A 144,179-nucleotide genomic window follows, 5' to 3' on the forward strand; every position below is an offset into this window, starting at 1 on the left:
ATTTACATTCATTTGAAGTGTAGACGAGGAATACATAACACTTCGCAAATCATATTATATCTTACCATGAAACATAGAAATGAGATGCGATATCGCGTTTTGAGAAGCATTAGAACTCTATTGCTACGATACCTAGACATCTTCAGACGCTATTTCCTAGCAAGGAAGTGTCGCATTTACATTCATTTGAAGTGTAGACGAGGAATACATGACACTTCGCATATCATATTTTATCTTACCATGAAACATAGAAATGAGATGCAATATCGCGTTTTAAGAATCATAAGAACTCTATTGCTACGATACCTAGACATCTTCAGACGCTATTTCCTAGCAAGGAAGTGTCGCATTTACATTCATTTGAAGTGTAGACGAGGAATACATAACACTTCGCAAATCGTGTTATATCTTACCATGAAACACAGAAATGAGATGCGATATCGCGTTTTAGGAAGCATTAGAAAACTATTGCTACGATACGTAGACATCTGCAAACGCCATTTCCTAGCGAGGAAGTGTCGCATTCACATTCATTTGAAGTGTAGACGAGGAATACATAACACATCGCAAATCATGTTATATCTTACCATGAAACATAGAAATGAGATGCGATATCGCGTTTTAAGAATCATATGAACTCTATTGCTAGGATACGTAGACATCTGCAAACTCTATTTCCTTGCAAGGAAGTGTCGCATTTACTTTCATTTGAATCGTAGACGAGGAATGCATAACACTTCGCAATGAATATTATATCTTATCATGAAACATAGATATGAGATGCAATATCTCGTTTTAAGAAGCATTTGAACTCTATTGCTTCGATACGTAGACATCTGCAAACGCTATTTCCTTGCAAGGAAGTGTCGCATTTACGTTGATTTGAAGCGTAGACGAGGAATGCATAACACTTCGCAAATCATGTTATATCTTACCATGAAACATAGAAATGAGATGCGATATCGCGTTTTAAGAATCATAAGAACTCTATTGCTACGATACGTAGACATCTGCAAACGCTATTTCCATGCAAGGAAGTGTCGCTTTCACATTCATTTGAAGTGTAGACGAGGAATACATAACACTTCGCAAATCATATTATATCTTACCATGAAACATAGAAATGAGATGCGATATCGCGTTTTAAGAATCATAAGAACTCTATTGCTACGATACGTAGACATCTGCAAACGCTATTTCCATGCAAGGAAGTGTCGCTTTCACATTCATTTGAAGTGTAGACGAGGAATACATAACACTTCGCAAATCATATTATATCTTACCATGAAACATAGAAATGAGATGCGATATCGCGTTTTAAGAATCATAAGAACTCTATTGCTACGATACGTAGACATCTGCAAACGCTATTTCCTTGCAAGGAAGTGTCGCATTTACATTCATTTGAATCGTAGACGAGGAATGCATAACACTTCGCAATGAATATTATATCTTACCATGAAACATGGAAATGAGATGCGATATCGCGTTTTAAGAAGCATTAGAAATCTATTGCTACGATACGTAGACATCTGCAAACGCTATTTGCTAGCAAGGAAGTGTCGCATTTACATTCATCTGAAGTGTAGACGAGGAATACATAACACTTCGCAAATCGTGTTATATCTTACCATGAAACACAGAAATGAGATGCGATATCGCGTTTTAGGAAGCATTAGAAAACTATTGCTTCGATACGTAGATATGTGCAAACGCTATTTCCTTGCAAGGAAGTGTCGCATTTACATTCATTTGAAGTGTAGACGAGGAATACATAACACTTCGCAAATCATATTATATCTTACCATGAAACATAGAAATGAGATGCGATATCGCGTTTTAAGAAGCATTAGAACTCTATTGCTACGATACCTAGACATCTTCAGACGCTATTTCCTAGCAAGGAAGTGTCGCATTTACATTCATTTGAAGTGTAGACGAGGAATACATGACACTTCGCATATCATATTATATCTTACCATGAAACATAGAAATGAGATGCGATATCGCGCTTTAAGAATCATAAGAACTCTATTGCTACGATACGTAGACATCTGCAAACGCCATTTCCTAGCGAGGAAGTGTCGCATTCACATTCATTTGAAGTGTAGACGAGGAATACATAACACTTCGCAAATCCTGTTATATCTTACCATGAAACATAGAATTGAGATGCGATATCGCGTTTTAAGAATCATATGAACTCTATTGCTTCGATACGTAGACATCTGCAAACGCTATCTCCTTGCAAGGAAGTGTCGCATTTACATTCATTTGAATCGTAGACCAGGAATGCATAACACTTCGTAATGAATATTATATCTTATCATGAAACATAGATATGAGATGCGATATCGCGTTTTAAGAATCATATGAACTCTATTGCTTCGATACGTAGACATCTGCAAACGCTATCTCCTTGCAAGGAAGTGTCGCATTTACTTTCATTTGAATCGTAGACGAGGAATGCATAACACTTCGCAATGAATATTATATCTTATCATGAAACATAGATATGAGATGCAATATCTCGTTTTAAGAAGCGTTTGAACTCTATTGCTTCGATACGTAGACATCTGCAAACGCTATTTCCTTGCAAGGAAGTGTCGGATTTACATTCATTTGAATCGTAGACCAGGAATGCATAACACTTCGTAATGAATATTATATCTTATCATGAAACATAGATATGAGATGCAATATCTCGTTTTAAGAAGCATTTGAACTCTATTGCTTCGATACGTAGATATGTGCAAACGCTATTTCCTTGCAAGGAAGTGTCGCATTTACATTCATTTGAAGTGTAGACGAGGAATACATAACACTTCGCAAATCATATTATATCTTACCATGAAACATAGAAATGAGATGCGATATCGCGTTTTAAGAAGCATTAGAACTCTATTGCTACGATACCTAGACATCTTCAGACGCTATTTCCTAGCAAGGAAGTGTCGCATTTACATTCATTTGAAGTGTAGACGAGGAATACATGACACTTCGCATATCATATTATATCTTACCATGAAACATAGAAATGAGATGCGATATCGCGTTTTAAGAATCATAAGAACTCTATTGCTACGATACGGAGACATCTGCAAACGCTATTTCCTTGCAAGCAAGTGTCGCATTTACATTCATTTGAAGTGCAGACGAGGAATACATGACACTTCGCAAAACATATCATACCTTACCATGAAACATAGAAATGAGATGCAATATCGCGTTTTAAGAATCATAAGAACTCTATTGCTACGATACGTAGACATCTGCAAACGCTATTTCCATGCAAGGAAGTGTCGCATTCACATTCATTTGAAGTGTAGACGAGGAATACATAACACTTCGCAAATTATATTATATCTTACCATGAAACATAGAAATGAGATGCGATATCGCGTTTTAAGAATCATAAGAACTCTATTGCTACGATACGTAGACATCTGCAAGCGCTATTTCCATGCAAGGAAGTGTCGCATTCACATTCATTTGAAGTGTAGACGAGGAATACATAACACTGCGCAATGAATATTATATCTTATCATGAAACATAGATATGAGATGCAATATCTCGTTTTAAGAAGCATTTGAACTCTATTGCGTCGATACGTAGACATCTGCAAACGCTATTTCCTTGCAAGGAAGTGTCGCATTTACATTCATTTGAATCGTAGACCAGGAATGCATAACACGTCGTGTTGAATATTATATCTTATCATGAAACATAGATATGAGATGCAATATCTCGTTTTAAGAAGCATTTGAACTCTATTGCTTCGATACGTAGATATCTGCAAACGCTATTTCCTTGCAAGGAAGTGTCGCATTTACATCCATTTGAAGTGTAGACGAGGAATACATAACACTTCGCAAATCATATTATATCTTACCATGAAATATAGAAATGAGATGCGATATCGCGTTTTAAGAATCATAAGAACTCTATTGCTACGATACGTAGTCATCTGCAAACGCTATTTCCTTGCAAGGAAGTGTCGCATTTACATTCATTTGAATCGTAGACGAGGAATGCATAACACTTCGCAATGAATATTAAATCTTATTATGAAACATAGATATGAGATGCAATATCTCGTTTTAAGAAGCATTTGAACTCCATTGCTTCGATACGTAGGCATCTGCAAACGCTATTTCCTTGCAAGGAAGTGTCGCATTTACGTTCATTTGAAGCGTAGACGTGGAATGCATAACACTTCGCAATGAATATTATATCTTATTATGAAACATAGATATGAGATGCAATATCTCGTTTTAAGAAGCATTTGAACTCTATTGCTTCGATACGTAGGCATCTGCAAACGCTATTTCCTTGCAAGGAATTGTCGCATTTACGTTCATTTGAAGCGTAGACGAGGAATTCATAACACTTCGCAATGAATATTATATCTTACCATGAAACATAGAAATGAGATGCGGTATCGCGTTTTAAGTAGCATTATAACTCTATCGCTACGATACCTAGACATCTGCAGGCGCTATTTCCTAGCAAGGAAGTGTCGCATTTACATTCATTTGAAGTGTAGACGAGGAATACATAACACTTCGCAAATCGTGTTATATCTTACCATGAAACACAGAAATGAGATGCGATATCGCGTTTTAGGAAGCATTAGCAAACTATTGCTACGATACGTAGACATCTGCAAACGCCATTTCCTAGCGACGAAGTGTCGCATTCACATTCATTTGAAGTGTAGACGAGGAATACATAACACTTCGCAAATCATGTTATATCTTACCATGAAACATAGAAATGAGATGCAATATCGCGTTTTAAGAATCATAAGAACTCTATTGCTACGATACGTAGACATCTTCAGACGCTATTTCCTAGCAAGGAAGTGCCGCATTTACATTCATTTGAATCGTAGACCAGGAATGCATAACACTTCGTAATGAATATTATATCTTATCATGAAACATAGATATGAGATGCATTATCTCGTTTTAAGAAGCATTTGAACTCTATTGCTTCGATACGTAGATATGTGCAAACGCTATTTCCTTGCAAGGAAGTGTCGCATTTACATTCATTTGAAGTGTAGACGAGGAATACATGACACTTCGCATATCATATTATATCTTACCATGAAACATAGAAATGAGATTCGATATCGCGTTTCAAGAATCATAAGAGCTCTATTGCTACGATACGGAGACATCTGCAAACGCTATTTCCTTGCAAGCAAGTGTCGCAATTACATTCATTTGAAGTGCAGACGAGGAATACATGACACTTCGCAAATCATATTATACCTTACCATGAAACATAGAAATGAGATGCAATATCGCTTTTTAAGAATCATAAGAACTCTATTGCTACGATACGTAGACATCTGCAAACGCTATTTCCATGCAAGGAAGTGTCGCATTTACTTTCATTTGAATCGTAGACGAGGAATGCATAACACTTCGCAATGAATATTATATCTTATTATGAAACATAGATATGAAATGCAATATCTCGTTTTAAGAAGCATTTGAACTCTATTGCTTCGATACGTAGGCATCTGCAAACGCTATTTCCTTGGAAGGAAGTGTCGCATTTACGTTCATTTGAAGCGTAGACGAGGAATGCATAACACTTCGCAATGAATATTATATCTTACCATGAAACATAGAAATGAGATGCGATATCGCGTTTTAAGAAGCATTAGAAATCTATTGCAACCATACGTAGACATCTGCAAACGCTATTTCCTAGCAAGGAAGTGTCGCATTCACATTCATTTGAAGTGTAGACGGGGAATACATAACACTTCGCAAATCATGTTATATCTTACCATGAAACATAGAAATGAGATGCGATATCGCGTTTTGAGAAGCATTAGAACTCTATTGCTACGATACCTAGACATCTTCAGACGCTATTTCCTAGCAAGGAAGTGTCGCATTTACATTCATTTGAAGTGTAGACGAGGAATACATGACACTTCGCATATCATATTATATCTTACCATGAAACATTGAAATGAGATGCAATATCGCGTTTTAAGAATCATAAGAACTCTATTGCTACGATACCTAGACATCTTCAGACGCTATTTCCTAGCGAGGAAGTGTCGCATTCACATTCATTTGATGTGTAGACGGGGAATATATAACACTTCGCAAATCATGTTATATCTTACCATGAAACATAGAAATGAGATGCAATATCGCGTTTTAAGAATCATAAGAACTCTATTGCTACGATACGTAGACATCTGCAAACGCTATTTCCATGCAAGGAAGTGTCGCATTCACATTCATTTGAAGTGTAGACGAGGAATGCATAACACTTCGCAAATCATATTATATCTTACCATGAAACATAGAAATGAGATGCGATATCGCGTTTTAAGAATCATAAGAACTCTATTGCTACGATACGTAGACATCTGCAAACGCTATTTCCTTGCATGGAAGTGTCGCATTTACATTCATTTGAATCGTAGACGAGGAATGCATAACACTTCGCAATGAATATTATATCTTATTATGAAACATAGATATGAGATGCAATATCTCGTTTTAAGAAGCATTTGAACTCTATTGCTTCGATACGTAGGCATCTGCAAACGCTATTTCCTTGCAAGGAAGTGTCGCATTTACGTTGATTTGAAGCGTAGACGAGGAATGCATAACACTTCGCAAATGAATATTATATCTTACCATGAAACATAGAAATGAGATGCGATATCTCGTTTTAAGAAGCATTTGAACACTATTGCTTCGATACGTAGATATGTGCAAACGCTATTTCCTTGCAAGGAAGTGTCGCATTTACATTCATTTGAATCGTAGACCAGGAATGCATAACACTTCGTAATGAATATTATATCTTATCATGAAACATAGATATGAGATGCAATATCTCGTTTTAAGAAGCATTTGAACTCTATTGCTTCGATACGTAGATATGTGCAAGCGCTATTTCCTTGCAAGGAAGTGTCGCATTTACATTCATTTGAAGTGTAGACGAGGAATACATGACACTTCGCATATCATATTTTATCTTACCATGAAACATAGAAATGAGATGCAATATCGCGTTTTAAGAATCATAAGAACTCTATTGCTACGATACCTAGACATCTTCAGACGCTATTTCCTAGCAAGGAAGTGTCGCATTTACATTCATTTGAAGTGTAGACGAGGAATACATAACACTTCGCAAATCGTGTTATATCTTACCATGAAACACAGAAATGAGATGCGATATCGCGTTTTAGGAAGCATTAGAAAACTATTGCTACGATACGTAGACATCTGCAAACGCCATTTCCTAGCGAGGAAGTGTCGCATTCACATTCATTTGAAGTGTAGACGAGGAATACATAACACATCGCAAATCATGTTATATCTTACCATGAAACATAGAAATGAGATGCGATATCGCGTTTTAAGAATCATATGAACTCTATTGCTAGGATACGTAGACATCTGCAAACTCTATTTCCTTGCAAGGAAGTGTCGCATTTACTTTCATTTGAATCGTAGACGAGGAATGCATAACACTTCGCAATGAATATTATATCTTATCATGAAACATAGATATGAGATGCAATATCTCGTTTTAAGAAGCATTTGAACTCTATTGCTTCGATACGTAGACATCTGCAAACGCTATTTCCTTGCAAGGAAGTGTCGCATTTACGTTCATTTGAATCGTAGACCAGGAATACATTACACTTCGCAAATCATATTATATCTTACCATGAAACATAGAAATGAGATGCGGTATCGCGTTTTAAGAAGCATTAGAAATCTATTGCAACCATACGTAGACATCTGCAAACGCTATTTCCTAGCAAGGAAGTGTCGCATTCACATTCATTTGAAGTGTAGACGGGGAATACATAACACTTCGCAAATCATGTTATATCTTACCATGAAACATAGAAATGAGATGCGATATCGCGTTTTGAGAAGCATTAGAACTCTATTGCTACGATACCTAGACATCTTCAGACGCTATTTCCTAGCAAGGAAGTGTCGCATTTACATTCATTTGAAGTGTAGACGAGGAATACATGACACTTCGCATATCATATTATATCTTACCATGAAACATTGAAATGAGATGCAATATCGCGTTTTAAGAATCATAAGAACTCTATTGCTACGATACCTAGACATCTTCAGACGCTATTTCCTAGCGAGGAAGTGTCGCATTCACATTCATTTGATGTGTAGACGGGGAATATATAACACTTCGCAAATCATGTTATATCTTACCATGAAACATAGAAATGGGATGCGATATCGCGTTTTAAGAAGCATTAGAAAACTATTGCTACGATACCTAGACATCTTCAGACGCTATTTCCTAGCAAGGAAGTGTCGCATTTACATTCATTTGAAGTGTAGACGAGGAATACATGACACTTCGCATATCATATTATATCTTACCATGAAACATAGAAATGAGATGCGATATCGCGTTTTAAGAATCATAAGAACTCTATTGCTACGATACGGAGACATCTGCAAACGCTATTTCATTGCAAGCAAGTGTTGCATTTACATTCATTTGAAGTGCAGACGAGGAATACATGACACTTCGCAAATCATATTATACCTTACCATGAAACATAGAAATGAGATGCAATATCGCGTTTTAAGAATCATAAGAACTCTATTGCTACGATACGTAGACATCTGCAAACGCTATTTCCATGCAAGGAAGTGTCGCATTCACATTCACTTGAAGTGTAGACGGGGAATACATAACACTTCGCAAATCATGTTATATCTTACCATGAAACATAGAAATGAGATGCGGTATCGCGTTTTAAGAAGCATTAGAAAACTATTGCTACGATACCTAGACATCTGCAAACGCTATTTCCATGCAAGGAAGTGTCGCATTCACATTCATTTGAAGTGTAGACGAGGAATACATAACACTTCGCAAATCATATTATATCTTACCATGAAACATAGAAATGAGATGCGATATCGCGTTTTAAGAATCATAAGAACTCTATTGGTACGATACGTAGACATCTGCAAACGCTATTTCCTTGCATGGAAGTGTTGCATTTACATTCATTTGAATCGTAGACGAGGAATGCATAACACTTCGCAATGAATATTATATCTTATTATGAAACATAGATATGAGATGCAATATCTCGTTTTAAGAAGCATTTGTACTCTATTGCTTCGATACGTAGGCATCTGCAAACGCTATTTCCTTGCAAGGAAGTGTCGCATTTACGTTGATTTGAAGCGTAGACGAGGAATGCATAACACTTCGCAAATCATGTTATATCTTACCATGAAACATAGAAATGAGATGCGATATCGCGTTTTAAGAATCATAAGAACTCTATTGCTACGATACGTAGACATCTGCAAACGCTATTTCCATGCAAGGAAGTGTCGCTTTCACATTCATTTGAAGTGTAGACGAGGAATACATAACACTTCGCAAATCATATTATATCTTACCATGAAACATAGAAATGAGATGCGATATCGCGTTTTAAGAATCATAAGAACTCTATTGCTACGATACGTAGACATCTGCAAACGCTATTTCCATGCAAGGAAGTGTCGCTTTCACATTCATTTGAAGTGTAGACGAGGAATACATAACACTTCGCAAATCATATTATATCTTACCATGAAACATAGAAATGAGATGCGATATCGCGTTTTAAGAATCATAAGAACTCTATTGCTACGATACGTAGACATCTGCAAACGCTATTTCCTTGCAAGGAAGTGTCGCATTTACATTCATTTGAATCGTAGACGAGGAATGCATAACACTTCGCAATGAATATTATATCTTACCATGAAACATGGAAATGAGATGCGATATCGCGTTTTAAGAAGCATTAAAAATCTATTGCTACGATACGTAGACATCTGCAAACGCTATTTGCTAGCAAGGAAGTGTCGCATTTACATTCATCTGAAGTGTAGACGAGGAATACATAACACTTCGCAAATCGTGTTATATCTTACCATGAAACACAGAAATGAGATGCGATATCGCGTTTTAGGAAGCATTAGAAAACTATTGCTTCGATACGTAGATATGTGCAAACGCTATTTCCTTGCAAGGAAGTGTCGCATTTACATTCATTTGAAGTGTAGACGAGGAATACATAACACTTCGCAAATCATATTATATCTTACCATGAAACATAGAAATGAGATGCGATATCGCGTTTTAAGAAGCATTAGAACTCTATTGCTACGATACCTAGACATCTTCAGACGCTATTTCCTAGCAAGGAAGTGTCGCATTTACATTCATTTGAAGTGTAGACGAGGAATACATGACACTTCGCATATCATATTATATCTTACCATGAAACATAGAAATGAGATGCGATATCGCGCTTTAAGAATCATAAGAACTCTATTGCTACGATACGTAGACATCTGCAAACGCTATTTCCATGCAAGGAAGTGTCGCATTTACATTCATTTGAAGTGCAGACGAGGAATACATGACACTTCGCAAATCATATTATACCTTACCATGAAACATAGATATGAAATGCAATATCTCGTTTTAAGAAGCATTTGAACTCTATTGCTTCGATACGTAGGCATCTGCAAACGCTATTTCCTTGCAAGGAAGTGTCGCATGTACGTTCATTTGAATCGTAGACGAGGAATGCATAACACTTCGCAATGAATATTATATCTTATTATGAAACATAGATATGAGATGCAATATCTCGTTTTAAGAAGCATTTGAACTCTATTGCTTCGATACGTAGGCATCTGCAAACACTATTTCCTTGCAAGGAAGTTTCGCATTTACGTTGATTTGAAGCGTAGACGAGGAATGCATAACACTTCGCAATGAATATTATATCTTACCATGAAACATAGAAATGAGGTGCGATATCGCGTTTTAAGAAGCATTAGAAATCTATTGCTACGATACGTAGACATCTGCAAACGCTATTTCCTAGCAAGGAAGTGTCGCATTTACATTCATTTGAAGTGTAGACGAGGAATACATAACACTTCGCAAATCATATTATATCTTACCATGAAACATAGAAATGAGATGCGATATTGCGTTTTAGGAAGCATTAGAAAACTATTGCTACGATACGTAGACATCTGCAAACGCCATTTCCTAGCGAGGAAGTGTCGCATTTACATTCATTTGAAGTGTAGACGAGGAATACATGACACTTCGCATATCATATTATATCTTACCATGAAACATAGAAATGAGATGCGATATCGCGTTTTAAGAATCATAAGAACTCTATTGCTACGATACGTAGACATCTGCAAACGCTATTTCCTTGCAAGGAAGTGTCGCATTTACATTCATTTGAATCGTAGACGAGGAATGCATAACACTTCGCAATGAATATTATATCTTATTATGAAACATAGATATGAGATGCAATATCTCGTTTTAAGAAGCATTTGAACTCTATTGCTTCGATACGTAGGCATCTGCAAACACTATTTCCTTGCAAGGAAGTGTCGCATTTACGTTGATTTGAAGCGTAGACGAGGAATGCATAACACTTCGCAATGAATATTATATCTTACCATGAAACATAGAAATGAGGTGCGATATCGCGTTTTAAGAAGCATTAGAAATCTATTGCTACGATACGTAGACATCTGCAAACGCTATATCCTAGCAAGGAAGTGTCGCATTTACATTCATTTGAAGTGTAGACGAGGAATACATAAAACTTCGCAAATCATATTATATCTTACCATGAAACATAGAAATGAGATGCGATATCGCATTTTAAGAAGCATTAGAACTCTATTGCTACGATACCTAGACATCTTCAGACGCTATTTCCTAGCAAGGAAGTGTCGCATTTACATTCATTTGAAGTGTAGACGAGGAATACATGACACTTCGCATATCATATTATATCTTACCATGAAACATAGAACTGAGATTCGATATCGCGTTTCAAGAATCATAAGAGCTCTATTGCTACGATACGGAGACATCTGCAAACGCTATTTCCTTGCAAGCAAGTGTCGCAATTACATTCATTTGAAGTGCAGACGAGGAATACATGTCACTTCGCAAATCATATTATACCTTACCATGAAACATAGAAATGAGATGCAATATCGCTTTTTAAGAATCATAAGAACTCTATTGCTACGATACGTAGACATCTGCAAACGCTATTTCCATGCAAGGAAGTGTCGCATTTACTTTCATTTGAATCGTAGACGAGGAATGCATAACACTTCGCAATGAATATTATATCTTATTATGAAACATAGATATGAAATGCAATATCTCGTTTTAAGAAGCATTTGAACTCTATTGCTTCGATACGTAGGCATCTGCAAACGCTATTTCCTTGGAAGGAAGTGTCGCATTTACGTTCATTTGAAGCGTAGACGAGGAATGCATAACACTTCGCAATGAATATTATATCTTACCATGAAACATAGAAATGAGATGCGATATCGCGTTTTAAGAAGCATTAGAAATCTATTGCAACCATACGTAGACATCTGCAAACGCTATTTCCTAGCAAGGAAGTGTCGCATTCACATTCATTTGAAGTGTAGACGGGGAATACATAACACTTCGCAAATCATGTTATATCTTACCATGAAACATAGAAATGAGATGCGATATCGCGTTTTGAGAAGCATTAGAACTCTATTGCTACGATACCTAGACATCTTCAGACGCTATTTCCTAGCAAGGAAGTGTCGCATTTACATTCATTTGAAGTGTAGACGAGGAATACATGACACTTCGCATATCATATTATATCTTACCATGAAACATTGAAATGAGATGCAATATCGCGTTTTAAGAATCATAAGAACTCTATTGCTACGATACCTAGACATCTTCAGACGCTATTTCCTAGCGAGGAAGTGTCGCATTCACATTCATTTGATGTGTAGACGGGGAATATATAACACTTCGCAAATCATGTTATATCTTACCATGAAACATAGAAATGAGATGCAATATCGCGTTTTAAGAATCATAAGAACTCTATTGCTACGATACGTAGACATCTGCAAACGCTATTTCCATGCAAGGAAGTGTCGCATTCACATTCATTTGAAGTGTAGACGAGGAATGCATAACACTTCGCAAATCATATTATATCTTACCATGAAACATAGAAATGAGATGCGATATCGCGTTTTAAGAATCATAAGAACTCTATTGCTACGATACGTAGACATCTGCAAACGCTATTTCCTTGCATGGAAGTGTCGCATTTACATTCATTTGAATCGTAGACGAGGAATGCATAACACTTCGCAATGAATATTATATCTTATTATGAAACATAGATATGAGATGCAATATCTCGTTTTAAGAAGCATTTGAACTCTATTGCTTCGATACGTAGGCATCTGCAAACGCTATTTCCTTGCAAGGAAGTGTCGCATTTACGTTGATTTGAAGCGTAGACGAGGAATGCATAACACTTCGCAAATGAATATTATATCTTACCATGAAACATAGAAATGAGATGCGATATCTCGTTTTAAGAAGCATTTGAACACTATTGCTTCGATACGTAGATATGTGCAAACGCTATTTCCTTGCAAGGAAGTGTCGCATTTACATTCATTTGAATCGTAGACCAGGAATGCATAACACTTCGTAATGAATATTATATCTTATCATGAAACATAGATATGAGATGCAATATCTCGTTTTAAGAAGCATTTGAACTCTATTGCTTCGATACGTAGATATGTGCAAGCGCTATTTCCTTGCAAGGAAGTGTCGCATTTACATTCATTTGAAGTGTAGACGAGGAATACATAACACTTCGCAAATCATATTATATCTTACCATGAAACATAGAAATGAGATGCGATATCGCGTTTTGAGAAGCATTAGAACTCTATTGCTACGATACCTAGACATCTTCAGACGCTATTTCCTAGCAAGGAAGTGTCGCATTTACATTCATTTGAAGTGTAGACGAGGAATACATGACACTTCGCATATCATATTTTATCTTACCATGAAACATAGAAATGAGATGCAATATCGCGTTTTAAGAATCATAAGAACTCTATTGCTACGATACCTAGACATCTTCAGACGCTATTTCCTAGCGAGGAAGTGTCGCATTCACATTCATTTGATGTGTAGACGGGGAATATATAACACTTCGCAAATCATGTTATATCTTACCATGAAACATAGAAATGAGATGCGATATCGCGTTTTAAGAAGCATTAGAAAACTATTGCTACGATACCTAGACATCTTCAGACGCTATTTCCTAGCAAGGAAGTGTCGCATTTACATTCATTTGAAGTGTAGACGAGGAATACATGACACTTCGCAATGAATATTATATCTTACCATGAAACATAGAAATGAGATGCGATATCGCGTTTTATGAAGCATTAGAAATCTATTGCTACGATACGTAGACATCTGCAAACGCTATTTCCTAGCAAGGAAGTGTCGCATTCACATTCATTTGAAGTGTAGACGAGGAATACATAACACTTCGCAAATCATGTTATATCTTACCATGAAACATAGAAATGAGATGCGATATCGCGTTTTAAGAATCATAAGGAACTCTATTGCTACGATACGTAGACATCTGCAAACGCCATTTCCTAGCGAGGAAGTGTCGCATTCACATTCATTTGAAGTGTAGGCGAGGAATACATAACACTTCGCAAATCATATTATATCTTACCATGAAACATAGAAATGAGATGCAATATCGCGTTTTTAGAAGCATTAGAAATCTATTGCTACGTTACGTAGTCATCTGCAAACGCTATTTCCTAGCGAGGAAGTGTCGCATTCACATTCATTTGATGTGTAGACGGGGAATATATAACACTTCGCAAATCATGTTATATCTTACCATGAAACATAGAAATGAGATGCGATATCGCGTTTTAAGAATCATAAGAACTCTATTGCTACGATACGGAGACATCTGCAAACGCTATTTCCTTGCAAGCAAGTGTCGCATTTACATTCATTTGAAGTGCAGACGAGGAATACATGACACTTCGCAAATCATATTATACCTTACCATGAAACATAGAAATGAGATGCAATATCGCGTTTTAAGAATCATAAGAACTCTATTGCTACGATACGTAGACATCTGCAAACGCTATTTCCATGCAAGGAAGTGTCGCATTCACATTCATTTGAAGTGTAGACGGGGAATACATAACACTTCGCAAATCATATTATATCTTACCATGAAACATAGAAATGAGATGCGATATCGCGTTTTAAGAATCATATGAACTCTATTGCTACGATACGTAGACATCTGCAAACTCTATTTCCTTGCAAGGAAGTGTCGCAATTACATTCATTTGAATCGTAGACGAGGAATGCATAACACTTCGCAATGAATATTATATCTTATTATGAAACATAGATATGAGATGCAATATCTCGTTTTAAGAAGCATTTGAACTCTATTGCTTCGATACGTAGGCATCTGCAAACGCTATTTCCTTGCAAGGAAGTGTCGCATTTACATTCATTTGAAGTGTAGACGAGGAATACATAACACTTCGCAAATCATATTATATCTTACCATGAAACATAGAAATGAGATGCGATATCGCGTTTTAAGAAGCATTAGAACTCTATTGCTTCGATACGTAGGCATCTGCAAACGCTATTTCCTTGCAAGGAAGTGTCGCATTTACGTTCATTTGAAGCGTAGACGAGGAATGCATAACACTTCGCAATGAATATTATATCTTACCATGAAACATGGAAATGAGATGCGATATCGCGTTTTAAGAAGCATTAGAAATCTATTGCTACGAATCGTAGACATCTGCAAACGCTATTTCCTAGCAAGGAAGTGTCGCATTTACATTCATTTGAAGTGTAGACGAGGAATACATAACACTTCGCAAATCGTGTTATATCTTACCATGAAACACAGAAATGAGATGCGATATCGCGTTTTAGGAAGCATTAGAAAACTATTGCTTCGATACGTAGATATGTGCAAACGCTATTTCCTTGCAAGGAAGTGTCGCATTTACATTCATTTGAAGTGTAGACGAGGAATACATAACACTTCGCAAATCATATTATATCTTACCATGAAACATAGAAATGAGATGCGATATCGCGTTTTAAGAAGCATTAGAACTCTATTGCTACGATACCTAGACATCTTCAGACGCTATTTCCTAGCAAGGAAGTGTCGCATTTACATTCATTTGAAGTGTAGACGAGGAATACATGACACTTCGCATATCATATTATATCTTACCATGAAACATAGAAATGAGATGCGATATCGCGCTTTAAGAATCATAAGAACTCTATTGCTACGATACGTAGACATCTGCAAACGCTATTTCCATGCAAGGAAGTGTCGCATTTACATTCATTTGAAGTGCAGACGAGGAATACATGAAACTTCGCAAATCATATTATACCTTACCATGAAACATAGATATGAAATGCAATATCTCGTTTTAAGAAGCATTTGAACTCTATTGCTTCGATACGTAGGCATCTGCAAACGCTATTTCCTTGCAAGGAAGTGTCGCATTTACGTTCATTTGAAGCGTAGACGAGGAATGCATAACACTTCGCAATGAATATTATATCTTACCATGAAACATGGAAATGAGATGCGATATCGCGTTTTAAGAAGCATTAGTAATCTATTGCTACGATACGTAGACATCTGCAAACGCTATTTCCTAGCAAGGAAGTGTCGCATTTACATTGATTTGAAGTGTAGACGAGGAATACATAACACTTCGCAAATCATAGTATATCTTACCATGAAACATAGAAATGAGATGCGATATCGCGTTTTAGGAAGCATTAGAAAACTATTGCTACGATACGTAGACATCTGCAAACGCCATTTCCTAGCGAGGAAGTGTCGCATTCACATTCATTTGAAGTGTAGACGAGGAATACATAACACTTCGCAAATCATGTTATATCTTACCATGAAACATAGAAATGAGATGCAATATCTCGTTTTAAGAAGCATTTGAACTCTATTGCTTCGATACGTAGCCATCTGCAAACGCTATTTCCTTGCAAGGAAGTGTCGCATTTACATTCATTTGAAGTGTAGACGAGGAATACATAACACTTCGCAAATCATATTATATCTTACCATGAAACATAGAAATGAGATGCGATATCGCGTTTTAAGAAGCATTAGAACTCTATTGCTTCGATACGTAGGCATCTGCAAACGCTATTTCCTTGCAAGGAAGTGTCGCATTTACATTCATTTGAAGTGTAGACGAGGAATACATAACACTTCGCAAATCGTGTTATATCTTACCATGAAACACAGAAATGAGATGCGATATCGCGTTTTAGGAAGCATTAGAAAACTATTGCTTCGATACGTAGATATGTGCAAACCCTATTTCCTTGCAAGGAAGTGTCGCATTTACATTCATTTGAAGTGTAGACGAGGAATACATAACACTTCGCAAATCATATTATATCTTACCATGAAACATAGAAATGAGATGCGATATCGCGTTTTAAGAAGCATTAGAACTCTATTGCTACGATACCTAGACATCTTCAGACGCTATTTCCTAGCAAGGAAGTGTCGCATTTACATTCATTTGAAGTGTAGACGAGGAATACATGACACTTCGCATATCATATTATATCTTACCATGAAACATAGAAATGAGATGCGATATCGCGCTTTAAGAATCATAAGAACTCTATTGCTACGATACGTAGACATCTGCAAACGCTATTTCCATGCAAGGAAGTGTCGCATTTACATTCATTTGAAGTGCAGACGAGGAATACATGACACTTCGCAAATCATATTATACCTTACCATGAAACATAGATATGAAATGCAATATCTCGTTTTAAGAAGCATTTGAACTCTATTGCTTCGATACGTAGGCATCTGCAAACGCTATTTCCTTGCAAGGAAGTGTCGCATTTACGTTCATTTGAAGCGTAGACGAGGAATGCATAACACTTCGCAATGAATATTATATCTTACCATGAAACATAGAAATGAGGTGCGATATCGCGTTTTAAGAAGCATTAGAAATCTATTGCTACGATACGTAGACATCTGCAAACGCTATTTCCTAGCAAGGAAGTGTCGCATTTACATTCATTTGAAGTGTAGACGAGGAATACATAACACTTCGCAAATCATATTATATCTTACCATGAAACATAGAAATGAGATGCGATATCGCGTTTTAGGGAGCATTAGAAAACTATTGCTACGATACGTAGACATCTGCAAACGCCATTTCCTAGCGAGGAAGTGTCGCATTCACATTCATTTGAAGTGTAGACGAGGAATACATAACACTTCGCAAATCATGTTATATCTTACCATGAAACATAGAAATGAGATGCGATATCGCGTTTTAAGAATCATATGAACTCTATTGCTACGATACGTAGACATCTGCAAACTCTATTTCCTTGCAAGGAAGTGTCGCATTTACTTTCATTTGAATCGTAGACGTGGAATGCATAACACTTCGCAATGAATATTATATCTTATCATGAAACATAGATATAAGATGCAATATCTCGTTTTAAGAAGCATTTGAACTCTATTGCTTCGATACGTAGCCATCTGCAAACGCTATTTCCTTGCAAGGAAGTGTCGCATTTACATTCATTTGAATCGTAGACCAGGAATGCATAACACTTCGTAATGAATATTATATCTTATCATGAAACATAGATATGAGATGCAATATCTCGTTTTAAGAAGCATTTGAACTCTATTGCTTCGATACGTAGATATGTGCAAACGCTATTTCCTTGCAAGGAAGTGTCGCATTTACATTCATTTGAAGTGTAGACGAGGAATACATAACACTTCGCAAATCATATTATATCTTACCATGAAACATAGAAATGAGATGCGATATCGCGTTTTAGGAAGCATTAGAAAACTATTGCTACGATACGTAGACATCTGCAAACGCCATTTCCTAGCGAGGAAGTGTCGCATTCACATTCATTTGAAGTGTAGACGAGGAATACATGACACTTCGCATATCATATTATATCTTACCATGAAACATAGAAATGAGATTCGATATCGCGTTTCAAGAATCATAAGAGCTCTATTGCTACGATACGGAGACATCTGCAAAAGCTATTTCCTTGCAAGCAAGTGTCGCATTTACTTTCATTTGAAGTGCAGACGAGGAATACATGACACTTCGCAAATCATATTATACCTTACCATGAAACATAGAAATGAGATGCAATATCGCTTTTTAAGAATCATAAGAACTCTATTGCTACGATACGTAGACATCTGCAAACGCCATTTCCTTGCAAGGAAGTGTCGCATTTACATTCATTTGAATCGTAGACGAGGAATGCATAACACTTCGCAATGAATATTATATCTTATTATGAAACATAGATATGAGATGCAATATCTCGTTTTAAGAAGCATTTGAACTCTATTGTTTCGATACGTAGGCATCTGCAAACACTATTTCCTTGCAAGGAAGTGTCGCATTTACGTTGATTTGAAGCGTAGACGAGGAATGCATAACACTTCGCAATGAATATTATATCTTACCATGATACATAGAAATGAGGTGCGATATCGCGTTTTAAGAAGCATTAGAAATCTATTGCTACGATACGTAGACATCTGCAAACGCTATTTCCTAGCAAGGAAGTGTCGCATTTACATTCATTTGAAGTGTAGACGAGGAATACATAACACTTCGCAAATCATATTATATCTTACCATGAAACATAGAAATGAGATGCGATATCGCGTTTTAGGAAGCATTAGAAAACTATTGCTACGATACGTAGACATCTGCAAACGCCATTTCCTAGCGAGGAAGTGTCGCATTCACATTCATTTGAAGTGTAGACGAGGAATACATAACACTTCGCAAATCATGTTATATCTTACCATGAAACATAGAAATGAGATGCGATATCGCGTTTTAAGAATCATATGAACTCTATTGCTACGATACGTAGACATCTGCAAACTCTATTTCCTTGCAAGGAAGTGTCGCATTTACTTTCATTTGAATCGTAGACGTGGAATGCATAACACTTCGCAATGAATATTATATCTTATCATGAAACATAGATATAAGATGCAATATCTCGTTTTAAGAAGCATTTGAACTCTATTGCTTCGATACGTAGCCATCTGCAAACGCTATTTCCTTGCAAGGAAGTGTCGCATTTACATTCATTTGAATCGTAGACCAGGAATGCATAACACTTCGTAATGAATATTATATCTTATCATGAAACATAGATATGAGATGCAATATCTCGTTTTAAGAAGCATTTGAACTCTATTGCTTCGATACGTAGATATGTGCAAACGCTATTTCCTTGCAAGGAAGTGTCGCATTTACATTCATTTGAAGTGTAGACGAGGAATACATAACACTTCGCAAATCATATTATATCTTACCATGAAATATAGAAATGAGATGCGATATCGCATTTTAAGAAGCATTAGAACTCTATTGCTACGATACCTAGACATCTTCAGACGCTATTTCCTAGCAAGGAAGTGTCGCATTTACATTCATTTGAAGTGTAGACGAGGAATACATGACACTTCGCATATCATATTATATCTTACCATGAAACATAGAAATGATATGCGATATCGCGTTTTAAGAATCATAAGAACTCTATTGCTACGATACGGAGACATCTGCAAACGCTATTTCCTTGCAAGCAAGTGTCGCATTTACATTCATTTGAAGTGCAGACGAGGAATACATGACACTTCGCAAATCTTATTATACCTTACCATGAAACATAGAAATGAGATGCAATATCGCGTTTTAAGAATCATAAGAACTCTATTGCTACGATACGTAGACATCTGCAAACGCTATTTCCTTGCAAGGAAGTGTCGCATTTACATTCATTTGAATCGTAGACGAGGAATGCATAACACTTCGCAATGAATATTATATCTTATTATGAAACATAGATATGAGATGCAATATCGCGTTTTAAGAAGCATTAGAAATCTATTGCTACGATACGTAGACATCTGCAAACGCTATTTCCTAGCAAGGAAGTGTCGCATTCACATTCATTTGAAGTGTAGACGAGGAATACATAACACTTCGCGAATCATGTTATATCTTACCATGAAACATAGAAATGAGATGCGATATCGCGTTTTAAGAATCATAAGAACTCTATTGCTACGATACGTAGACATCTGCAAACGCTATTTCCTTGCAAGGAAGTGTCGCATTTACATTCATTTGAATCGTAGACGAGGAATGCTGTGACGTCAGGCGTAGCGCCTGCCACCCATTACATACGTCAGCATCCTCGTAACCTCCAGCATCGACCCCTGGACACAGGCAACCTGCAATACTCGCCTGAAGTATCGGCAACCAGCAGAGTTCGCGCGCGCACGACCGCACGCACTCAGTCGTACCTGCAAGGACCGCTGTCTCGCTCGCACCTACGAGCAACCCTATCGCCCTCTCATCAGGAATTCCGCCCAACAGAGAGAAGAAGCCGCAGTCCGTCGCCGCAATGGGGACTTTTCCAGTTCAGGGAATCTACGTTGCCTGAACCTACGTACTATTTTTAGAATAAGCCTATAATACTCATAGATATAAGTACTCGACACGAATTGTAACACACCACAACACACATGTAATTCTAAGTCCTTATTCTTAAGATTAGACGCTAGATGCGCCCAGGCTATCGGCACGAGCCGCTAGCCCCACCACGAGCCGCGAGTCCCCACTCGCTGGACCGCGCGCTCCCTACCACGAGCGCCTGCGACCGTAGCGCCTCGCGAACCGAGGAGGTCCCAGACGCGCCTCGAGAGACACATTCGGGTCCTCGGGCTTCTAGAGTTAACATCGATCTTCCATCTCAAGCCGCCTCAATGTGGGGTCTAGGCTACGCGTTGCTATTTCCATTTTACTAGTTCTAACTTAGAATAATTTCACTTTTGTACACTTTAACTTAGAATATATTTTACTTTAGTTACTAAATCCAATCTACAAGTTCTTTTACCAGTTCTACTAGTTCCTATTCCAATAATTACTAAATCTAAACATAATATACTAGTTCTTACGTTAAAACATTATTCTTAAACTACGAATTCTACGACGTGTTCCTTCCAACAACTGGGTTGCGTTTGTTCACCTTGAAGGAGTATAGAACTCAGCTTTGCGACGTTGCGATAGAGCGGACCGCCGCTTATCCTTCTGAACATTGCCTGAAAGTACAGAAAAACTGGGTGAATGAAACGTGGATCCGGTTCGCGAAGAACACGACGCGCGGGTCGTAAGAATTTTATACGTTCACTTGTTCGTGAATACCTGGGAGATACACCCCGAGTCCTCGTACCGCAGCAACCTGTCGTCATCGTTCCGGTTCAGTCACAGTTTTCCGAAACGCCGATCAACGCCGATTCGCCTGCCTCTGCAGCCAACGTCTCTGCAATATCCACAGTCTCCGCTGAATCTACTCTGCATCCAGACCGCTGTTTCCCGTTTTGCTGGAAGTTAATCGAAGTCACCGTCAACATCAACCGACCGATCGCTGCATCGATACCTACCAACGACCCCCGACGCACATTCTACCTGCGTATCGAGACTGAAGCCAGCGAAAGGTAAGGCTTTTCCATCATATCGCGAGTGTTTTTCCCGCGTCGCGTAAGCCAAAAATATCGGACCCGGTCGTAACGCGTTCCCGCGGACCGAAAACCGTATAAATAGGCTCGTGTCGTGAAGCCTCCGGATAAACGAAAAATTCTTTCGCCGGACGTGACATAAATTTGGTGACAGCGGTGGGATTGTCGCGCTTACCTTGCTTTAATTCGACTGTTAGGGTACGCGAACAGCCATGGCTACGCGCACGCCAGTTAAACGCACGCGTCTCCAATCGCAAAAGGACACCGCCAACGAAACCGAACACCGCCAAGTCCTAGAATTCCATGACGCGCCCGCTACAGACGCCGCCGCCGTTCCTACAAATCCGATAGCTTCGACTTCTGCGAATAAAGACAAAGAACAGACGATTATAAGTTTGACGCATCAGATGGAAATATTACGGCAAGAACTAGATTCACTGCGCGCTAACCAGTCGACCAACGCTGAGGCGATTTCTTTTGGCACACCACGTACTCAGACATTTGTACCCTCCGTATCCGATACTCTAACACCGCATTCAGATAAACTGTCTTTCCGCGAAGCCCTCGAAAGCGTCCCAATATTCGACGGGAAAAATATTCCTGTGCTGCAGTTTATCCGGGCATGTAAACGAGCCAAAGAATTAGTGTCGCCCGACGCAGAACCTTCGCTTACGCGGTTAATAATCAACCGTCTTCGGGGTCGAGCTTACCTGGCGGTCGAGGACGAACCGTGCACCTCGATCAGGCAATTAGCCGACGTTTTACGGTCAGCCTTCGGTTCATTAAAATCTACAGACCATTACCGCGGAGAATTGACGAACACCTTCATGCGTCCCGGTGAACACATTTTGGATTTTATAGGCCGTGTTAAAGATTTACGAAATGCGGCAATTGATTGTGAACGGTACGACCCCGCAGAACTAATTAACTCGCGTTCCGGTATTGATGCTCTCACTTTGAGGTGCTTCTGTGACGGACTTATTCCTGAGATTCGTTTAGCGATGAACAGTCGGTTATATGACAACTTTAACGATGCATTCGCTCACGCGAAAGAATTATATCGTCGGTATGAATTAGATAGAGAACGACTCGTCACATCGCGCCAGCGTAGCGAACCTTCATTTAACGAACGCCGTATCGAAAATATCTGCAGTAAATGCAATAGCCGAAATCATAGTACGCGCGATTGTAGAGTTAATAATAATCCCCGGCCGTATGTTACTTACCCTCGCGACGAACCGCCGAGGGATCCGCGCCGTTTCCAAGACAATAGACCCCAAATAACGGGACCTCCGCGCGGTCAGTACGCGCCGCGCGACCGATTCGAAACTACCTGTCGATATTGCAAATATCCAGGGCACACTATCGATGAGTGCCGAAAACGCATATATAATAATTCAATTACAAATAGAAACGTCGAAAATAATATCCGCCAGCGTCAGGGAAACGAGAACGGCCTCCAGATCCGCCGCGAGACGGCACGCGGGGCCGCATCGAATCACAACGTTCTCGCAATAACGGAAGAGAGAGAGAAGATATAAATTATAGAGCCGCGGTTAATGTAACCGGAAAAACGAGCGTTCCTACCGTAATAATAGATTCTAAATCGTTAATTCAACCGGTCATAATGATGATTGATACCGGGGCGGAAATCAATGTAATAAAGGAGAACTTTCTTAGGAAAGACATCCCAGTAAACCGCGCCGAGCAGTTAACTATCACCGGGGTTACTCAGGGCACCGTAGGCACGTTAGGAACCGTCACATTATTTATGTTCTCGCGAGAAGTGCCTTTCAACGTAGTCAGCTCAGAATTTCCTATCAAGACAGCCGGAATCCTAGGATCAGGCTTCTGTGCGGACGCCGACATCTCCTTCAGAGATAAATTCATTCTTTGGCACGGTAATCGCATACCGTTCGCGTGTCGAAAGGACACAGTCGAGAAAATAACACTTCCTCCACGAACCAACTCAGGAATTCGCGTTAGGGTAATTAACTCCAACGTTGATGAGGGAATAATCCCCAAAGTTGAGCTCGCCGAGGGAGTATATTTCGGTAACGCGATAGTACGCATCGAAAAGGGACATGCGGTGACGCGCATAATAAATGCGACCGACCGCGAAATGACGATCCCTATTCCGAAAGTCTATGTGGATCCTCTTCCCGCTTCCAACACAATACTAAATCCTTCACTGTATCCATTATTTTCTAATTCTAATGTCCAACAAACATCTCCGAATCAAAAATTACCAAGCACTGCATCCAATAATACCAAGTCCGTCAACGCTGGATCCTCAAAAATCACGAAATTTTTTTCAAACCATGATTCAAAGCATCGCGTAAATATTCAACATCAGCAAATATCGAATAAATCCCTTTCTAAGAACCCTAGAGCTGGGAATGTAAACGAAGCTTCATACGCCGATATCGTTAAGAGACACCCGACACCAAAGATAACGCGCAGCGTCTCAAGTGCGACGCAATCCGAGAATAGACTTAAGAAAATAATCTCAGCCTTACGCCTCGATCACCTCAACAGTGAGGAAAGAAAAGATATACATGATTTAATTTCCAATGCACAAGACCTTTTTCATTTACCCGGCGACAAATTAGGATGTACAAATGTAACTTCACACCGAATTCCAACAGTTAACGACCAACCCGTAAATGTTAAACAATACAGATTTCCTCCGATACACAAACAGGAAATTCAAAAACAAATGGAACAATTGTTAAACGACGACATAATCAGACCTTCGAAATCTCCGTACAATTCCCCGCTCTGGGTAGTTCCAAAAAAGCCAGACTCTGCAGGGAACAAGAGGTGGCGCGTCGTGATCGACTACCGCGCGCTGAACGAACGATCCATAGCCGACGCATACCCTCTCCCCTGCATCACGGAAATACTGGACCAACTGGGCAGTGCAAAGTACTTCAGTACATTTGACCTGGCCAGTGGTTTCCACCAAATACCAATGTCTCCCTCCGACGCTGCGAAAACCGCGTTTTCGACTCCACACGGACATTTCGAATTCCAGCGAATGCCCTTTGGTTTACGTAATGCTCCAGCCACGTTCCAGAGACTCATGGATAGCGTGTTAACGGGTCTCCAAGGGAACGAAATGTTCGTGTACTTAGACGATATTGTTATATACGCTAGTTCGCTACAGGAACACAGAAATAAATTTAATAAACTTGCCGAGCGATTACGGGCTGCAAATTTAGTATTGCAGCCTGATAAATGTGAGTTCTTGCGACGGGAGGTAAATTATCTAGGACACATAATTAGTGAGAGAGGGGTAAAACCCGATCCAAATAAAGTTCGCGCCGTGAAAGATTTTCCGAGACCGCAAAATCCAAAACAGATCAAGCAATTTCTCGGCCTCGCAGGCTACTACCGTCGATTTATTGCCAATTTTTCCGCACTTGCAAAACCATTAACCAATTTGCTAAAAAAGGACGCTAAATTCATTTGGCGTAACGATCATGAAAACGCGTTCGTAACCCTTCGCGACATGCTTTGTGAAGCACCAATTCTGCAATATCCCGATTTCACAAAACCATTTATTATTACATCTGATGCATCCGCAGACGCAATTGGCGCCGTATTAAGTCAGGGTCCTATTGGAAAGGATCTACCAATCGCCTACGCATCTAGATTATTAAATAATGCCGAAAAAAATTATTCGACTATTGAAAAGGAATGCTTGGCGATCATATATGCAGTACATTTCTTCAGACCGTATATTTATGGAAAAACATTCAAACTAGTTACCGATCACAGGCCACTAGTTTGGATGAATTCAGTAAAAGACCCTTCGAGTAGGTTAATCCGCTGGCGACTCAAATTGGCAGAATACGAGTATGAAATAATCTACAAGCCAGGTAAAATCAACATGAATGCTGACGCGTTGTCTCGTAATCCAGTAGCTGTACAACCTATTACTAATCCCACTGATTCCGAGGACGATCTTTTCGACATCCGTCGTCCCTCTACAATTTCAATTCCGATCGCTCCACCGCCAACGCCAGCATCCTCTTCCGAAAGCCTTAATACTCCTTATCCACCGACAGAACAAGAGAACCCTTCATTACCGACACCATCCACCGAATGGCCGACCGCCGATACCGACTTGACCAGACGACAACGACCTCTGTTCGTAACAACTAGAGATTCAATAGCTGCACGTCGCGATAACCAAGTAATTTTTATAACAAAAGGTGGCCGCCCACTCGATAGAGGCGCCCTCGAATTGCAAAAAGCAGGAAAATTTTTCCAACATAAAGAACATATTACATTAGGAAGGGCCAAAGTAAACTCTGACAGTGGTTATTTCCAAATCGCGCTTCCAGTCACCGAACACGAGAGAAAAGCTATCGATAATGAAATCCTTATAGAATCACTAAGATCATTGTATGACGTAGTAACCGAACTACAACTTCAAACATTTAGCATTAGACAAACATACATAGACACCGTAACTTTCGCCCAAATTAAAAGAATTCTGTTAGATCTTTTCTTCGAAACAAACGTACAAATAACCATTTGCCAAGGGCTAATCCAAATTCCACCACCAGAACGTAGAACCGATATAATACGCGAAAACCATGACACACCACTCGGAGGTCACAAAGGCATCAATAAAACGTATTCAAGAATCCGCGAGAGACACTTTTGGCCAAATATGAAATCAGAAATACAAACATATATCGATAACTGTGACCAATGCCAGAAACAAAAGCTAACACGGGTTAAGACGCGTCAACCACTTACACTCACAGACACTCCGGGCACCGCCTTTGAAAAAATTTCTATGGACGTCATGGGTCCTTTACCACCAACACCAGACGGATTCACTAACATCCTAACCATTCAATGCCTATTAACCAAGTATTCCTTAGCCGTTCCCTTAAAACGCACTACAGCAGTAGACATCGCCGACGCCTTCATTACGCATTTCATCTGCCAATTTGGATGTCCCAAAGGTATTCTTACAGATCAAGGATCTAATTTTATCAATTCACTTATGAAAACAATAGCAAAACGTTTCAAAATTCAACAATTCAAAACCACAGCTTTTCATCCACAAACTAATGGTTCCGTAGAAAGGTCGCACCATGTACTCGCGGAATATTTAAAACATTTTATTGGCAATCGTAACAACTGGGAGAAGTGGCTCCCTTTCGCAATGTTCTCATATAATACGAGCACGCACGAGGGTACGCGTTATACACCGTACGAGCTCGTATACGGTAAAGTCGCCAGGCCCCCTTCATCAATTCCATTTCATGACACTTCCGAAAATGAATCTTACGCTAAATATCTGGATGAACTTAGCGACAGAATCCGAACTTCGCAAGAACTCGCGAAACAGAATTTAGATGGAGCGAAAGTCCGTTCTAAACATTATTATGATAGGAAACTCAATGTCCAGAAATTCCAAGTAGGTCAATGGGTGTACCTACTCCGCGAACCATTGCAACACAAATTTCAATCACAATACACCGGACCATATAAAATATTGGAAATTCTGGATAATCATAATGCGAAAATTAATGTTAAGGGTAGGCATAAGGTTGTACATACAAACAAATTAAAATTATGTAAACGATTGCAAGCATCTAATGTAAGAGCGAATGTATGCAAGAATGATAAATCTAGTGCCAGTGTTCAGTGCACCCCCAATTCAAAAACTGAAAACCACGATGAACAAAGTGTAATAGAAAACCCCAAAAACATAGTGGAAAGTGTGACAAGGACCACTAGTGTAGCAACACAAGACATGGCCAGCACAACATCACCGCAGAATCCACAGCATCCGCAGCGTCCGCTGAACACGCAGAGTCAGCAGCATCTACAGCATCCGCAACACAGGCAGAGCCCGCAGAACGCACAGCATCCGCAGCAAACACAACGCCACCAGAATCCATCGCATCCGCAGCATCCGCAGCATCCGCAGCATATGTTGCACCCACTACATCTACAAAGCCGAGAAAAGGATAAGAGCCAGGGAAAAGAAATAATCCACCCGCAATTGACAACCCGCACATCCTCAGTCCAGAGATTTCGGCATCGCCGAAATTCTTTTTCAATGGGGGGAGGTGTGACGTCAGGCGTAGCGCCTGCCACCCATTACATACGTCAGCATCCTCGTAACCTCCAGCATCGACCCCTGGACACAGGCAACCTGCAATACTCGCCTGAAGTATCGGCAACCAGCAGAGTTCGCGCGCGCACGACCGCACGCACTCAGTCGTACCTGCAAGGACCGCTGTCTCGCTCGCACCTACGAGCAACCCTATCGCCCTCTCATCAGGAATTCCGCCCAACAGAGAGAAGAAGCCGCAGTCCGTCGCCGCAATGGGGACTTTTCCAGTTCAGGGAATCTACGTTGCCTGAACCTACGTACTATTTTTAGAATAAGCCTATAATACTCATAGATATAAGTACTCGACACGAATTGTAACACACCACAACACACATGTAATTCTAAGTCCTTATTCTTAAGATTAGACGCTAGATGCGCCCAGGCTATCGGCACGAGCCGCTAGCCCCACCACGAGCCGCGAGTCCCCACTCGCTGGACCGCGCGCTCCCTACCACGAGCGCCTGCGACCGTAGCGCCTCGCGAACCGAGGAGGTCCCAGACGCGCCTCGAGAGACACATTCGGGTCCTCGGGCTTCTAGAGTTAACATCGATCTTCCATCTCAAGCCGCCTCAATGTGGGGTCTAGGCTACGCGTTGCTATTTCCATTTTACTAGTTCTAACTTAGAATAATTTCACTTTTGTACACTTTAACTTAGAATATATTTTACTTTAGTTACTAAATCCAATCTACAAGTTCTTTTACCAGTTCTACTAGTTCCTATTCCAATAATTACTAAATCTAAACATAATATACTAGTTCTTACGTTAAAACATTATTCTTAAACTACGAATTCTACGACGTGTTCCTTCCAACAACTGGGTTGCGTTTGTTCACCTTGAAGGAGTATAGAACTCAGCTTTGCGACGTTGCGATAGAGCGGACCGCCGCTTATCCTTCTGAACATTGCCTGAAAGTACAGAAAAACTGGGTGAATGAAACGTGGATCCGGTTCGCGAAGAACACGACGCGCGGGTCGTAAGAATTTTATACGTTCACTTGTTCGTGAATACCTGGGAGATACACCCCGAGTCCTCGTACCGCAGCAACCTGTCGTCATCGTTCCGGTTCAGTCACAGTTTTCCGAAACGCCGATCAACGCCGATTCGCCTGCCTCTGCAGCCAACGTCTCTGCAATATCCACAGTCTCCGCTGAATCTACTCTGCATCCAGACCGCTGTTTCCCGTTTTGCTGGAAGTTAATCGAAGTCACCGTCAACATCAACCGACCGATCGCTGCATCGATACCTACCAACGACCCCCGACGCACATTCTACCTGCGTATCGAGACTGAAGCCAGCGAAAGGTAAGGCTTTTCCATCATATCGCGAGTGTTTTTCCCGCGTCGCGTAAGCCAAAAATATCGGACCCGGTCGTAACGCGTTCCCGCGGACCGAAAACCGTATAAATAGGCTCGTGTCGTGAAGCCTCCGGATAAACGAAAAATTCTTTCGCCGGACGTGACAATGCATAACACTTCGCAATGAATATTATATCTTATTATGAGACATAGATATGAGATGCAATATCTCGTTTTAAGAAGCATTTGAACTCTATTGCTTCGATACGTAGACATCTGCAAACGCTATTTCCTTGCAAGGAAGTGTCGCATTTACATTCATTTGAATCGTAGACCAGGAATGCATAACACTTCGTAATGAATATTATATCTTATCATGAAACATAGATATGAGATGCAATATCTCGTTTTAAGAAGCATTTGAACTCTACTGCTTCGATACGTAGATATGTGCAAACGCTATTTCCTAGCAAGGAAGTGTCGCATTTACATTCATTTGAAGTGTAGACGAGGAATACATGACACTTCGCATATCATATTATATCTTACCATGAAATATAGAAATGAGATGCGATATCGCGTTTTAAGAATCATAAGAACTCTATTGCTACGATACGTAGACATCTGCAAACGCCATTTCCTAGCGAGGAAGTGTCGCATTCACATTCATTTAAAGTGTAGACGAGGAATACATAACACTTCGCAAATCATGTTATATCTTACCATGAAACATAGAATTGAGATGCGATATCGCGTTTTAAGAATCATATGAACTCTATTGCTTCGATACGTAGACATCTGCAAACGCTATTTCCTTGCAAGGAAGTGTCGCATTTACATTCATTTGAATCGTAGACCAGGAATGCATAACACTTCGTAATGAATATTATATCTTATCATGAAACATAGATATGAGATGCAATATCTCGTTTTAAGAAGCATTTGAACTCTATTGCTTCGATACGTAGATATGTGCAAACGCTATTTCCGTGCAAGGAAGTGTCGCATTTACATTCATTTGAAGTGTAGACGAGGAATACATAACACTTAGCAAATCATATTATATCTTACCATGAAACATAGAAATGAGATGCGATATCGCGTTTTAAGAAGCATTAGAACTCTATTGCTACGATACCTAGACATCTTCAGACGCTATTTCCTAGCAAGGAAGTGTCGCATTTACATTCATTTGAAGTGTAGACGAGGAATACATGACACTTCGCATATCATATTATATCTTACCATGAAACATAGAAATGATATGCGATATCGCGTTTTAAGAATCATAAGAACTCTATTGCTACGATACGGAGACATCTGCAAACGCTATTTCCTTGCAAGCAAGTGTCGCATTTACATTCATTTGAAGTGCAGACGAGGAATACATGACACTTCGCAAATCATATTATACCTTACCATGAAACATAGAAATGAGATGCAATATCGAGTTTTAAGAATCATAAGAACTCTATTGCTACGATACGTAGACATCTGCAAGCGCTATTTCCATGCAAGGAAGTGTCGCATTCACATTCATTTGAAGTGTAGACGAGGAATACATAACACTTCGCAAATCATATTATATCTTACCATGAAACATAGAAATGAGATGCGATATCTCGTTTTAAGAAGCATTTGAACTCTACTGCTTCGATACGTAGATATGTGCAAACGCTATTTCCTAGCAAGGAAGTGTCGCATTTACATTCATTTGAATCGTAGACGAGGAATGCATAACACTTCGCAATGAATATTATATCTTATTATGAAACATAGATATGAGATGCAATATCTCGTTTTAAGAAGCATTTGAACTCTATTGCTTCGATACGTAGACATCTGCAAACGCTATTTCCTTGCAAGGAAGTGTCGCATTTACATTCATTTGAATCGTAGACCAGGAATGCATAACACTTCGTAATGAATATTATATCTTATCATGAAACATAGATATGAGATGCAATATCTCGTTTTAAGAAGCATTTGAACTCTACTGCTTCGATACGTAGATATGTGCAAACGCTATTTCCTAGCAAGGAAGTGTCGCATTTACATTCATTTGAAGTGTAGACGAGGAATACATGACACTTCGCATATCATATTATATCTTACCATGAAACATAGAAATGAGATGCGATATCGCGTTTTAAGAATCATAAGAACTCTATTGCTACGATACGGAGACATCTGCAAACGCTATTTCCTTGCAAGCAAGTGTCGCATTTACATTCATTTGAAGTGCAGACGAGGAATACATGACACTTCGCAAATCATATTATACCTTACCATGAAACATAGGAATGCGATGCAATATCGCGTTTAAAGAATCATAAGAACTCTATTGCTACGATACGTAGACATCTGCAAACGCTATTTCCTTGCAAGGAAGTGTCGCATTTACATTCATTTGAATCGTAGACGAGGAATACATAACACTTCGCAATGAATATTATATCTTATTATGAGACATAGATATGAGATGCAACATCTCGTTTTAAGAAGCATTTGAACTCTATTGCTTCGATACGTAGACATCTGCAAACGCTATTTCCTTGCAAGGAAGTGTCGCATTTACATTCATTTGAATCGTAGACCAGGAATGCATAACACTTCGTAATGAATATTATATCTTATCATGAAACATAGATATGAGATGCAATATCTCGTTTTAAGAAGCATTTGAACTCTACTGCTTCGATACGTAGATATGTGCAAACGCTATTTCCTAGCAAGGAAGTGTCGCATTTACATTCATTTGAAGTGTAGACGAGGAATACATGACACTTCGCATATCATATTATATCTTACCATGAAATATAGAAATGAGATGCGATATCGCGTTTTAAGAATCATAAGAACTCTATTGCTACGATACGTAGACATCTGCAAACGCCATTTCCTAGCGAGGAAGTGTCGCATTCACATTCATTTAAAGTGTAGACGAGGAATACATAACACTTCGCAAATCATGTTATATCTTACCATGAAACATAGAATTGAGATGCGATATCGCGTTTTAAGAATCATATGAACTCTATTGCTTCGATACGTAGACATCTGCAAACGCTATTTCCTTGCAAGGAAGTGTCGCATTTACATTCATTTGAATCGTAGACCAGGAATGCATAACACTTCGTAATGAATATTATATCTTATCATGAAACATAGATATGAGATGCAATATCTCGTTTTAAGAAGCATTTGAACTCTATTGCTTCGATACGTAGATATGTGCAAACGCTATTTCCGTGCAAGGAAGTGTCGCATTTACATTCATTTGAAGTGTAGACGAGGAATACATAACACTTAGCAAATCATATTATATCTTACCATGAAACATAGAAATGAGATGCGATATCGCGTTTTAAGAAGCATTAGAACTCTATTGCTACGATACCTAGACATCTTCAGACGCTATTTCCTAGCAAGGAAGTGTCGCATTTACATTCATTTGAAGTGTAGACGAGGAATACATGACACTTCGCATATCATATTATATCTTACCATGAAACATAGAAATGATATGCGATATCGCGTTTTAAGAATCATAAGAACTCTATTGCTACGATACGGAGACATCTGCAAACGCTATTTCCTTGCAAGCAAGTGTCGCATTTACATTCATTTGAAGTGCAGACGAGGAATACATGACACTTCGCAAATCATATTATACCTTACCATGAAACATAGAAATGAGATGCAATATCGAGTTTTAAGAATCATAAGAACTCTATTGCTACGATACGTAGACATCTGCAAGCGCTATTTCCATGCAAGGAAGTGTCGCATTCACATTCATTTGAAGTGTAGACGAGGAATACATAACACTTCGCAAATCATATTATATCTTACCATGAAACATAGAAATGAGATGCGATATCTCGTTTTAAGAAGCATTTGAACTCTACTGCTTCGATACGTAGATATGTGCAAACGCTATTTCCTAGCAAGGAAGTGTCGCATTTACATTCATTTGAATCGTAGACGAGGAATGCATAACACTTCGCAATGAATATTATATCTTATTATGAAACATAGATATGAGATGCAATATCTCGTTTTAAGAAGCATTTGAACTCTATTGCTTCGATACGTAGACATCTGCAAACGCTATTTCCTTGCAAGGAAGTGTCGCATTTACATTCATTTGAATCGTAGACCAGGAATGCATAACACTTCGTAATGAATATTATATCTTATCATGAAACATAGATATGAGATGCAATATCTCGTTTTAAGAAGCATTTGAACTCTACTGCTTCGATACGTAGATATGTGCAAACGCTATTTCCTAGCAAGGAAGTGTCGCATTTACATTCATTTGAAGTGTAGACGAGGAATACATGACACTTCGCATATCATATTATATCTTACCATGAAACATAGAAATGAGATGCGATATCGCGTTTTAAGAATCATAAGAACTCTATTGCTACGATACGGAGACATCTGCAAACGCTATTTCCTTGCAAGCAAGTGTCGCATTTACATTCATTTGAAGTGCAGACGAGGAATACATGACACTTCGCAAATCATATTATACCTTACCATGAAACATAGGAATGCGATGCAATATCGCGTTTAAAGAATCATAAGAACTCTATTGCTACGATACGTAGACATCTGCAAACGCTATTTCCTTGCAAGGAAGTGTCGCATTTACATTCATTTGAATCGTAGACGAGGAATACATAACACTTCGCAATGAATATTATATCTTATTATGAGACATAGATATGAGATGCAATATCTCGTTTTAAGAAGCATTTGAACTCTATTGCTTCGATACGTAGACATCTGCAAACGCTATTTCCTTGCAAGGAAGTGTCGCATTTACATTCATTTGAATCGTAGACCAGGAATGCATAACACTTCGTAATGAATATTATATCTTATCATGAAACATAGATATGAGATGCAATATCTCGTTTTAAGAAGCATTTGAACTCTACTGCTTCGATACGTAGATATGTGCAAACGCTATTTCCTAGCAAGGAAGTGTCGCATTTACATTCATTTGAAGTGTAGACGAGGAATACATGACACTTCGCATATCATATTATATCTTACCATGAAACATAGAAATGAGATGCGATATCGCGTTTTAAGAATCATAAGAACTCTATTGCTACGATACGTAGACATCTGCAAACGCCATTTCCTAGCGAGGAAGTGTCGCATTCACATTCATTTAAAGTGTAGACGAGGAATACATAACACTTCGCAAATCATGTTATATCTTACCATGAAACATAGAATTGAGATGCGATATCGCGTTTTAAGAATCATATGAACTCTATTGCTTCGATACGTAGACATCTGCAAACGCTATTTCCTTGCAAGGAAGTGTCGCATTTACATTCATTTGAATCGTAGACCAGGAATGCATAACACTTCGTAATGAATATTATATCTTATCATGAAACATAGATATGAGATGCAATATCTCGTTTTAAGAAGCATTTGAACTCTATTGCTTCGATACGTAGATATGTGCAAACGCTATTTCCGTGCAAGGAAGTGTCGCATTTACATTCATTTGAAGTGTAGACGAGGAATACATAACACTTAGCAAATCATATTATATCTTACCATGAAACATAGAAATGAGATGCGATATCGCGTTTTAAGAAGCATTAGAACTCTATTGCTACGATACCTAGACATCTTCAGACGCTATTTCCTAGCAAGGAAGTGTCGCATTTACATTCATTTGAATCGTAGACCAGGAATGCATAACACTTCGTAATGAATATTATATCTTATCATGAAACATAGATATGAGATGCAATATCTCGTTTTCAGAAGCATTTGAACTCTATTGCTTCGATACGTAGGCATCTGCAAACACTATTTCCTTGCAAGGAAGTGTCGCATTTACGTTGATTTGAAGCGTAGACGAGGAATGCATAACACTTCGCAATGAATATTATATCTTACCATGAAACATAGAAATGAGGTGCGATATCGCGTTTTAAGAAGCATTAGAAATCTATTGCTACGATACGTAGACATCTGCAAACGCTATATCCTAGCAAGGAAGTGTCGCATTTACATTCATTTGAAGTGTAGACGAGGAATACATAACACTTCGCAAATCATATTATATCTTACCATGAAACATAGAAATGAGATGCGATATCGCGTTTTAGGAAGCATTAGAAAACTATTGCTACGATACGTAGACATCTGCAAACGCCATTTCCTAGCGAGGAAGTGTCGCATTCACATTCATTTGAAGTGTAGACGAGGAATACATAACACTTCGCAAATCATGTTATATCTTACCATGAAACATAGAAATGAGATGCGATATCGCGTTTTAAGAATCATATGAACTCTATTGCTACGATACGTAGACATCTGCAAACTCTATTTCCTTGCAAGGAAGTGTCGCATTTACTTTCATTTGAATCGTAGACGTGGAATGCATAACACTTCGCAATGAATATTATATCTTATCATGAAACATAGATATAAGATGCAATATCTCGTTTTAAGAAGCATTTGAACTCTATTGCTTCGATACGTAGCCATCTGCAAACGCTATTTCCTTGCAAGGAAGTGTCGCATTTACATTCATTTGAATCGTAGACCAGGAATGCATAACACTTCGTAATGAATATTATATCTTATCATGAAACATAGATATGAGATGCAATATCTCGTTTTAAGAAGCATTTGAACTCTATTGCTTCGATACGTAGATATGTGCAAACGCTATTTCCGTGCAAGGAAGTGTCGCATTTACATTCATTTGAAGTGTAGACGAGGAATACATGACACTTCGCATATCATATTATATCTTACCATGAAACATAGAAATGATATGCGATATCGCGTTTTAAGAATCATAAGAACTCTATTGCTACGATACGGAGACATCTGCAAACGCTATTTCCTTGCAAGCAAGTGTCGCATTTACATTCATTTGAATCGTAGACCAGGAATGCATAACACTTCGTAATGAATATTATATCTTATCATGAAACATAGATATGAGATGCAATATCTCGTTTTAAGAAGCATTTGAACTCTACTGCTTCGATACGTAGATATGTGCAAACGCTATTTCCTAGCAAGGAAGTGTCGCATTTACATTCATTTGAATCGTAGACCAGGAATGCATAACACTTCGTAATGAATATTATATCTTATCATGAAACATAGATATGAGATGCAATATCTCGTTTTAAGAAGCATTTGAACTCTATTGCTTCGATACGTAGATATGTGCAAACGCTATTTCCTTGCAAGGAAGTGTCGCATTTACATTCATTTGAAGCGTAGACGAGGAATACATAACACTTAGCAAATCATATTATATCTTACCATGAAACATAGAAATGAGATGCGATATCGCGTTTTAAGAAGCATTAGAACTCTATTGCTACGATACCTAGACATCTTCAGACGCTATTTCCTAGCAAGGAAGTGTCGCATTTACATTCATTTGAAGTGTAGACGAGGAATACATGACACTTCGCATATCATATTATATCTTACCATGAAACATAGAAATGATATGCGATATCGCGTTTTAAGAATCATAAGAACTCTATTGCTACGATACGGAGACATCTGCAAACGCTATTTCCTTGCAAGCAAGTGTCGCATTTACATTCATTTGAAGTGCAGACGAGGAATACATGACACTTCGCAAATCTTATTATACCTTACCATGAAACATAGAAATGAGATGCAATATCGCGTTTTAAGAATCATAAGAACTCTATTGCTACGATACGTAGACATCTGCAAACGCTATTTCCTTGCAAGGAAGTGTCGCATTTACATTCATTTGAATCGTAGACGAGGAATGCATAACACTTCGCAATGAATATTATATCTTATTATGAAACATAGATATGAGATGCAATATCTCGTTTTAAGAAGCATTTGAACTCTATTGCTTCGATACGTAGGCATCTGCAAACGCTATTTCCTTGCAAGGAAGTGTCGCATTTACATTCATTTGAAGCGTAGACGAGGAATGCATAACACTTCGCAATGAATATTATATCTTACCATGAAACATAGAAATGAGATGCGATATCGCGTTTTAAGAATCATAAGAACTCTATTGCTACGATACGGAGACATCTGCAAACGCTATTTCCTTGCAAGCAAGTGTCGCATTTACATTCATTTGAAGTGCAGACGAGGAATACATGACACTTCGCAAATCATATTATACCTTACCATGAAACATAGAAATGAGATGCAATATCGCGTTTAAAGAATCATAAGAACTCTATTGCTACGATACGTAGACATCTGCAAACGCTATTTCCTTGCAAGGAAGTGTCGCATTTACATTCATTTGAATCGTAGACCAGGAATGCATAACACTTCGTAATGAATATTATATCTTATCATGAAACATAGATATGAGATGCAATATCTCGTTTTAAGAAGCATTTGAACTCTATTGCTTCGATACGTAGATATGTGCAAACGCTATTTCCTTGCAAGGAAGTGTCGCATTTACATTCATTTGAAGCGTAGACGAGGAATACATAACACTTAGCAAATCATATTATATCTTACCATGAAACATAGAAATGAGATGCGATATCGCGTTTTAAGAAGCATTAGAAATCTATTGCTACGATACGTAGACATCTGCAAACGCTATTTCCTAGCAAGGAAGTGTCGCATTCACATTCATTTGAAGTGTAGACGAGGAATACATAACACTTCGCAAATCATGTTATTTCTTACCATGAAACATAGAAATGAGATGCGATATCGCGTTTTAAGAATCATAAGAACTCTATTGCTACGATACGTAGACATCTGCAAACGCTATTTCCTTGCAAGGAAGTGTCGCATTTACATTCATTTGAATCGTAGACAAGGAATGCATAACACTTCGCAATGAATATTATATCTTATTATGAAACATAGATATGAGATGCAATATCTCGTTTTAAGAAGCATTTGAACTCTATTGCTTCGATACGTAGACATCTGCAAACGCTATTTCCTTGCAAGGAAGTGTCGCATTTACATTCATTTGAATCGTAGACCAGGAATGCATAACACTTCGTAATGAATATTATATCTTATCATGAAACATAGATATGAGATGCAATATCTCGTTTTAAGAAGCATTTGAACTCTATTGCTACGATACGTAGACATCTGCAAACGCTATTTCCTTGCAAGGAAGTGTCGCATTTACATTCATTTGAATCGTAGACAAGGAATGCATAACACTTCGCAATGAATATTATATCTTATTATGAAACATAGATATGAGATGCAATATCTCGTTTTAAGAAGCATTTGAACTCTATTGCTTCGATACGTAGACATCTGCAAACGCTATTTCCTTGCAAGGAAGTGTCGCATTTACATTCATTTGAATCGTAGACCAGGAATGCATAACACTTCGTAATGAATATTATATCTTATCATGAAACATAGATATGAGATGCAATATCTCGTTTTAAGAAGCATTTGAACTCTATTGCTTCGATACGTAGGCATCTGCAAACGCTATTTCCTTGCAAGGAAGTGTCGCATTTACGTTGATTTGAAGCGTAGACGAGGAATGCATAACACTTCGCAATGAATATTATATCTTACCATGAAACATAGAAATGAGATGCGATATCGCGTTTTAAGAAGCATTAGAAATCTATTGCTACGATACGTAGACATCTGCAAACGCTATTTCCTAGCAAGGAAGTGTCGCATTTACATTCATTTGAAGTGTAGACGAGGAATACATAACACTTCGCAAATCATATTATATCTTACCATGAAACATAGAAATGAGATGCGATATCGCGTTTTAAGAAGCATTAGAACTCTATTGCTACGATACCTAGACATCTTCAGACGCTATTTCCTAGCAAGGAAGTGTCGCATTTACATTCATTTGAAGTGTAGACGAGGAATACATGACACTTCGCATATCATATTATATCTTACCATGAAACATAGAAATGAGATGCGATATCGCGTTTTAAGAATCATAAGAACTCTATTGCTACGATACGGAGACATCTGCAAACGCTATTTCCTTGCAAGCAAGTGTCGCACTTACATTCATTTGAAGTGCAGACGAGGAATACATGACACTTCGCAAATCATATCATACCTTACCATGAAACATAGATATGAGATGCAATATCTCGTTTTAAGAAGCATTTGAACTCTATTGCTTCGATACGTAGGCATCTGCAAACGCTATTTCCTTGCAAGGAAGTGTCGCATTTACATTCATTTGAATCGTAGACCAGGAATGCATAACACTTCGTAATGAATATTATATCTTATCATGAAACATAGATATGAGATGCAATATCTCGTTTTCAGAAGCATTTGAACTCTATTGCTTCGATACGTAGGCATCTGCAAACACTATTTCCTTGCAAGGAAGTGTCGCATTTACGTTGATTTGAAGCGTAGACGAGGAATGCATAACACTTCGCAATGAATATTATATCTTACCATGAAACATAGAAATGAGGTGCGATATCGCGTTTTAAGAAGCATTAGAAATCTATTGCTACGATACGTAGACATCTGCAAACGCTATATCCTAGCAAGGAAGTGTCGCATTTACATTCATTTGAAGTGTAGACGAGGAATACATAACACTTCGCAAATCATATTATATCTTACCATGAAACATAGAAATGAGATGCGATATCGCGTTTTAGGAAGCATTAGAAAACTATTGCTACGATACGTAGACATCTGCAAACGCCATTTCCTAGCGAGGAAGTGTCGCATTCACATTCATTTGAAGTGTAGACGAGGAATACATAACACTTCGCAAATCATGTTATATCTTACCATGAAACATAGAAATGAGATGCGATATCGCGTTTTAAGAATCATATGAACTCTATTGCTACGATACGTAGACATCTGCAAACTCTATTTCCTTGCAAGGAAGTGTCGCATTTACTTTCATTTGAATCGTAGACGTGGAATGCATAACACTTCGCAATGAATATTATATCTTATCATGAAACATAGATATAAGATGCAATATCTCGTTTTAAGAAGCATTTGAACTCTATTGCTTCGATACGTAGCCATCTGCAAACGCTATTTCCTTGCAAGGAAGTGTCGCATTTACATTCATTTGAATCGTAGACCAGGAATGCATAACACTTCGTAATGAATATTATATCTTATCATGAAACATAGATATGAGATGCAATATCTCGTTTTAAGAAGCATTTGAACTCTATTGCTTCGATACGTAGATATGTGCAAACGCTATTTCCGTGCAAGGAAGTGTCGCATTTACATTCATTTGAAGTGTAGACGAGGAATACATGACACTTCGCATATCATATTATATCTTACCATGAAACATAGAAATGATATGCGATATCGCGTTTTAAGAATCATAAGAACTCTATTGCTACGATACGGAGACATCTGCAAACGCTATTTCCTTGCAAGCAAGTGTCGCATTTACATTCATTTGAATCGTAGACCAGGAATGCATAACACTTCGTAATGAATATTATATCTTATCATGAAACATAGATATGAGATGCAATATCTCGTTTTAAGAAGCATTTGAACTCTATTGCTTCGATACGTAGGCATCTGCAAACGCTATTTCCTTGCAAGGAAGTGTCGCATTTACGTTGATTTGAAGCGTAGACGAGGAATGCATAACACTTCGCAATGAATATTATATCTTACCATGAAACATAGAAATGAGATGCGATATCGCGTTTTAAGAAGCATTAGAAATCTATTGCTACGATACGTAGACATCTGCAAACGCTATTTCCTAGCAAGGAAGTGTCGCATTTACATTCATTTGAAGTGTAGACGAGGAATACATAACACTTCGCAAATCATATTATATCTTACCATGAAACATAGAAATGAGATGCGATATCGCGTTTTAAGAAGCATTAGAACTCTATTGCTACGATACCTAGACATCTTCAGACGCTATTTCCTAGCAAGGAAGTGTCGCATTTACATTCATTTGAAGTGTAGACGAGGAATACATGACACTTCGCATATCATATTATATCTTACCATGAAACATAGAAATGAGATGCGATATCGCGTTTTAAGAATCATAAGAACTCTATTGCTACGATACGGAGACATCTGCAAACGCTATTTCCTTGCAAGCAAGTGTCGCACTTACATTCATTTGAAGTGCAGACGAGGAATACATGACACTTCGCAAATCATATCATACCTTACCATGAAACATAGATATGAGATGCAATATCTCGTTTTAAGAAGCATTTGAACTCTATTGCTTCGATACGTAGGCATCTGCAAACGCTATTTCCTTGCAAGGAAGTGTCGCATTTACATTCATTTGAATCGTAGACCAGGAATGCATAACACTTCGTAATGAATATTATATCTTATCATGAAACATAGATATGAGATGCAATATCTCGTTTTCAGAAGCATTTGAACTCTATTGCTTCGATACGTAGGCATCTGCAAACACTATTTCCTTGCAAGGAAGTGTCGCATTTACGTTGATTTGAAGCGTAGACGAGGAATGCATAACACTTCGCAATGAATATTATATCTTACCATGAAACATAGAAATGAGGTGCGATATCGCGTTTTAAGAAGCATTAGAAATCTATTGCTACGATACGTAGACATCTGCAAACGCTATATCCTAGCAAGGAAGTGTCGCATTTACATTCATTTGAAGTGTAGACGAGGAATACATAACACTTCGCAAATCATATTATATCTTACCATGAAACATAGAAATGAGATGCGATATCGCGTTTTAGGAAGCATTAGAAAACTATTGCTACGATACGTAGACATCTGCAAACGCCATTTCCTAGCGAGGAAGTGTCGCATTCACATTCATTTGAAGTGTAGACGAGGAATACATAACACTTCGCAAATCATGTTATATCTTACCATGAAACATAGAAATGAGATGCGATATCGCGTTTTAAGAATCATATGAACTCTATTGCTACGATACGTAGACATCTGCAAACTCTATTTCCTTGCAAGGAAGTGTCGCATTTACTTTCATTTGAATCGTAGACGTGGAATGCATAACACTTCGCAATGAATATTATATCTTATCATGAAACATAGATATAAGATGCAATATCTCGTTTTAAGAAGCATTTGAACTCTATTGCTTCGATACGTAGCCATCTGCAAACGCTATTTCCTTGCAAGGAAGTGTCGCATTTACATTCATTTGAATCGTAGACCAGGAATGCATAACACTTCGTAATGAATATTATATCTTATCATGAAACATAGATATGAGATGCAATATCTCGTTTTAAGAAGCATTTGAACTCTATTGCTTCGATACGTAGATATGTGCAAACGCTATTTCCGTGCAAGGAAGTGTCGCATTTACATTCATTTGAAGTGTAGACGAGGAATACATGACACTTCGCATATCATATTATATCTTACCATGAAACATAGAAATGATATGCGATATCGCGTTTTAAGAATCATAAGAACTCTATTGCTACGATACGGAGACATCTGCAAACGCTATTTCCTTGCAAGCAAGTGTCGCATTTACATTCATTTGAATCGTAGACCAGGAATGCATAACACTTCGTAATGAATATTATATCTTATCATGAAACATAGATATGAGATGCAATATCTCGTTTTAAGAAGCATTTGAACTCTACTGCTTCGATACGTAGATATGTGCAAACGCTATTTCCTAGCAAGGAAGTGTCGCATTTACATTCATTTGAATCGTAGACCAGGAATGCATAACACTTCGTAATGAATATTATATCTTATCATGAAACATAGATATGAGATGCAATATCTCGTTTTAATAAGCATTTGAACTCTATTGCTTCGATACGTAGATATGTGCAAACGCTATTTCCTTGCAAGGAAGTGTCGCATTTACATTCATTTGAAGCGTAGACGAGGAATACATAACACTTAGCAAATCATATTATATCTTACCATGAAACATAGAAATGAGATGCGATATCGCGTTTTAAGAAGCATTAGAACTCTATTGCTACGATACCTAGACATCTTCAGACGCTATTTCCTAGCAAGGAAGTGTCGCATTTACATTCATTTGAAGTGTAGACGAGGAATACATGACACTTCGCATATCATATTATATCTTACCATGAAACATAGAAATGATATGCGATATCGCGTTTTAAGAATCATAAGAACTCTATTGCTACGATACGGAGACATCTGCAAACGCTATTTCCTTGCAAGCAAGTGTCGCATTTACATTCATTTGAAGTGCAGACGAGGAATACATGACACTTCGCAAATCTTATTATACCTTACCATGAAACATAGAAATGAGATGCAATATCGCGTTTTAAGAATCATAAGAACTCTATTGCTACGATACGTAGACATCTGCAAACGCTATTTCCTTGCAAGGAAGTGTCGCATTTACATTCATTTGAATCGTAGACGAGGAATGCATAACACTTCGCAATGAATATTATATCTTATTATGAAACATAGATATGAGATGCAATATCTCGTTTTAAGAAGCATTTGAACTCTATTGCTTCGATACGTAGGCATCTGCAAACGCTATTTCCTTGCAAGGAAGTGTCGCATTTACATTCATTTGAAGCGTAGACGAGGAATGCATAACACTTCGCAATGAATATTATATCTTACCATGAAACATAGAAATGAGATGCGATATCGCGTTTTAAGAATCATAAGAACTCTATTGCTACGATACGGAGACATCTGCAAACGCTATTTCCTTGCAAGCAAGTGTCGCATTTACATTCATTTGAAGTGCAGACGAGGAATACATGACACTTCGCAAATCATATTATACCTTACCATGAAACATAGAAATGAGATGCAATATCGCGTTTAAAGAATCATAAGAACTCTATTGCTACGATACGTAGACATCTGCAAACGCTATTTCCTTGCAAGGAAGTGTCGCATTTACATTCATTTGAATCGTAGACCAGGAATGCATAACACTTCGTAATGAATATTATATCTTATCATGAAACATAGATATGAGATGCAATATCTCGTTTTAAGAAGCATTTGAACTCTATTGCTTCGATACGTAGATATGTGCAAACGCTATTTCCTTGCAAGGAAGTGTCGCATTTACATTCATTTGAAGCGTAGACGAGGAATACATAACACTTAGCAAATCATATTATATCTTACCATGAAACATAGAAATGAGATGCGATATCGCGTTTTAAGAAGCATTAGAAATCTATTGCTACGATACGTAGACATCTGCAAACGCTATTTCCTAGCAAGGAAGTGTCGCATTCACATTCATTTGAAGTGTAGACGAGGAATACATAACACTTCGCAAATCATGTTATTTCTTACCATGAAACATAGAAATGAGATGCGATATCGCGTTTTAAGAATCATAAGAACTCTATTGCTACGATACGTAGACATCTGCAAACGCTATTTCCTTGCAAGGAAGTGTCGCATTTACATTCATTTGAATCGTAGACAAGGAATGCATAACACTTCGCAATGAATATTATATCTTATTATGAAACATAGATATGAGATGCAATATCTCGTTTTAAGAAGCATTTGAACTCTATTGCTTCGATACGTAGACATCTGCAAACGCTATTTCCTTGCAAGGAAGTGTCGCATTTACATTCATTTGAATCGTAGACCAGGAATGCATAACACTTCGTAATGAATATTATATCTTATCATGAAACATAGATATGAGATGCAATATCTCGTTTTAAGAAGCATTTGAACTCTATTGCTTCGATACGTAGATATGTGCAAACGCTATTTCCTTGCAAGGAAGTGTCGCATTTACATTCATTTGAAGCGTAGACGAGGAATACATAACACTTAGCAAATCATATTATATCTTACCATGAAACATAGAAATGAGATGCGATATCGCGTTTTAAGAAGCATTAGAAATCTATTGCTACGATACGTAGACATCTGCAAACGCTATTTCCTAGCAAGGAAGTGTCGCATTCACATTCATTTGAAGTGTAGACGAGGAATACATAACACTTCGCAAATCATGTTATATCTTACCATGAAACATAGAAATGAGATGCGATATCGCGTTTTAAGAATCATAAGAACTCTATTGCTACGATACGTAGACATCTGCAAACGCTATTTCCTTGCAAGGAAGTGTCGCATTTACATTCATTTGAATCGTAGACAAGGAATGCATAACACTTCGCAATGAATATTATATCTTATTATGAAACATAGATATGAGATGCAATATCTCGTTTTAAGAAGCATTTGAACTCTATTGCTTCGATACGTAGACATCTGCAAACGCTATTTCCTTGCAAGGAAGTGTCGCATTTACATTCATTTGAATCGTAGACCAGGAATGCATAACACTTCGTAATGAATATTATATCTTATCATGAAACATAGATATGAGATGCAATATCTCGTTTTAAGAAGCATTTGAACTCTATTGCTTCGATACGTAGGCATCTGCAAACGCTATTTCCTTGCAAGGAAGTGTCGCATTTACGTTGATTTGAAGCGTAGACGAGGAATGCATAACACTTCGCAATGAATATTATATCTTACCATGAAACATAGAAATGAGATGCGATATCGCGTTTTAAGAAGCATTAGAAATCTATTGCTACGATACGTAGACATCTGCAAACGCTATTTCCTAGCAAGGAAGTGTCGCATTTACATTCATTTGAAGTGTAGACGAGGAATACATAACACTTCGCAAATCATATTATATCTTACCATGAAACATAGAAATGAGATGCGATATCGCGTTTTAAGAAGCATTAGAACTCTATTGCTACGATACCTAGACATCTTCAGACGCTATTTCCTAGCAAGGAAGTGTCGCATTTACATTCATTTGAAGTGTAGACGAGGAATACATGACACTTCGCATATCATATTATATCTTACCATGAAACATAGAAATGAGATGCGATATCGCGTTTTAAGAATCATAAGAACTCTATTGCTACGATACGGAGACATCTGCAAACGCTATTTCCTTGCAAGCAAGTGTCGCACTTACATTCATTTGAAGTGCAGACGAGGAATACATGACACTTCGCAAATCATATCATACCTTACCATGAAACATAGATATGAGATGCAATATCTCGTTTTAAGAAGCATTTGAACTCTATTGCTTCGATACGTAGGCATCTGCAAACGCTATTTCCTTGCAAGGAAGTGTCGCATTTACATTCATTTGAAGCGTAGACGAGGAATGCATAACACTTCGCAATGAATATTATATCTTACCATGAAACATAGAAATGAGATGCGATATCGCGTTTTAAGAAGCATTAGAAATCTATTGCTACGATACGTAGACATCTGCAAACGCTATTTCCTAGCAAGGAAGTGTCGCATTCACATTCATTTGAAGTGCAGACGAGGAATACATGACACTTCGCAAATCATATTATACCTTACCATGAAACATAGAAATGAGATGCGATATCGCATTTTAAGAAGCATTAGAAATCTATTGCTACGATACGTAGACATCTGCAAACGCTATTTCCTAGCAAGGAAGTGTCGCATTCACATTCATTTGAAGTGTAGACGAGGAATACATGACACTTCGCATATCATATTATATCTTACCATGAAACATAGAAATGATATGCGATATCGCGTTTTAAGAATCATAAGAACTCTATTGCTACGATACGGAGACATCTGCAAACGCTATTTCCTTGCAAGCAAGTGTCGCATTTACATTCATTTGAATCGTAGACCAGGAATGCATAACACTTCGTAATGAATATTATATCTTATCATGAAACATAGATATGAGATGCAATATCTCGTTTTAAGAAGCATTTGAACTCTACTGCTTCGATACGTAGATATGTGCAAACGCTATTTCCTAGCAAGGAAGTGTCGCATTTACATTCATTTGAATCGTAGACCAGGAATGCATAACACTTCGTAATGAATATTATATCTTATCATGAAACATAGATATGAGATGCAATATCTCGTTTTAAGAAGCATTTGAACTCTATTGCTTCGATACGTAGATATGTGCAAACGCTATTTCCTTGCAAGGAAGTGTCGCATTTACATTCATTTGAAGCGTAGACGAGGAATACATAACACTTAGCAAATCATATTATATCTTACCATGAAACATAGAAATGAGATGCGATATCGCGTTTTAAGAAGCATTAGAACTCTATTGCTACGATACCTAGACATCTTCAGACGCTATTTCCTAGCAAGGAAGTGTCGCATTTACATTCATTTGAAGTGTAGACGAGGAATACATGACACTTCGCATATCATATTATATCTTACCATGAAACATAGAAATGATATGCGATATCGCGTTTTAAGAATCATAAGAACTCTATTGCTACGATACGGAGACATCTGCAAACGCTATTTCCTTGCAAGCAAGTGTCGCATTTACATTCATTTGAAGTGCAGACGAGGAATACATGACACTTCGCAAATCTTATTATACCTTACCATGAAACATAGAAATGAGATGCAATATCGCGTTTTAAGAATCATAAGAACTCTATTGCTACGATACGTAGACATCTGCAAACGCTATTTCCTTGCAAGGAAGTGTCGCATTTACATTCATTTGAATCGTAGACGAGGAATGCATAACACTTCGCAATGAATATTATATCTTATTATGAAACATAGATATGAGATGCAATATCTCGTTTTAAGAAGCATTTGAACTCTATTGCTTCGATACGTAGGCATCTGCAAACGCTATTTCCTTGCAAGGAAGTGTCGCATTTACATTCATTTGAAGCGTAGACGAGGAATGCATAACACTTCGCAATGAATATTATATCTTACCATGAAACATAGAAATGAGATGCGATATCGCGTTTTAAGAATCATAAGAACTCTATTGCTACGATACGGAGACATCTGCAAACGCTATTTCCTTGCAAGCAAGTGTCGCATTTACATTCATTTGAAGTGCAGACGAGGAATACATGACACTTCGCAAATCATATTATACCTTACCATGAAACATAGAAATGAGATGCAATATCGCGTTTAAAGAATCATAAGAACTCTATTGCTACGATACGTAGACATCTGCAAACGCTATTTCCTTGCAAGGAAGTGTCGCATTTACATTCATTTGAATCGTAGACCAGGAATGCATAACACTTCGTAATGAATATTATATCTTATCATGAAACATAGATATGAGATGCAATATCTCGTTTTAAGAAGCATTTGAACTCTATTGCTTCGATACGTAGATATGTGCAAACGCTATTTCCTTGCAAGGAAGTGTCGCATTTACATTCATTTGAAGCGTAGACGAGGAATACATAACACTTAGCAAATCATATTATATCTTACCATGAAACATAGAAATGAGATGCGATATCGCGTTTTAAGAAGCATTAGAAATCTATTGCTACGATACGTAGACATCTGCAAACGCTATTTCCTAGCAAGGAAGTGTCGCATTCACATTCATTTGAAGTGTAGACGAGGAATACATAACACTTCGCAAATCATGTTATTTCTTACCATGAAACATAGAAATGAGATGCGATATCGCGTTTTAAGAATCATAAGAACTCTATTGCTACGATACGTAGACATCTGCAAACGCTATTTCCTTGCAAGGAAGTGTCGCATTTACATTCATTTGAATCGTAGACAAGGAATGCATAACACTTCGCAATGAATATTATATCTTATTATGAAACATAGATATGAGATGCAATATCTCGTTTTAAGAAGCATTTGAACTCTATTGCTTCGATACGTAGACATCTGCAAACGCTATTTCCTTGCAAGGAAGTGTCGCATTTACATTCATTTGAATCGTAGACCAGGAATGCATAACACTTCGTAATGAATATTATATCTTATCATGAAACATAGATATGAGATGCAATATCTCGTTTTAAGAAGCATTTGAACTCTATTGCTACGATACGTAGACATCTGCAAACGCTATTTCCTTGCAAGGAAGTGTCGCATTTACATTCATTTGAATCGTAGACAAGGAATGCATAACACTTCGCAATGAATATTATATCTTATTATGAAACATAGATATGAGATGCAATATCTCGTTTTAAGAAGCATTTGAACTCTATTGCTTCGATACGTAGACATCTGCAAACGCTATTTCCTTGCAAGGAAGTGTCGCATTTACATTCATTTGAATCGTAGACCAGGAATGCATAACACTTCGTAATGAATATTATATCTTATCATGAAACATAGATATGAGATGCAATATCTCGTTTTAAGAAGCATTTGAACTCTATTGCTTCGATACGTAGATATGTGCAAACGCTATTTCCTTGCAAGGAAGTGTCGCATTTACATTCATTTGAAGCGTAGACGAGGAATACATAACACTTAGCAAATCATATTATATCTTACCATGAAACATAGAAATGAGATGCGATATCGCGTTTTAAGAAGCATTAGAACTCTATTGCTACGATACCTAGACATCTTCAGACGCTATTTCCTAGCAAGGAAGTGTCGCATTTACATTCATTTGAAGTGTAGACGAGGAATACATGACACTTCGCATATCATATTATATCTTACCATGAAACATAGAAATGATATGCGATATCGCGTTTTAAGAATCATAAGAACTCTATTGCTACGATACGGAGACATCTGCAAACGCTATTTCCTAGCAAGGAAGTGTCGCATTTACATTCATTTGAATCGTAGACGAGGAATGCATAACACTTCGCAATGAATATTATATCTTATTATGAAACATAGATATGAGATGCAATATCTCGTTTTAAGAAGCATTTGAACTCTATTGCTTCGATACGTAGGCATCTGCAAACGCTATTTCCTTGCAAGGAAGTGTCGCATTTACATTCATTTGAAGCGTAGACGAGGAATGCATAACACTTCGCAATGAATATTATATCTTACCATGAAACATAGAAATGAGATGCGATATCGCGTTTTAAGAATCATAAGAACTCTATTGCTACGATACGGAGACATCTGCAAACGCTATTTCCTTGCAAGCAAGTGTCGCATTTACATTCATTTGAAGTGCAGACGAGGAATACATGACACTTCGCAAATCATATTATACCTTACCATGAAACATAGAAATGAGATGCAATATCGCGTTTAAAGAATCATAAGAACTCTATTGCTACGATACGTAGACATCTGCAAACGCTATTTCCTTGCAAGGAAGTGTCGCATTTACATTCATTTGAATCGTAGACCAGGAATGCATAACACTTCGTAATGAATATTATATCTTATCATGAAACATAGATATGAGATGCAATATCTCGTTTTAAGAAGCATTTGAACTCTATTGCTTCGATACGTAGATATGTGCAAACGCTATTTCCTTGCAAGGAAGTGTCGCATTTACATTCATTTGAAGCGTAGACGAGGAATACATAACACTTAGCAAATCATATTATATCTTACCATGAAACATAGAAATGAGATGCGATATCGCGTTTTAAGAAGCATTAGAAATCTATTGCTACGATACGTAGACATCTGCAAACGCTATTTCCTAGCAAGGAAGTGTCGCATTCACATTCATTTGAAGTGTAGACGAGGAATACATAACACTTCGCAAATCATGTTATTTCTTACCATGAAACATAGAAATGAGATGCGATATCGCGTTTTAAGAATCATAAGAACTCTATTGCTACGATACGTAGACATCTGCAAACGCTATTTCCTTGCAAGGAAGTGTCGCATTTACATTCATTTGAATCGTAGACAAGGAATGCATAACACTTCGCAATGAATATTATATCTTATTATGAAACATAGATATGAGATGCAATATCTCGTTTTAGGAAGCATTTGAACTCTATTGCTTCGATACGTAGACATCTGCAAACGCTATTTCCTTGCAAGGAAGTGTCGCATTTACATTCATTTGAATCGTAGACCAGGAATGCATAACACTTCGTAATGAATATTATATCTTATCATGAAACATAGATATGAGATGCAATATCTCGTTTTAAGAAGCATTTGAACTCTATTGCTTCGATACGTAGATATGTGCAAACGCTATTTCCTTGCAAGGAAGTGTCGCATTTACATTCATTTGAAGCGTAGACGAGGAATACATAACACTTAGCAAATCATATTATATCTTACCATGAAACATAGAAATGAGATGCGATATCGCGTTTTAAGAAGCATTAGAAATCTATTGCTACGATACCTAGACATCTTCAGACGCTATTTCCTAGCAAGGAAGTGTCGCATTTACATTCATTTGAAGTGTAGACGAGGAATACATGACACTTCGCATATCATATTATATCTTACCATGAAACATAGAAATGAGATGCGATATCGCGTTTTAAGAATCATAAGAACTCTATTGCTACGATACGGAGACATCTGCAAACGCTATTTCCTTGCAAGCAAGTGTCGCACTTACATTCATTTGAAGTGCAGACGAGGAATACATGACACTTCGCAAATCATATCATACCTTACCATGAAACATAGATATGAGATGCAATATCTCGTTTTAAGAAGCATTTGAACTCTATTGCTTCGATACGTAGGCATCTGCAAACGCTATTTCCTTGCAAGGAAGTGTCGCATTTACATTCATTTGAAGCGTAGACGAGGAATGCATAACACTTCGCAATGAATATTATATCTTACCATGAAACATAGAAATGAGATGCGATATCGCGTTTTAAGAAGCATTAGAAATCTATTGCTACGATACGTAGACATCTGCAAACGCTATTTCCTAGCAAGGAAGTGTCGCATTCACATTCATTTGAAGTGCAGACGAGGAATACATGACACTTCGCAAATCATATTATACCTTACCATGAAACATAGAAATGAGATGCGATATCGCATTTTAAGAAGCATTAGAAATCTATTGCTACGATACGTAGACATCTGCAAACGCTATTTCCTAGCAAGGAAGTGTCGCATTCACATTCATTTGAAGTGTAGACGAGGAATACATAACACTTCGCAAATCATGTTATATCTTACCATGAAACATAGAAATGAGATGCGATATCGCGTTTTAAGAATCATAAGAACTCTATTGCTACGATACGTAGACATCTGCAAACGCTATTTCCTTGCAAGGAAGTGTCGCATTTACATTCATTTGAATCGTAGACGAGGTATGCATAACACTTCGCAATGAATATTATATCTTATTATGAAACATAGATATGAGATGCAATATCTCGTTTTAAGAAGCATTTGAACTCTATTGCTTCGATGCGTAGACATCTGCAAACGCTATTTCCTTGCAAGGAAGTGTCGCATTTACATTCATTTGAATCGTAGACCAGGAATGCATAACACTTCGTAATGAATATTATATCTTATCATGAAACATAGATATGAGATGCAATATCTCGTTTTAAGAAGCATTTGAACTCTACTGCTTCGATACGTAGATATGTGCAAACGCTATTTCCTAGCAAGGAAGTGTCGCATTTACATTCATTTGAAGTGTAGACGAGGAATACATGACACTTCGCATATCATATTATGTCTTACCATGAAACATAGAAATGAGATGCGATATCGCGTTTTAAGAATCATAAGAACTCTATTGCTACGATACGGAGACATCTGCAAACGCTATTTCCTTGCAAGCAAGTGTCGCATTTACATTCATTTGAAGTGCAGACGAGGAATACATGACACTTAGCAAATCATATTATATCTTACCATGAAACATAGAAATGAGATGCGATATCGCGTTTTAAGAAGCATTAGAAATCTATTGCTACGATACGTAGACATCTGCAAACGCTATTTCCTAGCAAGGAAGTGTCGCATTCACATTCATTTGAAGTGTAGACGAGGAATACATAACACTTCGCAAATCATGTTATTTCTTACCATGAAACATAGAAATGAGATGCGATATCGCGTTTTAAGAATCATAAGAACTCTATTGCTACGATACGTAGACATCTGCAAACGCTATTTCCTTGCAAGGAAGTGTCGCATTTACATTCATTTGAATCGTAGACAAGGAATGCATAACACTTCGCAATGAATATTATATCTTATTATGAAACATAGATATGAGATGCAATATCTCGTTTTAAGAAGCATTTGAACTCTATTGCTTCGATACGTAGACATCTGCAAACGCTATTTCCTTGCAAGGAAGTGTCGCATTTACATTCATTTGAATCGTAGACCAGGAATGCATAACACTTCGTAATGAATATTATATCTTATCATGAAACATAGATATGAGATGCAATATCTCGTTTTAAGAAGCATTTGAACTCTATTGCTTCGATACGTAGATATGTGCAAACGCTATTTCCTTGCAAGGAAGTGTCGCATTTACATTCATTTGAAGCGTAGACGAGGAATACATAACACTTAGCAAATCATATTATATCTTACCATGAAACATAGAAATGAGATGCGATATCGCGTTTTAAGAAGCATTAGAAATCTATTGCTACGATACGTAGACATCTGCAAACGCTATTTCCTAGCAAGGAAGTGTCGCATTCACATTCATTTGAAGTGTAGACGAGGAATACATAACACTTCGCAAATCATGTTATATCTTACCATGAAACATAGAAATGAGATGCGATATCGCGTTTTAAGAATCATAAGAACTCTATTGCTACGATACGTAGACATCTGCAAACGCTATTTCCTTGCAAGGAAGTGTCGCATTTACATTCATTTGAATCGTAGACAAGGAATGCATAACACTTCGCAATGAATATTATATCTTATTATGAAACATAGATATGAGATGCAATATCTCGTTTTAAGAAGCATTTGTACTCTATTGCTTCGATACGTAGACATCTGCAAACGCTATTTCCTTGCAAGGAAGTGTCGCATTTACATTCATTTGAATCGTAGACCAGGAATGCATAACACTTCGTAATGAATATTATATCTTATCATGAAACATAGATATGAGATGCAATATCTCGTTTTAAGAAGCATTTGAACTCTATTGCTTCGATACGTAGGCATCTGCAAACGCTATTTCCTTGCAAGGAAGTGTCGCATTTACGTTGATTTGAAGCGTAGACGAGGAATGCATAACACTTCGCAATGAATATTATATCTTACCATGAAACATAGAAATGAGATGCGATATCGCGTTTTAAGAAGCATTAGAACTCTATTGCTACGATACCTAGACATCTTCAGACGCTATTTCCTAGCAAGGAAGTGTCGCATTTACATTCATTTGAAGTGTAGACGAGGAATACATGACACTTCGCATATCATATTATATCTTACCATGAAACATAGAAATGAGATGCGATATCGCGTTTTAAGAATCATAAGAACTCTATTGCTACGATACGGAGACATCTGCAAACGCTATTTCCTTGCAAGCAAGTGTCGCACTTACATTCATTTGAAGTGCAGACGAGGAATACATGACACTTCGCAAATCATATCATACCTTACCATGAAACATAGATATGAGATGCAATATCTCGTTTTAAGAAGCATTTGAACTCTATTGCTTCGATACGTAGGCATCTGCAAACGCTATTTCCTTGCAAGGAAGTGTCGCATTTACATTCATTTGAAGCGTAGACGAGGAATGCATAACACTTCGCAATGAATATTATATCTTACCATGAAACATAGAAATGAGATGCGATATCGCGTTTTAAGAAGCATTAGAAATCTATTGCTACGATACGTAGACATCTGCAAACGCTATTTCCTAGCAAGGAAGTGTCGCATTCACATTCATTTGAAGTGCAGACGAGGAATACATGACACTTCGCAAATCATATTATACCTTACCATGAAACATAGAAATGAGATGCGATATCGCATTTTAAGAAGCATTAGAAATCTATTGCTACGATACGTAGACATCTGCAAACGCTATTTCCTAGCAAGGAAGTGTCGCATTCACATTCATTTGAAGTGTAGACGAGGAATACATAACACTTCGCAAATCATGTTATATCTTACCATGAAACATAGAAATGAGATGCGATATCGCGTTTTAAGAATCATAAGAACTCTATTGCTACGATACGTAGACATCTGCAAACGCTATTTCCTTGCAAGGAAGTGTCGCATTTACATTCATTTGAATCGTAGACGAGGAATGCATAACACTTCGCAATGAATATTATATCTTATTATGAAACATAGATATGAGATGCAATATCTCGTTTTAAGAAGCATTTGAACTCTATTGCTTCGATGCGTAGACATCTGCAAACGCTATTTCCTTGCAAGGAAGTGTCGCATTTACATTCATTTGAATCGTAGACCAGGAATGCATAACACTTCGTAATGAATATTATATCTTATCATGAAACATAGATATGAGATGCAATATCTCGTTTTAAGAAGCATTTGAACTCTACTGCTTCGATACGTAGATATGTGCAAACGCTATTTCCTAGCAAGGAAGTGTCGCATTTACATTCATTTGAAGTGTAGACGAGGAATACATGACACTTCGCATATCATATTATGTCTTACCATGAAACATAGAAATGAGATGCGATATCGCGTTTTAAGAATCATAAGAACTCTATTGCTACGATACGGAGACATCTGCAAACGCTATTTCCTTGCAAGCAAGTGTCGCATTTACATTCATTTGAAGTGCAGACGAGGAATACATGACACTTCGCAAATCATATTATACCTTACCATGAAACATAGAAATGAGATGCAATATCGCGTTTAAAGAATCATAAGAACTCTATTGCTACGATACGTAGACATCTGCAAACGCTATTTCCTTGCAAGGAAGTGTCGCATTTACATTCATTTGAATCGTAGACCAGGAATGCATAACACTTCGTAATGAATATTACATCTTATCATGAAACATACATATGAGATGCAATATCTCGTTTTAAGAAGCATTTGAACTCTATTGCTTCGATACGTAGATATGTGCAAACGCTATTTCCTTGCAAGGAAGTGTCGCATTTACATTCATTTGAAGCGTAGACGAGGAATACATAACACTTAGCAAATCATATTATATCTTACCATGAAACATAGAAATGAGATGCGATATCGCGTTTTAAGAAGCATTAGAACTCTATTGCTACGATACCTAGACATCTTCAGTCGCTATTTCCTAGCAAGGAAGTGTCGCATTTACATTCATTTGAAGTGTAGACGAGGAATACATGACACTTCGCGTATCATATTATATCTTACCATGAAACATAGAAATGATATGCGATATCGCGTTTTAAGAATCATAAGAACTCTATTGCTACGATACGGAGACATCTGCAAACGCTATTTCCTTGCAAGCAAGTGTCGCATTTACATTCATTTGAAGTGCAGACGAGGAATACATGACACTTCGCAAATCTTATTATACCTTACCATGAAACATAGAAATGAGATGCAATATCGCGTTTTAAGAATCATAAGAACTCTATTGCTACGATACGTAGACATCTGCAAACGCTATTTCCTTGCAAGGAAGTGTCGCATTTACATTCATTTGAATCGTAGACGAGGAATGCATGACACTTCGCAATGAATATTATATCTTATTATGAAACATAGATATGAGATGCAATATCGCGTTTTAAGAAGCATTAGAAATCTATTGCTACGATACGTAGACATCTGCAAACGCTATTTCCTAGCAAGGAAGTGTCGCATTCACATTCATTTGAAGTGTAGACGAGGAATACATAACACTTCGCAAATCAAGTTATATCTTACCATGAAACATAGAAATGAGATGCGATATCGCGTTTTAAGAATCATAAGAACTCTATTGCTACGATACGTAGACATCTGCAAACGCTATTTCCTTGCAAGGAAGTGTCGCATTTACATTCATTTGAATCGTAGACGAGGAATGCATTACACTTCGCAATGAATATTATATCTTATTATGAGACATAGATATGAGATGCAATATCTCGTTTTAAGAAGCATTTGAACTCTATTGCTTCGATACGTAGACATCTGCAAACGCTATTTCCTTGCAAGGAAGTGTCGCATTTACATTCATTTGAATCGTAGACCAGGAATGCATAACACTTCGTAATGAATATTATATCTTATCATGAAACATAGATATGAGATGCAATATCTCGTTTTAAGAAGCATTTGAACTCTACTGCTTCGATACGTAGATATGTGCAAACGCTATTTCCTAGCAAGGAAGTGTCGCATTTACATTCATTTGAAGTGTAGACGAGGAATACATGACACTTCGCATATCATATTATATCTTACCATGAAACATAGAAATGAGATGCGATATCGCGTTTTAAGAATCATAAGAACTCTATTGCTACGATACGTAGACATCTGCAAACGCCATTTCCTAGCGAGGAAGTGTCGCATTCACATTCATTTAAAGTGTAGACGAGGAATACATGACACTTCGCAAATCTTATTATACCTTACCATGAAACATAGAAATGAGATGCGATATCGCGTTTTAAGAAGCATTAGAACTCTATTGCTACGATACCTAGACATCTTCAGACGCTATTTCCTAGCAAGGAAGTGTCGCATTTACATTCATTTGAAGTGTAGACGAGGAATACATGACACTTCGCATATCATATTATATCTTACCATGAAACATAGAAATGAGATGCGATATCGCGTTTTAAGAATCATAAGAACTCTATTGCTACGATACGGAGACATCTGCAAACGCTATTTCCTTGCAAGCAAGTGTCGCACTTACATTCATTTGAAGTGCAGACGAGGAATACATGACACTTCGCAAATCATATCATACCTTACCATGAAACATAGAAATGAGATGCAATATCGCGTTTTAAGAATCATAAGAACTCTATTGCTACGATACGGAGACACCTGCAAACGCTATTTCCTTGCAAGCAAGTGTCGCATTTACATTCATTTGAAGTGCAGACGAGGAATACATGACACTTCGCAAATCATATTATACCTTACCATGAAACATAGAAATGAGATGCGATATCGCGTTTTAAGAATCATAAGAACTCTATTGCTACGATACGGAGACACCTGCAAACGCTATTTCCTTGCAAGCAAGTGTCGCATTCACATTCATTTAAAGTGTAGACGAGGAATACATAACACTTCGCAAATCATGTTATATCTTACCATGAAACATAGAATTGAGATGCGATATCGCGTTTTAAGAATCATATGAACTCTATTGCTTCGATACGTAGACATCTGCAAACGCTATTTCCTTGCAAGGAAGTGTCGCATTTACATTCATTTGAATCGTAGACCAGGAATGCATAACACTTCGTAATGAATATTATATCTTATCATGAAACATAGATATGAGATGCAATATCTCGTTTTAAGAAGCATTTGAACTCTATTGCTTCGATACGTAGATATGTGCAAACGCTATTTCCGTGCAAGGAAGTGTCGCATTTACATTCATTTGAAGTGTAGACGAGGAATACATGACACTTCGCATATCATATTATATCTTACCATGAAACATAGAAATGATATGCGATATCGCGTTTTAAGAATCATAAGAACTCTATTGCTACGATACGGAGACATCTGCAAACGCTATTTCCTTGCAAGCAAGTGTCGCATTTACATTCATTTGAAGTGCAGACGAGGAATACATGACACTTCGCAAATCATATTATACCTTACCATGAAACATAGAAATGAGATGCGATATCGCGTTTTAAGAAGCATTAGAAATCTATTGCTACGATACGTAGACATCTGCAAACGCTATTTCCTTGCAAGGAAGTGTCGCATTTACATTCATTTGAATCGTAGACGAGGAATACATGACACTTCGCATATCATATTATATCTTACCATGAAACATAGAAATGATATGCGATATCGCGTTTTAAGAATCATAAGAACTCTATTGCTACGATACGGAGACATCTGCAAACGCTATTTCCTTGCAAGGAAGTGTCGCATTTACATTCATTTGAATCGTAGACGAGGAATGCATAACACTTCGCAATGAATATTATATCTTATTATGAAACATAGATATGAGATGCAATATCGCGTTTTAAGAAGCATTAGAAATCTATTGCTACGATACGTAGACATCTGCAAACGCTATTTCCTAGCAAGGAAGTGTCGCATTCACATTCATTTGAAGTGTAGACGAGGAATACATAACACTTCGCAAATCAAGTTATATCTTACCATGAAACATAGAAATGAGATGCGATATAGCGTTTTAAGAATCATAAGAACTCTATTGCTACGATACGTAGACATCTGCAAACGCTATTTCCTTGCAAGGAAGTGTCGCATTTACATTCATTTGAATCGTAGACGAGGAATGCATAACACTTCGCAATGAATATTATATCTTATTATGAGACATAGATATGAGATGCAATATCTCGTTTTAAGAAGCATTTGAACTCTATTGCTTCGATACGTAGACATCTGCAAACGCTATTTCCTTGCAAGGAAGTGTCGCATTTACATTCATTTGAATCGTAGACCAGGAATGCATAACACTTCGTAATGAATATTATATCTTATCATGAAACATAGATATGAGATGCAATATCTCGTTTTAAGAAGCATTTGAACTCTACTGCTTCGATACGTAGATATGTGCAAACGCTATTTCCTAGCAAGGAAGTGTCGCATTTACATTCATTTGAAGTGTAGACCAGGAATGCATAACACTTCGTAATGAATATTATATCTTACCATGAAACATAGAAATGAGATGCGATATCGCGTTTTAAGAATCATAAGAACTCTATTGCTACGATACGGAGACATCTGCAAACGCTATTTCCTTGCAAGCAAGTGTCGCATTTACATTCATTTGAAGTGCAGACGAGGAATACATGACACTTCGCAAATCATATTATACCTTACCATGAAACATAGAAATGAGATGCGATATCGCGTTTTAAGAAGCATTAGAAATCTATTGCTACGATACGTAGACATCTGCAAACGCTATTTCCTAGCAAGGAAGTGTCGCATTCACATTCATTTGAAGTGTAGACGAGGAATACATAACACTTCGCAAATCATGTTATATCTTACCATGAAACATAGAAATGAGATGCGATATCGCGTTTTAAGAATCATAAGAACTCTATTGCTACGATACGTAGACATCTGCAAACGCTATTTCCTTGCAAGGAAGTGTCGCATTTACATTCATTTGAATCGTAGACGAGGAATGCATAACACTTCGCAATGAATATTATATCTTATTATGAAACATAGATATGAGATGCAATATCTCGTTTTAAGAAGCATTTGAACTCTATTGCTTCGATGCGTAGACATCTGCAAACGCTATTTCCATGCAAGGAAGTGTCGCATTTACATTCATTTGAATCGTAGACCAGGAATGCATAACACTTCGTAATGAATATTATATCCTATCATGAAACATAGATATGAGATGCAATATCTCGTTTTAAGAAGCATTTGAACTCTACTGCTTCGATACGTAGATATGTGCAAACGCTATTTCCTAGCAAGGAAGTGTCGCATTTACATTCATTTGAAGTGTAGACGAGGAATACATGACACTTCGCATATCATATTATGTCTTACCATGAAACATAGAAATGAGATGCGATATCGCGTTTTAAGAATCATAAGAACTCTATTGCTACGATACGGAGACATCTGCAAACGCTATTTCCTTGCAAGCAAGTGTCGCATTTACATTCATTTGAAGTGCAGACGAGGAATACATGACACTTCGCAAATCATATTATACCTTACCATGAAACATAGAAATGAGATGCAATATCGCGTTTAAAGAATCATAAGAACTCTATTGCTACGATACGTAGACATCTGCAAACGCTATTTCCTTGCAAGGAAGTGTCGCATTTACATTCATTTGAATCGTAGACGAGGAATGCATAACACTTCGCAATGAATATTATATCTTATTATGAAACATAGATATGAGATGCAATATCTCGTTTTAAGAAGCATTTGAACTCTATTGCTTCGATACGTAGACATCTGCAAACGCTATTTCCTTGCAAGGAAGTGTCGCATTTACATTCATTTGAATCGTAGACCAGGAATGCATAACACTTCGTAATGAATATTATATCTTATCATGAAACATAGATATGAGATGCAATATCTCGTTTTAAGAAGCATTTGAACTCTATTGCTTCGATACGTAGGCATCTGCAAACGCTATTTCCTTGCAAGGAAGTGTCGCATTTACGTTGATTTGAAGCGTAGACGAGGAATGCATAACACTTCGCAATGAATATTATATCTTACCATGAAGCATAGAAATGAGATGCGATATCGCGTTTTAAGAAGCATTAGAAATCTATTGCTACGATACGTAGACATCTGCAAACGCTATTTCCTAGCAAGGAAGTGTCGCATTTACATTCATTTGAAGTGTAGACGAGGAATACATAACACTTCGCAAATCATATTATATCTTACCATGAAACATAGAAATGAGATGCGATATCGCGTTTTAAGAAGCATTAGAACTCTATTGCTACGATACCTAGACATCTTCAGACGCTATTTCCTAGCAAGGAAGTGTCGCATTTACATTCATTTGAAGTGTAGACGAGGAATACATGGCACTTCGCATATCATATTATATCTTACCATGAAACATAGAAATGAGATGCGATATCGCGTTTTAAGAATCATAAGAACTCTATTGCTACGATACGGAGACATCTGCAAACGCTATTTCCTTGCAAGCAAGTGTGGCACTTACATTCATTTGAAGTGCAGACGAGGAATACATGACACTTCGCAAATCATATCATACCTTACCATGAAACATAGATATGAGATGCAATATCTCGTTTTAAGAAGCATTAGAACTCTATTGCTACGATACCTAGACATCTTCAGACGCTATTTCCTAGCAAGGAAGTGTCGCATTTACATTCATTTGAAGTGCAGACGAGGAATACATGACACTTCGCAAATCATATTATACCTTACCATGAAACATAGAAATGAGATGCAATATCGCGTTTTAAGAATCATAAGAACTCTATTGCTACGATACGTAGACATCTGCAAACGCTATTTCCTTGCAAGGAAGTGTCGCATTTACATTCATTTGAATCGTAGACGAGGAATGCATATCACTTCGCAATGAATATTATATCTTATTATGAAACATAGATATGAGATGCAATATCTCGTTTTAAGAAGCATTTGAACTCTATTGCTTCGATGCGTAGACATCTGCAAACGCTATTTCCATGCAAGGAAGTGTCGCATTTACATTCATTTGAATCGTAGACCAGGAATGCATAACACTTCGTAATGAATATTATATCTTATCATGAAACATAGATATGAGATGCAATATCTCGTTTTAAGAAGCATTTGAACTCTACTGCTTCGATACGTAGATATGTGCAAACGCTATTTCCTAGCAAGGAAGTGTCGCATTTACATTCATTTGAAGTGTAGACGAGGAATACATGACACTTCGCATATCATATTATGTCTTACCATGAAACATAGAAATGAGATGCGATATCGCGTTTTAAGAATCATAAGAACTCTATTGCTACGATACGGAGACATCTGCAAACGCTATTTCCTTGCAAGCAAGTGTCGCATTTACATTCATTTGAAGTGCAGACGAGGAATACATGACACTTCGCAAATCTTATTATACCTTACCATGAAACATAGAAATGAGATGCAATATCGCGTTTTAAGAATCATAAGAACTCTATTGCTACGATACGTAGACATCTGCAAACGCTATTTCCTTGCAAGGAAGTGTCGCATTTACATTCATTTGAATCGTAGACGAGGAATGCATAACACTTCGCAATGAATATTATATCTTTTTATGAAACATAGATATGAGATGCAATATCGCGTTTTAAGAAGCATTAGAAATCTATTGCTACGATACGTAGACATCTGCAAACGCTATTTCCTAGCAAGGAAGTGTCGCATTCACATTCATTTGAAGTGTAGACGAGGAATACATAACACCTCGCAAATCATGTTATATCTTACCATGAAACATAGAAATGAGATGCGATATCGCGTTTTAAGAATCATAAGAACTCTATTGCTACGATACGTAGACATCTGCAAACGCTATTTCCTTGCAAGGAAGTGTCGCATTTACATTCATTTGAATCGTAGACAAGGAATGCATAACACTTCGCAATGAATATTATATCTTATTATGAAACATAGATATGAGATGCAATATCTCGTTTTAAGAAGCATTTGAACTCTATTGCTTCGATACGTAGGCATCTGCAAACGCTATTTCCTTGCAAGGAAGTGTCGCATTTACATTCATTTGAAGCGTAGACGAGGAATGCATAACACTTCGCAATGAATATTATATCTTACCATGAAACATAGAAATGAGATGCGATATCGCGTTTTAAGAAGCATTAGAAATCTATTGCTACGATACGTAGACATCTGCAAACGCTATTTCCTAGCAAGGAAGTGTCGCATTCACATTCATTTGAAGTGTAGACGAGGAATACATAACACTTCGCAAATCAAGTTATATCTTACCATGAAACATAGAAATGAGATGCGATATCGCGTTTTAAGAATCATAAGAACTCTATTGCTACGATACGTAGACATCTGCAAACGCTATTTCCTTGCAAGGAAGTGTCGCATTTACATTCATTTGAATCGTAGACGAGGAATGCATAACACTTCGCAATGAATATTATATCTTATTATGAAACATAGATATGAGATGCAATATCTCGTTTTAAGAAGCATTTGAACTCTATTGCTTCGATACGTAGACATCTGCAAACGCTACTTCCTTGCAAGGAAGTGTCGCATTTACATTCATTTGAATCGTAGACCTGGAATGCATAACACTTCGTAATGAATATTATATCTTATCATGAAACATAGATATGAGATGCAATATCTCGTTTTAAGAAGCATTTGAACTCTATTGCTTCGATACGTAGGCATCTGCAAACGCTATTTCCTTGCAAGGAAGTGTCGCATTTACGTTGATTTGAAGCGTAGACGAGGAATGCATAACACTTCGCAATGAATATTATATCTTACCATGAAACATAGAAATGAGATGCGATATCGCGTTTTAAGAAGCATTAGAAATCTATTGCTACGATACGTAGACATCTGCAAACGCTATTTCCTAGCAAGAAAGTGTCGCATTTACATTCATTTGAAGTGTAGACGAGGAATACATAACACTTCGCAAATCATATTATATCTTACCATGAAACATAGAAATGAGATGCGATATCGCGTTTTAAGAAGCATTAGAACTCTATTGCTACGATACCTAGACATCTTCAGACGCTATTTCCTAGCAAGGAAGTGTCGCATTTACATTCATTTGAAGTGTAGACGAGGAATACATGGCACTTCGCATATCATATTATATCTTACCATGAAACATAGAAATGAGATGCGATATCGCGTTTTAAGAATCATAAGAACTCTATTGCTACGATACGGAGACATCTGCAAACGCTATTTCCTTGCAAGCAAGTGTCGCACTTACATTCATTTGAAGTGTAGACGAAGAATACATGGTACTTCGCATATCATATTATATCTTACCATGAAACATAGAAATGAGATGCGATATCGCGTTTTAAGAATCATAAGAACTCTATTGCTACGATACGGAGACATCTGCAAACGCTATTTCCTTGCAAGCAAGTGTCGCACTTACATTCATTTGAAGTGCAGACGAGGAATACATGACACTTCGCAAATCATATCATACCTTACCATGAAACATAGATATGAGTTGCAATATCTCGTTTTAAGAAGCATTTGAACTCTATTGCTTCGATACGTAGGCATCTGCAAACGCTATTTCCTTGCAAGGAAGTGTCGCATTTACATTCATTTGAAGCGTAGACGAGGAATGCATAACACTTCGCAATGAATATTATATCTTACCATGAAACATAGAAATGAGATGCGATATCGCGTTTTAAGAAGCATTAGAAATCTATTGCTACGATACGTAGACATCTGCAAACGCTATTTCCTAGCAAGGAAGTGTCGCATTTACATTCATTTGAAGTGTAGACGAGGAATACATAACACTTCGCAAATCATATTATATCTTACCATGAAACATAGAAATGAGATGCGATATCGCGTTTTAAGAATCATAAGAACTCTATTGCTACGATACGGAGACATCTGCAAACGCTATTTCCTTGCAAGCAAGTGTCGCACTTACATTCATTTGAAGTGTAGACGAGGAATACATGGTACTTCGCATATCATATTATATCTTACCATGAAACATAGAAATGAGATGCGATATCGCGTTTTAAGAATCATAAGAACTCTATTGCTACGATACGGAGACATCTGCAAACGCTATTTCCTTGCAAGCAAGTGTCGCACTTACATTCATTTGAAGTGCAGACGAGGAATACATGACACTTCGCAAATCATATCATACCTTACCATGAAACATAGATATGAGTTGCAATATCTCGTTATAAGAAGCATTTGAACTCTATTGCTTCGATACGTAGGCATCTGCAAACGCTATTTCCTTGCAAGGAAGTGTCGCATTTACATTCATTTGAAGCGTAGACGAGGAATGCATAACACTTCGCAATGAATATTATATCTTACCATGAAACATAGAAATGAGATGCAATATCGCGTTTTAAGAATCATAAGAACTCTATTGCTACGATACGTAGACATCTGCAAACGCTATTTCCTTGCAAGGAAGTGTCGCATTTACATTCATTTGAATCGTAGACGAGGAATGCATATCACTTCGCAATGAATATTATATCTTATTATGAAACATAGATATGAGATGCAATATCTCGTTTTAAGAAGCATTTGAACTCTATTGCTTCGATGCGTAGACATCTGCAAACGCTATTTCCATGCAAGGAAGTGTCGCATTTACATTCATTTGAATCGTAGACCAGGAATGCATAACACTTCGTAATGAATATTATATCTTATCATGAAACATAGATATGAGATGCAATATCTCGTTTTAAGAAGCATTTGAACTCTATTGCTTCGATACGTAGGCATCTGCAAACGCTATTTCCTTGCAAGGAAGTGTCGCATTTACATTCATTTGAATCGTAGACGAGGAATGCATAACACTTCGCAATGAATATTATATCTTATTATGAAACATAGGTATGAGATGCAATATCTCGTTTTAAGAAGCATTTGAACTCTATTGCTACGATACCTAGACATCTTCAGACGCTATTTCCTAGCAAGGAAGTGTCGTATTTACATTCATTTGAAGTGTAGACTAGGAATACATGACACTTCGCATATCATATTATATCTTACCATGAAACATAGAAATGAGATGCGATATCGCGTTTTAAGAATCATAAGAACTCTATTGCTACGATACGGAGACATCTGCAAACGCTATTTCCTTGCAAGCAAGTGTGGCACTTACATTCATTTGAAGTGCAGACGAGGAATACATGACACTTCGCAAATCATATCATACCTTACCATGAAACATAGATATGAGATGCAATATCTCGTTTTAAGAAGCATTTGAACTCTATTGCTTCGATACGTAGGCATCTGCAAACGCTATTTCCTTGCAAGGAAGTGTCGCATTTACATTCATTTGAAGCGTAGACGAGGAATGCATAACACTTCGCAATGAATATTATATCTTACCATGAAACATAGAAATGAGATGCGATATCGCGTTTTAAGAAGCATTAGAAATCTATTGCTACGATACGTAGACATCTGCAAACGCTATTTCCTAGCAAGGAAGTGTCGCATTCACATTCATTTGAAGTGTAGACGAGGAATACATAACACTTCGCAAATCATGTTATATCTTACCATGAAACATAGAAATGAGATGCGATATCGCGTTTTAAGAATCATAAGAACTCTATTGCTACGATACGTAGACATCTGCAAACGCTATTTCCTTGCAAGGAAGTGTCGCATTTACATTCATTTGAATCGTAGACCAGGAATGCATACCACTTCGTAATGAATATTATATCTTATCATGAAACATAGATATGAGATGCAATATCTCGTTTTAAGAAGCATTTGAACTCTATTGCTTCGATACGTAGATATGTGCAAACGCTATTTCCTTGCAAGGAAGTGTCGCATTTACATTCATTTGAATCGTAGACGAGGAATGCATAACACTTCGCAATGAATATTATATCTTATTATGAAACATAGATATGAGATGCAATATCTCGTTTTAAGAAGCATTTGAACTCTATTGCTTCGATACGTAGACATCTGCAAACGCTATTTCCTTGCAAGGAAGTGTCGCATTTACATTCATTTGAATCGTAGACCAGGAATGCATAACACTTCGTAATGAATATTATATCTTATCATGAAACATAGATATGAGATGCAATATCTCGTTTTAAGAAGCATTTGAACTCTACTGCTTCGATACGTAGATATGTGCAAACGCTATTTCCTAGCAAGGAAGTGTCGCATTTACATTCATTTGAAGTGTAGACGAGGAATACATGACACTTCGCATATCATATTATATCTTACCATGAAACATAGAAATGAGATGCGATATCGCGTTTTAAGAATCATAAGAACTCTATTGCTACGATACCTAGACATCTTCAGACGCTATTTCCTAGCAAGGAAGTGTCGTATTTACATTCATTTGAAGTGTAGACGAGGAATACATGACACTTCGCATATCATATTATATCTTACCATGAAACATAGAAATGAGATGCGATATCGCGTTTTAAGAATCATAAGAACTCTATTGCTACGATACGGAGACATCTGCAAACGCTATTTCCTTGCAAGCAAGTGTCGCATTTACATTCATTTGAAGTGCAGACGAGGAATACATGACACTTCGCAAATCATATTATACCTTACCATGAAACATAGAAATGAGATGCAATATCGCGTTTTAAGTATCATAAGAACTCTATTGCTACGATACGTAGACATCTGCAAACGCTATTTCCTTGCAAGGAAGTGTCGCATTTACATTCATTTGTATCGTTGACGAGGAATGCATAACACTTCGCAATGAATATTATATCTTATTATGAAACATAGATACGAGATGCAATATCTCGTTTTAAGAAGCATTTGAACTCTATTGCTTCGATACGTAGGCATCTGCAAACGCTATTTCCTTTCAAGGAAGTGTCGCATTTACATTCATTTGAAGCGTAGACGAGGAATGCATAACACTTCGCAATGAATATTATATCTTACCATGAAACATAGAAATGAGATGCGATATCGCGTTTTATGAAGCATTAGAAATCTATTGCTACGATACGTAGACATCTGCAAACGCTATTTCCTTGCAAGGAAGTGTCGCATTCACATTAATTTGAAGTGTAGACGAGGAATACATAACACTTCGCAAATCATGTTATATCTTACCATGAAACATAGAAATGAGATGCGATATCGCGTTTTAAAAATCATAAGAACTCTATTGCTACGATACGTAGACATCTGCAAACGCCATTTCCTAGCGAGGAAGTGTCGCATTCACATTCATTTGAAGTGTAGGCGAGGAATACATAACACTTCGCAAATCATGTTATATCTTACCATGAAACATAGAATTGAGATGCGATATCGCGTTTTAAGAATCATATGAACTCTATTGCTTCGATACGTAGACATCTGCAAACGCTATTTCCTTGCAAGGAAGTGTCGCATTTACATTCATTTGAATCGTAGACCAGGAATGCATACCACTTCGTAATGAATATTATATCTTATCATGAAACATAGATATGAGATGCAATATCTCGTTTTAAGAAGCATTTGAACTCTATTGCTTCGATACGTAGATATGTGCAAACGCTATTTCCTTGCAAGGAAGTGTCGCATTTACATTCATTTGAAGTGTAGACGAGGAATACATAACACTTCGCAAATCATATTATATCTTACCATGAAACATAGAAATGAGATGCAATATCGCGTTTTAAGTATCATAAGAACTCTATGGCTACGATACGTAGACATCTGCAAACGCTATTTCCTTGCAAGGAAGTGTCGCATTTACATTCATTTGTATCGTAGACGAGGAATGCATAACACTTCGCAATGAATATTATATCTTATTATGAAACATAGATACGAGATGCAATATCTCGTTTTAAGAAGCATTTGAACTCTATTGCTTCGATACGTAGGCATCTGCAAACGCTATTTCCTTTCAAGGAAGTGTCGCATTTACATTCATTTGAAGTGTAGACGAGGAATACATAACACTTCGCAAATCATGTTATATCTTACCATGAAACATAGAAATGAGATGCGATATCGCGTTTTAAAAATCATAAGAACTCTATTGCTACGATACGTAGACATCTGCAAACGCCATTTCCTAGCGAGGAAGTGTCGCATTCACATTCATTTGAAGTGTAGGCGAGGAATACATAACACTTCGCAAATCATGTTATATCTTACCATGAAACATAGAATTGAGATGCGATATCGCGTTTTAAGAATCATATGAACTCTATTGCTTCGATACGTAGACATCTGCAAACGCTATTTCCTTGCAAGAAAAGTGTCGCATTTACATTCATTTGAATCGTAGACCAGGAATGCATACCACTTCGTAATGAATATTATATCTTATCATGAAACATAGATATGAGATGCAATATCTCGTTTTAAGAAGCATTTGAACTCTATTGCTTCGATACGTAGATATGTGCAAACGCTATTTCCTTGCAAGGAAGTGTCGCATTTACATTCATTTGAAGTGTAGACGAGGAATACATAACACTTCGCAAATCATATTATATCTTACCATGAAACATAGAAATGAGATGCGATATCGCGTTTTAAGAAGCATTAGAACTCTATTGCTACGATACCTAGACATCTTCAGACGCTATTTCTTAGCAAGGAAGTGTTGCATTTACATTCATTTGAAGTGTAGACGAGGAATACATGACACTTCGCATATCATATTATATCTTACCATGAAACATAGAAATGATATGCGATATCGCGTTTTAAGAATCATAAGAACTCTATTGCAACGATACGGAGACATCTGCAAACGCTATTTCCTTGCAAGCAAGTGTCGCATTTACATTCATTTGAAGTGCAGACGAGGAATACATGACACTTCGCAAATCATATTATACCTTACCATGAAACATAGCAATGAGATGCAATATCGCGTTTTAAGAATCATAAGAACTCTATTGCTACGATACGTAGACATCTGCAAGCGCTATTTCCATGCAAGGAAGTGTCGCATTCACATTCATTTGAAGCGTAGACGAGGAATACATAACACTTCGCAAATCATATTATATCTTACCATGAAACATAGAAATGAGATGCGATATCGCGTTTTAAGAATCATAAGAACTCTATTGCTACGATACCTAGACATCTTCAGACGCTATTTCCTAGCAAGGAAGTGTCGTATTTACATTCATTTGAAGTGTAGACGAGGAATACATGACACTTCGCATATCATATTATATCTTACCATGAAACATAGAAATGAGATGCGATATCGCGTTTTAAGAATCATAAGAACTCTATTGCTACGATACGGAGACATCTGCAAACGCTATTTCCTTGCAAGGAAGTGTCGCATTTACATTCATTTGAATCGTAGACCAGGAATGCTTACCACTTCGTAATGAATATTATATCTTATCATGAAACATAGATATGAGATGCAATATCTCGTTTTAAGAAGCATTTGAACTCTATTGCTTCGATACGTAGATATGTGCAAACGCTATTTCCTTGCAAGGAAGTGTCGCATTTACATTCATTTGAAGCGTAGACGAGGAATGCATAACACTTCGCAATGAATATTATATCTTACCATGAAACATAGAAATGAGATGCGATATCGCGTTTTATGAAGCATTAGAAATCTATTGCTACGATACGTAGACATCTGCAAACGCTATTTCCTTGCAAGGAAGTGTCGCATTCACATTCATTTGAAGTGTAGACGAGGAATACATAACACTTCGCAAATCATGTTATATCTTACCATGAAACATAGAAATGAGATGCGATATCGCGTTTTAAAAATCATAAGAACTCTATTGCTACGATACGTAGACATCTGCAAACGCCATTTCCTAGCGAGGAAGTGTCGCATTCACATTCATTTGAAGTGTAGGCGAGGAATACATAACACTTCGCAAATCATGTTATATCTTACCGTGAAACATAGAATTGAGATGCGATATCGCGTTTTAAGAATCATATGAACTCTATTGCTTCGATACGTAGACATCTGCAAACGCTATTTCCTTGCAAGGAAGTGTCGCATTTACATTCATTTGAATCGTAGACCAGGAATGCTTACCACTTCGTAATGAATATTATATCTTATCATGAAACATAGATATGAGATGCAATATCTCGTTTTAAGAAGCATTTGAACTCTATTGCTTCGATACGTAGATATGTGCAAACGCTATTTCCTTGCAAGGAAGTGTCGCATTTACATTCATTTGAAGTGTAGACGAGGAATACATGACACTTCGCATATCATATTATATCTTACCATGAAACATAGAAATGAGATGCGATATCGCGTTTTAAGAATCATAAGAACTCTATTGCTACGATACCTAGACATCTTCAGACGCTATTTCCTAGCAAGGAAGTGTCGTATTTACATTCATTTGAAGTGTAGACGAGGAATACATGACACTTCGCATATCATATTATATCTTACCATGAAACATAGAAATGAGATGCGATATCGCGTTTTAAGAATCATAAGAACTCTATTGCTACGATACGGAGACATCTGCAAACGCTATTTCCTTGCAAGCAAGTGTCGCATTTACATTCATTTGAATCGTAGACGAGGAATGCATAACACTTCGCAATGAATATTATATCTTATTATGAAACATAGATATGAGATGCAATATCTCGTTTTAAAAAGCATTTGAACTCTATTGCTTCGATACGTAGACATCTGCAAACGCTATTTCCTTGCAAGGAAGTGTCGCATTTACATTCATTTGAATCGTAGACCAGGAATGCATAACACTTCGTAATGAATATTATATCTTATCATGAAACATAGATATGAGATGCAATATCTCGTTTTAAGAAGCATTTGAACTCTACTGCTTCGATACGTAGATATGTGCAAACGCTATTTCCTTGCAAGGAAGTGTCGCATTTACATTCATTTGAAGTGTAGACGAGGAATACATAACACTTCGCAAATCATATTATATCTTACCATGTGTCACGTCCGGCGAAAGAATTTTTCGTTTATCCGGAGGCTTCACGACACGAGCCTATTTATACGGTTTTCGGTCCGCGGGAACGCGTTACGACCGGGTCCGATATTTTTGGCTTACGCGACGCGGGAAAAACACTCGCGATATGATGGAAAAGCCTTACCTTTCGCTGGCTTCAGTCTCGATACGCAGGTAGAATGTGCGTCGGGGGTCGTTGGTAGGTATCGATGCAGCGATCGGTCGGTTGATGTTGACGGTGACTTCGATTAACTTCCAGCAAAACGGGAAACAGCGGTCTGGATGCAGAGTAGATTCAGCGGAGACTGTGGATATTGCAGAGACGTTGGCTGCAGAGGCAGGCGAATCGGCGTTGATCGGCGTTTCGGAAAACTGTGACTGAACCGGAACGATGACGACAGGTTGCTGCGGTACGAGGACTCGGGGTGTATCTCCCAGGTATTCACGAACAAGTGAACGTATAAAATTCTTACGACCCGCGCGTCGTGTTCTTCGCGAACCGGATCCACGTTTCATTCACCCAGTTTTTCTGTACTTTCAGGCAATGTTCAGAAGGATAAGCGGCGGTCCGCTCTATCGCAACGTCGCAAAGCTGAGTTCTATACTCCTTCAAGGTGAACAAACGCAACCCAGTTGTTGGAAGGAACACGTCGTAGAATTCGTAGTTTAAGAATAATGTTTTAACGTAAGAACTAGTATATTATGTTTAGATTTAGTAATTATTGGAATAGGAACTAGTAGAACTGGTAAAAGAACTTGTAGATTGGATTTAGTAACTAAAGTAAAATATATTCTAAGTTAAAGTGTACAAAAGTGAAATTATTCTAAGTTAGAACTAGTAAAATGGAAATAGCAACGCGTAGCCTAGACCCCACATTGAGGCGGCTTGAGATGGAAGATCGATGTTAACTCTAGAAGCCCGAGGACCCGAATGTGTCTCTCGAGGCGCGTCTGGGACCTCCTCGGTTCGCGAGGCGCTACGGTCGCAGGCGCTCGTGGTAGGGAGCGCGCGGTCCAGCGAGTGGGGACTCGCGGCTCGTGGTGGGGCTAGCGGCTCGTGCCGATAGCCTGGGCGCATCTAGCGTCTAATCTTAAGAATAAGGACTTAGAATTACATGTGTGTTGTGGTGTGTTACAATTCGTGTCGAGTACTTATATCTATGAGTATTATAGGCTTATTCTAAAAATAGTACGTAGGTTCAGGCAACGTAGATTCCCTGAACTGGAAAAGTCCCCATTGCGGCGACGGACTGCGGCTTCTTCTCTCTGTTGGGCGGAATTCCTGATGAGAGGGCGATAGGGTTGCTCGTAGGTGCGAGCGAGACAGCGGTCCTTGCAGGTACGACTGAGTGCGTGCGGTCGTGCGCGCGCGAACTCTGCTGGTTGCCGATACTTCAGGCGAGTATTGCAGGTTGCCTGTGTCCAGGGGTCGATGCTGGAGGTTACGAGGATGCTGACGTATGTAATGGGTGGCAGGCGCTACGCCTGACGTCACACCTCCCCCCATTGAAAAAGAATTTCGGCGATGCCGAAATCTCTGGACTGAGGATGTGCGGGTTGTCAATTGCGGGTGGATTATTTCTTTTCCCTGGCTCTTATCCTTTTCTCGGCTTTGTAGATGTAGTGGGTGCAACATATGCTGCGGATGCTGCGGATGCTGCGGATGCGATGGATTCTGGTGGCGTTGTGTTTGCTGCGGATGCTGTGCGTTCTGCGGGCTCTGCCTGTGTTGCGGATGCTGTAGATGCTGCTGACTCTGCGTGTTCAGCGGACGCTGCGGATGCTGTGGATTCTGCGGTGATGTTGTGCTGGCCATGTCTTGTGTTGCTACACTAGTGGTCCTTGTCACACTTTCCACTATGTTTTTGGGGTTTTCTATTACACTTTGTTCATCGTGGTTTTCAGTTTTTGAATTGGGGGTGCACTGAACACTGGCACTAGATTTATCATTCTTGCATACATTCGCTCTTACATTAGATGCTTGCAATCGTTTACATAATTTTAATTTGTTTGTATGTACAACCTTATGCCTACCCTTAACATTAATTTTCGCATTATGATTATCCAGAATTTCCAATATTTTATATGGTCCGGTGTATTGTGATTGAAATTTGTGTTGCAATGGTTCGCGGAGTAGGTACACCCATTGACCTACTTGGAATTTCTGGACATTGAGTTTCCTATCATAATAATGTTTAGAACGGACTTTCGCTCCATCTAAATTCTGTTTCGCGAGTTCTTGCGAAGTTCGGATTCTGTCGCTAAGTTCATCCAGATATTTAGCGTAAGATTCATTTTCGGAAGTGTCATGAAATGGAATTGATGAAGGGGGCCTGGCGACTTTACCGTATACGAGCTCGTACGGTGTATAACGCGTACCCTCGTGCGTGCTCGTATTATATGAGAACATTGCGAAAGGGAGCCACTTCTCCCAGTTGTTACGATTGCCAATAAAATGTTTTAAATATTCCGCGAGTACATGGTGCGACCTTTCTACGGAACCATTAGTTTGTGGATGAAAAGCTGTGGTTTTGAATTGTTGAATTTTGAAACGTTTTGCTATTGTTTTCATAAGTGAATTGATAAAATTAGATCCTTGATCTGTAAGAATACCTTTGGGACATCCAAATTGGCAGATGAAATGCGTAATGAAGGCGTCGGCGATGTCTACTGCTGTAGTGCGTTTTAAGGGAACGGCTAAGGAATACTTGGTTAATAGGCATTGAATGGTTAGGATGTTAGTGAATCCGTCTGGTGTTGGTGGTAAAGGACCCATGACGTCCATAGAAATTTTTTCAAAGGCGGTGCCCGGAGTGTCTGTGAGTGTAAGTGGTTGACGCGTCTTAACCCGTGTTAGCTTTTGTTTCTGGCATTGGTCACAGTTATCGATATATGTTTGTATTTCTGATTTCATATTTGGCCAAAAGTGTCTCTCGCGGATTCTTGAATACGTTTTATTGATGCCTTTGTGACCTCCGAGTGGTGTGTCATGGTTTTCGCGTATTATATCGGTTCTACGTTCTGGTGGTGGAATTTGGATTAGCCCTTGGCAAATGGTTATTTGTACGTTTGTTTCGAAGAAAAGATCTAACAGAATTCTTTTAATTTGGGCGAAAGTTACGGTGTCTATGTATGTTTGTCTAATGCTAAATGTTTGAAGTTGTAGTTCGGTTACTACGTCATACAATGATCTTAGTGATTCTATAAGGATTTCATTATCGATAGCTTTTCTCTCGTGTTCGGTGACTGGAAGCGCGATTTGGAAATAACCACTGTCAGAGTTTACTTTGGCCCTTCCTAATGTAATATGTTCTTTATGTTGGAAAAATTTTCCTGCTTTTTGCAATTCGAGGGCGCCTCTATCGAGTGGGCGGCCACCTTTTGTTATAAAAATTACTTGGTTATCGCGACGTGCAGCTATTGAATCTCTAGTTGTTACGAACAGAGGTCGTTGTCGTCTGGTCAAGTCGGTATCGGCGGTCGGCCATTCGGTGGATGGTGTCGGTAATGAAGGGTTCTCTTGTTCTGTCGGTGGATAAGGAGTATTAAGGCTTTCGGAAGAGGATGCTGGCGTTGGCGGTGGAGCGATCGGAATTGAAATTGTAGAGGGACGACGGATGTCGAAAAGATCGTCCTCGGAATCAGTGGGATTAGTAATAGGTTGTACAGCTACTGGATTACGAGACAACGCGTCAGCATTCATGTTGATTTTACCTGGCTTGTAGATTATTTCATACTCGTATTCTGCCAATTTGAGTCGCCAGCGGATTAACCTACTCGAAGGGTCTTTTACTGAATTCATCCAAACTAGTGGCCTGTGATCGGTAACTAGTTTGAATGTTTTTCCATAAATATACGGTCTGAAGAAATGTACTGCATATATGATCGCCAAGCATTCCTTTTCAATAGTCGAATAATTTTTTTCGGCATTATTTAATAATCTAGATGCGTAGGCGATTGGTAGATCCTTTCCAATAGGACCCTGACTTAATACGGCGCCAATTGCGTCTGCGGATGCATCAGATGTAATAATAAATGGTTTTGTGAAATCGGGATATTGCAGAATTGGTGCTTCACAAAGCATGTCGCGAAGGGTTACGAACGCGTTTTCATGATCGTTACGCCAAATGAATTTAGCGTCCTTTTTTAGCAAATTGGTTAATGGTTTTGCAAGTGCGGAAAAATTGGCAATAAATCGACGGTAGTAGCCTGCGAGGCCGAGAAATTGCTTGATCTGTTTTGGATTTTGCGGTCTCGGAAAATCTTTCACGGCGCGAACTTTATTTGGATCGGGTTTTACCCCTCTCTCACTAATTATGTGTCCTAGATAATTTACCTCCCGTCGCAAGAACTCACATTTATCAGGCTGCAATACTAAATTTGCAGCCCGTAATCGCTCGGCAAGTTTATTAAATTTATTTCTGTGTTCCTGTAGCGAACTAGCGTATATAACAATATCGTCTAAGTACACGAACATTTCGTTCCCTTGGAGACCCGTTAACACGCTATCCATGAGTCTCTGGAACGTGGCTGGAGCATTACGTAAACCAAAGGGCATTCGCTGGAATTCGAAATGTCCGTGTGGAGTCGAAAACGCGGTTTTCGCAGCGTCGGAGGGAGACATTGGTATTTGGTGGAAACCACTGGCCAGGTCAAATGTACTGAAGTACTTTGCACTGCCCAGTTGGTCCAGTATTTCCGTGATGCAGGGGAGAGGGTATGCGTCGGCTATGGATCGTTCGTTCAGCGCGCGGTAGTCGATCACGACGCGCCACCTCTTGTTCCCTGCAGAGTCTGGCTTTTTTGGAACTACCCAGAGCGGGGAATTGTACGGAGATTTCGAAGGTCTGATTATGTCGTCGTTTAACAATTGTTCCATTTGTTTTTGAATTTCCTGTTTGTGTATCGGAGGAAATCTGTATTGTTTAACATTTACGGGTTGGTCGTTAACTGTTGGAATTCGGTGTGAAGTTACATTTGTACATCCTAATTTGTCGCCGGGTAAATGAAAAAGGTCTTGTGCATTGGAAATTAAATCATGTATATCTTTTCTTTCCTCACTGTTGAGGTGATCGAGGCGTAAGGCTGAGATTATTTTCTTAAGTCTATTCTCGGATTGCGTCGCACTTGAGACGCTGCGCGTTATCTTTGGTGTCGGGTGTCTCTTAACGATATCGGCGTATGAAGCTTCGTTTACATTCCCAGCTCTAGGGTTCTTAGAAAGGGATTTATTCGATATTTGCTGATGTTGAATATTTACGCGATGCTTTGAATCATGGTTTGAAAAAAATTTCGTGATTTTTGAGGATCCAGCGTTGACGGACTTGGTATTATTGGATGCAGTGCTTGGTAATTTTTGATTCGGAGATGTTTGTTGGACATTAGAATTAGAAAATAATGGATACAGTGAAGGATTTAGTATTGTGTTGGAAGCGGGAAGAGGATCCACATAGACTTTCGGAATAGGGATCGTCATTTCGCGGTCGGTCGCATTTATTATGCGCGTCACCGCATGTCCCTTTTCGATGCGTACTATCGCGTTACCGAAATATACTCCCTCGGCGAGCTCAACTTTGGGGATTATTCCCTCATCAACGTTGGAGTTAATTACCCTAACGCGAATTCCTGAGTTGGTTCGTGGAGGAAGTGTTATTTTCTCGACTGTGTCCTTTCGACACGCGAACGGTATGCGATTACCGTGCCAAAGAATGAATTTATCTCTGAAGGAGATGTCGGCGTCCGCACAGAAGCCTGATCCTAGGATTCCGGCTGTCTTGATAGGAAATTCTGAGCTGACTACGTTGAAAGGCACTTCTCGCGAGAACATAAATAATGTGACGGTTCCTAACGTGCCTACGGTGCCCTGAGTAACCCCGGTGATAGTTAACTGCTCGGCGCGGTTTACTGGGATGTCTTTCCTAAGAAAGTTCTCCTTTATTACATTGATTTCCGCCCCGGTATCAATCATCATTATGACCGGTTGAATTAACGATTTAGAATCTATTATTACGGTAGGAACGCTCGTTTTTCCGGTTACATTAACCGCGGCTCTATAATTTATATCTTCTCTCTCTCTTCCGTTATTGCGAGAACGTTGTGATTCGATGCGGCCCCGCGTGCCGTCTCGCGGCGGATCTGGAGGCCGTTCTCGTTTCCCTGACGCTGGCGGATATTATTTTCGACGTTTCTATTTGTAATTGAATTATTATATATGCGTTTTCGGCACTCATCGATAGTGTGCCCTGGATATTTGCAATATCGACAGGTAGTTTCGAATCGGTCGCGCGGCGCGTACTGACCGCGCGGAGGTCCCGTTATTTGGGGTCTATTGTCTTGGAAACGGCGCGGATCCCTCGGCGGTTCGTCGCGAGGGTAAGTAACATACGGCCGGGGATTATTATTAACTCTACAATCGCGCGTACTATGATTTCGGCTATTGCATTTACTGCAGATATTTTCGATACGGCGTTCGTTAAATGAAGGTTCGCTACGCTGGCGCGATGTGACGAGTCGTTCTCTATCTAATTCATACCGACGATATAATTCTTTCGCGTGAGCGAATGCATCGTTAAAGTTGTCATATAACCGACTGTTCATCGCTAAACGAATCTCAGGAATAAGTCCGTCACAGAAGCACCTCAAAGTGAGAGCATCAATACCGGAACGCGAGTTAATTAGTTCTGCGGGGTCGTACCGTTCACAATCAATTGCCGCATTTCGTAAATCTTTAACACGGCCTATAAAATCCAAAATGTGTTCACCGGGACGCATGAAGGTGTTCGTCAATTCTCCGCGGTAATGGTCTGTAGATTTTAATGAACCGAAGGCTGACCGTAAAACGTCGGCTAATTGCCTGATCGAGGTGCACGGTTCGTCCTCGACCGCCAGGTAAGCTCGACCCCGAAGACGGTTGATTATTAACCGCGTAAGCGAAGGTTCTGCGTCGGGCGACACTAATTCTTTGGCTCGTTTACATGCCCGGATAAACTGCAGCACAGGAATATTTTTCCCGTCGAATATTGGGACGCTTTCGAGGGCTTCGCGGAAAGACAGTTTATCTGAATGCGGTGTTAGAGTATCGGATACGGAGGGTACAAATGTCTGAGTACGTGGTGTGCCAAAAGAAATCGCCTCAGCGTTGGTCGACTGGTTAGCGCGCAGTGAATCTAGTTCTTGCCGTAATATTTCCATCTGATGCGTCAAACTTATAATCGTCTGTTCTTTGTCTTTATTCGCAGAAGTCGAAGCTATCGGATTTGTAGGAACGGCGGCGGCGTCTGTAGCGGGCGCGTCATGGAATTCTAGGACTTGGCGGTGTTCGGTTTCGTTGGCGGTGTCCTTTTGCGATTGGAGACGCGTGCGTTTAACTGGCGTGCGCGTAGCCATGGCTGTTCGCGTACCCTAACAGTCGAATTAAAGCAAGGTAAGCGCGACAATCCCACCGCTGTCACCAAATTTATGTCACGTCCGGCGAAAGAATTTTTCGTTTATCCGGAGGCTTCACGACACGAGCCTATTTATACGGTTTTCGGTCCGCGGGAACGCGTTACGACCGGGTCCGATATTTTTGGCTTACGCGACGCGGGAAAAACACTCGCGATATGATGGAAAAGCCTTACCTTTCGCTGGCTTCAGTCTCGATACGCAGGTAGAATGTGCGTCGGGGGTCGTTGGTAGGTATCGATGCAGCGATCGGTCGGTTGATGTTGACGGTGACTTCGATTAACTTCCAGCAAAACGGGAAACAGCGGTCTGGATGCAGAGTAGATTCAGCGGAGACTGTGGATATTGCAGAGACGTTGGCTGCAGAGGCAGGCGAATCGGCGTTGATCGGCGTTTCGGAAAACTGTGACTGAACCGGAACGATGACGACAGGTTGCTGCGGTACGAGGACTCGGGGTGTATCTCCCAGGTATTCACGAACAAGTGAACGTATAAAATTCTTACGACCCGCGCGTCGTGTTCTTCGCGAACCGGATCCACGTTTCATTCACCCAGTTTTTCTGTACTTTCAGGCAATGTTCAGAAGGATAAGCGGCGGTCCGCTCTATCGCAACGTCGCAAAGCTGAGTTCTATACTCCTTCAAGGTGAACAAACGCAACCCAGTTGTTGGAAGGAACACGTCGTAGAATTCGTAGTTTAAGAATAATGTTTTAACGTAAGAACTAGTATATTATGTTTAGATTTAGTAATTATTGGAATAGGAACTAGTAGAACTGGTAAAAGAACTTGTAGATTGGATTTAGTAACTAAAGTAAAATATATTCTAAGTTAAAGTGTACAAAAGTGAAATTATTCTAAGTTAGAACTAGTAAAATGGAAATAGCAACGCGTAGCCTAGACCCCACATTGAGGCGGCTTGAGATGGAAGATCGATGTTAACTCTAGAAGCCCGAGGACCCGAATGTGTCTCTCGAGGCGCGTCTGGGACCTCCTCGGTTCGCGAGGCGCTACGGTCGCAGGCGCTCGTGGTAGGGAGCGCGCGGTCCAGCGAGTGGGGACTCGCGGCTCGTGGTGGGGCTAGCGGCTCGTGCCGATAGCCTGGGCGCATCTAGCGTCTAATCTTAAGAATAAGGACTTAGAATTACATGTGTGTTGTGGTGTGTTACAATTCGTGTCGAGTACTTATATCTATGAGTATTATAGGCTTATTCTAAAAATAGTACGTAGGTTCAGGCAACGTAGATTCCCTGAACTGGAAAAGTCCCCATTGCGGCGACGGACTGCGGCTTCTTCTCTCTGTTGGGCGGAATTCCTGATGAGAGGGCGATAGGGTTGCTCGTAGGTGCGAGCGAGACAGCGGTCCTTGCAGGTACGACTGAGTGCGTGCGGTCGTGCGCGCGCGAACTCTGCTGGTTGCCGATACTTCAGGCGAGTATTGCAGGTTGCCTGTGTCCAGGGGTCGATGCTGGAGGTTACGAGGATGCTGACGTATGTAATGGGTGGCAGGCGCTACGCCTGACGTCACACATGAAACATAGAAATGATATGCGATATCGCGTTTTAAGAATCATAAGAACTCTATTGCAACGATACGGAGACATCTGCAAACGCTATTTCCTTGCAAGCAAGTGTCGCATTTACATTCATTTGAAGTGCAGACGAGGAATACATGACACTTCGCAAATCATATTATACCTTACCATGAAACATAGCAATGAGATGCAATATCGCGTTTTAAGAATCATAAGAACTCTATTGCTACGATACGTAGACATCTGCAAGCGCTATTTCCATGCAAGGAAGTGTCGCATTCACATTCATTTGAAGCGTAGACGAGGAATACATAACACTTCGCAAATCATATTATATCTTACCATGAAACATAGAAATGAGATGCGATATCGCGTTTTAAGAATCATAAGAACTCTATTGCTACGATACGTAGACATCTGCAAACGCTATTTCCTTGCAAGGAAGTGTCGCATTTACATTCATTTGTATCGTAGACGAGGAATGCATAACACTTCGCAATGAATATTATATCTTACCATGAAACATAGAAATGAGATGCGATATCGCGTTTTAAGAAGCATTAGAAATCTATTGCTGCGATACGTAGACATCTGCAAACGCTATTTCCTAGCAAGGAAGTGTCGCATTCACATTCATTTGAAGTGTAGACGAGGAATACATAACACTTCGCAAATCATGTTATATCTTACCATGAAACATAGAAATGAGATGCGATATCGCGTTTTAAGAATCATAAGAACTCTATTGCTACGATACGTAGACATCTGCAAACGCTATTTCCTTGCAAGGAAGTGTCGCATTTACATTCATTTGAATCGTAGACGAGGAATGCATAACACTTCGCAATGAATATTATATCTTATTATGAAACATAGATATGAGATGCAATATCTCGTTTTAAGAAGCATTTGAACTCTATTGCTTCGATACGTAGACATCTGCAAACGCTATTTCCTTGCAAGGAAGTGTCGCATTTACATTCATTTGAATCGTAGACCAGGAATGCATAACACTTCGTAATGAATATTATATCTTATCATGAAACATAGATATGAGATGCAATATCTCGTTTTAAGAAGCATTTGAACTCTACTGCTTCGATACGTAGATATGTGCAAACGCTATTTCCTAGCAAGGAAGTGTCGCATTTACATTCATTTGAAGTGTAGACGAGGAATACATGACACTTCGCATATCATATTATATCTTACCATGAAACATAGAAATGAGATGCGATATCGCGTTTTAAGAATCATAAGAACTCTATTGCTACGATACCTAGACATCTTCAGACGCTATTTCCTAGCAAGGAAGTGTCGTATTTACATTCATTTGAAGTGTAGACGAGGAATACATGACACTTCGCATATCATATTATATCTTACCATGAAACATAGAAATGAGATGCGATATCGCGTTTTAAGAATCATAAGAACTCTATTGCTACGATACGGAGACATCTGCAAACGCTATTTCCTTGCAAGCAAGTGTCGCATTTACATTCATTTGAAGTGCAGACGAGGAATACATGACACTTCGCAAATCATATTATACCTTACCATGAAACATAGAAATGAGATGCAATATCGCGTTTTAAGTATCATAAGAACTCTATTGCTACGATACGTAGACATCTGCAAACGCTATTTCCTTGCAAGGAAGTGTCGCATTTACATTCATTTGTATCGTTGACGAGGAATGCATAACACTTCGCAATGAATATTATATCTTATTATGAAACATAGATACGAGATGCAATATCTCGTTTTAAGAAGCATTTGAACTCTATTGCTTCGATACGTAGGCATCTGCAAACGCTATTTCCTTTCAAGGAAGTGTCGCATTTACATTCATTTGAAGCGTAGACGAGGAATGCATAACACTTCGCAATGAATATTATATCTTACCATGAAACATAGAAATGAGATGCGATATCGCGTTTTATGAAGCATTAGAAATCTATTGCTACGATACGTAGACATCTGCAAACGCTATTTCCTTGCAAGGAAGTGTCGCATTCACATTAATTTGAAGTGTAGACGAGGAATACATAACACTTCGCAAATCATGTTATATCTTACCATGAAACATAGAAATGAGATGCGATATCGCGTTTTAAAAATCATAAGAACTCTATTGCTACGATACGTAGACATCTGCAAACGCCATTTCCTAGCGAGGAAGTGTCGCATTCACATTCATTTGAAGTGTAGGCGAGGAATACATAACACTTCGCAAATCATGTTATATCTTACCATGAAACATAGAATTGAGATGCGATATCGCGTTTTAAGAATCATATGAACTCTATTGCTTCGATACGTAGACATCTGCAAACGCTATTTCCTTGCAAGGAAGTGTCGCATTTACATTCATTTGAATCGTAGACCAGGAATGCATACCACTTCGTAATGAATATTATATCTTATCATGAAACATAGATATGAGATGCAATATCTCGTTTTAAGAAGCATTTGAACTCTATTGCTTCGATACGTAGATATGTGCAAACGCTATTTCCTTGCAAGGAAGTGTCGCATTTACATTCATTTGAAGTGTAGACGAGGAATACATAACACTTCGCAAATCATATTATATCTTACCATGAAACATAGAAATGAGATGCGATATCGCGTTTTAAGAAGCATTAGAACTCTATTGCTACGATACCTAGACATCTTCAGACGCTATTTCCTAGCAAGGAAGTGTCGCATTTACATTCATTTGAAGTGCAGACGAGGAATACATGACACTTCGCAAATCATATTATACCTTACCATGAAACATAGAAATGAGATGCAATATCGCGTTTTAAGAATCATAAGAACTCTATTGCTACGATACGTAGACATCTGCAAGCGCTATTTCCATGCAAGGAAGTGTCGCATTTACATTCATTTGAATCGTAGACCAGGAATGCATAACACTTCGTAATGAATATTATATCTTACCATGAAACATAGAAATGAGATGCGATATCGCGTTTTAAGAATCATAAGAACTCTATTGCTACGATACGGAGACATCTGCAAACGCTATTTCCTTGCAAGCAAGTGTCGCATTTACATTCATTTGAAGTGCAGACGAGGAATACATGACACTTCGCAAATCATATTATACCTTACCATGAAACATAGAAATGAGATGCAATATCGCGTTTTAAGTATCATAAGAACTCTATTGCTACGATACGTAGACATCTGCAAACGCTATTTCCTTGCAAGGAAGTGTCGCATTCACATTCATTTGAAGTGTAGACGAGGAATACATAACACTTCGCAAATCATGTTATATCTTACCATGAAACATAGAATTGAGATGCGATATCTCGTTTTAAGAAGCATTTGAACTCTATTGCTTCGATACGTAGATATGTGCAAACGCTATTTCCTTGCAAGGAAGTGTCGCATTTACATTCATTTGAAGTGTAGACGAGGAATACATAACACTTCGCAAATCATATTATATCTTACCATGAAACATAGAAATGAGATGCGATATCGCGTTTTAAGAAGCATTAGAACTCTATTGCTACGATACCTAGACATCTTCAGACGCTATTTCCTAGCAAGGAAGTGTCGCATTTACATTCATTTGAAGTGCAGACGAGGAATACATGACACTTCGCAAATCATATTATACCTTACCATGAAACATAGAAATGAGATGCAATATCGCGTTTTAAGAATCATAAGAACTCTATTGCTACGATACGTAGACATCTGCAAGCGCTATTTCCATGCAAGGAAGTGTCGCATTCACATTCATTTGAATCGTAGACCAGGAATGCATAACACTTCGTAATGAATATTATATCTTATCATGAAACATAGATATGAGATGCAATATCTCGTTTTAAGAAGCATTTGAACTCTATTGCTTCGATACGTAGATATGTGCAAGGAAGTGTCGCATTTACATTCATTTGAAGTGTAGACGAGGAATACATAACACTTCGCAAATCATATTATATCTTACCATGAAACATAGAAATGAGATGCGATATCGCGTTTTAAGAAGCATTAGAACTCTATTGCTACGATACCTAGACATCTTCAGACGCTATTTCTTAGCAAGGAAGTGTCGCATTTACATTCATTTGAAGTGTAGACGAGGAATACATGACACTTCGCATATCATATTATATCTTACCATGAAACATAGAAATGATATGCGATATCGCGTTTTAAGAATCATAAGAACTCTATTGCTACGATACGGAGACATCTGCAAACGCTATTTCCTTGCAAGCAAGTGTCGCATTTACATTCATTTGAAGTGCAGACGAGGAATACAAGACACTTCGCAAATCATATTATACCTTACCATGAAACATAGCAATGAGATGCAATATCGCGTTTTAAGAATCATAAGAACTCTATTGCTACGATACGTAGACATCTGCAAGCGCTATTTCCATGCACGGAAGTGTCGCATTCACATTCATTTGTAGCGTAGACGAGGAATACATAACACTTCGCAAATCATATTATATCTTACCATGAAACATAGAAATGAGATGCGATATCGCGTTTTAAGAATCATAAGAACTCTATTGCTACGATACGTAGACATCTGCAAACGCTATTTCCTTGCAAGGAAGTGTCGCATTTACATTCATTTGTATCGTAGACGAGGAATGCATAACACTTCGCAATGAATATTATATCTTACCATGAAACATAGAAATGAGATGCGATATCGCGTTTTAAGAAGCATTAGAAATCTATTGCTACGATACGTAGACATCTGCAAACGCTATTTCCTAGCAAGGAAGTGTCGCATTCACATTCATTTGAAGTGTAGACGAGCAATACATAACACTTCGCAAATCATGTTATATCTTACCATGAAACATAGAAATGAGATGCGATATCGCGTTTTAAGAAGCATTAGAACTCTATTGCTACGATACCTAGACATCTTCAGACGCTATTTCCTAGCAAGGAAGTGTCGCATTTACATTCATTTGAAGTGGAGACGAGGAATACATGACACTTCGCATATCATATTATATCTTACCATGAAACATAGAAATGAGATGCGATATCGCGTTTTAAGAATCATAAGAACTCTATTGCTACGATACGTAGACATCTGCAAACGCTATTTCCTTGCAAGGAAGTGTCGCATTTACATTCATTTGAATCGTAGACGAGGAATGCATAACACTTCGCAATGAATATTATATCTTATTATGAAACATAGATATGAGATGCAATATCTCGTTTTAAGAAGCATTTGAACTCTATTGCTTCGATACGTAGACATCTGCAAACGCTATTTCCTTGCAAGGAAGTGTCGCATTTACATTCATTTGAATCGTAGACCAGGAATGCATAACACTTCGTAATGAATATTATATCTTATCATGAAACATAGATATGAGATGCAATATCTCGTTTTAAGAAGCATTTGAACTCTACTGCTTCGATACGTAGATATGTGCAAACGCTATTTCCTAGCAAGGAAGTGTCGCATTTACATTCATTTGAAGTGTAGACGAGGAATACATGACACTTCGCATATCATATTATATCTTACCATGAAACATAGAAATGAGATGCGATATCGCGTTTTAAGAATCATAAGAACTCTATTGCTACGATACCTAGACATCTTCAGACGCTATTTCCTAGCAAGGAAGTGTCGCATTTACATTCATTTGAAGTGTAGACGAGGAATACATAACACTTCGCAAATCATATTATATCTTACCATGAAACATAGAAATGAGATGCGATATCGCGTTTTAAGAAGCATTAGAACTCTATTGCTACGATACCTAGACATCTTCAGACGCTATTTCTTAGCAAGGAAGTGTCGCATTTACATTCATTTGAAGTGTAGACGAGGAATACATGACACTTCGCATATCATATTATATCTTACCATGAAACATAGAAATGATATGCGATATCGCGTTTTAAGAATCATAAGAACTCTATTGCTACGATACGGAGACATCTGCAAACGCTATTTCCTTGCAAGCAAGTGTCGCATTTACATTCATTTGAAGTGCAGACGAGGAATACAAGACACTTCGCAAATCATATTATACCTTACCATGAAACATAGCAATGAGATGCAATATCGCGTTTTAAGAATCATAAGAACTCTATTGCTACGATACGTAGACATCTGCAAGCGCTATTTCCATGCACGGAAGTGTCGCATTCACATTCATTTGAAGCGTAGACGAGGAATACATAACACTTCGCAAATCTAATTATATCTTACCATGAAACATAGAAATGAGATGCGATATCGCGTTTTAAGAATCATAAGAACTCTATTGCTACGATACGTAGACATCTGCAAACGCTATTTCCTTGCAAGGAAGTGTCGCATTTACATTCATTTGTATCGTAGACGAGGAATGCATAACACTTCGCAATGAATATTATATCTTACCATGAAACATAGAAATGAGATGCGATATCGCGTTTTAAGAAGCATTAGAAATCTATTGCTACGATACGTAGACATCTGCAAACGCTATTTCCTAGCAAGGAAGTGTCGCATTCACATTCATTTGAAGTGTAGACGAGCAATACATAACACTTCGCAAATCATGTTATATCTTACCATGAAACATAGAAATGAGATGCGATATCGCGTTTTAAGAATCATAAGAACTCTATTGCTACGATACGTAGACATCTGCAAACGCTATTTCCTTGCAAGGAAGTGTCGCATTTACATTCATTTGAATCGTAGACGAGGAATGCATAACACTTCGCAATGAATATTATATCTTATTATGAAACATAGATATGAGATGCAATATCTCGTTTTAAGAAGCATTTGAACTCTATTGCTTCGATACGTAGACATCTGCAAACGCTATTTCCTTGCAAGGAAGTGTCGCATTTACATTCATTTGAATCGTAGACCAGGAATGCATAACACTTCGTAATGAATATTATATCTTATCATGAAACATAGATATGAGATGCAATATCTCGTTTTAAGAAGCATTTGAACTCTACTGCTTCGATACGTAGATATGTGCAAACGCTATTTCCTAGCAAGGAAGTGTCGCATTTACATTCATTTGAAGTGTAGACGAGGAATACATGACACTTCGCATATCATATTATATCTTACCATGAAACATAGAAATGAGATGCGATATCGCGTTTTAAGAATCATAAGAACTCTATTGCTACGATACCTAGACATCTTCAGACGCTATTTCCTAGCAAGGAAGTGTCGTATTTACATTCATTTGAAGTGTAGACGAGGAATACATGACACTTCGCATATCATATTATATCTTACCATGAAACATAGAAATGAGATGCGATATCGCGTTTTAAGAATCATAAGAACTCTATTGCTACGATACGGAGACATCTGCAAACGCTATTTCCTTGCAAGCAAGTGTCGCATTTACATTCATTTGAAGTGCAGACGAGGAATACATGACACTTCGCAAATCATATTATACCTTACCATGAAACATAGAAATGAGATGCAATATCGCGTTTTAAGAATCATAAGAACTCTATTGCTACGATACGTAGACATCTGCAAACGCTATTTCCTTGCAAGGAAGTGTCGCATTTACATTCATTTGTATCGTAGACGAGGAATGCATAACACTTCGCAATGAATATTATATCTTATTATGAAACATAGATACGAGATGCAATATCTCGTTTTAAGAAGCATTTGAACTCTATTGCTTCGATACGTAGGCATCTGCAAACGCTATTTCCTTGCAAGGAAGTGTCGCATTTACATTCATTTGAAGCGTAGACGAGGAATGCATAACACTTCGCAATGAATATTATATCTTACCATGAAACATAGAAATGAGATGCGATATCGCGTTTTAAGAAGCATTAGAAATCTATTGCTACGATACGTAGACATCTGCAAACGCTATTTCCTAGCAAGGAAGTGTCGCATTCACATTCATTTGAAGTGTAGACGAGGAATACATAACACTTCGCAAATCATGTTATTTCTTACCATGAAACATAGAAATGAGATGCGATATCGCGTTTTAAGAATCATAAGAACTCTATTGCTACGATACGTAGACATCTGCAAACGCTATTTCCTTGCAAGGAAGTGTCGCATTTACATTCATTTGAATCGTAGACGAGGAATGCATAACACTTCGCAATGAATATTATATCTTATTATGAAACATAGATATGAGATGCAATATCTCGTTTTAAGAAGCATTTGAACTCTACTGCTTCGATACGTAGATATGTGCAAACGCTATTTCCTTGCAAGGGAGTGTCGCATTTACATTCATTTGAAGTGTAGACGAGGAATACATAACACTTCGCAATGAATATTATATCTTATTATGAAACATAGAAATGAGATGCGATATCGCGTTTTAAGAAGCATTAGAACTCTATTGCTACGATACCTAGACATCTTCAGACGCTATTTCCTAGCAAGGAAGTGTCGCATTTACATTCATTTGAAGTGCAGACGAGGAATACATGACACTTCGCAAATCATATTATACCTTACCATGAAACATAGAAATGAGATGCGATATCGCGTTTTAAGAAGCATTAGAACTCTATTGCTACGATACCTAGACATCTTCAGACGCTATTTCCTAGCAAGGAAGTGTCGCATTTACATTCATTTGAAGTGGAGACGAGGAATACATGACACTTCGCATATCATATTATATCTTACCATGAAACATAGAAATGAGATGCGATATCGCGTTTTAAGAATCATAAGAACTCTATTGCTACGATACGGAGACATCTGCAAACGCTATTTCCTTGCAAGCAAGTGTCGCATTTACATTCATTTGAAGTGCAGACGAGGAATACATGACACTTCGCAAATCATATTATATCTTACCATGAAACATAGAAATGAGATGCGATATCGCGTTTTAAGAATCATAAGAACTCTATTGCTACGATACGTAGACATCTGCAAACGCTATTTCCTTGCAAGGAAGTGTCGCATTTACATTCATTTGAATCGTAGACGAGGAATGCATAACACTTCGCAATGAATATTATATCTTACCATGAAACATAGAAATGAGATGCGATATCGCGTTTTATGAAGCATTAGAAATCTATTGCTACGATACGTAGACATCTGCAAGCGCTATTTCCATGCAAGGAAGTGTCGCATTCACATTCATTTGAAGTGTAGACGAGGAATACATAACACTTCGCAAATCATATTATATCTTACCATGAAACATAGAAATGAGATGCGATATCGCGTTTTAAGAATCATAAGAACTCTATTGCTACGATACGTAGACATCTGCAAACGCTATTTCCTTGCAAGGAAGTGTCGCATTTACATTCATTTGAAGTGTAGACGAGGAATACATAACACTTCGCAAATCATATTATATCTTACCATGAAACATAGAAATGAGATGCGATATCGCGTTTTAAGAAGCATTAGAACTCTATTGCTACGATACCTAGACATCTTCAGACGCTATTTCTTAGCAAGGAAGTGTCGCATTTACATTCATTTGAAGTGCAGACGAGGAATACATGACACTTCGCAAATCATATTATACCTTACCATGAAACATAGAAATGAGATGCAATATCGCGTTTTAAGAATCATAAGAACTCTATTGCTACGATACGTAGACATCTGCAAACGCTATTTCCTTGCAAGGAAGTGTCGCATTTACATTCATTTGTATCGTAGACGAGGAATGCATAACACTTCGCAATGAATATTATATCTTATTATGAAACATAGATACGAGATGCAATATCTCGTTTTAAGAAGCATTTGAACTCTATTGCTTCGATACGTAGGCATCTGCAAACGCTATTTCCTTGCAAGGAAGTGTCGCATTTACATTCATTTGAAGCGTAGACGAGGAATGCATAACACTTCGCAATGAATATTATATCTTACCATGAAACATAGAAATGAGATGCGATATCGCGTTTTATGAAGCATTAGAAATCTATTGCTACGATACGTAGACATCTGCAAACGCTATTTCCTAGCAAGGAAGTGTCGCATTCACATTCATTTGAAGTGTAGACGAGGAATACATAACACTTCGCAAATCATGTTATATCTTACCATGAAACATAGAAATGAGATGCGATATCACGTTTTAAAAATCATAAGAACTCTATTGCTACGATACGTAGACATCTGCAAACGCCATTTCCTAGCGAGGAAGTGTCGCATTCACATTCATTTGAAGTGTAGGCGAGGAATACATAACACTTCGCAAATCATGTTATATCTTACCATGAAACATAGAATTGAGATGCGATATCGCGTTTTAAGAATCATATGAACTCTATTGCTACGATACCTAGACATCTTCAGACGCTATTTCTTAGCAAGGAAGTGTCGCATTTACATTCATTTGAAGTGTAGACGAGGAATACATGACACTTCGCATATCATATTATATCTTACCATGAAACATAGAAATGATATGCGATATCGCGTTTTAAGAATCATAAGAACTCTATTGCTACGATACGGAGACATCTGCAAACGCTATTTCCTTGCAAGCAAGTGTCGCATTTACATTCATTTGAAGTGCAGACGAGGAATACATGACACTTCGCAAATCATATTATACCTTACCATGAAACATAGCAATGAGATGCAATATCGCGTTTTAAGAATCATAAGAACTCTATTGCTACGATACGTAGACATCTGCAAGCGCTATTTCCATGCAAGGAAGTGTCGCATTCACATTCATTTGAAGCGTAGACGAGGAATACATAACACTTCGCAAATCATATTATATCTTACCATGAAACATAGAAATGAGATGCGATATCGCGTTTTAAGAATCATAAGAACTCTATTGCTACGATACGTAGACATCTGCAAACGCTATTTCCTTGCAAGGAAGTGTCGCATTTACATTCATTTGAATCGTAGACGAGGAATGCATAACACTTCGCAATGAATATTATATCTTATTATGAAACATAGATATGAGATGCAATATCTCGTTTTAAGAAGCATTTGAACTCTATTGCTTCGATACGTAGGCATCTGCAAACGCTATTTCCTTGCAAGGAAGTGTCGCATTTACATTCATTTGAAGCGTAGACGAGGAATGCATAACACTTCGCAATGAATATTATATCTTACCATGAAACATAGAAATGAGATGCTATATCGCGTTTTAAGAAGCATTAGAAATCTATTGCTACGATACGTAGACATCTGCAAACGCTATTTCCTAGCAAGGAAGTGTCGCATTCACATTCATTTGAAGTGTAGACGAGGAATACATAACACTTCGCAAATCATGTTATTTCTTACCATGAAACATAGAAATGAGATGCGATATCGCATTTTAAGAATCATAAGAACTCTATTGCTACGATACGTAGACATCTGCAAACGCTATTTCCTTGCAAGGAAGTGTCGCATTTACATTCATTTGAATCGTAGACGAGGAATGCATAACACTTCGCAATGAATATTATATCTTATTATGAAACATAGATATGAGATGCAATATCTCGTTTTAAGAAGCATTTGAACTCTACTGCTTCGATACGTAGATATGTGCAAACGCTATTTCCTTGCAAGGGAGTGTCGCATTTACATTCATTTGAAGTGTAGACGAGGAATACATGACACTTCGCAATGAATATTATATCTTACCATGAAACATAGAAATGAGATGCGATATCGCGTTTTAAGAATCATAAGAACTCTATTGCTACGATACGGAGACATCTGCAATCGCTATTTCCTTGCAAGCAAGTGTCGCACTTACATTCATTTGAAGTGCAGACGAGGAATACATGACACTTCGCAAATCATATCATTCCTTACCATGAAACATAGATATGAGATGCAATATCTCGTTTTAAGAAGCATTTGAACTCTATTGCTTCGATACGTAGGCATCTGCAAACGCTATTTCCTTGCAAGGAAGTGTCGCATTTACATTCATTTGAAGCGTAGACAAGGAATGCATAACACTTCGCAATGAATATTATATCTTACCATGAAACATAGAAATGAGATGCAATATCTCGTTTTAAGAAGCATTTGAACTCTACTGCTTCGATACGTAGATATGTGCAAACGCTATTTCCTTGCAAGGGAGTGTCGCATTTACATTCATTTGAAGTGTAGACGAGGAATACATAACACTTCGCAATGAATATTATATCTTATTATGAAACATAGATATGAGATGCAATATCTCGTTTTAAGAAGCATTTGAACTCTATTGCTTCGATACGTAGACATCTGCAAACGCTATTTCCTAGCAAGGAAGTGTCGCATTTACATTCATTTGTATCGTAGACGAGGAATGCATAACACTTCGCAATGAATATTATATCTTATTATGAAACATAGATACGAGATGCAATATCTCGTTTTAAGAAGCATTAGAACTCTATTGCTACGATACCTAGACATCTTCAGACGCTATTTCCTAGCAAGGAAGTGTCGCATTTACATTCATTTGAAGTGCAGACGAGGAATACATGACACTTCGCAAATCATATTATACCTTACCATGAAACATAGAAATGAGATGCAATATCGCGTTTTAAGAATCATAAGAACTCTATTGCTACGATACGTAGACATCTGCAAGCGCTATTTCCATGCAAGGAAGTGTCGCATTCACATTCATTTGAAGTGTAGACGAGGAATACATAACACTTCGCAAATCATATTATATCTTACCATGAAACATAGAAATGAGATGCGATATCGCGTTTTAAGAATCATAAGAACTCTATTGCTACGATACGTAGACATCTGCAAACGCTATTTCCTTGCAAGGAAGTGTCGCATTTACATTCATTTGAATCGTAGACCAGGAATGCATAACACTTCGTAATGAATATTATATCTTGTCATGAAACATAGATATGAGATGCAATATCTCGTTTTAAGAAGCATTTGAACTCTATTGCTTCGATACGTAGATATGTGCAAACGCTATTTCCTTGCAAGGAAGTGTCGCATTTACATTCATTTGAAGTGTAGACGAGGAATACATAACACTTCGCAAATCATATTATATCTTACCATGAAACATAGAAATGAGATGCGATATCGCGTTTTAAGAAGCATTAGAACTCTATTGCTACGATACCTAGACATCTTCAGACGCTATTTCTTAGCAAGGAAGTGTCGCATTTACATTCATTTGAAGTGTAGACGAGGAATACATGACACTTCGCATATCATATTATATCTTACCATGAAACATAGAAATGATATGCGATATCGCGTTTTAAGAATCATAAGAACTCTATTGCTACGATACGGAGACATCTGCAAACGCTATTTCCTTGCAAGCAAGTGTCGCATTTACATTCATTTGAAGTGCAGACGAGGAATACATGACACTTCGCAAATCATGTTATATCTTACCATGAAACATAGAAATGAGATGCGATATCACGTTTTAAAAATCATAAGAACTCTATTGCTACGATACGTAGACATCTGCAAACGCCATTTCCTAGCGAGGAAGTGTCGCATTCACATTCATTTGAAGTGTAGGCGAGGAATACATAACACTTCGCAAATCATGTTATATCTTACCATGAAACATAGAATTGAGATGCGATATCGCGTTTTAAGAATCATATGAACTCTATTGCTACGATACCTAGACATCTTCAGACGCTATTTCTTAGCAAGGAAGTGTCGCATTTACATTCATTTGAAGTGTAAACGAGGAATACATGACACTTCGCATATCATATTATATCTTACCATGAAACATAGAAATGATATGCGATATCGCGTTTTAAGAATCATAAGAACTCTATTGCTACGATACGTAGACATCTGCAAACGCTATTTCCTTGCAAGGAAGTGTCGCATTTACATTCATTTGTATCGTAGACGAGGAATGCATAACACTTCGCAATGAATATTATATCTTACCATGAAACATAGAAATGAGATGCGATATCGCGTTTTAAGAAGCATTAGAAATCTATTGCTACGATACGTAGACATCTGCAAACGCTATTTCCTAGCAAGGAAGTGTCGCATTCACATTCATTTGAAGTGTAGACGAGCAATACATAACACTTCGCAAATCATGTTATATCTTACCATGAAACATAGAAATGAGATGCGATATCGCGTTTTAAGAATCATAAGAACTCTATTGCTACGATACGTAGACATCTGCAAACGCTATTTCCTTGCAAGGAAGTGTCGCATTTACATTCATTTGAATCGTAGACGAGGAATGCATAACACTTCGCAATGAATATTATATCTTATTATGAAACATAGATATGAGATGCAATATCTCGTTTTAAGAAGCATTTGAACTCTATTGCTTCGATACGTAGACATCTGCAAACGCTATTTCCTTGCAAGGAAGTGTCGCATTTACATTCATTTGAATCGTAGACCAGGAATGCATAACACTTCGTAATGAATATTATATCTTATCATGAAACATAGATATGAGATGCAATATCTCGTTTTAAGAAGCATTTGAACTCTACTGCTTCGATACGTAGATATGTGCAAACGCTATTTCCTAGCAAGGAAGTGTCGCATTTACATTCATTTGAAGTGTAGACGAGGAATACATGACACTTCGCATATCATATTATATCTTACCATGAAACATAGAAATGAGATGCGATATCGCGTTTTAAGAATCATAAGAACTCTATTGCTACGATACCTAGACATCTTCAGACGCTATTTCCTAGCAAGGAAGTGTCGCATTTACATTCATTTGAAGTGTAGACGAGGAATACATAACACTTCGCAAATCATATTATATCTTACCATGAAACATAGAAATGAGATGCGATATCGCGTTTTAAGAAGCATTAGAACTCTATTGCTACGATACCTAGACATCTTCAGACGCTATTTCTTAGCAAGGAAGTGTCGCATTTACATTCATTTGAAGTGTAGACGAGGAATACATGACACTTCGCATATCATATTATATCTTACCATGAAACATAGAAATGATATGCGATATCGCGTTTTAAGAATCATAAGAACTCTATTGCTACGATACGGAGACATCTGCAAACGCTATTTCCTTGCAAGCAAGTGTCGCATTTACATTCATTTGAAGTGCAGACGAGGAATACAAGACACTTCGCAAATCATATTATACCTTACCATGAAACATAGCAATGAGATGCAATATCGCGTTTTAAGAATCATAAGAACTCTATTGCTACGATACGTAGACATCTGCAAGCGCTATTTCCATGCACGGAAGTGTCGCATTCACATTCATTTGAAGCGTAGACGAGGAATACATAACACTTCGCAAATCTAATTATATCTTACCATGAAACATAGAAATGAGATGCGATATCGCGTTTTAAGAATCATAAGAACTCTATTGCTACGATACGTAGACATCTGCAAACGCTATTTCCTTGCAAGGAAGTGTCGCATTTACATTCATTTGTATCGTAGACGAGGAATGCATAACACTTCGCAATGAATATTATATCTTACCATGAAACATAGAAATGAGATGCGATATCGCGTTTTAAGAAGCATTAGAAATCTATTGCTACGATACGTAGACATCTGCAAACGCTATTTCCTAGCAAGGAAGTGTCGCATTCACATTCATTTGAAGTGTAGACGAGCAATACATAACACTTCGCAAATCATGTTATATCTTACCATGAAACATAGAAATGAGATGCGATATCGCGTTTTAAGAATCATAAGAACTCTATTGCTACGATACGTAGACATCTGCAAACGCTATTTCCTTGCAAGGAAGTGTCGCATTTACATTCATTTGAATCGTAGACGAGGAATGCATAACACTTCGCAATGAATATTATATCTTATTATGAAACATAGATATGAGATGCAATATCTCGTTTTAAGAAGCATTTGAACTCTATTGCTTCGATACGTAGACATCTGCAAACGCTATTTCCTTGCAAGGAAGTGTCGCATTTACATTCATTTGAATCGTAGACCAGGAATGCATAACACTTCGTAATGAATATTATATCTTATCATGAAACATAGATATGAGATGCAATATCTCGTTTTAAGAAGCATTTGAACTCTACTGCTTCGATACGTAGATATGTGCAAACGCTATTTCCTAGCAAGGAAGTGTCGCATTTACATTCATTTGAAGTGTAGACGAGGAATACATGACACTTCGCATATCATATTATATCTTACCATGAAACATAGAAATGAGATGCGATATCGCGTTTTAAGAATCATAAGAACTCTATTGCTACGATACCTAGACATCTTCAGACGCTATTTCCTAGCAAGGAAGTGTCGTATTTACATTCATTTGAAGTGTAGACGAGGAATACATGACACTTCGCATATCATATTATATCTTACCATGAAACATAGAAATGAGATGCGATATCGCGTTTTAAGAATCATAAGAACTCTATTGCTACGATACGGAGACATCTGCAAACGCTATTTCCTTGCAAGCAAGTGTCGCATTTACATTCATTTGAAGTGCAGACGAGGAATACATGACACTTCGCAAATCATATTATACCTTACCATGAAACATAGAAATGAGATGCAATATCGCGTTTTAAGAATCATAAGAACTCTATTGCTACGATACGTAGACATCTGCAAACGCTATTTCCTTGCAAGGAAGTGTCGCATTTACATTCATTTGTATCGTAGACGAGGAATGCATAACACTTCGCAATGAATATTATATCTTATTATGAAACATAGATACGAGATGCAATATCTCGTTTTAAGAAGCATTTGAACTCTATTGCTTCGATACGTAGGCATCTGCAAACGCTATTTCCTTGCAAGGAAGTGTCGCATTTACATTCATTTGAAGCGTAGACGAGGAATGCATAACACTTCGCAATGAATATTATATCTTACCATGAAACATAGAAATGAGATGCGATATCGCGTTTTAAGAAGCATTAGAAATCTATTGCTACGATACGTAGACATCTGCAAACGCTATTTCCTAGCAAGGAAGTGTCGCATTCACATTCATTTGAAGTGTAGACGAGGAATACATAACACTTCGCAAATCATGTTATTTCTTACCATGAAACATAGAAATGAGATGCGATATCGCGTTTTAAGAATCATAAGAACTCTATTGCTACGATACGTAGACATCTGCAAACGCTATTTCCTTGCAAGGAAGTGTCGCATTTACATTCATTTGAATCGTAGACGAGGAATGCATAACACTTCGCAATGAATATTATATCTTATTATGAAACATAGATATGAGATGCAATATCTCGTTTTAAGAAGCATTTGAACTCTACTGCTTCGATACGTAGATATGTGCAAACGCTATTTCCTTGCAAGGGAGTGTCGCATTTACATTCATTTGAAGTGTAGACGAGGAATACATAACACTTCGCAATGAATATTATATCTTATTATGAAACATAGAAATGAGATGCGATATCGCGTTTTAAGAAGCATTAGAACTCTATTGCTACGATACCTAGACATCTTCAGACGCTATTTCCTAGCAAGGAAGTGTCGCATTTACATTCATTTGAAGTGCAGACGAGGAATACATGACACTTCGCAAATCATATTATACCTTACCATGAAACATAGAAATGAGATGCGATATCGCGTTTTAAGAAGCATTAGAACTCTATTGCTACGATACCTAGACATCTTCAGACGCTATTTCCTAGCAAGGAAGTGTCGCATTTACATTCATTTGAAGTGGAGACGAGGAATACATGACACTTCGCATATCATATTATATCTTACCATGAAACATAGAAATGAGATGCGATATCGCGTTTTAAGAATCATAAGAACTCTATTGCTACGATACGGAGACATCTGCAAACGCTATTTCCTTGCAAGCAAGTGTCGCATTTACATTCATTTGAAGTGCAGACGAGGAATACATGACACTTCGCAAATCATATTATATCTTACCATGAAACATAGAAATGAGATGCGATATCGCGTTTTAAGAATCATAAGAACTCTATTGCTACGATACGTAGACATCTGCAAACGCTATTTCCTTGCAAGGAAGTGTCGCATTTACATTCATTTGAATCGTAGACGAGGAATGCATAACACTTCGCAATGAATATTATATCTTACCATGAAACATAGAAATGAGATGCGATATCGCGTTTTATGAAGCATTAGAAATCTATTGCTACGATACGTAGACATCTGCAAGCGCTATTTCCATGCAAGGAAGTGTCGCATTCACATTCATTTGAAGTGTAGACGAGGAATACATAACACTTCGCAAATCATATTATATCTTACCATGAAACATAGAAATGAGATGCGATATCGCGTTTTAAGAATCATAAGAACTCTATTGCTACGATACGTAGACATCTGCAAACGCTATTTCCTTGCAAGGAAGTGTCGCATTTACATTCATTTGAAGTGTAGACGAGGAATACATAACACTTCGCAAATCATATTATATCTTACCATGAAACATAGAAATGAGATGCGATATCGCGTTTTAAGAAGCATTAGAACTCTATTGCTACGATACCTAGACATCTTCAGACGCTATTTCTTAGCAAGGAAGTGTCGCATTTACATTCATTTGAAGTGCAGACGAGGAATACATGACACTTCGCAAATCATATTATACCTTACCATGAAACATAGAAATGAGATGCAATATCGCGTTTTAAGAATCATAAGAACTCTATTGCTACGATACGTAGACATCTGCAAACGCTATTTCCTTGCAAGGAAGTGTCGCATTTACATTCATTTGTATCGTAGACGAGGAATGCATAACACTTCGCAATGAATATTATATCTTATTATGAAACATAGATACGAGATGCAATATCTCGTTTTAAGAAGCATTTGAACTCTATTGCTTCGATACGTAGGCATCTGCAAACGCTATTTCCTTGCAAGGAAGTGTCGCATTTACATTCATTTGAAGCGTAGACGAGGAATGCATAACACTTCGCAATGAATATTATATCTTACCATGAAACATAGAAATGAGATGCGATATCGCGTTTTATGAAGCATTAGAAATCTATTGCTACGATACGTAGACATCTGCAAACGCTATTTCCTAGCAAGGAAGTGTCGCATTCACATTCATTTGAAGTGTAGACGAGGAATACATAACACTTCGCAAATCATGTTATATCTTACCATGAAACATAGAAATGAGATGCGATATCACGTTTTAAAAATCATAAGAACTCTATTGCTACGATACGTAGACATCTGCAAACGCCATTTCCTAGCGAGGAAGTGTCGCATTCACATTCATTTGAAGTGTAGGCGAGGAATACATAACACTTCGCAAATCATGTTATATCTTACCATGAAACATAGAATTGAGATGCGATATCGCGTTTTAAGAATCATATGAACTCTATTGCTACGATACCTAGACATCTTCAGACGCTATTTCTTAGCAAGGAAGTGTCGCATTTACATTCATTTGAAGTGTAGACGAGGAATACATGACACTTCGCATATCATATTATATCTTACCATGAAACATAGAAATGATATGCGATATCGCGTTTTAAGAATCATAAGAACTCTATTGCTACGATACGGAGACATCTGCAAACGCTATTTCCTTGCAAGCAAGTGTCGCATTTACATTCATTTGAAGTGCAGACGAGGAATACATGACACTTCGCAAATCATATTATACCTTACCATGAAACATAGCAATGAGATGCAATATCGCGTTTTAAGAATCATAAGAACTCTATTGCTACGATACGTAGACATCTGCAAGCGCTATTTCCATGCAAGGAAGTGTCGCATTCACATTCATTTGAAGCGTAGACGAGGAATACATAACACTTCGCAAATCATATTATATCTTACCATGAAACATAGAAATGAGATGCGATATCGCGTTTTAAGAATCATAAGAACTCTATTGCTACGATACGTAGACATCTGCAAACGCTATTTCCTTGCAAGGAAGTGTCGCATTTACATTCATTTGAATCGTAGACGAGGAATGCATAACACTTCGCAATGAATATTATATCTTATTATGAAACATAGATATGAGATGCAATATCTCGTTTTAAGAAGCATTTGAACTCTATTGCTTCGATACGTAGGCATCTGCAAACGCTATTTCCTTGCAAGGAAGTGTCGCATTTACATTCATTTGAAGCGTAGACGAGGAATGCATAACACTTCGCAATGAATATTATATCTTACCATGAAACATAGAAATGAGATGCTATATCGCGTTTTAAGAAGCATTAGAAATCTATTGCTACGATACGTAGACATCTGCAAACGCTATTTCCTAGCAAGGAAGTGTCGCATTCACATTCATTTGAAGTGTAGACGAGGAATACATAACACTTCGCAAATCATGTTATTTCTTACCATGAAACATAGAAATGAGATGCGATATCGCATTTTAAGAATCATAAGAACTCTATTGCTACGATACGTAGACATCTGCAAACGCTATTTCCTTGCAAGGAAGTGTCGCATTTACATTCATTTGAATCGTAGACGAGGAATGCATAACACTTCGCAATGAATATTATATCTTATTATGAAACATAGATATGAGATGCAATATCTCGTTTTAAGAAGCATTTGAACTCTACTGCTTCGATACGTAGATATGTGCAAACGCTATTTCCTTGCAAGGGAGTGTCGCATTTACATTCATTTGAAGTGTAGACGAGGAATACATGACACTTCGCAATGAATATTATATCTTACCATGAAACATAGAAATGAGATGCGATATCGCGTTTTAAGAATCATAAGAACTCTATTGCTACGATACGGAGACATCTGCAATCGCTATTTCCTTGCAAGCAAGTGTCGCACTTACATTCATTTGAAGTGCAGACGAGGAATACATGACACTTCGCAAATCATATCATACCTTACCATGAAACATAGATATGAGATGCAATATCTCGTTTTAAGAAGCATTTGAACTCTATTGCTTCGATACGTAGGCATCTGCAAACGCTATTTCCTTGCAAGGAAGTGTCGCATTTACATTCATTTGAAGCGTAGACAAGGAATGCATAACACTTCGCAATGAATATTATATCTTACCATGAAACATAGAAATGAGATGCAATATCTCGTTTTAAGAAGCATTTGAACTCTACTGCTTCGATACGTAGATATGTGCAAACGCTATTTCCTTGCAAGGGAGTGTCGCATTTACATTCATTTGAAGTGTAGACGAGGAATACATAACACTTCGCAATGAATATTATATCTTATTATGAAACATAGATATGAGATGCAATATCTCGTTTTAAGAAGCATTTGAACTCTATTGCTTCGATACGTAGACATCTGCAAACGCTATTTCCTAGCAAGGAAGTGTCGCATTTACATTCATTTGTATCGTAGACGAGGAATGCATAACACTTCGCAATGAATATTATATCTTATTATGAAACATAGATACGAGATGCAATATCTCGTTTTAAGAAGCATTAGAACTCTATTGCTACGATACCTAGACATCTTCAGACGCTATTTCCTAGCAAGGAAGTGTCGCATTTACATTCATTTGAAGTGCAGACGAGGAATACATGACACTTCGCAAATCATATTATACCTTACCATGAAACATAGAAATGAGATGCAATATCGCGTTTTAAGAATCATAAGAACTCTATTGCTACGATACGTAGACATCTGCAAGCGCTATTTCCATGCAAGGAAGTGTCGCATTCACATTCATTTGAAGTGTAGACGAGGAATACATAACACTTCGCAAATCATATTATATCTTACCATGAAACATAGAAATGAGATGCGATATCGCGTTTTAAGAATCATAAGAACTCTATTGCTACGATACGTAGACATCTGCAAACGCTATTTCCTTGCAAGGAAGTGTCGCATTTACATTCATTTGAATCGTAGACCAGGAATGCATAACACTTCGTAATGAATATTATATCTTGTCATGAAACATAGATATGAGATGCAATATCTCGTTTTAAGAAGCATTTGAACTCTATTGCTTCGATACGTAGATATGTGCAAACGCTATTTCCTTGCAAGGAAGTGTCGCATTTACATTCATTTGAAGTGTAGACGAGGAATACATAACACTTCGCAAATCATATTATATCTTACCATGAAACATAGAAATGAGATGCGATATCGCGTTTTAAGAAGCATTAGAACTCTATTGCTACGATACCTAGACATCTTCAGACGCTATTTCTTAGCAAGGAAGTGTCGCATTTACATTCATTTGAAGTGTAGACGAGGAATACATGACACTTCGCATATCATATTATATCTTACCATGAAACATAGAAATGATATGCGATATCGCGTTTTAAGAATCATAAGAACTCTATTGCTACGATACGGAGACATCTGCAAACGCTATTTCCTTGCAAGCAAGTGTCGCATTTACATTCATTTGAAGTGCAGACGAGGAATACATGACACTTCGCAAATCATGTTATATCTTACCATGAAACATAGAAATGAGATGCGATATCACGTTTTAAAAATCATAAGAACTCTATTGCTACGATACGTAGACATCTGCAAACGCCATTTCCTAGCGAGGAAGTGTCGCATTCACATTCATTTGAAGTGTAGGCGAGGAATACATAACACTTCGCAAATCATGTTATATCTTACCATGAAACATAGAATTGAGATGCGATATCGCGTTTTAAGAATCATATGAACTCTATTGCTACGATACCTAGACATCTTCAGACGCTATTTCTTAGCAAGGAAGTGTCGCATTTACATTCATTTGAAGTGTAGACGAGGAATACATGACACTTCGCATATCATATTATATCTTACCATGAAACATAGAAATGATATGCGATATCGCGTTTTAAGAATCATAAGAACTCTATTGCTACGATACGTAGACATCTGCAAGCGCTATTTCCATGCAAGGAAGTGTCGCATTCACATTCATTTGAAGCGTAGACGAGGAATACATAACACTTCGCAAATCATATTATATCTTACCATGAAACATAGAAATGAGATGCGATATCGCGTTTTAAGAATCATAAGAACTCTATTGCTACGATACGTAGACATCTGCAAACGCTATTTCCTTGCAAGGAAGTGTCGCATTTACATTCATTTGAATCGTAGACGAGGAATGCATAACACTTCGCAATGAATATTATATCTTATTATGAAACATAGATATGAGATGCAATATCTCGTTTTAAGAAGCATTTGAACTCTATTGCTTCGATACGTAGGCATCTGCAAACGCTATTTCCTTGCAAGGAAGTGTCGCATTTACATTCATTTGAAGCGTAGACGAGGAATGCATAACACTTCGCAATGAATATTATATCTTACCATGAAACATAGAAATGAGATGCCATATCGCGTTTTAAGAAGCATTAGAAATCTATTGCTACGATACGTAGACATCTGCAAACGCTATTTCCTTGCAAGGAAGTGTCGCATTTACATTCATTTGAATCGTAGACGAGGAATGCATAACACTTCGCAATGAATATTATATCTTATTATGAAACATAGATATGAGATGCAATATCTCGTTTTAAGAAGCATTTGAACTCTACTGCTTCGATACGTAGATATGTGCAAACGCTATTTCCTTGCAAGGGAGTGTCGCATTTACATTCATTTGAAGTGTAGACGAGGAATACATAACACTTCGCAATGAATATTATATCTTATTATGAAACATAGATATGAGATGCAATATCTCGTTTTAAGAAGCATTTGAACTCTATTGCTTCGATACGTAGACATCTGCAAACGCTATTTCCTAGCAAGGAAGTGTCGCATTCACATTCATTTGAAGTGTAGACGAGGAATACATAACACTTCGCAAATCATGTTATTTCTTACCATGAAACATAGAAATGAGATGCGATATCGCGTTTTAAGAATCATAAGAACTCTATTGCTACGATACGTAGACATCTGCAAACGCTATTTCCTTGCAAGGAAGTGTCGCATTTACATTCATTTGAATCGTAGACGAGGAATGCATAACACTTCGCAATGAATATTATATCTTATTATGAAACATAGATATGAGATGCAATATCTCGTTTTAAGAAGCATTTGAACTCTACTGCTTCGATACGTAGATATGTGCAAACGCTATTTCCTTGCAAGGGAGTGTCGCATTTACATTCATTTGAAGTGTAGACGAGGAATACATAACACTTCGCAATGAATATTATATCTTACCATGAAACATAGAAATGAGATGCGATATCGAGTTTTAAGAAGCATTAGAACTCTATTGCTACGATACCTAGACATCTTCAGACGCTATTTCCTTGCAAGCAAGTGTCGCACTTACATTCATTTGAAGTGCAGACGAGGAATACATGACACTTCGCAAATCATATCATACCTTACCATGAAACATAGATATGAGATGCAATATCTCGTTTTAAGAAGCATTTGAACTCTATTGCTTCGATACGTAGGCATCTGCAAACGCTATTTCCTTGCAAGGAAGTGTCGCATTTACATTCATTTGAAGCGTAGACAAGGAATGCATAACACTTCGCAATGAATATTATATCTTACCATGAAACATAGAAATGAGATGCAATATCTCGTTTTAAGAAGCATTTGAACTGTACTGCTTCGATACGTAGATATGTGCAAACGCTATTTCCTTGCAAGGGAGTGTCGCATTTACATTCATTTGAAGTGTAGACGAGGAATACATAACACTTCGCAATGAATATTATATCTTATTATGAAACATAGATATGAGATGCAATATCTCGTTTTAAGAAGCATTTGAACTCTATTGCTTCGATACGTAGACATCTGCAAACTCTGTTTCCTAGCAAGGAAGTGTCGCATTCACATTCATTTGAAGTGTAGACGAGGAATACATAACACTTCGCAAATCATGTTATTTCTTACAATGAAACATAGAAATGAGATGCGATATCGCGTTTTAAGAATCATAAGAACTCTATTGCTACGATACGTAGACATCTGCAAACGCTATTTCCTTGCAAGGAAGTGTCGCATTTACATTCATTTGAATCGTAGACGAGGAATGCATAACACTTCGCAATGAATATTATATCTTATTATGAAACATGGATATGAGATGCAATATCTCGTTTTAAGAAGCATTTGAACTCTACTGCTTCGATACGTAGATATGTGCAAACGCTATTTCCTTGCAAGGGAGTGTCGCATTTACATTCATTTGAAGTGTAGACGAGGAATACATAACACTTCGCAATGAATATTATATCTTACCATGAAACATAGAAATGAGATGCGATATCGAGTTTTAAGAAGCATTAGAACTCTATTGCTACGATACCTAGACATCTTCAGACGCTATTTCCTTGCAAGCAAGTGTCGCACTTACATTCATTTGAAGTGCAGACGAGGAATACATGACACTTCGCAAATCATATCATACCTTACCATGAAACATAGATATGAGATGCGATATCGCGTTTTAAGAATCATATGAACTCTATTGCTACGATACCTAGACATCTTCAGACGCTATTTCTTAGCAAGGAAGTGTCGCATTTACATTCATTTGAAGTGTAGACGAGGAATACATGACACTTCGCATATCATATTATATCTTACCATGAAACATAGAAATGATATGCGATATCGCGTTTTAAGAATCATAAGAACTCTATTGCTACGATACGTAGACATCTGCAAGCGCTATTTCCATGCAAGGAAGTGTCGCATTCACATTCATTTGAAGCGTAGACGAGGAATACATAACACTTCGCAAATCATATTATATCTTACCATGAAACATAGAAATGAGATGCGATATCGCGTTTTAAGAATCATAAGAACTCTATTGCTACGATACGTAGACATCTGCAAACGCTATTTCCTTGCAAGGAAGTGTCGCATTTACATTCATTTGAATCGTAGACGAGGAATGCATAACACTTCGCAATGAATATTATATCTTATTATGAAACATAGATATGAGATGCAATATCTCGTTTTAAGAAGCATTTGAACTCTATTGCTTCGATACGTAGGCATCTGCAAACGCTATTTCCTTGCAAGGAAGTGTCGCATTTACATTCATTTGAAGCGTAGACGAGGAATGCATAACACTTCGCAATGAATATTATATCTTACCATGAAACATAGAAATGAGATGCCATATCGCGTTTTAAGAAGCATTAGAAATCTATTGCTACGATACGTAGACAACTGCAAACGCTATTTCATAGCAAGGAAGTGTCGCATTCACATTCATTTGAAGTGTAGACGAGGAATACATAACACTTCGCAAATCATGTTATTTCTTACCATGAAACATAGAAATGAGATGCGATATCGCGTTTTAAGAATCATAAGAACTCTATTGCTACGATACGTAGACATCTGCAAACGCTATTTCCTTGCAAGGAAGTGTCGCATTTACATTCATTTGAATCGTAGACGAGGAATGCATAACACTTCGCAATGAATATTATATCTTATTATGAAACATAGATATGAGATGCAATATCTCGTTTTAAGAAGCATTTGAACTCTATTGCTTCGATACGTAGGCATCTGCAAACGCTATTTCCTTGCAAGGAAGTGTCGCATTTACATTCATTTGAAGCGTAGACAAGGAATGCATAACACTTCGCAATGAATATTATATCTTACCATGAAACATAGAAATGAGATGCAATATCTCGTTTTAAGAAGCATTTGAACTCTACTGCTTCGATACGTAGATATGTGCAAACGCTATTTCCTTGCAAGGGAGTGTCGCATTTACATTCATTTGAAGTGTAGACGAGGAATACATAACACTTCGCAATGAATATTATATCTTATTATGAAACATAGATATGAGATGCAATATCTCGTTTTAAGAAGCATTTGAACTCTATTGCTTCGATACGTAGACATCTGCAAACGCTATTTCCTAGCAAGGAAGTGTCGCATTCACATTCATTTGAAGTGTAGACGAGGAATACATAACACTTCGCAAATCATGTTATTTCTTACCATGAAACATTGAAATGAGATGCGATATCGCGTTTTAAGAATCATAAGAACTCTATTGCTACGATACGTAGACATCTGCAAACGCTATTTCCTTGCAAGGAAGTGTCGCATTTACACTCATTTGAATCGTAGACGAGGAATGCATAACACTTCGCAATGAATATTATATCTTATTATGAAACATAGATATGAGATGCAATATCTCGTTTTAAGAAGCATTTGAACTCTACTGCTTCGATACGTAGATATGTGCAAACGCTATTTCCTTGCAAGGGAGTGTCGCATTTACATTCATTTGAAGTGTAGACGAGGAATACATAACACTTCGCAATGAATATTATATCTTACCATGAAACATAGAAATGAGATGCGATTTCGAGTTTTAAGAAGCATTAGAACTCTATTGCTACGATACCTAGACATCTTCAGACGCTATTTCCTTGCAAGCAAGTGTCGCACTTACATTCATTTGAAGTGCAGACGAGGAATACATGACACTTCGCAAATCATATCATACCTTACCATGAAACATAGATATGAGATGCAATATCTCGTTTTAAGAAGCATTTGAACTCTATTGCTTCGATACGTAGACATCTGCAAACGCTATTTCCTAGCAAGGAAGTGTCGCATTCACATTCATTTGAAGTGTAGACGAGGAATACATAACACTTCGCAAATCATGTTATTTCTTACCATGAAACATAGAAATGAGATGCGATATCGCGTTTTAAGAATCATAAGAACTCTATTGCTACGATACGTAGACATCTGCAAACGCTATTTCCTTGCAAGGAAGTGTCGCATTTACATTCATTTGAATCGTAGACGAGGAATGCATAACACTTCGCAATGAATATTATATCTTATTATGAAACATAGATATGAGATGCAATATCTCGTTTTAAGAAGCATTTGAACTCTACTGCTTCGATACGTAGATATGTGCAAACGCTATTTCCTTGCAAGGGAGTGTCGCATTTACATTCATTTGAAGTGTAGACGAGGAATACATAACACTTCGCAATGAATATTATATCTTACCATGAAACATAGAAATGAGATGCGATATCGAGTTTTAAGAAGCATTAGAACTCTATTGCTACGATACCTAGACATCTTCAGACGCTATTTCCTTGCAAGCAAGTGTCGCACTTACATTCATTTGAAGTGCAGACGAGGAATACATGACACTTCGCAAATCATATCATACCTTACCATGAAACATAGATATGAGATGCAATATCTCGTTTTAAGAAGCATTTGAACTCTATTGCTTCGATACGTAGGCATCTGCAAACGCTATTTCCTTGCAAGGAAGTGTCGCATTTACATTCATTTGAAGCGTAGACAAGGAATGCATAACACTTCGCAATGAATATTATATCTTACCATGAAACATAGAAATGAGATGCAATATCTCGTTTTAAGAAGCATTTGAACTCTACTGCTTCGATACGTAGATATGTGCAAACGCTATTTCCTTGCAAGGGAGTGTCGCATTTACATTCATTTGAAGTGTAGACGAGGAATACATAACACTTCGCAATGAATATTATATCTTATTATGAAACATAGATATGAGATGCAATATCTCGTTTTAAGAAGCATTTGAACTCTATTGCTTCGATACGTAGACATCTGCAAACGCTATTTCCTAGCAAGGAAGTGTCGCATTCACATTCATTTGAAGTGTAGACGAGGAATACATAACACTTCGCAAATCATGTTATTTCTTACCATGAAACATAGAAATGAGATGCGATATCGCGTTTTAAGAATCATAAGAACTCTATTGCTACGATACGTAGACATCTGCAAACGCTATTTCCTTGCAAGGAAGTGTCGCATTTACATTCATTTGAATCGTAGACGAGGAATGCATAACACTTCGCAATGAATATTATATCTTATTATGAAACATAGATATGAGATGCAATATCTCGTTTTAAGAAGCATTTGAACTCTACTGCTTCGATACGCAGACATCTGCAAGCGCTATTTCCTTGCAAGGAAGTGTCGCATTTACATTCATTTGAATCGTAGACCAGGAATGCATAACACTTCGTAATGAATATTATATCTTATCATGAAACATAGATATGAGATGCAATATCTCGTTTTAAGAAGCATTTGAACTCTATTGCTTCGATACGTAGGCATCTGCAAACGCTATTTCCTTGCAAGGAAGTGTCGCATTTACGTTGATTTGAAGCGTAGACGAGGAATGCATAACACTTCGCAATGAATATTATATCTTACCATGAAACATAGAAATGAGATGCGATATCGCGTTTTAAGAAGCATTAGAAATCTATTGCTACGATACGTAGACATCTGCAAACGCTATTTCCTAGCAAGGAAGTGTCGCATTTACATTCATTTGAAGTGTAGACGAGGAATACATAACACTTCGCAAATCATATTATATCTTACCATGAAACATAGAAATGAGATGCGATATCGCGTTTTAAGAAGCATTAGAACTCTATTGCTACGATACCTAGAGATCTTCAGACGCTATTTCCCAGCAAGGAAGTGTCGCATTTACATTCATTTGAAGTGTAGACGAGGAATACATGACACTTCGCATATCATATTATATCTTACCATGAAACATAGAAATGAGATGCGATATCGCGTTTTAAGAATCATAAGAACTCTATTGCTACGATACGGAGACATCTGCAAACGCTATTTCCTTGCAAGCAAGTGTCGCACTTACATTCATTTGAAGTGCAGACGAGGAATACATGACACTTCGCAAATCATATCATACCTTACCATGAAACATAGATATGAGATGCAATATCTCGTTTTAAGAAGCATTTGAACTCTATTGCTTCGATACGTAGGCATCTGCAAACGCTACTTCCTTGCAAGGAAGTGTCGCATTTACATTCATTTGAAGTGTAGACGAGGAATACATAACACTTCGCAAATCATATTATATCTTACCATGAAACATAGAAATGAGATGCGATATCGAGTTTTAAGAAGCATTAGAACTCTATTGCTACGATACCTAGACATCTTCAGACGCTATTTCCTAGCAAGGAAGTGTCGCATTTACATTCATTTGAAGTGTAGACGAGGAATACATGACACTTCGCATATCATATTATATCTTACCATGAAACATAGAAATGATATGCGATATCGCGTTTTAAGAATCATAAGAACTCTATTGCTACGATACGGAGACATCTGCAAACGCTATTTCCTTGCAAGCAAGTGTCGCACTTACATTCATTTGAAGTGCAGACGAGGAATACATGACACTTCGCAAATCATATCATACCTTACCATGAAACATAGATATGAGATGCAATATCTCGTTTTAAGAAGCATTTGAACTCTATTGCTTCGATACGTAGGCATCTGCAAACGCTATTTCCTTGCAAGGAAGTGTCGCATTTACATTCATTTGAAGTGTAGACGAGGAATACATGACACTTCGCATATCATATTATATCTTACCATGAAACATAGAAATGAGATGCGATATCGCGTTTTAAGAATCATAAGAACTCTATTGCTACGATACGTAGACATCTGCAAACGCTATTTCCTTGCAAGGAAGTGTCGCATTTACATTCATTTGAAGCGTAGACAAGGAATGCATAACACTTCGCAATGAATATTATATCTTACCATGAAACATAGAAATGAGATGCAATATCTCGTTTTAAGAAGCATTTGAACTCTACTGCTTCGATACGTAGATATGTGCAAACGCTATTTCCTTGCAAGGGAGTGTCGCATTTACATTCATTTGAAGTGTAGACGAGGAATACATAACACTTCGCAATGAATATTATATCTTATTATGAAACATAGATATGAGATGCAATATCTCGTTTTAAGAAGCATTTGAACTCTACTGCTTCGATACGCAGACATCTGCAAGCGCTATTTCCTTGCAAGGAAGTGTCGCATTTACATTCATTTGAATCGTAGACGAGGAATGCATAACACTTCGCAATGAATATTATATCTTATTATGAAACATAGATATGAGATGCAATATCTCGTTTTAAGAAGCATTTGAACTCTACTGCTTCGATACGCAGACATCTGCAAGCGCTATTTCCTTGCAAGGAAGTGTCGCATTTACATTCATTTGAATCGTAGACCAGGAATGCATAACACTTCGTAATGAATATTATATCTTATCATGAAACATAGATATGAGATGCAATATCTCGTTTTAAGAAGCATTTGAACTCTATTGCTTCGATACGTAGGCATCTGCAAACGCTATTTCCTTGCAAGGAAGTGTCGCATTTACGTTGATTTGAAGCGTAGACGAGGAATGCATAACACTTCGCAATGAATATTATATCTTACCATGAAACATAGAAATGAGATGCGATATCGCGTTTTAAGAAGCATTAGAAATCTATTGCTACGATACGTAGACATCTGCAAACGCTATTTCCTAGCAAGGAAGTGTCGCATTTACATTCATTTGAAGTGTAGACGAGGAATACATAACACTTCGCAAATCATATTATATCTTACCATGAAACATAGAAATGAGATGCGATATCGCGTTTTAAGAAGCATTAGAACTCTATTGCTACGATACCTAGAGATCTTCAGACGCTATTTCCCAGCAAGGAAGTGTCGCATTTACATTCATTTGAAGTGTAGACGAGGAATACATGACACTTCGCATATCATATTATATCTTACCATGAAACATAGAAATGAGATGCGATATCGCGTTTTAAGAATCATAAGAACTCTATTGCTACGATACGGAGACATCTGCAAACGCTATTTCCTTGCAAGCAAGTGTCGCATTTACATTCATTTGAAGTGCAGACGAGGAATACATGACACTTCGCAAATCATATTATACCTTACCATGAAACATAGAAATGAGATGCAATATCGCGTTTTAAGAATCATAAGAACTCTATTGCTACGATACGTAGACATCTGCAAACGCTATTTCCTTGCAAGGAAGTGTCGCATTTACATTCATTTGTATCGTAGACGAGGAATGCATAGCACTTCGCAATGAATATTATATCTTATTATGAAACATAGATACGAGATGCAATATCTCGTTTTAAGAAGCATTTGAACTCTATTGCTTCGATACGTAGGCATCTGCAAACGCTAATTCCTTGCAAGGAAGTGTCGCATTTACATTCATTTGAAGCGTAGACGAGGAATGCATAACACTTCGCAATGAATATTATATCTTACCATGAAACATAGAAATGAGATGCGATATCGAGTTTTAAGAAGCATTAGAACTCTATTGCTACGATACCTAGACATCTTCAGACGCTATTTCCTAGCAAGGAAGTGTCGCATTTACATTCATTTGAAGTGTAGACGAGGAATACATGACACTTCGCATATCATATTATATCTTACCATGAAACATAGAAATGATATGCGATATCGCGTTTAAGAATCATAAGAACTCTATTGCTACGATACGGAGACATCTGCAAACGCTATTTCCTTGCAAGCAAGTGTCGCACTTACATTCATTTGAAGTGCAGACGAGGAATACATGACACTTCGCAAATCATATCATACCTTACCATGAAACATAGATATGAGATGCAATATCTCGTTTTAAGAAGCATTTGAACTCTATTGCTTCGATACGTAGGCATCTGCAAACGCTATTTCCTTGCAAGGAAGTGTCGCATTTACATTCATTTGAAGTGTAGACGAGGAATACATGACACTTCGCATATCATATTATATCTTACCATGAAACATAGAAATGAGATGCGATATCGCGTTTTAAGAATCATAAGAACTCTATTGCTACGATACGTAGACATCTGCAAACGCTATTTCCTTGCAAGGAAGTGTCGCATTTACATTCATTTGAAGCGTAGACAAGGAATGCATAACACTTCGCAATGAATATTATATCTTACCATGAAACATAGAAATGAGATGCAATATCTCGTTTTAAGAAGCATTTGAACTCTACTGCTTCGATACGTAGATATGTGCAAACGCTATTTCCTTGCAAGGGAGTGTCGCATTTACATTCATTTGAAGTGTAGACGAGGAATACATAACACTTCGCAATGAATATTATATCTTATTATGAAACATAGATATGAGATGCAATATCTCGTTTTAAGAAGCATTTGAACTCTACTGCTTCGATACGCAGACATCTGCAAGCGCTATTTCCTTGCAAGGAAGTGTCGCATTTACATTCATTTGAATCGTAGACCAGGAATGCATAACACTTCGTAATGAATATTATATCTTATCATGAAACATAGATATGAGATGCAATATCTCGTTTTAAGAAGCATTTGAACTCTATTGCTTCGATACGTAGGCATCTGCAAACGCTATTTCCTTGCAAGGAAGTGTCGCATTTACGTTGATTTGAAGCGTAGACGAGGAATGCATAACACTTCGCAATGAATATTATATCTTACCATGAAACATAGAAATGAGATGCGATATCGCGTTTTAAGAAGCATTAGAAATCTATTGCTACGATACGTAGACATCTGCAAACGCTATTTCCTAGCAAGGAAGTGTCGCATTTACATTCATTTGAAGTGTAGACGAGGAATACATAACACTTCGCAAATCATATTATATCTTACCATGAAACATAGAAATGAGATGCGATATCGCGTTTTAAGAAGCATTAGAACTCTATTGCTACGATACCTAGAGATCTTCAGACGCTATTTCCCAGCAAGGAAGTGTCGCATTTACATTCATTTGAAGTGTAGACGAGGAATACATGACACTTCGCATATCATATTATATCTTACCATGAAACATAGAAATGAGATGCGATATCGCGTTTTAAGAATCATAAGAACTCTATTGCTACGATACGGAGACATCTGCAAACGCTATTTCCTTGCAAGCAAGTGTCGCATTTACATTCATTTGAAGTGCAGACGAGGAATACATGACACTTCGCAAATCATATTATACCTTACCATGAAACATAGAAATGAGATGCAATATCGCGTTTTAAGAATCATAAGAACTCTATTGCTACGATACGTAGACATCTGCAAACGCTATTTCCTTGCAAGGAAGTGTCGCATTTACATTCATTTGTATCGTAGACGAGGAATGCATAACACTTCGCAATGAATATTATATCTTATTATGAAACATAGATACGAGATGCAATATCTCGTTTTAAGAAGCATTTGAACTCTATTGCTTCGATACGTAGGCATCTGCAAACGCTATTTCCTTGCAAGGAAGTGTCGCATTTACATTCATTTGAAGCGTAGACGAGGAATGCATAACACTTCGCAATGAATATTATATCTTACCATGAAACATAGAAATGAGATGCGATATCGAGTTTTAAGAAGCATTAGAACTCTATTGCTACGATACCTAGACATCTTCAGACGCTATTTCCTAGCAAGGAAGTGTCGCATTTACATTCATTTGAAGTGTAGACGAGGAATACATGACACTTCGCATATCATATTATATCTTACCATGAAACATAGAAATGATATGCGATATCGCGTTTTAAGAATCATAAGAACTCTATTGCTACGATACGGAGACATCTGCAAACGCTATTTCCTTGCAAGCAAGTGTCGCACTTACATTCATTTGAAGTGCAGACGAGGAATACATGACACTTCGCAAATCATATCATACCTTACCATGAAACATAGATATGAGATGCAATATCTCGTTTTAAGAAGCATTTGAACTCTATTGCTTCGATACGTAGGCATCTGCAAACGCTATTTCCTTGCAAGGAAGTGTCGCATTTACATTCATTTGAAGTGTAGACGAGGAATACATGACACTTCGCATATCATATTATATCTTACCATGAAACATAGAAATGAGATGCGATATCGCGTTTTAAGAATCATAAGAACTCTATTGCTACGATACGTAGACATCTGCAAACGCTATTTCCTTGCAAGGAAGTGTCGCATTTACATTCATTTGAAGCGTAGACAAGGAATGCATAACACTTCGCAATGAATATTATATCTTACCATGAAACATAGAAATGAGATGCAATATCTCGTTTTAAGAAGCATTTGTACTCTACTGCTTCGATACGTAGATATGTGCAAACGCTATTTCCTTGCAAGGGAGTGTCGCATTTACATTCATTTGAAGTGTAGACGAGGAATACATAACACTTCGCAATGAATATTATATCTTATTATGAAACATAGATATGAGATGCAATATCTCGTTTTAAGAAGCATTTGAACTCTATTGCTTCGATACGTAGACATCTGCAAACGCTATTTCCTAGCAAGGAAGTGTCGCATTCACATTCATTTGAAGTGTAGACGAGGAATACATAACACTTCGCAAATCATGTTATTTCTTACCATGAAACATAGAAATGAGATGCGATATCGCGTTTTAAGAATCATAAGAACTCTATTGCTACGATACGTAGACATCTGCAAACGCTATTTCCTTGCAAGGAAGTGTCGCATTTACATTCATTTGAATCGTAGACGAGGAATGCATAACACTTCGCAATGAATATTATATCTTATTATGAAACATAGATATGAGATGCAATATCTCGTTTTAAGAAGCATTTGAACTCTACTGCTTCGATACGCAGACATCTGCAAGCGCTATTTCCTTGCAAGGAAGTGTCGCATTTACATTCATTTGAATCGTAGACCAGGAATGCATAACACTTCGTAATGAATATTATATCTTATCATGAAACATAGATATGAGATGCAATATCTCGTTTTAAGAAGCATTTGAACTCTATTGCTTCGATACGTAGGCATCTGCAAACGCTATTTCCTTGCAAGGAAGTGTCGCATTTACGTTGATTTGAAGCGTAGACGAGGAATGCATAACACTTCGCAATGAATATTATATCTTACCATGAAACATAGAAATGAGATGCGATATCGCGTTTTAAGAAGCATTAGAAATCTATTGCTACGATACGTCGACATCTGCAAACGCTATTTCCTAGCAAGGAAGTGTCGCATTTACATTCATTTGAAGTGTAGACGAGGAATACATAACACTTCGCAAATCATATTATATCTTACCATGAAACATAGAAATGAGATGCGATATCGCGTTTTAAGAAGCATTAGAACTCTATTGCTACGATACCTAGAGATCTTCAGACGCTATTTCCCAGCAAGGAAGTGTCGCATTTACATTCATTTGAAGTGTAGACGAGGAATACATGACACTTCGCATATCATATTATATCTTACCATGAAACATAGAAATGAGATGCGATATCGCGTTTTAAGAATCATAAGAACTCTATTGCTACGATACGGAGACATCTGCAAACGCTATTTCCTTGCAAGCAAGTGTCGCACTTACATTCATTTGAAGTGCAGACGAGGAATACATGACACTTCGCAAATCATATCATACCTTACCATGAAACATAGATATGAGATGCAATATCTCGTTTTAAGAAGCATTTGAACTCTATTGCTTCGATACGTAGGCATCTGCAAACGCTACTTCCTTGCAAGGAAGTGTCGCATTTACATTCATTTGAAGTGTAGACGAGGAATACATAACACTTCGCAAATCATATTATATCTTACCATGAAACATAGAAATGAGATGCGATATCGAGTTTTAAGAAGCATTAGAACTCTATTGCTACGATACCTAGACATCTTCAGACGCTATTTCCTAGCAAGGAAGTGTCGCATTTACATTCATTTGAAGTGTAGACGAGGAATACATGACACTTCGCATATCATATTATATCTTACCATGAAACATAGAAATGATATGCGATATCGCGTTTTAAGAATCATAAGAACTCTATTGCTACGATACGGAGACATCTGCAAACGCTATTTCCTTGCAAGCAAGTGTCGCACTTACATTCATTTGAAGTGCAGACGAGGAATACATGACACTTCGCAAATCATATCATACCTTACCATGAAACATAGATATGAGATGCAATATCTCGTTTTAAGAAGCATTTGAACTCTATTGCTTCGATACGTAGGCATCTGCAAACGCTATTTCCTTGCAAGGAAGTGTCGCATTTACATTCATTTGAAGTGTAGACGAGGAATACATGACACTTCGCATATCATATTATATCTTACCATGAAACATAGAAATGAGATGCGATATCGCGTTTTAAGAATCATAAGAACTCTATTGCTACGATACGTAGACATCTGCAAACGCTATTTCCTTGCAAGGAAGTGTCGCATTTACATTCATTTGAAGCGTAGACAAGGAATGCATAACACTTCGCAATGAATATTATATCTTACCATGAAACATAGAAATGAGATGCAATATCTCGTTTTAAGAAGCATTTGAACTCTACTGCTTCGATACGTAGATATGTGCAAACGCTATTTACTTGCAAGGGAGTGTCGCATTTACATTCATTTGAAGTGTAGACGAGGAATACATAACACTTCGCAATGAATATTATATCTTATTATGAAACATAGATATGAGATGCAATATCTCGTTTTAAGAAGCATTTGAACTCTACTGCTTCGATACGCAGACATCTGCAAGCGCTATTTCCTTGCAAGGAAGTGTCGCATTTACATTCATTTGAATCGTAGACCAGGAATGCATAACACTTCGTAATGAATATTATATCTTATCATGAAACATAGATATGAGATGCAATATCTCGTTTTAAGAAGCATTTGAACTCTATTGCTTCGATACGTAGGCATCTGCAAACGCTATTTCCTTGCAAGGAAGTGTCGCATTTACGTTGATTTGAAGCGTAGACGAGGAATGCATAACACTTCGCAATGAATATTATATCTTACCATGAAACATAGAAATGAGATGCGATATCGCGTTTTAAGAAGCATTAGAAATCTATTGCTACGATACGTAGACATCTGCAAACGCTATTTCCTAGCAAGGAAGTGTCGCATTTACATTCATTTGAAGTGTAGACGAGGAATACATAACACTTCGCAAATCATATTATATCTTACCATGAAACATAGAAATGAGATGCGATATCGCGTTTTAAGAAGCATTAGAACTCTATTGCTACGATACCTAGAGATCTTCAGACGCTATTTCCCAGCAAGGAAGTGTCGCATTTACATTCATTTGAAGTGTAGACGAGGAATACATGACACTTCGCATATCATATTATATCTTACCATGAAACATAGAAATGAGATGCGATATCGCGTTTTAAGAATCATAAGAACTCTATTGCTACGATACGGAGACATCTGCAAACGCTATTTCCTTGCAAGCAAGTGTCGCATTTACATTCATTTGAAGTGCAGACGAGGAATACATGACACTTCGCAAATCATATTATACCTTACCATGAAACATAGAAATGAGATGCAATATCGCGTTTTAAGAATCATAAGAACTCTATTGCTACGATACGTAGACATCTGCAAACGCTATTTCCTTGCAAGGAAGTGTCGCATTTACATTCATTTGTATCGTAGACGAGGAATGCATAACACTTCGCAATGAATATTATATCTTATTATGAAACATAGATACGAGATGCAATATCTCGTTTTAAGAAGCATTTGAACTCTATTGCTTCGATACGTAGGCATCTGCAAACGCTATTTCCTTGCAAGGAAGTGTCGCATTTACATTCATTTGAAGCGTAGACGAGGAATGCATAACACTTCGCAATGAATATTATATCTTACCATGAAACATAGAAATGAGATGCGATATCGAGTTTTAAGAAGCATTAGAACTCTATTGCTACGATACCTAGACATCTTCAGACGCTATTTCCTAGCAAGGAAGTGTCGCATTTACATTCATTTGAAGTGTAGACGAGGAATACATGACACTTCGCATATCATATTATATCTTACCATGAAACATAGAAATGATATGCGATATCGCGTTTTAAGAATCATAAGAACTCTATTGCTACGATACGGAGACATCTGCAAACGCTATTTCCTTGCAAGCAAGTGTCGCACTTACATTCATTTGAAGTGCAGACGAGGAATACATGACACTTCGCAAATCATATCATACCTTACCATGAAACATAGATATGAGATGCAATATCTCGTTTTAAGAAGCATTTGAACTCTATTGCTTCGATACGTAGGCATCTGCAAACGCTATTTCCTTGCAAGGAAGTGTCGCATTTACATTCATTTGAAGTGTAGACGAGGAATACATGACACTTCGCATATCATATTATATCTTACCATGAAACATAGAAATGAGATGCGATATCGCGTTTTAAGAATCATAAGAACTCTATTGCTACGATACGTAGACATCTGCAAACGCTATTTCCTTGCAAGGAAGTGTCGCATTTACATTCATTTGAAGCGTAGACAAGGAATGCATAACACTTCGCAATGAATATTATATCTTACCATGAAACATAGAAATGAGATGCAATATCTCGTTTTAAGAAGCATTTGAACTCTACTGCTTCGATACGTAGATATGTGCAAACGCTATTTCCTTGCAAGGGAGTGTCGCATTTACATTCATTTGAAGTGTAGACGAGGAATACATAACACTTCGCAATGAATATTATATCTTATTATGAAACATAGATATGAGATGCAATATCTCGTTTTAAGAAGCATTTGAACTCTATTGCTTCGATACGTAGACATCTGCAAACGCTATTTCCTAGCAAGGAAGTGTCGCATTCACATTCATTTGAAGTGTAGACGAGGAATACATAACACTTCGCAAATCATGTTATTTCTTACCATGAAACATAGAAATGAGATGCGATATCGCGTTTTAAGAATCATAAGAACTCTATTGCTACGATACGTAGACATCTGCAAACGCTATTTCCTTGCAAGGAAGTGTCGCATTTACATTCATTTGAATCGTAGACGAGGAATGCATAACACTTCGCAATGAATATTATATCTTATTATGAAACATAGATATGAGATGCAATATCTCGTTTTAAGAAGCATTTGAACTCTACTGCTTCGATACGCAGACATCTGCAAGCGCTATTTCCTTGCAAGGAAGTGTCGCATTTACATTCATTTGAATCGTAGACCAGGAATGCATAACACTTCGTAATGAATATTATATCTTATCATGAAACATAGATATGAGATGCAATATCTCGTTTTAAGAAGCATTTGAACTCTATTGCTTCGATACGTAGGCATCTGCAAACGCTATTTCCTTGCAAGGAAGTGTCGCATTTACGTTGATTTGAAGCGTAGACGAGGAATGCATAACACTTCGCAATGAATATTATATCTTACCATGAAACATAGAAATGAGATGCGATATCGCGTTTTAAGAAGCATTAGAAATCTATTGCTACGATACGTAGACATCTGCAAACGCTATTTCCTAGCAAGGAAGTGTCGCATTTACATTCATTTGAAGTGTAGACGAGGAATACATAACACTTCGCAAATCATATTATATCTTACCATGAAACATAGAAATGAGATGCGATATCGCGTTTTAAGAAGCATTAGAACTCTATTGCTACGATACCTAGAGATCTTCAGACGCTATTTCCCAGCAAGGAAGTGTCGCATTTACATTCATTTGAAGTGTAGACGAGGAATACATGACACTTCGCATATCATATTATATCTTACCATGAAACATAGAAATGAGATGCGATATCGCGTTTTAAGAATCATAAGAACTCTATTGCTACGATACGGAGACATCTGCAAACGCTATTTCCTTGCAAGCAAGTGTCGCATTTACATTCATTTGAAGTGCAGACGAGGAATACATGACACTTCGCAAATCATATTATACCTTACCATGAAACATAGAAATGAGATGCAATATCGCGTTTTAAGAATCATAAGAACTCTATTGCTACGATACGTAGACATCTGCAAACGCTATTTCCTTGCAAGGAAGTGTCGCATTTACATTCATTTGTATCGTAGACGAGGAATGCATAACACTTCGCAATGAATATTATATCTTATTATGAAACATAGATACGAGATGCAATATCTCGTTTTAAGAAGCATTTGAACTCTATTGCTTCGATACGTAGGCATCTGCAAACGCTATTTCCTTGCAAGGAAGTGTCGCATTTACATTCATTTGAAGCGTAGACGAGGAATGCATAACACTTCGCAATGAATATTATATCTTACCATGAAACATAGAAATGAGATGCGATATCGAGTTTTAAGAAGCATTAGAACTCTATTGCTACGATACCTAGACATCTTCAGACGCTATTTCCTAGCAAGGAAGTGTCGCATTTACATTCATTTGAAGTGTAGACGAGGAATACATGACACTTCGCATATCATATTATATCTTACCATGAAACATAGAAATGATATGCGATATCGCGTTTTAAGAATCATAAGAACTCTATTGCTACGATACGGAGACATCTGCAAACGCTATTTCCTTGCAAGCAAGTGTCGCACTTACATTCATTTGAAGTGCAGACGAGGAATACATGACACTTCGCAAATCATATCATACCTTACCATGAAACATAGATATGAGATGCAATATCTCGTTTTAAGAAGCATTTGAACTCTATTGCTTCGATACGTAGGCATCTGCAAACGCTATTTCCTTGCAAGGAAGTGTCGCATTTACATTCATTTGAAGTGTAGACGAGGAATACATGACACTTCGCATATCATATTATATCTTACCATGAAACATAGAAATGAGATGCGATATCGCGTTTTAAGAATCATAAGAACTCTATTGCTACGATACGTAGACATCTGCAAACGCTATTTCCTTGCAAGGAAGTGTCGCATTTACATTCATTTGAAGCGTAGACAAGGAATGCATAACACTTCGCAATGAATATTATATCTTACCATGAAACATAGAAATGAGATGCAATATCTCGTTTTAAGAAGCATTTGAACTCTACTGCTTCGATACGTAGATATGTGCAAACGCTATTTCCTTGCAAGGGAGTGTCGCATTTACATTCATTTGAAGTGTAGACGAGGAATACATAACACTTCGCAATGAATATTATATCTTATTATGAAACATAGATATGAGATGCAATATCTCGTTTTAAGAAGCATTTGAACTCTATTGCTTCGATACGTAGACATCTGCAAACGCTATTTCCTAGCAAGGAAGTGTCGCATTCACATTCATTTGAAGTGTAGACGAGGAATACATAACACTTCGCAAATCATGTTATTTCTTACCATGAAACATAGAAATGAGATGCGATATCGCGTTTTAAGAATCATAAGAACTCTATTGCTACGATACGTAGACATCTGCAAACGCTATTTCCTTGCAAGGAAGTGTCGCATTTACATTCATTTGAATCGTAGACGAGGAATGCATAACACTTCGCAATGAATATTATATCTTATTATGAAACATAGATATGAGATGCAATATCTCGTTTTAAGAAGCATTTGAACTCTACTGCTTCGATACGCAGACATCTGCAAGCGCTATTTCCTTGCAAGGAAGTGTCGCATTTACATTCATTTGAATCGTAGACCAGGAATGCATAACACTTCGTAATGAATATTATATCTTATCATGAAACATAGATATGAGATGCAATATCTCGTTTTAAGAAGCATTTGAACTCTATTGCTTCGATACGTAGGCATCTGCAAACGCTATTTCCTTGCAAGGAAGTGTCGCATTTACGTTGATTTGAAGCGTAGACGAGGAATGCATAACACTTCGCAATGAATATTATATCTTACCATGAAACATAGAAATGAGATGCGATATCGCGTTTTAAGAAGCATTAGAAATCTATTGCTACGATACGTAGACATCTGCAAACGCTATTTCCTAGCAAGGAAGTGTCGCATTTACATTCATTTGAAGTGTAGACGAGGAATACATAACACTTCGCAAATCATATTATATCTTACCATGAAACATAGAAATGAGATGCGATATCGCGTTTTAAGAAGCATTAGAACTCTATTGCTACGATACCTAGAGATCTTCAGACGCTATTTCCCAGCAAGGAAGTGTCGCATTTACATTCATTTGAAGTGTAGACGAGGAATACATGACACTTCGCATATCATATTATATCTTACCATGAAACATAGAAATGAGATGCGATATCGCGTTTTAAGAATCATAAGAACTCTATTGCTACGATACGGAGACATCTGCAAACGCTATTTCCTTGCAAGCAAGTGTCGCATTTACATTCATTTGAAGTGCAGACGAGGAATACATGACACTTCGCAAATCATATTATACCTTACCATGAAACATAGAAATGAGATGCAATATCGCGTTTTAAGAATCATAAGAACTCTATTGCTACGATACGTAGACATCTGCAAACGCTATTTCCTTGCAAGGAAGTGTCGCATTTACATTCATTTGTATCGTAGACGAGGAATGCATAACACTTCGCAATGAATATTATATCTTATTATGAAACATAGATACGAGATGCAATATCTCGTTTTAAGAAGCATTTGAACTCTATTGCTTCGATACGTAGGCATCTGCAAACGCTATTTCCTTGCAAGGAAGTGTCGCATTTACATTCATTTGAAGCGTAGACGAGGAATGCATAACACTTCGCAATGAATATTATATCTTACCATGAAACATAGAAATGAGATGCAATATCTCGTTTTAAGAAGCATTTGAACTCTACTGCTTCGATACGTAGATATGTGCAAACGCTATTTCCTTGCAAGGAAGTGTCGCATTTACATTCATTTGAAGTGTAGACAAGGAATACATGACACTTCGCATATCATATTATATCTTACCATGAAACATAGAAATGAGATGCGATATCGCGTTTTAAGAATCATAAGAACTCTATTGCTACGATACGTAGACATCTGCAAACGCTATTTCCTTGCAAGGAAGTGTCGCATTTACATTCATTTGAAGCGTAGACAAGGAATGCATAACACTTCGCAATGAATATTATATCTTACCATGAAACATAGAAATGAGATGCAATATCTCGTTTTAAGAAGCATTTGAACTCTACTGCTTCGATACGTAGATATGTGCAAACGCTATTTCCTTGCAAGGGAGTGTCGCATTTACATTCATTTGAAGTGTAGACGAGGAATACATAACACTTCGCAATGAATATTATATCTTATTATGAAACATAGATATGAGATGCAATATCTCGTTTTAAGAAGCATTTGAACTCTATTGCTTCGATACGTAGACATCTGCAAACGCTATTTCCTAGCAAGGAAGTGTCGCATTCACATTCATTTGAAGTGTAGACGAGGAATACATAACACTTCGCAAATCATGTTACTTCTTACCATGAAACATAGAAATGAGATGCGATATCGCGTTTTAAGAATCATAAGAACTCTATTGCTACGATACGTAGACATCTGCAAACGCTATTTCCTTGCAAGGAAGTGTCGCATTTACATTCATTTGAATCGTAGACGAGGAATGCATAACACTTCGCAATGAATATTATATCTTATTATGAAACATAGATATGAGATGCAATATCTCGTTTTAAGAAGCATTTGAACTCTACTGCTTCGATACGCAGACATCTGCAAGCGCTATTTCCTTGCAAGGAAGTGTCGCATTTACATTCATTTGAATCGTAGACCAGGAATGCATAACACTTCGTAATGAATATTATATCTTATCATGAAACATAGATATGAGATGCAATATCTCGTTTTAAGAAGCATTTGAACTCTATTGCTTCGATACGTAGGCATCTGCAAACGCTATTTCCTTGCAAGGAAGTGTCGCATTTACGTTGATTTGAAGCGTAGACGAGGAATGCATAACACTTCGCAATGAATATTATATCTTACCATGAAACATAGAAATGAGATGCGATATCGCGTTTTAAGAAGCATTAGAAATCTATTGCTACGATACGTAGACATCTGCAAACGCTATTTCCTAGCAAGGAAGTGTCGCATTTACATTCATTTGAAGTGTAGACGAGGAATACATAACACTTCGCAAATCATATTATATCTTACCATGAAACATAGAAATGAGATGCGATATCGCGTTTTAAGAAGCATTAGAACTCTATTGCTACGATACCTAGAGATCTTCAGACGCTATTTCCCAGCAAGGAAGTGTCGCATTTACATTCATTTGAAGTGTAGACGAGGAATACATGACACTTCGCATATCATATTATATCTTACCATGAAACATAGAAATGAGATGCGATATCGCGTTTTAAGAATCATAAGAACTCTATTGCTACGATACGGAGACATCTGCAAACGCTATTTCCTTGCAAGCAAGTGTCGCACTTACATTCATTTGAAGTGCAGACGAGGAATACATGACACTTCGCAAATCATATCATACCTTACCATGAAACATAGATATGAGATGCAATATCTCGTTTTAAGAAGCATTTGAACTCTATTGCTTCGATACGTAGGCATCTGCAAACGCTACTTCCTTGCAAGGAAGTGTCGCATTTACATTCATTTGAAGTGTAGACGAGGAATACATAACACTTCGCAAATCATATTATATCTTACCATGAAACATAGAAATGAGATGCGATATCGAGTTTTAAGAAGCATTAGAACTCTATTGCTACGATACCTAGACATCTTCAGACGCTATTTCCTAGCAAGGAAGTGTCGCATTTACATTCATTTGAAGTGTAGACGAGGAATACATGACACTTCGCATATCATATTATATCTTACCATGAAACATAGAAATGATATGCGATATCGCGTTTTAAGAATCATAAGAACTCTATTGCTACGATACGGAGACATCTGCAAACGCTATTTCCTTGCAAGCAAGTGTCGCACTTACATTCATTTGAAGTGCAGACGAGGAATACATGACACTTCGCAAATCATATCATACCTTACCATGAAACATAGATATGAGATGCAATATCTCGTTTTAAGAAGCATTTGAACTCTATTGCTTCGATACGTAGGCATCTGCAAACGCTATTTCCTTGCAAGGAAGTGTCGCATTTACATTCATTTGAAGCGTAGACGAGGAATGCATAACACTTCGCAATGAATATTATATCTTACCATGAAACATAGAAATGAGATGCGATATCGCGTTTTAAGAAGCATTAGAAATCTATTGCTACGATACGTAGACATCTGCAAACGCTATTTCCTAGCAAGGAAGTGTCGCATTCACATTCATTTGAAGTGTAGACGAGGAATACATAACACTTCGCAAATCATGTTATATCTTACCATGAAACATAGAAATGAGATGCGATATCGCGTTTTAAGAATCATAAGAACTCTATTGCTACGATACGTAGACATCTGCAAACGCTATTTCCTTGCAAGGAAGTGTCGCATTTACATTCATTTGAATCGTAGACGAGGAATGCATAACACTTCGCAATGAATATTATATCTTATTATGAAACATAGATATGAGATGCAATATCTCGTTTTAAGAAGCATTTGAACTCTATTGCTTCGATACGTAGACATCTGCAAACGCTATTTCCTTGCAAGGAAGTGTCGCATTTACATTCATTTGAATCGTAGACCAGGAATGCATAACACTTCGTAATGAATATTATATCTTATCATGAAACATAGATATGAGATGCAATATCTCGTTTTAAGAAGCATTTGAACTCTACTGCTTCGATACGTAGATATGTGCAAACGCTATTTCCTAGCAAGGAAGTGTCGCATTTACATTCATTTGAAGTGTAGACGAGGAATACATGACACTTCGCATATCATATTATATCTTACCATGAAACATAGAAATGAGATGCGATATCGCGTTTTAAGAATCATAAGAACTCTATTGCTACGATACGGAGACATCTGCAAACGCTATTTCCTTGCAAGCAAGTGTCGCATTTACATTCATTTGAAGTGCAGACGAGGAATACATGACACTTCGCAAATCATATTATACCTTACCATGAAACATAGAAATGAGATGCAATATCGCGTTTTAAGAATCATAAGAACTCTATTGCTACGATACGTAGACATCTGCAAACGCTATTTCCTTGCAAGGAAGTGTCGCATTTACATTCATTTGTATCGTAGACGAGGAATGCATAACACTTCGCAATGAATATTATATCTTATTATGAAACATAGATATGAGATGCAATATCTCGTTTTAAGAAGCATTTGAACTCTATTGCTTCGATACGTAGGCATCTGCAAACGCTATTTCCTTGCAAGGAAGTGTCGCATTTACATTCATTTGAAGCGTAGACGAGGAATGCATAACACTTCGCAATGAATATTATATCTTACCATGAAACATAGAAATGAGATGCGATATCGCGTTTTATGAAGCATTAGAAATCTATTGCTACGATACGTAGACATCTGCAAACGCTATTTCCTAGCAAGGAAGTGTCGCATTCACATTCATTTGAAGTGTAGACGAGGAATACATAACACTTCGCAAATCATGTTATATCTTACCATGAAACATAGAAATGAGATGCGATATCGCGTTTTAAGAATCATAAGAACTCTATTGCTACGATACGTAGACATCTGCAAAGGCCATTTCCTAGCGAGGAAGTGTCGCATTCACATTCATTTGAAGTGTAGGCGAGGAATACATAACACTTCGCAAATCATGTTATTTCTTACCATGAAACATAGAAATGAGATGCGATATCGCGTTTTAAGAATCATAAGAACTCTATTGCTATGATACGTAGACATCTGCAAACGCTATTTCCTTGCAAGGGAGTGTCGCATTTACATTCATTTGAAGTGTAGACGAGGAATACATAACACTTCGCAATGAATATTATATCTTATTATGAAACATAGATATGAGATGCAATATCTCGTTTTAAGAAGCATTTGAACTCTATTGCTTCGATACGTAGACATCTGCAAACGCTATTTCCTTGCAAGGAAGTGTCGCATTTACATTCATTTGAATCGTAGACCAGGAATGCATAACACTTCGTAATGAATATTATATCTTATCATGAAACATAGATATGAGATGCAATATCTCGTTTTAAGAAGCATTTGAACTCTATTGCTTCGATACGTAGGCATCTGCAAACGCTATTTCCTTGCAAGGAAGTGTCGCATTTACGTTGATTTGAAGCGTAGACGAGGAATGCATAACACTTCGCAATGAATATTATATCTTACCATGAAACATAGAAATGAGATGCGATATTGCGTTTTAAGAAGCATTAGAAATCTATTGCTACGATACGTAGACATCTGCAAACGCTATTTCCTAGCAAGGAAGTGTCGCATTTACATTCATTTGAAGTGTAGACGAGGAATACATAACACTTCGCAAATCATATTATATCTTACCATGAAACATAGAAATGAGATGCGATATCGCGTTTTAAGTATCATAAGAACTCTATTGCTACGATACGTAGACATCTGCAAACGCTATTTCCTTGCAAGGGAGTGTCGCATTTACATTCATTTGAAGTGTAGACGAGGAATACATAACACTTCGCAATGAATATTATATCTTATTATGAAACATAGATATGAGATGCAATATCTCGTTTTAAGAAGCATTTGAACTCTATTGCTTCGATACGTAGACATCTGCAAACGCTATTTCCTTGCAAGGAAGTGTCGCATTTACATTCATTTGAATCGTAGACCAGGAATGCATAACACTTCGTAATGAATATTATATCTTATCATGAAACATAGATATGAGATGCAATATCTCGTTTTAAGAAGCATTTGAACTCTATTGCTTCGATACGTAGGCATCTGCAAACGCTATTTCCTTGCAAGGAAGTGTCGCATTTACATTCATTTGAAGTGTAGACGAGGAATACATGACACTTCGCATATCATATTATATCTTACCATGAAACATAGAAATGAGATGCGATATCGCGTTTTAAGAATCATAAGAACTCTATTGCTACGATACGTAGACATCTGCAAACGCTATTTCCTTGCAAGGAAGTGTCGCATTTACATTCATTTGAAGCGTAGACAAGGAATGCATAACACTTCGCAATGAATATTATATCTTACCATGAAACATAGAAATGAGATGCAATATCTCGTTTTAAGAAGCATTTGAACTCTACTGCTTCGATACGTAGATATGTGCAAACGCTATTTCCTTGCAAGGGAGTGTCGCATTTACATTCATTTGAAGTGTAGACGAGGAATACATAACACTTCGCAATGAATATTATATCTTATTATGAAACATAGATATGAGATGCAATATCTCGTTTTAAGAAGCATTTGAACTCTATTGCTTCGATACGTAGACATCTGCAAACGCTATTTCCTAGCAAGGAAGTGTCGCATTCACATTCATTTGAAGTGTAGACGAGGAATACATAACACTTCGCAAATCATGTTATTTCTTACCATGAAACATAGAAATGAGATGCGATATCGCGTTTTAAGAATCATAAGAACTCTATTGCTACGATACGTAGACATCTGCAAACGCTATTTCCTTGCAAGGAAGTGTCGCATTTACATTCATTTGAATCGTAGACGAGGAATGCATAACACTTCGCAATGAATATTATATCTTATTATGAAACATAGATATGAGATGCAATATCTCGTTTTAAGAAGCATTTGAACTCTACTGCTTCGATACGCAGACATCTGCAAGCGCTATTTCCTTGCAAGGAAGTGTCGCATTTACATTCATTTGAATCGTAGACCAGGAATGCATAACACTTCGTAATGAATATTATATCTTATCATGAAACATAGATATGAGATGCAATATCTCGTTTTAAGAAGCATTTGAACTCTATTGCTTCGATACGTAGGCATCTGCAAACGCTATTTCCTTGCAAGGAAGTGTCGCATTTACGTTGATTTGAAGCGTAGACGAGGAATGCATAACACTTCGCAATGAATATTATATCTTACCATGAAACATAGAAATGAGATGCGATATCGCGTTTTAAGAAGCATTAGAAATCTATTGCTACGATACGTAGACATCTGCAAACGCTATTTCCTAGCAAGGAAGTGTCGCATTTACATTCATTTGAAGTGTAGACGAGGAATACATAACACTTCGCAAATCATATTATATCTTACCATGAAACATAGAAATGAGATGCGATATCGCGTTTTAAGAAGCATTAGAACTCTATTGCTACGATACCTAGAGATCTTCAGACGCTATTTCCCAGCAAGGAAGTGTCGCATTTACATTCATTTGAAGTGTAGACGAGGAATACATGACACTTCGCATATCATATTATATCTTACCATGAAACATAGAAATGAGATGCGATATCGCGTTTTAAGAATCATAAGAACTCTATTGCTACGATACGGAGACATCTGCAAACGCTATTTCCTTGCAAGCAAGTGTCGCACTTACATTCATTTGAAGTGCAGACGAGGAATACATGACACTTCGCAAATCATATCATACCTTACCATGAAACATAGATATGAGATGCAATATCTCGTTTTAAGAAGCATTTGAACTCTATTGCTTCGATACGTAGGCATCTGCAAACGCTACTTCCTTGCAAGGAAGTGTCGCATTTACATTCATTTGAAGTGTAGACGAGGAATACATAACACTTCGCAAATCATATTATATCTTACCATGAAACATAGAAATGAGATGCGATATCGAGTTTTAAGAAGCATTAGAACTCTATTGCTACGATACCTAGACATCTTCAGACGCTATTTCCTAGCAAGGAAGTGTCGCATTTACATTCATTTGAAGTGTAGACGAGGAATACATGACACTTCGCATATCATATTATATCTTACCATGAAACATAGAAATGATATGCGATATCGCGTTTTAAGAATCATAAGAACTCTATTGCTACGATACGGAGACATCTGCAAACGCTATTTCCTTGCAAGCAAGTGTCGCACTTACATTCATTTGAAGTGCAGACGAGGAATACATGACACTTCGCAAATCATATCATACCTTACCATGAAACATAGATATGAGATGCAATATCTCGTTTTAAGAAGCATTTGAACTCTATTGCTTCGATACGTAGGCATCTGCAAACGCTATTTCCTTGCAAGGAAGTGTCGCATTTACATTCATTTGAAGCGTAGACGAGGAATGCATAACACTTCGCAATGAATATTATATCTTACCATGAAACATAGAAATGAGATGCGATATCGCGTTTTAAGAAGCATTAGAAATCTATTGCTACGATACGTAGACATCTGCAAACGCTATTTCCTAGCAAGGAAGTGTCGCATTCACATTCATTTGAAGTGTAGACGAGGAATACATAACACTTCGCAAATCATGTTATATCTTACCATGAAACATAGAAATGAGATGCGATATCGCGTTTTAAGAATCATAAGAACTCTATTGCTACGATACGTAGACATCTGCAAACGCTATTTCCTTGCAAGGAAGTGTCGCATTTACATTCATTTGAATCGTAGACGAGGAATGCATAACACTTCGCAATGAATATTATATCTTATTATGAAACATAGATATGAGATGCAATATCTCGTTTTAAGAAGCATTTGAACTCTATTGCTTCGATACGTAGACATCTGCAAACGCTATTTCCTTGCAAGGAAGTGTCGCATTTACATTCATTTGAATCGTAGACCAGGAATGCATAACACTTCGTAATGAATATTATATCTTATCATGAAACATAGATATGAGATGCAATATCTCGTTTTAAGAAGCATTTGAACTCTACTGCTTCGATACGTAGATATGTGCAAACGCTATTTCCTAGCAAGGAAGTGTCGCATTTACATTCATTTGAAGTGTAGACGAGGAATACATGACACTTCGCATATCATATTATATCTTACCATGAAACATAGAAATGAGATGCGATATCGCGTTTTAAGAATCATAAGAACTCTATTGCTACGATACGGAGACATCTGCAAACGCTATTTCCTTGCAAGCAAGTGTCGCATTTACATTCATTTGAAGTGCAGACGAGGAATACATGACACTTCGCAAATCATATTATACCTTACCATGAAACATAGAAATGAGATGCAATATCGCGTTTTAAGAATCATAAGAACTCTATTGCTACGATACGTAGACATCTGCAAACGCTATTTCCTTGCAAGGAAGTGTCGCATTTACATTCATTTGTATCGTAGACGAGGAATGCATAACACTTCGCAATGAATATTATATCTTATTATGAAACATAGATATGAGATGCAATATCTCGTTTTAAGAAGCATTTGAACTCTATTGCTTCGATACGTAGGCATCTGCAAACGCTATTTCCTTGCAAGGAAGTGTCGCATTTACATTCATTTGAAGCGTAGACGAGGAATGCATAACACTTCGCAATGAATATTATATCTTACCATGAAACATAGAAATGAGATGCGATATCGCGTTTTATGAAGCATTAGAAATCTATTGCTACGATACGTAGACATCTGCAAACGCTATTTCCTAGCAAGGAAGTGTCGCATTCACATTCATTTGAAGTGTAGACGAGGAATACATAACACTTCGCAAATCATGTTATATCTTACCATGAAACATAGAAATGAGATGCGATATCGCGTTTTAAGAATCATAAGAACTCTATTGCTACGATACGTAGACATCTGCAAACGCCATTTCCTAGCGAGGAAGTGTCGCATTCACATTCATTTGAAGTGTAGGCGAGGAATACATAACACTTCGCAAATCATGTTATTTCTTACCATGAAACATAGAAATGAGATGCGATATCGCGTTTTAAGAATCATAAGAACTCTATTGCTATGATACGTAGACATCTGCAAACGCTATTTCCTTGCAAGGGAGTGTCGCATTTACATTCATTTGAAGTGTAGACGAGGAATACATAACACTTCGCAATGAATATTATATCTTATTATGAAACATAGATATGAGATGCAATATCTCGTTTTAAGAAGCATTTGAACTCTATTGCTTCGATACGTAGACATCTGCAAACGCTATTTCCTTGCAAGGAAGTGTCGCATTTACATTCATTTGAATCGTAGACCAGGAATGCATAACACTTCGTAATGAATATTATATCTTATCATGAAACATAGATATGAGATGCAATATCTCGTTTTAAGAAGCATTTGAACTCTATTGCTTCGATACGTAGGCATCTGCAAACGCTATTTCCTTGCAAGGAAGTGTCGCATTTACGTTGATTTGAAGCGTAGACGAGGAATGCATAACACTTCGCAATGAATATTATATCTTACCATGAAACATAGAAATGAGATGCGATATTGCGTTTTAAGAAGCATTAGAAATCTATTGCTACGATACGTAGACATCTGCAAACGCTATTTCCTAGCAAGGAAGTGTCGCATTTACATTCATTTGAAGTGTAGACGAGGAATACATAACACTTCGCAAATCATATTATATCTTACCATGAAACATAGAAATGAGATGCGATATCGCGTTTTAAGTATCATAAGAACTCTATTGCTACGATACGTAGACATCTGCAAACGCTATTTCCTTGCAAGGGAGTGTCGCATTTACATTCATTTGAAGTGTAGACGAGGAATACATAACACTTCGCAATGAATATTATATCTTATTATGAAACATAGATATGAGATGCAATATCTCGTTTTAAGAAGCATTTGAACTCTATTGCTTCGATACGTAGACATCTGCAAACGCTATTTCCTTGCAAGGAAGTGTCGCATTTACATTCATTTGAATCGTAGACCAGGAATGCATAACACTTCGTAATGAATATTATATCTTATCATGAAACATAGATATGAGATGCAATATCTCGTTTTAAGAAGCATTTGAACTCTATTGCTTCGATACGTAGGCATCTGCAAACGCTATTTCCTTGCAAGGAAGTGTCGCATTTACATTCATTTGAAGTGTAGACGAGGAATACATAACACTTCGCAAATCATATTATATCTTACCATGAAACATAGAAATGAGATGCGATATCGCGTTTTAAGAATCATAAGAACTCTATTGCTACGATACGGAGACATCTGCAAACGCTATTTCCTTGCAAGCAAGTGTCGCACTTACATTCATTTGAAGTGCAGACGAGGAATACATGACACTTCGCAAATCATATCATACCTTACCATGAAACATAGATATGAGATGCAATATCTCGTTTTAAGAAGCATTTGAACTCTATTGCTTCGATACGTAGGCATCTGCAAACGCTATTTCCTTGCAAGGAAGTGTCGCATTTACATTCATTTGAAGCGTAGACGAGGAATGCATAACACTTCGCAATGAATATTATATCTTACCATGAAACATAGAAATGAGATGCGATATCGCGTTTTAAGAAGCATTAGAAATCTATTGCTACGATACGTAGACATCTGCAAACGCTATTTCCTAGCAAGGAAGTGTCGCATTCACATTCATTTGAAGTGTAGACGAGGAATACATAACACTTCGCAAATCATGTTATATCTTACCATGAAACATAGAAATGAGATGCGATATCGCGTTTTAAGAATCATAAGAACTCTATTGCTACGATACGTAGACATCTGCAAACGCTATTTCCTTGCAAGGATGTGTCGCATTTGCATTCACTTGAATCGTAGACGAGGAATGCATAACACTTCGCAATGAATATTATATCTTATTATGAAACATAGATATGAGATGCAATATCTCGTTTTAAGAAGCATTTGAACTCTATTGCTTCGATACGTAGACGTCTGCAAACGCTATTTCCTAGCAAGGAAGTGTCGCATTTACATTCATTTGAATCGTAGACCAGGAATGCATAACACTTCGTAATGAATATTATATCTTATCATGAAACATAGATATGAGATGCAATATCTCGTTTTAAGAAGCATTTGAACTCTATTGCTTCGATACGTAGGCATCTGCAAACGCTATTTCCTTGCAAGGAAGTGTCGCATTTACGTTGATTTGAAGCGTAGACGAGGAATGCATAACACTTCGCAATGAATATTATATCTTACCATGAAACATAGAAATGAGATGCGATATCGCGTTTTAAGAAGCATTAGAAATCTATTGCTACGATACGTAGACATCTGCAAACGCTATTTCCTAGCAAGGAAGTGTCGCATTTACATTCATTTGAAGTGTAGACGAGGAATACATAACACTTCGCAAATCATATTATATCTTACCATGAAACATAGAAATGAGATGCGATATCGCGTTTTAAGAAGCATTAGAACTCTATTGCTACGATACCTAGAGATCTTCAGACGCTATTTCCCAGCAAGGAAGTGTCGCATTTACATTCATTTGAAGTGTAGACGAGGAATACATGACACTTCGCATATCATATTATATCTTACCATGAAACATAGAAATGAGATGCGATATCGCGTTTTAAGAATCATAAGAACTCTATTGCTACGATACGGAGACATCTGCAAACGCTATTTCCTTGCAAGCAAGTGTCGCACTTACATTCATTTGAAGTGCAGACGAGGAATACATGACACTTCGCAAATCATATCATACCTTACCATGAAACATAGATATGAGATGCAATATCTCGTTTTAAGAAGCATTTGAACTCTATTGCTTCGATACGTAGGCATCTGCAAACGCTACTTCCTTGCAAGGAAGTGTCGCATTTACATTCATTTGAAGTGTAGACGAGGAATACATAACACTTCGCAAATCATATTATATCTTACCATGAAACATAGAAATGAGATGCGATATCGAGTTTTAAGAAGCATTAGAACTCTATTGCTACGATACCTAGACATCTTCAGACGCTATTTCCTAGCAAGGAAGTGTCGCATTTACATTCATTTGAAGTGTAGACGAGGAATACATGACACTTCGCATATCATATTATATCTTACCATGAAACATAGAAATGATATGCGATATCGCGTTTTAAGAATCATAAGAACTCTATTGCTACGATACGGAGACATCTGCAAACGCTATTTCCTTGCAAGCAAGTGTCGCACTTACATTCATTTGAAGTGCAGACGAGGAATACATGACACTTCGCAAATCATATCATACCTTACCATGAAACATAGATATGAGATGCAATATCTCGTTTTAAGAAGCATTTGAACTCTATTGCTTCGATACGTAGGCATCTGCAAACGCTATTTCCTTGCAAGGAAGTGCCGCATTTACATTCATTTGAAGCGTAGACGAGGAATGCATAACACTTCGCAATGAATATTATATCTTACCATGAAACATAGAAATGAGATGCGATATCGCGTTTTAAGAAGCATTAGAAATCTATTGCTACGATACGTAGACATCTGCAAACGCTATTTCCTAGCAAGGAAGTGTCGCATTCACATTCATTTGAAGTGTAGACGAGGAATACATAACACTTCGCAAATCATGTTATATCTTACCATGAAACATAGAAATGAGATGCGATATCGCGTTTTAAGAATCATAAGAACTCTATTGCTACGATACGTAGACATCTGCAAACGCTATTTCCTTGCAAGGAAGTGTCGCATTTACATTCATTTGAATCGTAGACGAGGAATGCATAACACTTCGCAATGAATATTATATCTTATTATGAAACATAGATATGAGATGCAATATCTCGTTTTAAGAAGCATTTGAACTCTATTGCTTCGATACGTAGACATCTGCAAACGCTATTTCCTTGCAAGGAAGTGTCGCATTTACATTCATTTGAATCGTAGACCAGGAATGCATAACACTTCGTAATGAATATTATATCTTATCATGAAACATAGATATGAGATGCAATATCTCGTTTTAAGAAGCATTTGAACTCTACTGCTTCGATACGTAGATATGTGCAAACGCTATTTCCTAGCAAGGAAGTGTCGCATTTACATTCATTTGAAGTGTAGACGAGGAATACATGACACTTCGCATATCATATTATATCTTACCATGAAACATAGAAATGAGATGCGATATCGCGTTTTAAGAATCATAAGAACTCTATTGCTACGATACGGAGACATCTGCAAACGCTATTTCCTTGCAAGCAAGTGTCGCATTTACATTCATTTGAAGTGCAGACGAGGAATACATGACACTTCGCAAATCATATTATACCTTACCATGAAACATAGAAATGAGATGCAATATCGCGTTTTAAGAATCATAAGAACTCTATTGCTACGATACGTAGACATCTGCAAACGCTATTTCCTTGCAAGGAAGTGTCGCATTTACATTCATTTGTATCGTAGACGAGGAATGCATAACACTTCGCAATGAATATTATATCTTATTATGAAACATAGATATGAGATGCAATATCTCGTTTTAAGAAGCATTTGAACTCTATTGCTTCGATACGTAGGCATCTGCAAACGCTATTTCCTTGCAAGGAAGTGTCGCATTTACATTCATTTGAAGCGTAGACGAGGAATGCATAACACTTCGCAATGAATATTATATCTTACCATGAAACATAGAAATGAGATGCGATATCGCGTTTTATGAAGCATTAGAAATCTATTGCTACGATACGTAGACATCTGCAAACGCTATTTCCTAGCAAGGAAGTGTCGCATTCACATTCATTTGAAGTGTAGACGAGGAATACATAACACTTCGCAAATCATGTTATATCTTACCATGAAACATAGAAATGAGATGCGATATCGCGTTTTAAGAATCATAAGAACTCTATTGCTACGATACGTAGACATCTGCAAACGCCATTTCCTAGCGAGGAAGTGTCGCATTCACATTCATTTGAAGTGTAGGCGAGGAATACATAACACTTCGCAAATCATGTTATTTCTTACCATGAAACATAGAAATGAGATGCGATATCGCGTTTTAAGAATCATAAGAACTCTATTGCTATGATACGTAGACATCTGCAAACGCTATTTCCTTGCAAGGGAGTGTCGCATTTACATTCATTTGAAGTGTAGACGAGGAATACATAACACTTCGCAATGAATATTATATCTTATTATGAAACATAGATATGAGATGCAATATCTCGTTTTAAGAAGCATTTGAACTCTATTGCTTCGATACGTAGACATCTGCAAACGCTATTTCCTTGCAAGGAAGTGTCGCATTTACATTCATTTGAATCGTAGACCAGGAATGCATAACACTTCGTAATGAATATTATATCTTATCATGAAACATAGATATGAGATGCAATATCTCGTTTTAAGAAGCATTTGAACTCTATTGCTTCGATACGTAGGCATCTGCAAACGCTATTTCCTTGCAAGGAAGTGTCGCATTTACGTTGATTTGAAGCGTAGACGAGGAATGCATAACACTTCGCAATGAATATTATATCTTACCATGAAACATAGAAATGAGATGCGATATTGCGTTTTAAGAAGCATTAGAAATCTATTGCTACGATACGTAGACATCTGCAAACGCTATTTCCTAGCAAGGAAGTGTCGCATTTACATTCATTTGAAGTGTAGACGAGGAATACATAACACTTCGCAAATCATATTATATCTTACCATGAAACATAGAAATGAGATGCGATATCGCGTTTTAAGTATCATAAGAACTCTATTGCTACGATACGTAGACATCTGCAAACGCTATTTCCTTGCAAGGGAGTGTCGCATTTACATTCATTTGAAGTGTAGACGAGGAATACATAACACTTCGCAATGAATATTATATCTTATTATGAAACATAGATATGAGATGCAATATCTCGTTTTAAGAAGCATTTGAACTCTATTGCTTCGATACGTAGACATCTGCAAACGCTATTTCCTTGCAAGGAAGTGTCGCATTTACATTCATTTGAATCGTAGACCAGGAATGCATAACACTTCGTAATGAATATTATATCTTATCATGAAACATAGATATGAGATGCAATATCTCGTTTTAAGAAGCATTTGAACTCTATTGCTTCGATACGTAGGCATCTGCAAACGCTATTTCCTTGCAAGGAAGTGTCGCATTTACATTCATTTGAAGTGTAGACGAGGAATACATAACACTTCGCAAATCATATTATATCTTACCATGAAACATAGAAATGAGATGCGATATCGCGTTTTAAGAATCATAAGAACTCTATTGCTACGATACGGAGACATCTGCAAACGCTATTTCCTTGCAAGCAAGTGTCGCACTTACATTCATTTGAAGTGCAGACGAGGAATACATGACACTTCGCAAATCATATCATACCTTACCATGAAACATAGATATGAGATGCAATATCTCGTTTTAAGAAGCATTTGAACTCTATTGCTTCGATACGTAGGCATCTGCAAACGCTATTTCCTTGCAAGGAAGTGTCGCATTTACATTCATTTGAAGCGTAGACGAGGAATGCATAACACTTCGCAATGAATATTATATCTTACCATGAAACATAGAAATGAGATGCGATATCGCGTTTTAAGAAGCATTAGAAATCTATTGCTACGATACGTAGACATCTGCAAACGCTATTTCCTAGCAAGGAAGTGTCGCATTCACATTCATTTGAAGTGTAGACGAGGAATACATAACACTTCGCAAATCATGTTATATCTTACCATGAAACATAGAAATGAGATGCGATATCGCGTTTTAAGAATCATAAGAACTCTATTGCTACGATACGTAGACATCTGCAAACGCTATTTCCTTGCAAGGAAGTGTCGCATTTACATTCACTTGAATCGTAGACGAGGAATGCATAACACTTCGCAATGAATATTATATCTTATTATGAAACATAGATATGAGATGCAATATCTCGTTTTAAGAAGCATTTGAACTCTATTGCTTCGATACGTAGACATCTGCAAACGCTATTTCCTAGCAAGGAAGTGTCGCATTTACAATCATTTGAAGTGTAGACGAGGAATACATGACACTTCGCATATCATATTATATCTTACCATGAAACATAGAAATGAGATGCGATATCGCGTTTTAAGAATCATAAGAACTCTATTGCTACGATACGGAGACATCTGCAAACGCTATTTCCTTGCAAGCAAGTGTCGCATTTACATTCATTTGAAGTGCAGACGAGGAATACATGACACTTCGCAAATCATATTATACCTTACCATGAAACATAGAAATGAGATGCAATATCGCGTTTTAAGAATCATAAGAACTCTATTGCTACGATACGTAGACATCTGCAAACGCTATTTCCTTGCAAGGAAGTGTCGCATTTACATTCATTTGTATCGTAGACGAGGAATGCATAACACTTCGCAATGAATATTATATCTTATTATGAAACATAGATATGAGATGCAATATCTCGTTTTAAGAAGCATTTGAACTCTATTGCTTCGATACGTAGGCATCTGCAAACGCTATTTCCTTGCAAGGAAGTGTCGCATTTACATTCATTTGAAGCGTAGACGAGGAATGCATAACACTTCGCAATGAATATTATATCTTACCATGAAACATAGAAATGAGATGCGATATCGCGTTTTAAGAATCATAAGAACTCTATTGCTACTATACGTAGACATCTGCAAACGCTATTTCCTTGCAAGGGAGTGTCGCATTTACATTCATTTGAAGTGTAGACGAGGAATACATAACACTTCGCAATGAATATTATATCTTATTATGAAACATAGATATGAGATGCAATATCTCGTTTTAAGAAGCATTTGAACTCTATTGCTTCGATACGTAGACATCTGCAAACGCTATTTCCTTGCAAGGAAGTGTCGCATTTACATTCATTTGAATCGTAGACCAGGAATGCATAACACTTCGTAATGAATATTATATCTTATCATGAAACATAGATATGAGATGCAATATCTCGTTTTAAGAAGCATTTGAACTCTATTGCTTCGATACGTAGACATCTGCAAACGCTATTTCCTAGCAAGGAAGTGTCGCATTTACATTCATTTGAAGTGTAGACGAGGAATACATAACACTTCGCAAATCATATTATATCTTACCATGAAACATAGAAATGAGATGCGATATCGCGTTTTATGAAGCATTAGAAATCTATTGCTACGATACGTAGACATCTGCAAACGCTATTTCCTAGCAAGGAAGTGTCGCATTCACATTCATTTGAAGTGTAGACGAGGAATACATAACACTTCGCAAATCATGTTATATCTTACCATGAAACATAGAAATGAGATGCGATATCGCGTTTTAAGAATCATAAGAACTCTATTGCTACGATACGTAGACATCTGCAAACGCCATTTCCTAGCGAGGAAGTGTCGCATTCACATTCATTTGAAGTGTAGGCGAGGAATACATAACACTTCGCAAATCATGTTATTTCTTACCATGAAACATAGAAATGAGATGCGATATCGTGTTTTAAGAATCATAAGAACTCTATTGCTACGATACGTAGACATCTGCAAACGCTATTTCCTTGCAAGGGAGTGTCGCATTTACATTCATTTGAAGTGTAGACGAGGAATACATAACACTTCGCAATGAATATTATATCTTATTATGAAACATAGATATGAGATGCAATATCTCGTTTTAAGAAGCATTTGAACTCTATTGCTTCGATACGTAGACATCTGCAAACGCTATTTCCTTGCAAGGAAGTGTCGCATTTACATTCATTTGAATCGTAGACCAGGAATGCATAACACTTCGTAATGAATATTATATCTTATCATGAAACATAGATATGAGATGCAATATCTCGTTTTAAGAAGCATTTGAACTCTATTGCTTCGATACGTAGGCATCTGCAAACGCTATTTCCTTGCAAGGAAGTGTCGCATTTACGTTGATTTGAAGCGTAGACGAGGAATGCATAACACTTCGCATATCATATTATATCTTACCATGAAACATAGAAATGAGATGCGATATCGCGTTTTAAGAATCATAAGAACTCTATTGCTACGATACGGAGACATCTGCAAACGCTATTTCCTTGCAAGCAAGTGTCGCATTTACATTCATTTGAAGTGCAGACGAGGAATACATGACACTTCGCAAATCATATTATACCTTACCATGAAACATAGAAATGAGATGCAATATCGCGTTTTAAGAATCATAAGAACTCTATTGCTACGATACGTAGACATCTGCAAACGCTATTTCCTTGCAAGGAAGTGTCGCATTTACATTCATTTGAAGCGTAGACGAGGAATGCATAACACTTCGCAATGAATATTATATCTTAC

This window comes from Xylocopa sonorina, unplaced genomic scaffold (genome assembly GCF_050948175.1).
Source record: "Xylocopa sonorina isolate GNS202 unplaced genomic scaffold, iyXylSono1_principal scaffold0059, whole genome shotgun sequence".
In the NCBI taxonomy this organism is placed as follows: Eukaryota; Metazoa; Arthropoda; class Insecta; order Hymenoptera; family Apidae; genus Xylocopa; species Xylocopa sonorina.